The sequence below is a fragment of the Glycine max genome, chromosome 1 (genome assembly GCF_000004515.6).
Source record: "Glycine max cultivar Williams 82 chromosome 1, Glycine_max_v4.0, whole genome shotgun sequence".
NCBI classification, from domain to species: Eukaryota; Viridiplantae; Streptophyta; class Magnoliopsida; order Fabales; family Fabaceae; genus Glycine; species Glycine max.
Genome location: NC_016088.4, coordinates 28,619,653 through 28,763,831, shown reverse-complemented (window position 1 = coordinate 28,763,831; position 144,179 = coordinate 28,619,653). Strand labels below are relative to the sequence as shown.

At 35.7% G+C, this 144,179-nt stretch overlaps 3 protein-coding genes and 1 long non-coding RNA gene across 4 annotated transcripts; 2 read left to right on the top strand and 2 right to left on the bottom strand.

Annotated features, from left to right (window-relative positions):
* Positions 1-13,986: 13,986 nt before the first annotated feature.
* LOC100818136 (probable calcium-binding protein CML25) lies at positions 13,987-15,766 on the top strand. The gene has a single exon (XM_014762230.2). The coding sequence runs from the start codon at positions 14,108-14,110 to the stop codon at positions 14,564-14,566; it is 459 nt and encodes a 152-aa protein (XP_014617716.1). The 5' UTR covers positions 13,987-14,107; the 3' UTR covers positions 14,567-15,766.
* Positions 15,767-16,284: 518 nt separating this feature from the next.
* LOC106794618 (uncharacterized) lies at positions 16,285-18,132 on the bottom strand. The gene is made up of 5 exons (XR_001382784.3): positions 17,982-18,132; positions 17,775-17,864; positions 17,490-17,574; positions 16,994-17,124; positions 16,285-16,358 (listed from the first exon to the last, which is right to left on the bottom strand). It is a non-coding gene; the product is annotated as an uncharacterized lncRNA (long non-coding RNA).
* Positions 18,133-18,387: 255 nt separating this feature from the next.
* LOC102663529 (uncharacterized) lies at positions 18,388-19,265 on the bottom strand. The gene is made up of 5 exons (XM_041014287.1): positions 19,102-19,265; positions 18,925-19,029; positions 18,754-18,826; positions 18,567-18,662; positions 18,388-18,489 (listed from the first exon to the last, which is right to left on the bottom strand). The coding sequence occupies exons 1-5, from the start codon at positions 19,263-19,265 to the stop codon at positions 18,388-18,390; spliced, it is 540 nt and encodes a 179-aa protein (XP_040870221.1).
* A 51,423-nt stretch (positions 19,266-70,688) lies between these two features.
* LOC100790154 (importin-9) lies at positions 70,689-137,679 on the top strand. The gene is made up of 33 exons (XM_003516827.5): positions 70,689-70,936; positions 71,669-71,730; positions 72,501-72,593; positions 73,966-74,137; positions 74,468-74,583; positions 87,162-87,248; positions 87,347-87,463; positions 87,590-87,653; positions 87,737-87,879; positions 90,708-90,755; positions 90,846-90,914; positions 91,920-91,995; positions 92,468-92,598; positions 99,278-99,337; positions 99,469-99,538; positions 99,644-99,708; positions 99,781-99,842; positions 99,910-100,033; positions 100,112-100,169; positions 101,182-101,294; positions 104,803-104,880; positions 104,968-105,030; positions 105,124-105,219; positions 105,323-105,432; positions 116,674-116,863; positions 121,204-121,318; positions 130,072-130,184; positions 130,281-130,358; positions 136,515-136,580; positions 136,663-136,791; positions 136,918-136,974; positions 137,065-137,145; positions 137,235-137,679. The coding sequence occupies exons 1-33, from the start codon at positions 70,813-70,815 to the stop codon at positions 137,283-137,285; spliced, it is 3,081 nt and encodes a 1,026-aa protein (XP_003516875.1). The 5' UTR covers positions 70,689-70,812; the 3' UTR covers positions 137,286-137,679.
* Positions 137,680-144,179: the final 6,500 nt, after the last annotated feature.

Here is a 144,179-nt window from a genome sequence, read left to right as displayed (position 1 = left end):
TCTTAGAAAAAAAAATTCCTGCTTCTAGGCCCACGGCCATCCAGAAGGATATCTCAGGTATTAGACAACTCAGTGGAGAGAGCCTATACGAATACTGGGAGAGATTTTAAAAACTATGTGCCAGTTGCCCTCACCATCAGATTTCGGAGCAGCTTCTTCTCCAATATTTTTATGAAGGACTCAATAATATGGAAAGAAGTATGATAGATGCTACCAGTGGTGGAGCCCTTGGAGACATGACTCCTGCTGAAGCCAGAAATGATGCTATAGTCATTAGAGGAGTGCATGAGGTAGCTACAAACTCATCTGCATCATCTGAAACTAAGAAGCTTGATGGAAAACTAGATGCATTGGTTAACTTGGTAACCCAGCTGGCCTTGAATCAGAAATATGTACCTGTCGCAAGAGTCTGTGATTTATGCTCCTCTGCTGACCACCACACAAACCTTTGCCCTTCCATGCAGCAACCTGGAGCAATTGAGCAGCCTGAAGCTTATGCTGCAAACATTTACAATAGATCTCCTCAACCTCAGCAGCAAAATCAACCACAGCAGAACAATTATGACCTCTCAAGCAACAGATACAATCCTGGATGGAGGAATCACCCTAATCTCAGATGGTCTAGCCCTCAACAACAACAATAACAACCTGCTCCTTCCTTCCAAAATATTGTTGGCTCAAGCAGACCATACATTCCTCCACCAATCCAACAACAGCAACAACCCCAGAAACAACAAACAGTTGAGCCTCCTCCACAACCTTCCCTCGAAGAACTTGTGAGGCAAATGACTATGCAAAACATGCAGTTTCAACAAGAGACCAGAGCCTCTATTCAGAGCTTAACTAATCAGATGGGACAATTGGCTACACAATTAAATCAACAACAGTCCCAGAATTCTGACAACCTGCCTTCTCAATCTGTCCAAAATCCCAAAAAATGTTAGTGCCATTTCATTGAGGTCGGGAAAGCAGTGTCAAGGACCTCAACCCGTAGCACCTTTCTTATTTGCAAATGAACCTGCCCAACTTCACTCTACTCTAGAAAAAGGTGATGACAAAAATTTACCTAACAATTTCTGTGCAGGTGAATCTTCCACTGGTAATTCTGATTTGCAGAAGCAGCACATCCCTCTTCCATTCCCTCCAAGAGCAGTTCCCAACAAAAAAATGGAAGAGGCAGAGAAAGAGATCTTGGAAATATTTAGAAAAGTAGAGGTAAACATACCTCTGCTGGATGCAATAAAGCAAATTCCAAGATATGCTAAATTCTTGAAGGAGCTGTGCACTAATAAGCGAAAGCTTAAAGGAAGTGAACAAATTAGCATGGGCAGAAATGTCAACGCATTGATTGGTAAATCTGTCCCCCAAATTCCTGAAAAATGTAAAGATCCAGGTACATTCAGCATACCTTGTATTATAGGGAATAGTAAGTTTGACAATGCCATGCTAGATTTAGGAGCTTCTGTTAGTGTTATGCCTCTGTCTATTTTTAATTCTCTATCTCTAGGTCCCTTGCAGTCAACTGATGTGGTAATTCATTTAGCTAATAGAAGTGTTGCCTATCCTGTTGGTTTCATAGAAGATGTCTTAGTTAGAGTTGGTGAACTGATTTTCCCTGTTGATTTTTATATTTTGAATATGGAGGATGGATTTTCTCAAGGATCAGTTCCCATCATTCTAGGCAGACCCTTTATGAAAACTGCTAGAACTAAGATAGATGTATATGCAGGCACACTATCCATGGAGTTTGGTGATATAACTGTTCATTTTAATATTCTGGATGCTATCAAACACCCATCTGAAGATCTTTCTGTATTTCGTGCTGAAATAATTGACCATGTTGTTGATGAATACATGACTGATCTTTATTCTAATATGCATGCCTCTCACTCTTCATGCATTGAGTCTGAAATTGTACTTGATCATGTCTGAATTTGATGCTGAGAGTGAATCTGAAATTGATATTGATTGCATGTCTGGTGGTGGTGGTGGTGGTGGTGGTGTTTTACCTCTCGAGATTGATTTTATAGAGTCAGATAGGACTAACCATGTTTCAGGAAGTACACATACCTCTGACTTTCTTTATGAGGTACAGGCTGAGAAACCATCTCCTTCTACCACTCTTCAGCCGGCCACACCAGAATTGAAGCCTCTGCCATCAAATTTAAAATACGCTTACTTGGATGATAGCAAAAGTTTTCCAATAATTATATATGCCTCCCTTGCTGATGAGCAAGAGGAGAAGTTGTTGTCTGTTCTCAAGAATCATAAGAAGGCTATAGGCTGGACCCTGGCAGACATTCCTGGTATTAGCCCATCCACATGTATGCATCGAATAAATTTAGAGGATGGAGCTAAACCAGTAAGACAGCCACAGAGAAGACTCAACCCGGTGATTCTTGATGTAGTGAAGAAGGAGATAACCAAGCTTTTGCAAGCTGGAATCATTTATCCTATCTTCGACAACCAATGGGTGAGTCCCGTCCAGGTAGTCCCGAAGAAGACTGGCCTCACAGTGATCAAAAATGAGAAGGAGGAGTTGATTCCTACTCGGGTGCAGAACAGTTGGAGAGTCTGCATCGACTATAGGAGACTGGACCAGGTTACCAAAAAGGACCATTTTCCCCTGCCATTCATTGACCAGATGCTTGAACGCCTGGCAGGTAAATCTCACTATTGTTTCCTTGATAGTTTTTATGGTTATATGCAAATTACTATTGCTCCTGAGGATCAGGAAAAGACCGCATTCACCTGCCCCTTCGACACTTTTGCCTATAGGAGGATGCCTTTTGGCCTGTGCAATGCCCCTGGTACCTTCCAGTGGTGCATGATTAGTATTTTCAGTGATTTCTTAGAAAATTGCATAGAGGTGTTTATGGATGATTTCACTGTATATGGATCCTCTTTTGATGGTTGTTTGGATAGTTTGGAAAAAGTTTTGAATAGATGCATCGAAACTAATCTTGTTCTAAATTTTGAAAAATGTCATTTTATGGTTGAGCAAGGTATAGTTTTAGGCCACATTATTTCCAATAAGGGTATTGAAGTAGATCCTGCAAAAATTTCTGTTATTTCACAATTGCCTTACCCCTCTTGTGTGCGAGAGGTGCAATCTTTTCTTGGTCATGCAGGATTCTAAAGGCGCTTTATAAGAGGTTTTAGCAAAGTAGCCCTTCCATTGTCCAACTTGTTGCAAAAGGAGGTGGAGTTTGACTTTAATGACAAATGCAAAGAGGCTTTTGATTGCCTCAAAAGAGCGTTGACTACCACCCCCATCATCCAAGCACCCGACTGGACAACCCTTTTTGAGCTTATGTGTGATGCATCAAATTATGCATTGGGGGCTGTCCTTGCTCAGAAAATTGATAAATTGCCCGGGGTGATATATTATGCTTCTAGGACTTTAGATGCTGCCCAAGCAAATTATACTACTATTGAGAAAGAGCTTCTAGCCATAGTTTTTGCTCTTGAAAAATTTCGGTCTTATTTGCTTGGTACCCGTATTATTGTTTATATTGACCATGCAGCTCTAAAGTACTTGTTGAAGAAGGTTGATTCTAAGCCTAGTTTGATCCGATGGATGCTCTGGCTCCAAGAGTTTGACTTGGAGATCCGTGATAGGAGTGGAGCACAAAATTTAGTTGCTGATCATTTGAGTCGGATCGAACGTGTATCTGATGCGGATTCACCCATTCGGGATTATTTCCCGAATGATCATTTGTATATACTGTATAGTATTTCTGACTCTCTTTCTACTCCTTGGTTTGCTAACATTGTCAATTATTTAGTTGCTTCTGTTTTTCCTCCCTTAGCATCTAAGGCCCAAAAAGATAAAATTAAAAGTGATGCTAAGCATTTTATTTGGGATGACCCCTACTTGTGGAAATTATGCAGTGATAAGGTCATTAGACGATGCATTCCAGATCATGAGACTGACTCAATCCTGCAGTTCTGTCATTCTTCCGCACTGGGAGGTCATCTGGGTGTTCAAAGGATAGCTCGCAAAGTGCTTGATTGTGGCTTTTATTGGCCCACCATCTTTAAAGATGCATGGAAGATCTACAGCACTTGTGAGCAGTGTCAGAGAGCAGGAAATACACTTACATGGCGACAACAAATGCCTCAGCAACCTATGCTATTCTGTGAGGTGTTTGATGTCTTGGGTATAGATTTCATGGGCCCTTTTCCTGTCTCTTTTGGTTATGTTTACATTCTCCTTGCAGTTGACTATGTTTCAAAATGGGTGGAAGCCAAGCCCTCTAGAACTAATGATGCTAAAGTTGTTGCAGATTTTGTCAGATCTAATTTGTTTTGCAGGTTTGGAGTACCTAAAGCAATTGTTAGTGATCAAGGAACCTATTTTTGCAACAGAACAATGCATGCCTTGCTTAAAAAGTACGGGGTTGTACACAGGGTATCCACACCATACCACCCCCAGACCAATGGACAGGCAGAAATTTCTAACAGAGAGATCAAGAGAATTTTAGAGAAGATTGTGCAGCCAAGCAGGAAAGATTGGAGTACCAGGCTAGATGATGCTCTTTGGGCACATCGGACTGCCTACAAAGCACCCATAGGAATGTCTCCTTATCGGGTTGTCTTTGGAAAGGCTTGTCATCTTCCAGTGGAAATTGAGCACAAAGCATACTGGGCAGTGAAGACTTGCAACTTCTCTATGGATCAAGCTGGTGAGGAAAGAAAGTTGCAACTGAGTGAGTTAGATGAAATCCACCTAAAAGCCTATGAGAATGCCAAGTTCTACAAAGAAAAGACCAAGAAGTTCCATGATAGCATGATAGTTAAGAAGGACTTCATGGTTGGGCAAAAAGTGTTATTGTATAATTCTAGGCTTGGACTCGTGAGTGGTAATTTGAGGTCTAAGTGGATTGGTCCTTTTGTTGTTACTAATTTTTTTCCTTATGGTACAGTTGAGATCAAAAGCGACTCCACAAACAAGAGTTTCAAGGTCAACGGACATCGACTTAAGCCATTCCTCACAAACCCTTCTTTAGTGGACGTAGTGGTGGAAGAGACTTCCTTAATCCACCCAACTCTTCCTCCACCATGACTTAGGGAGTTCTTCTTTTCCTATCTCCTTCTGTGCTTTTATTACACTTGTCAAATTCTATTTGATGGTTTAATTGCTTTTAATCTTTTAATTGTGCCACATTGAGGACAATGTGTTGTTTAAGTATGGGGGGGAGTGTTCTTTGGTTTTGCTAGTTCTGTTGGTTTTGTTAATTTGTTAATGTTGTTAGTTTTGTTGGGTTTCTAGTTTAATATTTTAGGTCAATTCTGTGTGCATGTACAAATTTGCATGTTTTTTTTTCTTTGAATTAGAGGATATGTTCAAGAAATGGGTAATTGTTTGTTTTTTAAAAAAAAAGCCTCTTGACATTTTGCGATTTGAAATCCTTGCTTTTCCTCTACATGTCATGATAGTTTTGAAAGCTCAATTTGAAAGTGATGAGTTCACCTTTGTGAGAATTTGAGCCATCCATCATCATAATCATTTAGTGTGTTTTGCCCCATTGATTGCTTGCACAATAGCCTTGGCTTGATTCTTGTTGATGCTTCCTAATTCACATGCATATTTGGAAATGATTTAGGCAATTTTGTTCTTATAAGCTCCTAGCCAAATGGACTTACCTTGAATTAATTCCTTTGATAGCTCTTTTGAGCCTTGTTTCCCTTTCCTTGTTTTGAAGCTCACTACAAGCCTTAAGTGAAAAACCATGATATCACCATATCCTTAAGGAATTTTGGAGCTTTTGAATTTTTCGGGAATAAGTGTGGGGGGTTTTTGTTTCATTGGATAACATGTTTTGTTGGCTATGCTTCATGATGTATTTTGGGCCATACTTGATGTACATTGTATATTGGTTAAATGTTGGACATGCTGAATGAGATGTTGTTTCTCAAAGGCTACAAAAAAAATCGAAAAAGAAAAAGAAGAGCAAGAAAGTTGAGTGAATAAGATCTTAAATGACAAAAGAATGATGAGACTCTTGGTTCTACTCTTATTTTTTAAATTTTATCTTTAGTTCTTTTTATTTTTTTTATTTTTTTCTTAATATGCACTTATTCCCCATTGCTCCTCTATTCCTTTGGGATTTAGCCACTTATTCCATATTTTTCCATACCTTGTCCTTGGCCCCATTACAACCTTAAAAGACCTTTTGATCCTCATGTGCTTGTGTTTATGGGTTGATTGTCAATTTTAGAATCTTGCCAAGTTTATGTGGTGTTTGTTTTCATGGGTGCTTTGAGGGTAAATAGTAGCCTAGACACTTGAGAGATAGAGTGTATATCTTGTGAGGTTTTATCACTTTTCATTCTTGAGCTGATTAACTATTTTGCCATGATTGGGTTGCTTGGATGATTTTCATGAATGTCTTGACTTTTTGGATCTCCTTATGTTAGATGTTACCCATTCCTTTCATTCCTTGATGTTCATTAAGGAATATGTGAATGTTTATGTTTGTCTCTCTTTGATATCCTTGGATTTTTTTGTTCTTTGTTTCATTTTGCCCATGAGTGCAAAAGGCTAAGTATGGGGGGTTTTGATGTGCCATCATTTTCTTCTATTTCTTAAACCCTTTTTGCACCATTTTAATTACTGATTAGTCTTAATTGTCAAATTAATTAGGCAGTTTTATTATTTGGGCTCATTCAGCTAATTTGATGTTTTTAATCTAATTTCAGGAATTAATGAAACATTGGGCTTAATCCGGATTTTGGTTGTGGACTTGCAGAGGGCAAATAAAGCAGCGCTTACTTTAGTTAATTTCTAATTAGGAGATTGCAATTTTATTTTATGTGGTTCAGTGTTTATTTCATTTTGGGCCAGAATAATGTAATAGGGCCCAGTTACTTTGACTGACTCTTTTTAAATAGCGGCCTTGAGATTCATGCATGGCTATTCTGTGAGGGCTATTCATTATTCAGAGCTTTGTTTAGGGTTTTACGTTTTTCTGTTCTAAGGCTACTGTTCACGTAATGTAATTTTCCATTTTCTGCTTCTAATTACAATTTCGTTCTTGTTTCTTCTTCTGCTTTCATTTACATTTCTGTTTCATTTACGTTTCTGCTTCATTTACGTTTTTGCTTCATTCATGTTTCTGCTTCTAGTTTCATTTACGTTTTCTGTTTGAATCTATGGAAGACTAAATATTCTGGTGTTGTTTCCTTTTGAGGACGAAGCTCAACTCTCTTCGAGGTTTTGTTTATAATGTGGCTTCCTGACAATTTTCCCTTCACCAGTTAACCCATATTTGTAATATTAATCTGTGCACGCTTCGTGTTTGATTAATTGCCTCTGAGCCTAACTTGCATTCATGCTCAATGGACGAAGGGCTAACTAGTGTATGTGTTGCCTAATCACGTATTGACAACCCTAAGTTGATTTTCGCTTAGTAAATTGAAATAGGGTTGGATTAAGTGGTTAACTATTAGGGACGAATTCTCCATAACCCAGGACAAGAGAATGGCTTCTGAATCAGAGGAAACAACCCGTTTTTAATATTATTAGTTTCGCATTCCAGTTTACTTGTTCTATTCTTTAAATCACAAAACAAACAACCCCTCCCCCCTCATCGTTACTGTTACTGCAAGTATATTATGAACATTTGGTTTAACATTGCTCGTTGGGAAATGACCTAGGATCACTTCCTAGTAGACTGCATTTTCATGTTTATTTGATTCGGGTACGGCCTTGATCACAAGGACTCATAGCTCCCTCTACACACTATAAGTACCAGGTTCCTTCGTACTCTCTCAACACAGTTACGCAATCAAATGCACATACCTGCTCACAAACTCGTGTATTCTCACTTACTCTTCTAACAAATATACTTACTTGAGCGCTAGAGTCCTTTATTTTGCTGGTCCTCCCCTTTTTCCCTCCTAACAAAGGCCACTCTCTAGCTGACATGCGAAGTCTAGGAGCCCACCTTAGCCACGTCTACCCTGACGTGTGCTAGCTTCAAATTTTGGTAAGTATATTTGGCATCCACCATGGGGCCGCAGTAAAATATACCCCTTAGTCTCTCTTTTTTTTTCAACCATGGTTAGCACGTAGTCTAGCCTTAAATGCAAGACCCCTATCGAAGGATCCAATCCTCCTCCAACAACTCCAAAACCACATTGTGGAGATGGAGTGACACCATGAGGAAGAGCTCAGAAAGTTAAAGCTTGACCACGATCAGTTGGAGGCTCATGTCAGACGCCCCCAGGGTGACGAGCACTCTGCTCATACATTACTCTGAGTGCACCTGATCAGTAGTTCTGTTGGCCCGGTCAATAGAACTTTCAGAGTTCAATATCAGTATAAACCCCTAGCCCCATAAAGACACAATTCATGGAAGACATTCTGGTAGAATTTGTTGGGAATGACCAAACCACCACAGACTGGTGGAACCTTTATGTTGACGGCGCGTCCAACATGAAGGGAAGTAGGGTATGAATCATCCTCGAAGGACTTGATAATGTAACCCTAGAGCAGGCCATCAAGCTCAACTTCAAAGCCTCAAACAATCAGGCTAAGTACGAGGGGCTCATTGCAAGTCTAAAACTAGCAAGAGAAGTCGGGGCCAAGAAGCTATGATGCTACATAGACTCGTAGCTTGTCCAAGGGCAGGTTGCCAACAGATACCAGACCAAGGAAATAGTCCAGCTCAAGTACTACCATATTGTCAAAACTCTCATTGACAATTTCAAATTCTTTGAGATGTACTATATACTTAGGGAGAGCAACACCAGAACTGACCTGCTCTCCAAGCTGGCTAGCACTTAAAAGACCAGGCACCTTAAGACTCCAAACTCCCACCATAGACACTAAAGAATTGATGGTTGAAGAAGAGGAGGAACCAGACTGATGACCCCCAACAAGAATTTCCTAATTTGGGGGATGTTGTCGTCAGACGAGAATGAAGCCCGACGCCTGAAACGGAAGGCTAACTACTATGTCATCCTTGATGGCGAGCTATTCAAAAGAGGGTTGACAACACCCTTGTTAAAGTGCCTGAACAGCCAATAGGCAAATTATGTCATGAGAGAACTCCATGAAGGGATTTGTGGTCTCTATATAGGGGGACGTTCCCTTGCAACAAAGGTGGTGCGTGTTGGCTACTATTGGCCAACACTCAGGACATACACCCTTGACTTCACAAAGAGATGCAAATGATGCCAAGAGTTTGCAGACATTTCATCCATCTCTCCTGATAATCTCCATAGTCTGAGCTTCTTTTGGTCCTTTGTCATGTAGAGAATGAATATACTGAGACCACTGCCAAAGGCCCTAGGACTAGTCAAATACCTACTAGTGGCTATCAATTACTTCACCAAGTGGATCGTGACAAGACCACTGCGAGAAATTACGACCAATGTGGTGAAGTTCACTTAGAAAAACCTCATGTAGGTATGGCCTCCCTTACGCCATTGTCACTAACAACGACACCCAATTCAAAGCTTAGGCTTAACAAGACTTCCTAACGAGGTCCTCCGTTTACCATTAAATGCTTGATTGTTGAATTCCCTGCATGAAGTAAAATTTGAAAGCTAATTAATTGATTGATTGTCAAATTCCCTGCATGAAATGAAATTTGAAAGTTAATGAAGATGATTGCATACTCACAACCGAAATTCTAGTTTGTCCTCTGTTGAGAATCTCTTGAGGGATAATGTCGGGCTTTCTTACTTACATTCCTGCACCCACATCTAGGCATGACAATTCTCCCCACAACTCGGGTATCCCCGTGGGGACTACCCCATTCAGGGCCCTGCGGTCAGGGAAAAATTCCTCCTGGGGATGGGGATGAGGATAAAAAGCCCCCCGCAGCTAATTCGGGGACGGGAACGAGGACGTGGACTATGCTCCCTTCCCCGCAGGGTCCCCGTATCCCCGCACATATAGAATTTTACTTATATACCCTCATAACTTATAACATGTATAACATAAATATCAGGGCTAATATAGTATTTTACTAGTAAAAAAATACAAAATAAAATTATCATATATATAAGTAATATCTTACAAGTCACAAAGACACAAATATTGCCCAAACCCTAAAATGCTGCATCAAACATTCAGACTTCGTTCCTTGACTTCCTTCTTCACTGCTTCATCGTTCGTTTCACCGTTTCACACTATCTTCACCCTCTTCACTTCTTCGCTCCTTCACCGTTCGTTTCACCATTCCTTCTTCACTGTTTGTTTCAGCCGTGAACTCGTGGAAGCCTTTGTTGCACCTTTTTCTTCTTCGAGTCGCACTGTGCATTTCTGGGTTTCGCAACTTCGAATTGTTCTTCCTCTGTTGTATGTTCTTCCTTTGTTTTATTTATTTATTTATTTCTTTTGTATTTTCAATTCTTTGTTCTGCTGCTAGCTTATTGTGATGTTTTGGTTTTGCTGATTCATTGAGTTTAAAATTTGTAACCATATTTGTAAATTTGTAATCTAGCAATAATAGTCAGATTTGTGCATTTACAATTTTACATGACTCATATTTGTAAATTTTGTTACTTGTTTGTTGTACAGAAAATGGGTATGCCTATTGATCCATCCGTTAATAGTATTGCTCCATTAGAAACACAACAAGTTGCTAATGATGCACAATCTGATGGAAGAAGCAAAAAATTCTCCAAATATAGAAGAAGTTGAAGATGTTGAAAGAAGTCCAAATAAAAGAGGATTAACTTCCGTTGCTTGGACCCACTTCAAAAGAAAGAAAATAGAGGAAAAATGGAAAGCTATATGTAAATATTGTGAAAAGAAACTTGGTGGTGATACAAGATCAGGTACGAAGCATTTGCACAACCACATTAGAACCTATAAGCTTTGAACAGTGAGGGGTCCAAAGCAATCAATACTAAAAACTCTTCAACAATCATCATCTTCAATAGGAGATAGAGGCGAATCTATTTTAGTTGGAAACTATACCTTTAATCAAGATGTTGCTAGGATGGAATTGACAAAGATGATTGCATTGCATGAATACCCTCTTGCTATGGTTGATGACATTGGGTTTCGAAGGTTTTGTAATGTTGTCCAACCTTTGTTCAAAGTAATATCCCGTAATACATTGAAGTTGGATATACTAAAGTTCTATGAGAGTGAAAGGGCCAAAACTATGAAGCTAATTCAAAAAAATTCAAGGCACCTAGCTATAACAACAGACATGTGGACTGCAACGAATCAAAACAAAGGCTATATGACTATTACAACCCATTTCATTGATAACAATTGAAATTTGAAAAGTCGACTTATGAGGTAAATAATCATTCACTTGAAAGTTTTATGATTTTAATTTTATATAATTGGTAATATGTGTAGTTATAGTAAAATGTATTCATAGAACTTGGTTTTAAGATGAATAATTATTTTATTTTAGGTTTATGTATGTTCATGCACCGCATACTACTGAAGTTCTTGCAGAGATTATAATTGAACATTTTTTTTAATGGAATCTAGATAGAAAGGTATCTATAATAACTGTTGATGATTGTAGTACTAATGATGCAATGATTCCTAAAATTCTTCGCAAGTTTAGACGTAGTTCATTTATTTTGGGAGAGACTTACTTCCATATGCGGTGTTGTGCCCATATTTTAAACTTATTGTGAAGGATGAAATGTCAATTATCCATGATTCCATTGAGAAGATTAGGGATAGTGTTTCCTTTTGGGTTGGAACACCTAAGAGGGAAGAAAAATTTATTGAGGCTTGTGAACAATTGGAAATTCCTTATTCAAAGAAACTTAGTAAGGATTGTAGAACTAGATGGAATTTAACTTATTTAATGTTTGTTTCTGCATTGCCATATCTTGAAGTTTTCATAAGTGTTTGACTCAACGAAAGCCTCAATATATGTCATTGCCAAGTGATGATGATTGGAAAATGGCAATTGAAATTTGTGAGAAGTTGGAAATCTTTTATAAAGTTACTGAGTTATTTTTGGGTACACAATATCCAACTTTAAATGTTTATTTTCCAAAAGTGTGTGAAATTCGATTGGCTTTGAATGAATGGATTTTTTCTTCTAATAGAACCATTCAAGGTATGGCTGACAGTATGATTCCCAAGTTTGAGAAGTATTGGGGCATGATCAATGGGGTGATGGCAATAGGGGTTATTTTGGACCCTAGGTTGAAAATGAAGTTGCTAAATTATTTTTCCCCTCTCATGTATGGAAGTGAAAACACAAATCAATTGAATAAGGTGACAAAATTATTAAAAGATTTGGTTTCTAAATATCAATCTAGGGAAAAAAAGACTACTTCTATTTCCACTTCATCTTCAATAGTGTCTGGTTTGGATAATAATGGTGGAAAGGTTGATTGGAGTTATGACTTTTTAAAATATGTTCAAGAAACTTCTTCTGGTGATTGTGTTAAATCTGAATTGGATTTATACTTGGAGGAGCCTGTATTGTTTAATCAATCAAATATTAGTAAATTTGACATTTTGGGATATTGGAAAAACATTGGAGTCAAGTATCCTACTTTGCAAAGGATTGCTAAAGACTTTCTAGCTATTCCTATATCAATGGTTGCTTCAGAGTCTGCATTTAGTATTGGTGGATAGTTTTTGACTCCACATTGTAGCAAATTAAATGAAGACACTGTTGAGCCATTGATGTGCTCTCAAGATTGGTTGCGTAATGAGATTGAAGGTAATAAATTTAATTTTACTTGTAAATTTTTCTTCTAAGCAATTAATTTATTTTAATGATTGTATAATTGTGTCATTAGGTTCCTTAAAATCAAAGATGGAATTTTGCTCAATAGTTGACGATGCTGACACAACAACGCCAACGGTATGAAAATTTCATTATATTAATTTATGACTTTTTTATATTTTCTAAACACATATTTACATGTTTCATTGTGTAGGTTTGATGTTGAAGATGTTTCATTGCGCTTGGATGGAAGTATGAAGACTTGATTCAGTATGATAATGTTAATTTATTGTATGAAGACTTGTAATGTTATGTTAGTTTTATTGTTTTCATAGTGTAATACTATAACATTAATGTGTACTTGGATACTTCTTGGATGCTTTTATGTTTATGTTATTTTATTACTATTATTATTGATTTATTTTGGTATTTTTAATCATGTTTTAAACTTAGAATTAAACCTTAAATTTATTATTGTTGAAAAATTGAGATAAAACAAAAAATTGTATTTTTTATAATTTTTTATATTTTTTAATGTAAAACAGGGTCCCCACAGGGAGCCGGGAACAGGGACGGGACAAAAAATACCCCAAGGGGAGCGGGGACGAGGAGCAGAATAAGGTTCGGGAGCTGAGAGCATAAGAGTACTCCCCGTCCTTGCCTCACGCAGGTGCCATGCCTACCCATATCGAGGAGGAACTAGAGTACGTGTTTAAAAAGCTTGATGTTAATGGTGACAAATAACTCCTCTTTGGACTTTGAGAAACTTCTAAAAATATTTAAAAATCCAAGTGAGAAAAAGGAAGACGTGTTTTTTTTGTTGGTCATGTATTTGTATTCTTCATTTTTTATTCTTTTCGTTTCCTTTTGCTTTTCTTCCTTCTTTCCATTTTTAATTAATTATTTATTTATTCATGAACTTTATTTTAAATTCTAAAAAAAAATAATGTGATTTTTATTTAGTGATATATCGGACATGTATTTATTTCTTTTTTTAATTTTATTTTTTTTTATTTTCTTAAAAACAGGTTATATAAATAAAAGTTAAATATTTAGATACATTAAAATTATGTTTGTTTTCACACATGTACATTAATTAAATTAGATACGTTAAAATTATGTTTATTTTCAGACATGTACATTAATTAAATTAAATACATTAAAATTATGTTTATTTTCACACATGCAGATCAATTAAATTAAATACATTAAAATTATGTTTATTTTCAACAACCCCGTTCCGGTGCTGGAATCACGCATTAATACTATAGAGAGAGAGAAAATAAGTCTCTCTCTTTGCATGCCAAAAACAATTAGTTAAGATTCCCCTGAAATATGGATTTCAAATCCCTTTTTAACAAGAAGAAGAAACTTTCCAAGACCTTGACATCGTTGTCGTCACCATCATCATCTCTGTTGTTGCAGCACTCATGTGCGGCCCCATAACAGAGGACCTCGAATATGTATTCAAGAAGTTCGATGCAAACGGCGACGGCAAAATCTCCTCTTCGGAACTAGGCTCCATCATGAAGAGCCTTGGCCAACCCGCCACCGAAGAAGAGGTCAAGAGGATGATTCAAGAGGTTGACGCCAACGGTGACGGCCACATCAACTTAGGTGAGTTCTTGGAATTGAACACCAAGGGCGTGGACCCCGACGAGGTTTTGGAGAATCTGAAGGACGCTTTTTCCATCTTCGACGTCGACGGTAATGGGTTGATTACCGCCCAAGAACTTAACATGGTCATGGCGAGCCTTGGAGATGCCTGTTCCATTGACGAGTGCCAGAAGATGATCGCCGGCGTCGACGGCAACGGAGACGGCATGATCAATTTCGAAGAGTTTCAGTTGATGATGACCGGAAACGGAAACGGGAACATGAACAAATAAATAACTACGTCAAAAAGGTACTTTATTGTTATCATGCACTCCTCTCCTATTATTCTCTAGCTTCTTTTCTCTTTCCCGTTAACAAATTAGGGTTTCAAGAATTAATGGTGTACGCACGCATTAGGTTTTCAAGGATTGATGTTGTAATTCACTTTCTTATCTTGTTTACGGGAAAGGAAAGGCGAGTATAGATTTCCAAGTTTCTGGATCCGATTTCTTTGATGATCGATATGAGATTTTCTGTGCATGATTGTTATTCACACTACTTATGAGTTAATTATTTCGTCTTTTTTCCTTTCTTTTTTTTTTTTTTTTTGAAAATTCTGCGTAAATGGTGTAGTATCTTAATTTCTATGGCTTAATTTTATTCAATATAGGCAACTGAATTGTACTGTTATGATATGAAATCAAATATATGAGTTTGGTTATAATTTCTAGACTCTTCACCTATATGAAATCAAATATGAGTTTAGGTACCGATCATCTTTCATATAGAAAAGGCGAAATATTACCTCGCTTATTTAGTTATAATATGTGCGTCATGTAATAAATTTGTTATTTCAATTATTATAGTATGATTTTAATCTGGTATTTCAATTTTTGTTTTAATTAAGCCGGGAATGGAATTTTCTTACTTGGGATTAAATATTATATTTGTTAATGGAATGATATTTTTTTTATGTAAATGGAATGATTTTTTTTTTTGGACTGAAAATGGAATGATATATTATAACGCTGTGATATGTAAACATTATTGTATTACTATTGAATGCACCTATTTTGCATATTCTGTTATGCAATTGTTGAATCGGTGCATTTTTTTGGGGTAGATTTGTATTCATTTTTGGATATATTGAATAAGTCCATTTGGTATGTTATGTTCACATCCCATGATCTGGTATAGTTTTTAATGGATTTGAATATTATTTTCAATTTGGATGCACTATGGTACTGAATTTTATTTCAATTGTTGAAATGGAGGAATTATGTATTTGCAGTCGTTTGAATTGATTGGTAACAATGTTTTTTTTTTCTTTCATTTTTAAATTAACCAACTATACTAAATTTACATGGCTGTATATTGATAATGAGAAGGACACATGTCCTTGGAACTTGGGTTGGCTCTTGACAGGCCTCTACACTTTTTGCCCACTTTTTGCCCATTGCCTCACTTTTGTTTTTGATAGAAAGCCTCTACACTTGTTAACTGCGTATTTGAATTAGCATTGGCAAAGTTTGCAAATTTAATTTTGGTTAAAAGTGATTTGAAAGTCACGGAATTTATGTTTAAATATGTTTACACAACTACAAAAAGAAGCTTCTACATCGGTTGAAAACCGGTATCTACGACGGGCCCCACACCATCTTTGTTCCAGATGTCGTTGTATGTCGACAACAACAACATCGGTCATCCTAGGACCCGTCTTTGTAATGCAAGAATACAACGTCAGTGGCTATAAAAGAATAGACGTTATAAAAAAGGATTCAACGACGCACATATTAGACAACCCGTCGTTGTTTTGGTCCATTTCAACGTCGGGTTCGCAAGACTCGTCGTTGTTGTTGTCCATATCAACGTCGGGTACCAATAACACCCGTATTTGTTTTGTTTCCTGTCAACATCGGTGGCGGGCTCACCACCGACGTTGTTTGGTAGTATGTCAACGTCGGTGGTGTGTACACCGTCATTGTTGTTTGAGGTTTCAACGACGGTGGTTGGAGCACCCGTCGTTGTTGGTAAATAAGGCTATAAAGACGGGTTTTCATAAGGACCGTCGTTGAAGTATTTTGCCTGCTCACAAAATTTGGGTTATACCATTCAAATTTCAAAAACAAAGCTACATTTATATACAGCAAACATATATAAATACATTTAAAGGATAAATAACACAATCATGCATCAACCAAAAGAAAAGGGATATCGACGGTGACACTCACAGTGAGAATGTTATAGGTGGTTCAAAGTTCATCAAAGCCTTTCATGCATGCATTGTTTATATATATGAAAATAAAACAAAACCAGATAGGGTATATATATATATAATTACCACTCGAGCCAATAAGCAAAGGGAGCAATGGACACAGTAGCAAAGAGTTGTCGATAAGCAACAAGGACAAGAGGGCTCATTCCAGATTCTATTGCAAGCATTTAAGTAATGTTCATCACTGCATAGACCAATTGCACAAGAACCAATTGCAAGTAGACCGGCACCCATATTAATTGTCTCTTTCTCACCCCTCAGTCTTAATTTGAACTTTGGAGAGAGTGTTGTATGTGATGAATGAAATGCATGAGAGTGATGAAGTAACTTATAACTAGTTGATTCCAGTCATGTGCATGTCAACAAAATTTAATGATGCTTCTGATAGAAAACAAGGCAGCAAGTAGGGTTCACCGCGAATATTGAGAAGATAGATAGAACGTACCTATATACAACTGCGTTGAACCATTGCTATTCATAGAAATTGTTACTAGTCTTCTGTGTTGGGCCAAAGATCAAATTTGCATCCTTTCAGGCCAAGCAGAATTTAACCTTCGTGCAAAATCTTCCACTTCCCTACAAGAAAAGAAACAAAGTCATCAAATGCAACATAAAAGACAAAACAAAAAAATAAACCACTCAACAATTAGCTGACAAGATTATCCTTTTTCATAGGTTATATTTTGATATCACCATTCCAGAAGTTGTCAACTAAAATTAAATAAATGAATGAACTAGTACATAAGACAAATGCAGCACGCTCAACACTGAAGTCAATTAAGCAAGACTCCTCTTGATTAATAATATTTTACATCTTATGCAATCAATGAAACATGCACTAAACCAGTCAGGAAGATTCTGCATTTCATCAAATGACGATATTAATTGCATGCAGCATTCAAAATATGAGAATTTCACCCAACTGCTTTAGCACTAATTACCTGAGCATGTGACAAACTCCTCAAGAACTCTCTTTAATCATATTTTTCATCCCCTGGTCCCCTTCCCTTGGAATCCCTGCAATCTCTTTAATCATAATAATGATAATATCAACCAAAATATTATTAGACTGAAAAAATGACACTAACAGTTGATATAATGTATGCCTAGCTGATCAATTCAACAATTCATGTAAGCCTAGCTAATCAAATTTTATAACTAGAACATTTTTCAGTTTCATGTATTAACTTATAGTTCATGAATCCACAAACAAGGAGGAAACACACCTCTTCAATGCTTGTGCTGCTAGTCACTTTGCTGCTACTGAACTTTAGGAGCGGAATCAAAGCAAAAGCAAGGTCAAATGATAATATCATCTGCTCAAATGATAAAATCACTTATCATGGTAGATAATCCACATGTTGAATAACTAGTCTTCAACCCAAATTTAGGTATATAATAAACAAACAACAACAAAAGATTATCTCAATTACCTTCAAAATAACACTTGAGGCAGATTCAACCAAAATCTCCAGCCCCAAGGTAGCCATCAGTCATGCAAAAACAATGATACCCTGCACAGGAAATCTTATTAGTTATTAGCATGTACCTCTACCAAGCAACCATCCAATGACTGTGGACACTTCATTTGTTCACTTAACTGCTACAGTGGCAAGCTTGGTGGTACTATAGCTGCACTAAATTGTTGTTGTGGTAATCAAATGCAGATGCAATGCAGTAGAAGGGGGTAAAGACAATATATTACTACAATTATATGAAATTGAGTAGGTAATACTAAGAATAGAATATTAGTAGCATGACCGAAAATAAAATAGCCGCTGTGTCAAATAACATAACAATTGTCTCAAATACAGGGAAAAAAATACTCCAACGCCATCATTAGCCGTTTTGACTTATTGTTGTCTTTAAAAAAAATGTTGCCCATTTCTTTCGAATTGTGGTGATGATGCCGATGTCCAACGGTGTGTCATTAGCAAACCACTGCAAGTATTCATAATTGTAAGTTAGTACTGCAAATATAAAAATTCAGTTCCAATTGTACTGAAGTTTATGCATACCATGGACCAATCACTCTTTATGTCGCTGGCTATGATGTTCCAGATCCAATGCATTATGTAATATCCACATTCATAACAGCCGGTTTGAACGTGACTCTACATATGGAAAACATTTGAACATCGTATACATTACATAAGTTCATGACTTAACTAGACAACACTAACACATGGTACATAGCTGACTTACCTTTACTTCAATCCACTTTGGTGCAACTGCCTTAGTTTCAGGAGACAAGGTCTTCTTCAATTTTGTCATTACACTGCTTTTAAAAAACCACATCAACGCATATACAACAAAATGTCAATCAATAATGACCATTAAAGAAGGCTTGCAAAAAGTTATATGGTATGAGATAACCTATTAATTGTAGCTTTGATATGCATATCAGGTTTCCTACGCAAAGAACAGAACCAAACAACAACATGTTGCCTAGGACACAAAATTATGAGTTGCCAATGTTCCCTGCATGTCATTCACATTAGATACGTATACACCCAAACATCATTTGAAGTATGTTTGTTAAATAGCACTTACTGATGGAAGTAAGGTCCAATGTACACCTCTCGGTCAGATTCCTTAAGCCATCTTTCAAGATATTGTTCGCATTCGCTGCGTCTATCCTTTGAACAAACCAACGACTGTGGCTCAAGGAATGCATACATGAAACCTTGACTGAATATCTGACTCCACTCATGCATATACCTATTCACATGATTTGAAAGTATTGTAGTGGATCATGATATTGAATGAATGAGGAATGAGTTATATGAAGGAATTCACTTACATTAACCATAATTGTATGACAGATATGTTCAGACTTTTGTCTCCTACTATTATTTCAATAACATCTGAATATGTGATGAATATCGATGTAGATGCATCTACAATTCCAAGAAATCTCCCATCAAAGTTGATTTGAAGTGGCTTGTCGTAAAGATCGAAACTGTACTTCATCAATTCACGCAACGGATCATCTGCGTCCACATTAGCCGGCTTCGGCACATGTGCATCCTCGTTGTGTGGAATACGTTGTGGATGCTACATGGTTAATGAAAGTGGGTGAGTATTTGTACTGTAATCTATGAATGTTTTACTTTACGTATGTCAAATGAAACATGTTACCTCATCTAATACAGCTTTCACAAGGTGTGTGGGCCAAGCTACAAATGTATTGACGGCCTGCTTCACATATTGTATTTCTGAGGTGGCATAGGGGACCTCAGCCTCAGGATCAATAACTGTTTCTACACTTACCCTGACAACATCATCTGCATATGCCACTGTGTGTATGATTGAATCCCCCTCCATTATTTTCCCCATGGCCACCAACCTTAAATGAACCATAAACAAAGCTTTTTTTAGTGCATATAAAACAAAAACTAAACCATGAACAAAACACAAACCAAACCCAACAATTACAGCTGCAAGAAAAAACAAAACTCCGATTCAATTGTAAGTAAGGTAATATTTCTACAAACCTTTGTGTACCATCGTTACGCTGCACAAACAGTCCCATCAATGGTATGGCATCAGCATCATGTTCTTGTGAAGCCTGCGCATTGGTAACAGCATTACTTCCCTGTGTGCTGACACGCGCACCTAGTTGTTGTATGTCCGGCTGAATTTGGAGTGCCTCTTGGGATCCTTTATTTGACAACTCTTTTTTAATAGCCTCTTTCAATGCATTGGTCATTATTTCCAAGCTCCTTTTATTTTCCTCTTCTAGCTGAGTCCTCAATTCTTCCTTAATTTGAGTCCTCAATTCTTCCCTAATCTGGCCAGTCATGTCTTCCCTAAGCCTTGCAACAACTTCATCTAGTTGTTGTTGGCTGATGGACGTGGACGAGCTGCTGCATGTCCTTGATGCCCTTCCGTAGTACTGAGTAATAGTGACACCTGAGCCTGCTGCCCGAACGCGACCCCCATGGTCAGGTCGTCCAATGGCAGTGTTCAGTATGTCTTGCCGACCATGGGGTACAAACGAACCCTGCGTTACCTGCTCTTCTAAGGAGTCCTACACAAAACAAGTGACACAAAAATACACAACGTGCAGTCATTTTCATTACAAAATACTTAAACATATGAACATTGCAACATATTGGTGAACTTACTATTTTATCTGCAATTTCCTGTGCAGAGTCAGATGTCATATTGCCAACAGCCCTGGTCCGAGCAACCTTCCACTTAACATGCCTTTTTATTGGGGATGGGGGTTCATCAACACTTGCTGGATTTTCACTCAACAATGCTTCCTCTTGTATCCTTTTTCGTTTCTGGTCTAACAATTTCTTCTCAAGCAAATCATATCCCCCACGTGAAAGTACGTGAGGGCAGTCGTTGTGTTTTTGAATTGATTGTGCTCGTTTCCTAATACCCTGTAATGTGACATACATAATTGCGGAGATTTTTTTGAAATTAAAATAATCAAATTGGCAAAAAAATATTCATTTGAAGTTACCATAAACAGATTCAACTAACCTCCCAGTTAGGTGTCAGGCGGGTTTCTTCAAATTGTTTCCACGCTTCAGGATCTAGTCCATATTTTGTCACAACATCCTGTGTTTGTTGACCTTCAGTCTTAGCAAACACAAATTTGCTAGTCAATGTGGACTTAAATTGCCGCCATCTCGTCGCTACTGTTGACATAACCTTCGTCTTCACCTTCGTAGCTTCTGCGATATCAAACTTTGCCTACATAACCAGGTGTCAAAATTTGTGGAAAAAGGCAGCCAAATGTATATCATTATACAATACTAGCAATCAACAATTTAATGACAATGTTCTGCCATAATACCCCAAGTAAAGCAAAAGCATCCAATCAGCATATAATGTAAGTTTACCATGCAGTCACAGCCATCAAATTTAATATCCAAATTGAACAAATAATAAATGAAAAAAAATATTGTGACACTCACTAATAACAGTTATTGCCTTAAAGTATGAATTCCTAGAAAAACTTCTTTTCATGGTTTGTTAAGAACATGCTTCAGCCTTCGCACAATTTGAGTTTTTATCAATGATGTTATTGATAATTCTTAAGTAATTTGAAAAGTAATTTGAAATCATTACTAAAACATTGATTTCTCATGTTTTCTGCACAGTAGTTAAAACAACAGAGTAATAATCAAAACTTATGGCATACGCAGATTATTCACTAATAAAACAAAAGAAAAGTCGGTGCAGGTGATTAGTGAATTCATCTACCAACTATGCAGATAGTATTTGCTGTTTTCCAAAATTTGGGTGCTAGAATTTCATGGTTCAATCACAAATTACCTTTATGCTGATGTTGTTATCACAAATTACCAACTATGCATTATAATTAATTTGTGGACATCATACCACCTATTTAACACCTAACATCTAATTAAATATTGAGATACATGGTTAAAAAATATAAATATAATAAACCATATGATGTGATAGAAGAAGAAACAAAATATAGTCAAAGTGTTTAAAATAGAAGAATACCTACCTTTTATTACAAATTTAATAAAATATGAAGAGGTATTTATCTCTCACAAGGCGACAAAAAAGGTCTTAATGTATGCTGTAAGAGGTATTTACGTTTGGTGCCTAATTATCTCCGAAGAAACATGTCTTAAATTAATTCAAAATCTTAGGTAAAATAAGCCAAGAAATTGACACATAAAAAAACCAAAAGCTGGTAATAGAATTGCAAAAAAAAGGACCAGTAGTGCTAGTATTGAAAATTTTATTTCAGCTATGTACAAACAGGTTATTCAACCAAGAAGCAATGTGCCCTTCAATCCAAAAACTTCCTAAAAATGAATCTGAAATCCACAAATAATGCACTAACAACAAATCTACACATTTTGCAAGCAAGGAAAGTTCACAAGCCTAGGCATCATGACTCCAATCAAATGTCTCAGCAATTAACTTCAAACCAGATAAGCTTAGTAGCAATAGAATTAAAATTCTTCGAATTCGAAGCAGAAACCCCATCCTGTTTCGAAGTAGTCTCACTCTGACCTAAAATGTGGAATATCTTCCACTCCCAAACCTGCTGGAGCTACCAGATACTTGTTCAGCTGAATTAGAACTATGTTCCGTCCCATCAACATCTCTAAGAAATTCAGGCTCCTTAGTGGTAACCATGAAGTCCATCAAGTTGCGGCTGAACCCCAAATCAGAATACACCCTCAAGGCATCCTAGATATGAAAATAGATACTACTAGATATAGCAGTGGCAGAACATTAAAAAAACTGATATATTGAATAATATCACAATAAAGCACCCATATATATGTTCATATCCTCTACTGTCAAATCAGACAAAGAACTCATATGACTGTGTCTCATTCCTTATGCAGTAGCCATAAAGCCAAATGAAAACAAGCTAAGACTAAGGCCTAATGATTTAAAAAAATAATACATTAAAGTACATGCTTCCTTTACTTATTTTGACAGTCTCATGCTATCATATATAAACATATTATGTATAAACATAATATTTTGACAGTCTCATGCTTCCTTCATTTTTTATTTTCCATTCAGCTACACGTGTTTTATTTTTGTATCCTTATACAAATTAAAGGAATTGTAATTAAAAATGTATGTGCCTGGTAAAATAATTGCTGCAATGGCATGTTGAAGAGTTATACAGTATCAGAGGCAAAGAAGTTAACATAGACAATCAAAGGCTTGAGAAGGGAGATTATAGTGAAGTCAAACGAATCACTGCAGCCCAGGTCTAATTCTAATTCTTAATTATGTCAGGGAGATTATAGTGAAGTCAAAGGAATCACTGCAGCACATGTTAAAAATTGTCTTATTATAAATTTATTAATATTTATAAAATTAAGTTAAAATTTAAAATGATACGTATCATAATTTGTGATTAGCAAGTACTTTATATTATCAGTAGATCACCTTTAAATTCATATTTATATTTAAAAAACGACCTAAGTAGATTAACAAAATTAGATATTGAAGTAAAATTGTAATTAAAAAAATACCACATAATTTAAAAGTTACATTTTAAATTACTTGTTTAGCTGTTATTCCTTATGGTTCGAGTAATAATAACGATAACAATTCAGCCTGAATTGTTTCAGATTAATTTTCTTTTTTGCAAAAAACAAATACGGGAACGAGCAACAATTTGAAGGTTGTACATTCAGGAACTAAAGAATTCAAAATAGCTAGTAATAAGAGGGATTTGTTTTTGGGATTTTCTGAGCACCAATAGCGGGTACGCTAGAAGCTTGCACTTGAGGAGGGAAGCATATTGGCAGCTAATGAACAACTTTCTTAACTATTTGCCGTTCAGATTTGACTGTTTCTTTTGGTAATATGTAAATATAAATAGTATAAGGCTATGGCTTATGGACATGGTCTTTTTGACCCCTAACAATCTTAGAAGTCAATATAGACCATGTTTTTACGCCATAGCTTATACTATTGTGATGTACATATTAACAAGAAGAACCAGGAAAGTCTGAAGGACAAGTAGTTAAGAAAGTTGTTCATTATCTGCAAACATCCTTCCCTCCTCAAGTGCAAGCTTCTAGCGTACCCGCTATTGGTGCTCAGAAAATCCCAAAAACAAATCCCTCTTATTACTAGCTATTTTGAATTCTTTAGTTCCTGAATGTACAACTTTCATTTATGCAAAAAATGAAATCAATATCAAACAAAACATGCATACAATTGTCATCGTTATTGCTACTTGAACCATAAGGAATACCATCTAAAGAAGTACTTCAAAACGTTTATTTATTTTTTTTGGTATTTTTTGAATTACAATTTGACTTCAATATCTAATTTTTTAATGTACTTAGGTGGAGGATGTTGACGAAGAGAACGAGAAGGAAGAAAGTAATTTAAAGAAGATTAAGGAAGTGTCACATTTTTTTTTCCTCAACAAGGAAGTGTCACATGAATGCTCGTTCGTGAACAAGCATAAGGCCATTTGGATGACAGAGCCTTAGGAGATCACAAAGGAGGAGTATTATGCTTTCTACAAGATTGACTCCAATGACTGGAAGAGCATTTGCCTGTGAAGCACTTCTCAGGTGAGGGACACTTATGCCTGTAAGCCTATCCTCTTTGTTCCTAAGAGGGCACCTTTTGACAAGTTGACACAAGGAAGAAGCCTAACAATATTAAGCTTGGTGTGATTTAAACAAGGAAATAACTTAAGACTTGCAATTGTAACTTACCTCTTCATCTCTTTTATGTTAAAGTTGTTGACATTGTGCATGGCACAATAAACAAGGAAATAATTGCTGCCTGCTCGTACAAAGATGCTGCTTCCAAGGATTCTGCAGACGATTTTGTGATGTCCCCACCACAAACTGGTAGACATGAATTTTTAGCATGCTAAAAATTGTCCTACCCCACCCCAGCAACTGCAAGATTTAAGTTCTATTGGAACAGTAAATACAGGGCTGAAAACTGTAAATAAGACTGATAAACTTGTGCACCCTATGAAGATTTTAGTTTCTAACATTCTGTTCAATACTAAATTTCATATACCAGAAGTTAGGTTTGACTAATCTTTCTGGATTCTATATGGTGAGGATGACCAAGTAACTGTTAAATCAATCAGCAAGCAACTCCATGATGTGGTGTTGACTCGAGCTTAGATAAGACACTAGAGTTGTATACATGAATATGTTGTATGTTTCTATTGCAGGTAGAGACACCTGAAAATTTGAAGTTTGTGTTCTCAGACAATATCAATGACCTTAGAAATATTGTATAGAAAGTAGAAATAATAAAACAAGGATTTGTTTCTTTGCTGACCCAAATAATGTCTTCGAAGAGGCCAAAGAAGTCTTGTTTGGGAAATATTTTAGGAAGGCCCTTTCAATAATTGTTATTTGATTAATTTCATGTTTGTTCTCTAAGTTCTCTTATACCATTTGAAGCCAGAGAAGATCTGAAGTAAACTTTTGTTTTGCAAACTTTAGCTTCCTTGACTCAGATAACAGAAACATATCCTTAAATTACTGAAGCAGATTGGCATAATTTACTTGAAGCAGACTAATGAATTCAAGATACAAGTAACTTTTGCCAAGCTTAAAATTAAATTATGTGGGAGCAGAAACAAAGTTAATTTTTGAAACATAAGAGGCTAATAGGTTTGAAAGTAAGATTTTAATAGTGCAAAGGGTACTTGCATGATAGTACCATAATACAGGTATTAAAGATTTGAAGAAATTTAATGAGGCCTTGCTGGGCAAATGGGGCTGGGAATTGGCGACTAATCAGAATCACTTTTGGGCCAGAATTGTAATGTCCAAGTATGGTGGCTGGAATGCTCTGATTCATGGGAGAAACTCCACAACTTTCTCTAACTGGTGGAAGGACTTAAAATCTATTTTCCAGCAGCAGCACACTAATAGGCTGTCCAATAATTTGTGTTGGAAGTTGGGTAATGGGGCAAAAATCAGGTTCTGGAAGGATAAATGGAGAGAGGATGATTTAACTCTTCAAGAAAAATACCCTACTTTGTATCAAGTGAGCTACCAGCAGGATTCTTCTATCAGCCTAATGGGAATTCTTGTTGATAATAAATGGGAATGGAGGATGCAATGGAGGAGAAACTTCTTTGACCATGAAATTTGGGATGTTTACAGTGATACAAATCAATTTATTCCATACAAAAATAGTATAACATAAAAATCAAACTTATGGTTACATTAGCATAAAAAATAATATGCATTACCCTATTAAGTATTTAAGGATAAAATACTACCCCTGCTCCCTAACACAAAACCCATGCCAATTTTCATTTGTTTAAGTTATCAATTTAAATTTGTGAACTTATTATACACATGATTTGTTCTGGTCTCTAACTTTGATCTGACAATATTTGTTCTCAACCTCATCTAACTAACTAATATTCATGTTTAAAATAAAAACTGCCCTTGTGCTGTTCTTTACAAATATAGGAGTCTAGGATAGTGATTAACTATTCAAATAAAGGACAAGTCATTTAAAATAAAGGGCATGAAACACATGTAGAGATTATAAAGGACAACTATTTGTTATAGTCAATTATGTTTTTAACAGAAAAATTGATTCTTAATTCAAATATTGTAATTGGTATGAAGGACTTACTAGGTTTTTAACAGAAAAATTGATTCTTAATTCAAATATTGTAATTGGTATGAAGGACTTACTAGAATGTCATTCCACACAATCTCCTCTAGGTAGCTGTGGAACTTTTCACGCATCGGTCCGGATGCTCTCCCGGTAGCGGGATCCACATAAACAGCCGGTCTGGGCTGATCCACGGTTCTTAATGTCAATGTTCTCAGCCGTGTCGTTGTTCTACTCCTCTTGGAAGTCGCCTCTGATTGACCATCGGACTGCGGAGGAGACGTCGGATCTGTGGCCATGATCCTGTAAATAAAATACACAATTAATATTAACGATTACATTTAGACATTAACAAAAGCAAAGGCGTAATACTAACATAATCATTATATTTACACATTAAACAAAGCATTACTTTCGCACTCAGCCTGTAGGGATGTTTTCCCATAGACCTTCATCATGATCTACACGATTTGCATGTCCATCATCCACTTCATCAGCTTCATTCATTGAAGGCAATTGTTTTGAAAAACTAGACATTTGACCAATGTCAAGGGTTGACTCATCATTATGGTAATTCATTCCACTTGGTCTTCCTTGCAGAGCCACAGACAAACTTGAATTACATGGATCTTGTACATAGAAAACTTGTCTGGCTTGTGCTGCCATAATGAAAGGTTCGTCTATATATGCCACCTTACTAAGGTCTACCAAAGTAAATCCCAATGGATCTTGAAACACACCCGTTGTCCCGTTCACCCACTGACACTTAAAAACAGGCACTCTAAATGATGTATAATCAACCTCCCAAATTTCTTGAATGACACCAAAGTAAGACATGGATGCTCGAATGGGGTTGTTATCCGATGTACTGGAAAAGTGCTCCGAATCAGCATCAACACAGACCCCACTGTTTTGTACCGAACTTTTATCATCTTGGGACTTTGTGTAGAATGAATAATTGTTAATGTCATACCCCTTCCATGTAGGGACATTCAAATTTGGGCCAATGGCTAACAATGTGAGTCGTCTGGAAACACTTTTATCAGCAAGTATTGTTTGTCTAAACCAATTTATGAAAGTTTTGTTGTGCTCTTGCAATACCCTCATCATGTTCATTTTGGGGTGACTATCTCTAACATGTTTTTTGTGAGCCTCTATGTACGGAAACACCTCTGTTGTGTTGTTTAATATATACAAATGTGCTTGTGACACGTCATGTCTAGTCATTGTCACAACATTGTATCCACGAGTACCCTTGCCGGCTATTGGCTGGTCATGCCGGGATGCAGGAACACCGACAGGTTTCAATGAGTCAATGTACTGTGAGGCAAACTCAATGCATTCTTCAGCAACGTATCTTTCCACTATTGAGGCCTCTGGTCGATGTCGATTCTTCGTATAACCCTTTAAGACCTTCATGTACCGCTCAACTGGATACATCCATCTAAAATACGTAGGACCACAACACCTTATTTCCCTTACCAGATGAACAACTAAGTGTACCATAATGTCAAAAAATGAAGGAGGGAAAAACATCTCCATTTGAAAAAGGACAACGACAACCTCATCTTCCAAAGCATCCAACTGTTTAGGGTCAATGACCTTGGCACATATAGCATTAAAAATGAAACACAAGCGACTGATTGCAACACGGACCTTCTCAGGCAATGTTCCGCGGATTGCAACAGGCAAAAGTTGTTGCATTAACACATGACAATCATGTGATTTCAAGCCAACCAACTTAAGCTCATTCACAGACACAAGACTCTTGATGTTTGAAGAGTAGCCTTGTGGGACTTTGATATTACGCAAGCATTCACAAAAACTTCTCTTTTCAGCTGTTGACATTGTGTAACAGGCTGGGGGCAGATATGTCCTGTTACCTTTTGAGATAGGATGCAACACCTGACGTATACCCATGTCAACCAAGTCTTGACGACACTTGAAACCATCCTTTGTCTTGCCTTTAATGTTTAGGAGGGTCCCAATTAAAGAATCACAAACATTTTTCTCGACATGCATGACGTCTATACAATGCCTAACATGATGATCGGACCAGTACGGAAGATCAAAGAAAATAGACTTCTTTTTCCACATGTTTGAAGTGGATGATGGTTTTTTTTGGGACTTGCCGAACATATTTACGACATCCTTGACCCGCTGATATACTTCATCGCCAGTTAATGGATTTGGCGCGGTTTCATGTTCTTGACTTCCATCGAATGCCTTCTTCAATCGTCGATACGGATGATACTGTTTGAGAAATCTTCGATGCCTAGTATACACAGTCTTCTTTCCATGTTTAAGTTGGCGGAAACTTGTATTCTGCTCACATATAGGACATGCGTGATGTCCTTTGACACTATATCCACTTAAATTTCCGTAGGCTGGAAAGTCATTGATGGTACAAAAAACCATTGCACGCAACTTGAAACATGCTGCAAATTTGCGTCCCATACATCAACCCCTTCATCCCACAATTTCCGCAAATCGTCAATTAACGGTCTTAGATATACGTCAATATCATTACCTGGTTGTCTTGGACCAGCTATCATCATACTCAGCATAACATACTTTCGCTTCATGCACAACCACGGAGGGAGATTATAAATGAACAGCAAAACGGGCCACGAGCTATGGTTAGTAGTTAAGGTTCCAAATGGGTTCATTCCGTCCGTTGCAAGACCAAGCCTTAAATTTCTAGGCTCGACCCCAAATTCAGGATACAGACGATCAATTTCCTTCCATTGCGGGCTATCTGCAGGATGTCGCATCAATCCATCTGATTTTCTGGTATTTGCATGCCATATAAGGTTCTTTGCATCTTCCCCATTAGCAAACAACCGCTTAAACCTTGGTATTATTGGGAGATACCAGCACACCTTTGCTGGACGGCGGTCCGCGTCTGAGACTAGTACAGTAGAATCTCCGTTGGTCGGTCTGTACCGAGAAACCCCACACACAGGGCAGTAATCTAGTTCAGCAAAATCATCTTTGTACAAAATGCAGTCATTACAACATGCATGAATTTTTTCGTACTGCATCCCAACTGGACATAAAATCTTCTTTGCTTGGTAGTGATTCTTTGGCAAGACGTTATCAGCAGGAAGCATGTTTGTCAACAACATCAGCAACTCACTAAAACTCTTGTCACTCCACCCAAATCGAGCCTTCAAGTTAACCAGAGCTAACACAGCTGACAATTTTGTGAAAGATATGCAGCCGGAATACAAAGGCATTTTTGAATCAACTTCTATGTTGTCATACAACGCTGCATGTGCCTCTTCAAACCCCTCTTGCCCAAGATCGCGAATCATTTCTTCTATAGGATTTCCGCTGTCTGTAGTAACATCGTCAGCCTGTGACATGTCAGCTGTATCGAGGGATTCCCCATGCCATATCCACTTTGTGTAGCTACGAATTATTCCCTCACAAATAAGATGAGTTCTTATGTCATCAATTGTTTGGCGCCTCCCATTTCCACACTTCACACATGGACAAAAAAATTTTCCCCACATAGGTTGCGCTTTACTTTGAGCAAACAGCAAAAACTCTTCAACACCATTCTCGTACTCTTCAGTTATACGTGATGCGTTCATCCAACTTCGATCCATGTTACACCTTCTATGTCAAACGTTAGTGGCTTAGGGGTTACTTGACATGCATCACAAGCATAGAGCACCAATTGTAGTAGAAAACACACCAGAACTGCACCTTTTGTACAAAACGCTGCAGTGGAAAACACATTAGCAATTGCAGTTAGTTGGACCAGCAATGCTAACAAGAAAAATGGTGCATGGCTGTTTCAAGGGATTCGGCATTTTTCAGTTTGTTGGCCTCTATTACCAATGCTTATAAGAAAAAATGAAGAAAAACTGCACAAACGACAACATCGAAATTTAATGACGAAAGTGGTGCAATTGAAATTCAACATCATTTTTTAAACATTTATAAAATCAAATCAGCTGAATTTGGGAAAAATAATCTATGCCAAAGTAGTTGATTTCTGGTGGTAGAAGAAATTTCACTTCCTAATGGTGGCAGGATTTAAAGAGTATCTTTCAGCAGCAACACAATAACTGCTTTAATGATAATTTAAAGTGGAGGCTGGGTACGGGGTCCAATATTAGTTTGCGGAACGATTTATGGCTGCAGGACAACTGTAATATCCAACGAAAGTATCCCCAATTATATGTAATAAGTAAACAGCAGAATTTTCTAATTAATTCTATGGGAGAATTTGTGGACGGCAGATGGGAATGGAAGTTATCTTGGAGAAGGGACTTTTTTGACTATGAAATACAAATGGCAGCTGACTTTGTAGATGAGATTCATTCTGGTCACATACATGTTATTTGCAACTCTACAATGACAAGGAGACTTTGGTGGGAGCCTTTGAGATGGGTTAATAGAGTGGGTCCTTTTTCCACAGACCCAAAGAACCACTTTTTGCAATTCACTCAATGGAACAACAAAGCTAGTATAAACAACAGATGGAAATTTGTGTGGTTAGCTCTATCCTTCTTCGTCTGGCATCATAGAAATGCTATGATTTTCAAGAACCACCCGTTTGATCCTGAAAAGGTTATCGATGATACCTTGTTCCACACTTGGTCTTTGTTAAAATGTGCAGAGAAGGACTACACCAGGGACTACACCATCCATATGTAGCAGTTGCATGTGGAGGTCAACACCAGGTTGTCTCATGAACGACAACTCCATTAGCCATCTTCCAGCGGTCAATGACATGGTGTGCATGCAACGGGACTCGAGAAATTTGAACACCTTGCAATACATGTTCTGGGGGTGGTCGGGTAAGGACATAAAAAGGCGGAGATGAAGAGATTTATTGTAGAATATTTCAGTACACCTAGTACTGAATTTTATACATAATATATTTGCTTTTTGCCTTGCAAAAAAAACAACAAAGGAAGGGTAAATGTTGACACCTCTTCCAAGAGGTGCAGCATACATGTAATTAAGTTATGGGGTGTAGCTGGTCCACAATACAATCCTCAAATTCAACCACAATTGGGGTTAATTTATACTTGTTCCTATAGTACCTATGGTACTCTCGTAATTGTATGATATTGGCAGCTATGTACATAATAAACATCATACTAGACAGCTCAAAAGAACAATTACACGGCATGAATATGAAGGCATTAAACGAATACATGCTTTCAGGCATCATACATGTTTGTGATTTGTGGAATTTCAAAAACATATTTTAAACTATTACTAGAAACAATAAACACACCTGCAAATAATGAAAGGAGTTCTTTGGTGATTCTTTGGTGCCTGATTCAGCCTGAAAAATAATAACACTTTGGTCAATCAACCGCTTCTATGACAAACATTTGTGTAATATGTAGAAAATAATTTGTGGCAATCAACTTGATATGATACAGAATTAAATTGCAAGGCATTTACTAAAGAAAGCAGTGAAGACAGAGTTCCAACAGTCATATATAAAGCTCAAATGATGGAAGAAGGTCTTCACTACATCATATTCTTTCTAGCTATATAAAGCTGAAATCATCATTGCAAGACAGGAATATATAATTAATAAATGGCTCCAAAAAAACAATTAGTGTAAATTTTGAAATGGAAATGTTCTAATATGATCTGATTTGTATTGTAGAAATTATTGTCCTAGCATTTGGATGGAATCTCTATGCCCTTGCCCTGTTTCATTTGACATGTACTTAGATTTTGCTTTCCTTTATTGAATCTGATATCACAACATCATATCTTGGCATCTACAAATTACAGCTAGCATTTGGATGATGCTCTGCTTTTACTTTGGTCATGGCTCAAGTCCAACGAGAAAGATTTTACACTTCACTTTAATCAATGTTCTTCCAATGTAACACTAGGTTTCTATACTTAGCTTGGGAGTGTGGGGGCTGGACTTTTGTAGCATGGGTTAGGTAGCAGGGTGCTATGGTGCTGGCTTTGTTCCTACTAATAATCATAGGAACCAGCTGGCCCCTAAAATTTGTAACTTCAATACCACTGGTACTCATTATTAATATATCATATCTATGTTTGCTGACAAAAAAAAAATTAAAAGAAACTATTTGTGTAAATTTTTAATATGATTAAGCATATAATGTAATATAAATTACTTAATTTATATCTATAAATTTCATAATAGTGGTTATTCCACTATCTACTATCCTACTATACCAGTTTTGGGGTGAAATGCTCTGCATCTGTATTCAGGAATTGATAATGATGCATACAACTCTCATTGACCATATTAGCCCTGAAAGGGAGCTTGGACTAGCCTAGCCTGAGTCTAAAGGGTGAAGGTTCCATGTGATGGGGTTAAACTGGTGGTATATTGATGGAAAATTTAATGGGATCTTAAATTGTGACCAGTCCTGATATCAATTGGTGGGAGGTATTGGTTTGATTGACTTAGGGATATTTTTGAAAATCAACCTATTGTTCATATGGAATTAGAGGTCAATTTGTTTTTTTAATAGGGCAGAAACATTTATCAGGCTGGAGGGGTAGAGAAGTGAATGTGCAACGGGATGGGTTGAGGTTGAGTACAACATGTTGGATTCTATATCCAGATGATGCAAAGGCCCAAGCTGTTCACTCAACAGAGGCAATGGAGCCTGATAGGGGGGCACATCAGGATTGACTGAGTTATATCCGAGTGCCATGGTACACAGTCCTTGAATCTCTGAACACAGATGGAGCTTCATAAAGGGCCACATCATGGTTAGTCAAGACATATCTGGACGGTACACTAAGCAAATGGTTTTTTTTTCCTAAAATACCAGAGAATGGAGTTCTTGCTCATAGTAATGCCACCAAAAATAAGAATCCAAGGAATGTAATTAGAAACCTTGGAACAAACACCCCCTTAGATATTGGGAAAAAACTCTAACAAATGAATGAAATTAGAAACCAAGGAATGTCTATTTTTCCTTGATTAGTAATATCAGCCTGTAGAGATTATAAAATTTGATTGCATCATACAAAGAAGGATTGGTGTAACAGAAAAGTGCAACAATGAAAGCTTTCTGAACCAAATTCTCATACAAGGATGTGAGAAAATGGGCTTCAAAGTAGAGTCTGTGGCTATAAATTCCTCAGCAGATGACTATTGTGGTTCATGTTGTTATGGTTGCAGAACAGGAGATAAGAAGGGAACTGACTCCACTTGGTTGGTTGATTCTGTAGGCAATGGTGCAGTGATCCTCACTGGATGTAAAGCTGAGAGATTCATACTTGAAAATGTAAAGAATGGAATGAAGAAAAAGAAGTGCTTAGGAGTGATTGCTGCAGCAAGTTGGAGGAATAAGGTAAGAAAGAAACTCCAAATTCAATACAAGGTAACCATCTCAGCATGTGGCTTTCTCAAGACTCGTCCTCTAATGATTTCTAGTGGACTAGTATGCTACGAAGACATAATTTGCACCAAGAAAATAATTAACTAGAAACTAAAAGTTTGCAGTGCAAACCTCCTATCATTTATGCTAAAACACACTGCATTATCCCATCTTCGCGATGAGTCCATGACAACTAAGAATATAGTGAGATTTCAACTCATGTAAGCAGACAAGAATAGACCATAGTCACTGTTTACATTATTTCCTGTTTATATAAATTTCTCGTTAAATATTTAAAGAAAATGAAAATAGTAAAGTAGAGCTATTCACCAAAATAAATTTTTATATATAAATAACAATAATAAAGAAAATCATTAAGGATTACGTTGTTTATGCCCCTCAATAACTATAAATTTTCAAATTGAAATTCTATATTTTGTTTCAATTATTTAAATTATTAATAATTGGGAAATAAATAATTTTAAATAATATTAAAAATGTTGTAAGGAATATATCTAGTGGGAGAGCTATTTTTAAATGATTGTGAGTAAAAATAGTAGGCTTAAATATATTTTTGATTCCTGATAAATATCTGATTTTGCGTTTACTCTTTAATAAATTTGTATTTTGCGTTGAGTTCTTAATGAAAAAAAATAATTTTATTTTGACCCTTAACACTTATTCTTAGTTCCTAATAAATTAGTAAATTTTGTATTTACTCCTTAATAAAAAAAATTATTTGTTATTAGTCGACACTAAAAAAAAATTATTATTTTATTATGGAGTATATACAAATTAACTAATTTATGAGAGACTAAAACAAAATATCAAAAATAAAATATAAAATTGTTATTTTAGTAACGACTCAGCGTAAACCAAAAATTCATTAGAGACCGAAGAGAAAAATGAAATATTTATTACAAATCAAAAGCCAAAATAGTAAATTTCCTTCACTTGTATGATTTAATTAATTTATGATATTTAAAATTTATAATAATATTTTGAATAATATGTAAATATAAATAACAATTAATTATATGAAAACTATTAAAATTAAATATTATTTAAAATTAAATAATTAATCTTTTATTCTTTAATAGACAATTCATATTTCATTAGTAATTTTGTTACAAGAGTTGCTTAAGGTGTTTATTAGCAGTATCTTGTACTTGCGAGAGAAAAACATACTAATTGTTATATTTTGTAACATAAGTATTTTTTTTTCTTAACATAATCATACAACATTAATTGATCATAGAAAAAATATATTAATTGTAATAAATATCTACAAAAATGATATTTTTCGAAAAAATTCAATCAGTCTTTCATTGAGGGTTTCTAATGATATTAATATTGCTTGTTGTAAGTATATTAAAATTAAAAACTATAAAAAAAAATTTCATTGTTATTAATCAACACATTAAAAAATAGAAATTACATATTATAAATTAATCAAGTAGAAACACATGTGACAAACATGTCTACTAAAATGAATATCTCTACACATGAGAAGGTTATTAAATAGACCTCACTTTGAATTTCAATCAATAAATAATTTTTTTGTAAATATAAAAAAGCAAAAAAAAAATCACTTAAATATTATATATTTTAAAATCTAAAATTTTCATGTTCTTCCAAAGAAATTGCTGGACACAAGAGAAAGCACCACCAACCAATCTTTATTTGATTTCAAATCGTGAAGGTGGCCATTGCATATGGAGAAGATACGGGGAAAATTCTAAAGTGTATCCTGAAAAGCTTTGAATTGGTCTCTGGTCTTAAGATAAACTACAATAAGAGAAAATTTGGGTGTTTGGGCAAATCCGAGGACTGGTGTAGGGAGGCAGCATCTTCTCTCAATTGTAGTCAAATGGATATTCCATTGTCTTACCTTGGAATTCCTGTAGGGGTCAGCTCTAAAAATAGGTCTGTGTGCCAACCCATTATTAGCAAATGCGAGGCTAAACTTACAAAATGGAAGCAAAGAAATCTATCAATGGGGGGTAGAATAACCCTCATTAATTCAGTCTTAACAGCCTTACCCATTTATTTGCTATCCTTCTTCAAGATTCCTAAGCTTGTGGTGCAAAAGATTACATCTATACAAAGGAATTTTTGATGGGGCAGCCTCCAAGACTCCATTAAGATTCCTTGGGTGAGGTGGGACATAGTCTGCCTACCTAAGAGTAAAGGTGGGTTAGGGATCAAAGATTTGATTAAATTCAACGAGGCTTTGCTTGCTAAATGGGGGTGGGAGTTGGCAAATAATCAGAATCAGTTGTGGGCCACAATTCTATTGTGTAGATATGGTGGTTGGAGGGATTTGATTTCTCATAGGAACTGCAGTTTAGACTCTCCTTGGTGGAAAGACCTCAAGGTTATCTTCAAGCAGCAGCAAAGCAACACAATTTGTAAAAATAGCTTTATTTAGGCCATAGGTAAGGACGGTCCATGGAATACAAACCAAGTACTTATTGGCTTGACAACAAAAAAAACACTCATTGGAAATATATATGTTTAGCAATTAGCATAGACTCGCTGAACAGGAATGGAGAAATATGACATAATTAGATTTTTCCTTTCACAAAGAATGTAGAAGAAACTAAAGACCTTCTCTTTTAGGGGTACAAATAATTTGAAATATAAGTAGAAATTGGCCTTCTGGGCAGAGAAGATGCTAATGAGGATGACAATTTGATAACACTAGTGCATTGACTAGAACTTGCTTTAGACTTGGTCATGCAAATTTCATCATGCTTATGTGTGTTACATTACATGTATTACAGGTGTATGCATGTGAAAACAGAAGAGAATGTCCATGACCTTGAATGGAGGAAAGAGATACAAAAGCAGAAAAATTGCATAAAACTGGATGATGTTGGGCTTTCACATAATAGAGGAAGAGAGAATATATATATGTGTGTGAGTGTGTGTCAATCTCCTGCAGAAGCAGAAGGAACAAAAAGAAGTGGAAACCAAGCAATTCCAAAGTGATGATGCACAGAGAAGAGAGAAAAATTTGAGTGACCCAAGAAGAGATGTTTTTCTTTCTTTAAACTGACCAGAGGAATATCTTTATTTTCTATGTTTAATTTTTTGCTTTTTTCTCTTGCAGAGGGAACAAAACAGCTATAAAGGAGCCTAAAGAGTGTGTGAGAGAGGAGTTATGGGGTCTATATATATGAAGATGGCAAGGCAAGTGTTGAAAAAATTGGGTCGGAAGAATAAAAAACTCACAGTGAAAACTTTTTTTTTTAAGAAAATGTTTCATAAATACTCCATATATTATCCTACACTTAGAGAGAAAATAAAAAAGAAATAAAAAATATAAATATAATAAAATTTATAATGTGATAGCAAAAAAATATTGATGATGTATTTAAAATGAAAAATGATTCACCTACAATTATTTTTAATCATAAAAAAATGTATGATTATTTTTTTAATTACATTACGTAAGAAAAAAAGGGTGGAATTTGGGGTGTCAAAATCTGAGTGCATGACACAGATAAGAGTTGTTAAAATACATAAGAAACCAGTTCTGGACTTATCAAGGGCTGTGTGAAACCAGTTCTAGTAAAAGAAAAATGTACATGTATTTATATTGTTCACATTAAATTCTTGGTAGTATTATATTATTTGAAAATTTGATATTTGTTTCAATAAAAGAAGCTAACTGCCTCACATCGCTAACCTTTCTCAACGGGAGAAGGTGGAGTCAGAGTTGTCTACCCTACGTTGTTAGGAATGTGGTTTCTAGATAATCAACAAAAAGAAACTTACTAAGATTCGCCATATTTTTTTTAGTTAAATAGTTATTATTAAGGGTGAAACTATTTTTTATTCTATAACATGTATGTTTAACTTTTAACTGCAAATCATTTGCTGAATCAATGCTGAAAATAATTTTTACTTTCAGTGATCTGGTTAGAGCACAAATAAGCAAGGAAATTTTTATTTAAAAAAAATAGCTTCAGGGGTTCTTCACTTCTTGACTTACCAAGAGAAGAGAGAAAAATTTGAGTGACCCAAGAAGAGATGTTTTTCTTTCTTTAAACTGACCAGAGGAATATTTTTATTTTTTATGTTTAATTTTTTGCTTTTTTCTCTTGCAGGGGAAACAAAACAGCTATAAAGGAGGCTAAAGAGTGTGTGAGAGAGGAGTTATGGGGTCTATATATATGAAGATGACAAGGCAAGTGTTGAAAAAATTGGGTCGGAAGAATAAAAAACTCGCAGTGAAAACTTTTTTTTTTAAGAAAATGTTTCATAAATACTCCATATATTATCCTACACTTAGAGAGAAAATAAAAAAGAAATAAAAAATATAAATATAATAAAATTTATAATGTGACAGCAAAAAAATATTGATGATGTATTTAAAATGAAAAATGATTCACCTACAATTATTTTTAATCATAAAAAAATGTATGATTATTTTTTTAATTACATTATGTAAGAAAAAAAGGGTGGAATTTGGGGTGTCAAAATCTGAGTGCATGAGACAGATAAGAGTTGTTAAAATACATAAATGGTTGAGATAAAGGAGGGAAGTGAGGTGTGTGAATGCGTGGGTCAGAGATGAGGTAGATATGCTGTGGTCATTTCATAGCACTTGTATGCAGACACAATAACGTGGTTGGCTATTTGGCTTGGGCCTCTCTCTAGGAGCATGTGGAGTCTGTCAGAGAGTGAGGGAAAAACTAACAAAAAAGAAAGGAAGAGGTATAGTATATTTTGGTGTGCTTGATACTTCAAAGAACTTCTATTCATTTTAGAGGTTTATTTACAAACATTTTTATCAATCAAGTGTATGGAGTAACTAATAGTCTTAAAATTCAAGTATTAAGTATATGGAAGTGGGTTAAATACTTTAAGCAAGAATTTTTCCACTTATAATATATGTATTCAATTTGACTTAATCACTACTAAAAGAGAAGGTCTTTAGTTTCTTCTACATTTCAAATTATTTGTACCCCTAATGGAGAAATATGAAATAATTAGATTTTTCCTTTCACAAAGAATGGAGAAATAGGGAACCAAAGCAAGATTTTAGAAAGACTTCATTGTGATGCACAGGAGTTGAGAAACCTCCAAATCACCATACAAGATTTGATGAAGAAAGTAGACATAAATGAGAAGAGCACAAAAGGAAAAAGTGTTGAGTTTGGTGAGGTGAAAGGGCATCAATCAAAATTGACATGGGTGCATTTAATACCAACTTACTGTATTGCCAGTAAGATTGCTGAATCAACCCCATGGTAACCATTCAGTCTACATCTTACTGTATTGGCAGTAAGATTGCTGAATCACTTGGCAAAGCATCAATCAAAATTGACACGCATGCATTTAATACCAACTTACCAATCAACAAAAAAAACTAAGATACACAAAGTTACCAACCAATAACAACCCATAAGAAAATTTTATATTTTTAATCATTTCTAAACGCACAAAGTATATTAATAAACAAAAAGTACCTTGTGGTTGTGGCAGCAATAGATTCAAAAGCTTGTTCAGTCCTTATGCTTGTGGCAGCAATACGTTCAAAAACTTCTTGAGTAACTCTTCCAATTGATATAACTTCCTCTGAAAAAATGTAACGAAATTAATTCAAACCCACAATAAGAAGCTTTGTTCACTGCAGTTTCAAATTTCTGCTTTATTAGTCTTCTTTTTTTTTTTATCAGCAAAGATAAATTATATATATATAACCTGGAAGTACCAGAGGTACTGATTACAGAGTTAGTCACCATAAAAATGGTTCCTCAGTCAGACATCATAAGTCTGATTGGGAACCAAAATATGGGAAGCAAAGTATACATATATTGATCCCTACTCCCTAATGAAACCCCTACTGTTGCAAAAAATGATGTCTCAAGTTACTAGACCATTGACTAAAATGTAATGTAAAGTCCTTCTCCAAATTATGGAGCCAAGTCCACATTAAGAAAGTCGCGTCTTCAAATTACCGAGATTGAAGTTCTTCTAATAATATCCCTAATCATATAACAATATTTAATTGTTTGTTGTTAAGCACATTACTATTTATACACTTTAAATTTATGAAGCTACAAAGTATAAGATTTTTATGATGATATGTTAAAAATAAATTCTGAGTCACTATATGAAAACAAAAACAATGGTATCAATTTTTTTTTTATCAGCAAAGATAATATTTTATAGATATGTAAAGAAGTACCAGAGGTACTATATTACAGCAGTATGGGTACCATAGAAATGGTTCCAAAGTCAGACAAAACAGGTCTGAGAGGGAACCAGTATATGAGTACAGTAAATATACATCTATTACTCAAAAATATCTATCCTTTACTGATGCAAAAGCCGTGTCTAATGCTACTTGACCATTGATTAAAATGGATAGTAAAATCTTTCTCAAAGTGCCTGAGCCACGTCCATAGAGTGAATATTGCATCTTCAAACAGTTTGTTAGCATTAAAGGTTGCATTAGAGAACACTATGCTGTTCCTAAGCTTCCAAGTGGACCAAGTTAGAGCCAACCACCAGCATTGCCATCTCTGCATCCTAACACTATGTTGTTCCTAACAATGGTATCAATTGAATAATAACTACAATTAATGACTCTAATTTGTTAGGACTAAGCTCAGACATATTTCTTTCTCAAAGTTCTATTCCAGCCATGACCCAAGAGCATTTCTTTTAGACTTTTCCAAAACCTAGTGCCAAATAATTATCCAACTCGAATAGCAGTTGTTGGACTCTAAGTTTCAGTTCAAGCTTAACAATCAGTGTCATACTATTGATCAAAACAAAGCAGGTATAAATATGCAATACTAGACTCAAAATATGCAACAAACACTAGACCTAAATCAGTGTCACAGAAATTGGAAGAAAATATTTTATCCAAGCACAAACTTCAAGCCTTATTCCATGTGTTGGGGGGAAGTTATGGCTGGCCATATGGGTAGAGGTGTCATAGAGGAGCAGGTATGGAGGAAGGGACCTTGGACTGCTGAAGAGGACAGGTTGCTTGTTGAGTATGTCAGGTTGCATGGTGAAGGCAGATGGAACTCTGTTGCTAGGCTTGCAAGTAAGAAACACCAAACTTTTTTCACTGTTTTGTTTCTTAATATATATGATTGGATTTTCACATTTATAAGTGACAATATAGCAAAAAAACAACTGAAATTGTTTTCAACTTCTACTGTTCATGTTGGCTACATTCATGTTCACCGGAAGCTCTTCATTTTGAAAATTATACTATTGTCTGATAGAAATTATGATATGATCTATGTATCTATAGTTTTAGTCAATCTCTACGTGATACGTAGTTGAGTTTTTCAATTCACAATAAAGACTAGATAAAACTCAATATGTATCATGGCTGAAACCATTAATCTGAGACTATATATATCAAGACTAGATAATCCTTTTGGCATATTCAACGATGACATTGTTAGGGCAACTCAACACATTAATAATCACATTTTAAAAGTCTTACTTAAGTAAACCCCTAATACTATAACACATATATATCAGCAAACAAGAACTCTGAGTACTTCGACATCCTTACCTTGACAGTAGCAAGGTCGCGACACCACTCCAAAGAGCACGACTTCGGCTATGGCGGTGGTGGGAACAACAGGTAGCTAGGGTGGGCACGACGGAGGTCAGGGAACGGCGATGTGAGGGTGGGCACAAAAGAGATCGAGTGGGATGAGTAGAATGTGCGCTAGGTTTTAGGTTTTCGTCGTAGAATTTTCGAAGACAGGAGATGAAGTGTTGAATCAATATGGAAACACGAGTATATATAGTACGAAATTTACGACGGTGTATAAGCAACACCGTCTTTGTATCCTTTTATTTCTACGACGGTGTCTTCAAAAGCACCGTCTTCGATAAGTTGAACCAAACGTACAAAGCCGGGGTTAAATTCAAACGTCGTCGTTTACGAAATGTACCGTTTAAAAATCGTATATAATTACGTAAATGCCACCGCGTTGACTACTACGTCGGCTACTGAATGACCGACGTAGAATGTGCGTCGTAAAATAGGATATTTTTAGTAGTGTTATTTTATCCTAAAGATAAGTTAGGAATAGAATTCAGGCATAATTTTTTTTATCGACACAAAACTATTATAAGTTGCTCTATCTTAATATTTTCTAGACTCTTCACCTATAAGAAATCAAATATATGATTTTTTTTATACGCAAAAATTGAATAATAATTAATAGGAAATTTACCGCTCACACTGTCCTAAATCAATATTATATCTCTTAGTTTAATTTTTTTAAAAAAATTTGAAACATATTCAAAATTTCAAGAAACAATCATATTAGAATATAACATTTATCTTGATTTTCTTTTAATTAATCGAATAACTACTAATTAATTCTTCAAACCTTAATTGTTTAATGAATTCGATTGATTTCAAATCAGTTATATATAAGTAATTTAATTTGTTATTGTACAATTTTTTTATGTCCTATCTGCATTTTTTCACGTCTGGACTGATCAGTCCCTATGTCAACGATTCCAAGCAGCTAGCTGGGTCAATGCACCAAACATAGAGGGATGAGTTGAAGCCACCACATTGGCTTTGCATCTCATATAAGCAACAGAGTTTCATAGTGCCGGTTCGATCCATAACAACAACAAGATCAAAAACTCTCCCTAACCGTTAGGCCTTAACTAAGTATTAATCCACCCACCTAGCTACCATAACATAACCAAAAGAAAGTAAAACATGATCCTTTAATTTGCAGTGACCTCATTGCATGTATATTACAAATCCCTTATGCATGAGAATAACTATAAGCAATGAAGTTAATTTCTATTCCAACTGCTAGCTGCAGTAGAGGTAACGTAATTAACAAGTCATGATAGCTGATGATTTGCATATAAGCATAAGTATTAAGTAAATCCATCCATCATCAACCAACATGGTGCTCATTTTTTCTTTCCCTTCGATCATGTTCATTGCTAATTAATTAATTAATAATGACCCATTGCTAGCTTTCTAATTAATTCACAGCACCACTTTTTGTTACCTGATTCAGTTCTGAGGTTAATTACCTTTGTGCTCACTTATATCTACTCACCTCTCGTCAAGCGTGATCAGCATGAGCCCAGACTTCAGATATACTTCGTTCGCCCCACTCTCACCCCTTCCATATGTAATTCCGTTATTCCCGTATCCGACCTATATTACCTTTAGCACCAAAACTCAAAAATATTTGTAGTAGGGGAAAAAAACAATTTATAGACTAAATGACCAAATTTATTTTATTCAAAATGATAATTTATTTTAAAAAAATCACTTCAGTTTTTTATTTGATTTAAAAAGTTTTAAATCATCATTCATCCTTTAAAAACATAAAGAATTAAATTAAATTTTTTAAAAGACAAGAAATTATTAAATATTTCAAAATTATTGTTTCGGTAGGATTATTTTTCTTCTTCAATAAATTTCTAGCTTGTGACAAATTATTGATTAGGCTCTAGGTGCTCATTTACTTGGGAACTTTGAATAATGACTTTTTAGGTAAATTTTTCTATAATTATAGAAGAATATATATATATATATATATATATATATATATATATATATATATATATATATATATATATATATATATTAACAATAAATTTCTTTATTTTATTAAGCTTAATTTAAAGATATTATAATTCCTTATCATTTTCTTTGATAAGTACAAGTTTTCTTTGACAAATCCAAATATGCGACCTCATGTTGATTTAACAAAGAAATCTTGAATGCAAATTGAAAGAAACAACTACTGGTGCATGATTGATTTCAGTTTGTTGATGCAATTAACCACGTCCAGTCTGATCAAGGTCATACCCGAATCAAATAAACATTAAAATGCAGTAATTAGGAAGTGATCCTAGGTCGTTTCCCAATGAGCAATGATAAATCAAATGTTCATAATATACTTGCAGTAACAGTAACAATTGGGGGGGTTGTTTGTTTTGTGAATTAAAGAATAAGTGAACTGGAATACGAAATTAATAGTATTAAAAATGTGTTGTTTCTTCTGATTCAGAAGTCATTCTCTTGTCATAGGTTATGAAGAATTTGTCCCTAACAGTTAACCACTTAATCCAACCCTATTTTAATTTACTAAGCGAAAATCAACTTAGGGTTGTCAATATGTGATTAAGCAACACATACACCAATTAACCCCTTGTTCATTAAGCACGAACGCAATTTAAGCACAGAGGCAATTAATCAAACACTAAGCGTGCACAGATTAACAGAACGCATGTGGGTTAATTGGTGAAGGGAAAACCGATAGGAGAGCAACATTAAAAACAGAACCTCAAAGAGAATTACGCTTCATCCTCAGAGGGAAACAACACTAGGAATTTAGCCTTCCATAAGCTCAACAAAAGCAGAAACGTAAATGAAGCTAAAGGCAGAAAACATAAATGAAACTAGAAGCAGAAACGTAAATAAAGCTAAAGGCAAAAAACGTAAATGAAAGCAGAAGAAGGAACAAGAAACGAAATTGCAATAAGAAGTAGAAAAAAGGAAAATGCCTTAACGTGAACAGTAATCCAAAGCTAAAAATGTAAAACCCTAAAACCCTATGCTCTGAATAATGGAATTACCTTTACACGAATCCCAAGGCTGCTATTTATAAGGGTCACTCAGAGTCACTGGGCCCTATTACATTATTCTGACCCAAAACGAAATAAACATTGAACATCATAAAAATAAAATTGCAATCTCCTAATTAGAAATTAACTAAGGTAAACATTGCTTTATTTTCCCTCTTTAAGTCCACAACCAAAATCCGGATTAAGCTCAATGCTTCATTAATTCCTGAAATTAGATTAAAAACATCAAATTAACTTAATGAGCCCAAATAATAAAACTGTCTAATTAATTTGACAATTAAGACTAATCAGTAATTAAAATGGTGCAAAAAGGTTTAAGAAATAGGAAAAAATAATGGCACATCAAAATCCCCCATACTTAGCCTTTTCACTCCTGGGCAAAATGAAATAAAGAACAAAATCCAAGGATATCAAAGAGAGACAAACAACAACATTTACATATTTCTCAATGAACATCAAAGAATGAAAGGAATGGATAACATCTAACATGAAGAGATCCAAAGAGCCAAAACATTCATGAAAATCATCCAAGCAACCCAATCATGGCAAAATAGTTAATCAGCTCAAGAATGAAAAGTGATAAAGCCTCATAAGATATACACTCTATCTCTCAAGTGTCTAGACTACTATTTACCCTCAAAGCATCCATGAAAACCAACACCACATAAACTTGGCAAGATTCTAAAATTGAAAATCAACCCATAAACACAAGCACATGAGGATCAAAAGGTCTTTTAAGGTTGTAATGGGGCCAAGGACAAGGTAGGGAAAAATATGGAATAAGTAGCTAAATCCCAAAGGAATAGAGGAGCAATGGGGAATAAGTGCATATTAAGAAAAAATAAGAAAACCTAAAGATAAAATTTAAACATAAAGAGTAGAACCAAGAGTCTCATTATTCTTTTTTTTATTTAAGATCTTATTCATCAACAATATGGTCAATTATTTCAGCACGAAATACAGAAAGATCTTCAGATGGGTGTTTCATAGCATCGAGAATATTAAAATGAACAGTTATATCACCAAACTCCATAGATAGTGTGCCTGCATATACATCTATCTTAGTTCTAGCAGTTTTCATAAAAGGTCTGCCTAGAATGATGGGAACTGATCCTTGAGAAAATCCCTCCTCCATATTCAAAATATAAAAATCAACAGGGAAAATTAGTTCACCAACTCTAACTAAGACATCCTCTATGAAACCAGCAGGATGGGCAACACTTCTATTAGCTAAATGAATTACCACATCAGTTGACTGCAAAGGACCAAGAGATAGAGAATTAAAAATAGACAGAGGCATAACACTAACAGAAGCTCCTAAATCTAGCATGGCATTGTCAAACTTATTGTTCCCTATAATACAAGGTATGCTGAATGTACCTGGATCTTTACATTTTTCAGAGATTTGGGGAACAGATTTACCAATCAATGCGGAGACATTTCTGCCCATACTAATTCTTTCACTTCCTTTAAGCTTTCGCTTATGAGTGCACAGCTCTTTCAAGAATTTAGCATATCTTGGAATTTGCTTTATTACATCCAGCAGAGGTATGTTTACCTCTACTTTTCAAAATATTTCCAAGATCTCCTTCTCTGCCTCTTCCATTTTTTTGTTGGAAATTGCTCTTGGAGGGAATGGAAGAGGGATATGCTGCTTCTGTAAATCAGAATTACCAGTGGAAGATTCACCTGCATAGAAATTGTTAGGTAACTTACTCTTTAAATTTTTGTCATCATCTTTTTCTGGAGTAGAGTGAAGTTGGGCAGGTTCATTTGCGGATGAGGAAGATGTTGCTGGTTGAGGTCCTTGACACTGCTTTCCCGACCTCAATGTAATGACACTCACATTTTTTGGATTCTGGACAGATTGAGAAGGTAATCTGTCAGAATTCTGGGACTATTGTTGATTTAATTGTGTAGCCAATTGTCTCATCTGATTAGTTAAGCTCTGAATGAAGGCTCTGGTCTCTTGTTGAAACTGTATGTTTTGCATAGTCATTTGCCTCACAAGTTCTTCAAGGGAAGGTTGCGAAGGAGCCTCAACTGTTTGTTGTTTCTAGGGTTGTTGTTGTTGTTGTTGTTGTTGCTGGATTGGTGGAGGAACGTAAGGTCTGCTTGGGCCAGCAGCATTTTGAAAATAAGGTTGTTGTTGTTGTTGCTGCTGTTGTGAAGGATTCGACCATTAAGGTTGGGATGATTCCTCCACCTGGGCTTGTACCTGTTGCTGGAGAGGTCATAATTGTTTTGTTGTGGCTGATTTTGCTGCTGAGGTTGAGGAGGTCTATTATAGATGTTTGCAGCATAAGCTTCAGGTTGTTCAATTGCTTCAGATTGCTGCACAGAAGGGCAAAGGTCTGTGTAGTGGTCAGCAAAGGAGCATAAACCACAGAGTCTAACAACAGGTGCAGATTTTTGATTCATAGTCAGTTAGGTTACCAGGTTAACCAAGGCATCTAGTTTACCTTCAAGCTTCTTAGTTTCAGATGATACAAATGAGTTTGTGGCTACTTCATGCACTCCTCTAATGACTATAGCATCATTTCTGGCGCTAAACTGTTGGGAGTTGGAAGTCATCTTCTCAATTAAATTTCTGGCTTCAGCAGGGGTCATGTCTCCAAGGGCTCCACCACTGGCAACATCTATCATACTTCTCTCCATGTTACTGAGTCCTTCATAAAAATATTGGAGAAGAAGCTGCTCAGAAATCTGGTGGTGAGAGCAACTGGCACATAGTTTTTTAAATCTCTCCCAGTATTCATATAGACTCTCTCCACTGAGTTTCCTAATTCCTGAAATATCCTTTCTGATGGCAGTGGTCCTGGAAGCAGGGAAATTTTTTTTCTAAGAATACTCTCTTGAGGTCATCCCAGCTCGTGATGGACCTTGGAGCGAGGTAATATAGCCAGTCCTTTGTCACTCCCTCTAAAGAATGAGGAAAAGCCTTCGGAAATATGTGATCCTTCTCCTGGACATCTGGGGGTTTCATGGTGGAGCAGACAACATGGAATTCTTTCAGATGTTTGTGCGGATCTTCACCTGCAAGGGCATGAAACTTTGGAAGCAAATGGATCAGTCCAGTTTTAAGAACATATGGGACATCCTCATCAGGGTATTGGATGCACAAGCTTTCGTAGGTGAAATCAGGTGCAGCCATTTCCCTTAGAGTCCTCTCACGGGGTGGAGGTTGTGTTATGTTCTCAGAATGTTCAAAATCAGAATACTCAAAATCAGGATGTTCAAAATAACCAACCACAAAATGGTCAGACTCACCAATAACAGAATGCTCAGGATGCTCAAAAGGTACAAAATGTTCAGGGTAATCAAGATGCACACTATGCCTAACTAATCTATGAAATGTCCTATCTATTTCAGGATCAAAGGGTTGTAAGTCAGATGGATTGCCTCTAGTCATATACTACATTCAGCATGCACAACTAGTTGCCTTCTTATGCAAGTAACAGTGTAGGTTTGAATTATAGCTACCATCAAATGATATCAAATGACTTAAAATTTTGTGAGCAACACCCTAAAATCATGAAAAGATAGCACAAAAAATTTCAGACAAAAACTCAAAGTCTAACTATGGAAACTACCTAAGGAAAGTTTAGAAAAATAAAACAATAAAACTTGAAAAATAAAAAAAAAAATCTAGTAAATAGGCGATTATAGCAAGTTAGAGACCTCAGCCGGCCTGGGGCAGGCTGCCACGATATGGGAAATTTTTTTCTACCCCAAATACATATATAATAATGGTCATTTTGATACACGAAGCAAAAGTTATGGCCGTTTAAAGTTTTGCTAAACACAAGTTCTCAAATTTTTTTGAATCTCTCAAATCTAGCCACAACAAGTGTTCCTGGTATTTTTCACACAAAATATGAGTCAAAAGAACCTACCACACCAAAATTCAACCAAAAATAACAACCCTAACTATCAAAACAAAAATCGCCAATTAAATTGTCAGCAGCAGTCGCTAAGGGATTTGCACTACTACTCTGTTTTCCAGGTCAGCAAAAGTGATCGCTAAATTCGTCGCAAAGCACTATTCACAGCAAAACACAAAAACTGAAACAGAGGAAGCGCTGAACAGAAAAACTAAAACAAAACACCATACTAAACAAAATAACAAGACACTAAACAACACTAACACAACACGAAAGCATAAAACAACTAAACATAAAACACGAATCACTAGCTATCATGAACCTTTGGACACTGCTCCCCCGGCAACGGTGCCAAATTTGATCAAGGTCGTACCCGAATCATATAAACATTAAAATGCAATAACTAGGAAGTGATCCTAGGTCGTTTCCCAACGAGCAACGATAAACCAAATGTTCATAATATACTTGCAGTAACAGTAACAATTGGGGGGTTGTTTGTTTTGTGAATTAAAGAACAAGCGAACTGGAATACGAAATTAATAGTATTAAAAATGTGTTGTTTCCTCTGATTCAGAAGTCATTCTCTTGTCCTAGGTTATGAAGAATTCATCCCTAACAGTTAACCACTTAATCCAACCCTATTTTAATTTACTAAGCGAAAATCAACTTAGGGTTGTCAATATGTGATTAAGCAACACATTCACCAATTAACCCCTTGTTCATTAAGCACGAACGCAATTTAAGCACAGAGGCAATTAATCAAACACTAAGCGTGCACAGATTAACAGAATGCATGTGGGTTAATTGGTGAAGGGAAAACCGATAGGAGAGCAACATTAAAAACAGAACCTCAAAGAGAATTACGCTTCATCCTCAGAGGGAAACAACACTAGGAATTTAGCCTTCCATAAGCTCAACAAAAGCAGGAACGTAAATGAAGCTAAAGGTAGAAAACATAAATGAAACTAGAATCAGAAACATAAATAAAGCTAAAGGCATAAAACGTAAATGAAAGCAGAAGAAGGAACAAGAAACGAAATTGCAATATGAAGCAGAAAAAAGGAAAATGTCTTAACGTGAACAGTAATCCAAAGCTAAAAACGTAAAACCCTAAAACCCTATGCTCTGAATAATGGAATTCCCTTTACACGAATCTCAAGGCTACTATTTATAAGGGTCACTCAGAGTCACTGGGCCCTATTACATTATTCTGGCCCAAAACGAAATAAACACTGAACATCATAAAAATAAAATTGCAATCTCCTAATTAGAAATTAACTAAGGTAAACGTTGCTTTATTTGCCCTCTTTAAGTCCACAACCAAAATCCGGATTAAGCTCAATGCTTCATTAATTCCTGAAATTAGATTAAAAACATCAAATTAGCTAAATGAGCCCAAATAATAAAACTGTCTAATTAATTTGACAATTAAGACTAATCAGTAATTAAAATGATACAAAAAGGTTTAAGAAATAGGAGAAAATAATGGCATATCACAGTCAAAGCATGTCTTGTAGCTTTTGCATAAAATTGAAAATGGACGTGAAAATTGGCTAACAAACATGTTCTTCTTAGTTGCTTTCACATCAATTTTAATTTAACGTGATTATCAGTTGAACATGGATCCGAGATGTGCAATCAAACATACACTATACATAGGTGTGTTTGAATTAATAAGCATTCACATACATTCCAATGCCCTCAAACGGGAAAATTACTCTCCAAATGGATTGAAATAAACAACTGTTTGAGGTGTTGAAACAAAAACCCAAACACACTTATAATCGTGATTCCGTCAAGATTTGATACAATTTTTATAATCGTGATCGCACCCATGTGCAACAACAACGTCTTTAAATCAGAGATGTAAATCATTGTGTGTCAATCAAGACGGATAAAATAATAACTATGTTTACTCTCATTAACGTCATGCAATTTTATATGTTATAGCCTATAGCTGAATGCCTGAATCATACCCCTCTATTTCACACTACTAAGCACCAACAATTTCTCACCTCTCAAAACTCACTTTCATCCGAAATTACATATTTTAAAGAAAAAGAATATGGGGTAGAGAATATTCTTCAATGAAGATAGCCTATAGGGTAGAGTTCTTATTGCAAAATATGGAACTTCTTATAGAAGAGGGGAGGGTGAAAGACTTAGTAAAGTGTCAAAGTGGTGGAGAGACATTGGGAGCGTTTGTTGAAATGGAAGGTTGAGTGGAGGAGGAAAAGATTTGTGTGGGAAAAGGAGTAGGAGGAAAGATTTTGTGATGGTGATGAGGGAGCAGGAAACTGATAGGTGAATTTGGAATTCAGATGAAACAAGTGTGTTCTGTGTAAAAGATCATACTTGAAACTCTTGCACAGTGGCAATGTGGAGGACAATTCCAATCGTCTTTGTCGGGCATGGACAGCAAAAATACCCTCTAATTGTAGGGGCATTTTCCTAGAACATGTTATAGGACAGAATTTAGTCAAAAGCAAATTTGAGAAAGAGAAGAATGGCTATACTTGATGATAATTACTCTTGTTCATTATGTTCTCATGAGGAAGAGACAACTAGGCATCTATTTTTTAACTTCTCAACATAACCAACCGTGTCAACACTTTGAGTAGTTTGTACAAAAAGTAAAAGAAATAATTTTTAATTATAAGAACTAAAAATTAAGTAAAATTTGTACAAAATCAAATAAATAATTTTTATTGTATAAAAAGAAGATAATGCCATTGAACAACATTTTTCTTCTCCAAAATTGACCTTACATAAAACTAAATTCTTTCTGCTTGTAACTCATCTTTATGAACATCTAATCTCTTATCTCATGGGACATCAACGCGTATGTATGTTAATTTCCTCATCTCTTAACTTTTTTTTTTTATAATTGTATGTACACTACTAGAAAATAGGCCTTCTACATCGGTTTTGAGGGTCTTTCTACATCGGTTACGACGTGTGGTTGTAGTCGGTGTCGTTGAAAACCTGAGGCCCTACAACATCGGTTCGATGACCGACTTAGAGAATGTGGACATTTTACATCGGTTCTGAAGGTACAAACGATGTAGAATGTCCACATTGGTTTTGGAGGTACAAACGATGTAGAATGTGGATATTCTACATCGGTTCTAAAGATACAAACGATGTAGAAAGTTGACATTCTACATTGTTTGTACCTTCAGAATCGATGTAGAATGTGGACATTCTACATCGATTGTACCTCCAGAACCGATGTAAAATGTTGTTTTTTTTATTATTTTCATAAAATTTTTGTGGCGTCTACCTTGCTTGTATATATGTTTTAGTAGCTAGCAGTACAATAGAAAAAAAAACTTATAATTAAATAATTTGTCATTTCACACATACAAGGTATATATATAAATATGTAGTTATGATCTAATAGCTACATTCAATGATTTTATTACCTTTGTCTGCATCTATATATATTTAATTCCCTACTCCAATATTACAAATCAAGTAATATACAACACATATTCTTACATATACCGTACCATAAGGGATAAATTTCATAATTAACCACCCATGTCATTAGAAGAATATGATGCAAGGCCTGCTTCATTTTCCATGATACCATCCCAAAAGACCTTGTCCATTGTATGCTTTATTTTCCGATGCAACATAAAAACATGGGAATCAAAAGTCATAACTAAAATTAGCATGTCATCAGCTGTCAGTAAATTTAATGCATGTTACTGCTTTCTATAGTAATACTTAATATAGGAAATAACTGTAAAAGATTCTAGATTAGGCATACATTTCATACTTGGGGGGATAATATACATAAGCAGATCAACATCAAAGGCTAGAGAGACAACATGAAAGAACATCAAAGACCAGAGAAACAACATGAAAAGATTCTAGATTAGCCATTAAGTCAATGCTAACATTTATACGATAGGTACTAACCTCAACATTGTTTTCAATGTCATGAGAGACATGAAATTAATGAGTAACACTATAGTGATGCTCGTGAAGAAATTCATTTACAAGAACCTCATTGTTTGCTAGCAACTGCTGGTGAAGAAACTAATTTAAGAGGATGTATAGCTTCCTCATAGGCATCCGAAAATGAAAATTGAACACAGAATAACAGAGTCAGAATAAGTACCAATAACATCATGCAATCAATGTTCTTTGCCAACCACTGCTTTCCAATAGAAAAAATAGTGCAAATTAAATTAATAGTAACCTAACAATTTAATTCCCTGACTTTACAAAATTAGGCACCTTCATTTTGAAAGAAATAAACAAAAGTATAAGTAAAATAAATAAAACCTCATCCATAACTGGAGAAATATTATCAGTCAAAACAGCAACCGCTATTCTACTAGTAATTTGTATTGGAACACGGGACAAGCACAAATTAAGTGTACACATTGTTCAGTGTAGGAATATGTTTACCTTCTTTGCATCCTTTGTGTTCAATGTAGGAATATGGTAAGGAACAAACAAGGTATCTGCTAAGAAGCAAACAAAGCCCAGTGTTCTCAGTGTCTTCCTTCCCACCCTCCTCATTTTTCTGGATCAATTTCTTGACATAGTACAAAATGAAAGCAAACCAATACCTCTATGCTTCTTCAGACTGAAAAAGAATTATATAAACTCATGAAAGATGAAATGGCATTACTAGAAAGCAATAGTTGAATTACAAAAGTTTTGGATGCTTGACACTTTTTAGAATATCATATATTAGTGCTTCATTTTCATGAGAGACAAAGATTGTAGAGCTATGCACGCAGAAATAAATTTTGCAAAAAATTTGTATACTCGTGCAGTTTTCAGTTAAAACACTTTTGCTTCCAATCCTAATTACTGCATCGTAAAGACGTAAACCTTCAAATACATCAATCTTGCTGAAACATAGGAGAATAAAATTTGAATTATTACCTTTCCAAGTCATGATCATATATGACAAAGTTATCACCACCGGTATGATTAGATCTCTAATAACAGACATCTTGAATCATCACAATTGTAAAATTAAAATGGAAAACACTATTATTACCGCAGTTTATATGTCCTAGCATGCACTTATCAAAAAATATTTATAAAACAAGAGCATGTGGAAAATTATAAATGATGCCACTCCTGTTTCATGATTAACACAAGTCATGTTGCTCCGTGAATGAAACTGAACACTAAGGGGCTTTTCTAGGTAGTCTTTATCACAAAACAGCTTCAACTGATAAATTTTTCCTTCATGTATAATACTAGGGGGCTTTGTACATATAATACTACCTCGGTCTTGATCTTATTTATAAGAAAGAAGTTATAGTATAAAATATACTATAAATTTTAAAAAGTCAATATGAAAGCTTCAAAAAATAAATTTTAAAAAAATTCAATAGTTTGAGAACCTGCATAAAAGATCCCAATTAGCTCTAGAATAATAAAACCATGCTCTCAAAGCAACAATAATATTTAAAAAAAGTACTTAGTATACATTGTATCCCGAGACTGGTGTCGGTCCTGAGTACACACTGTATCCATTGCAACCATTCACCAATTGGGCAACCTCTGACTTAGTCAGCTATTAGGCTATGAAGCCAACCTGTAACAAATTCATAGTGTTAAGAGATGTAATATAAAATCATTAATATGTCTTCACTTAACAGTTTAAGTGCATTGCTAATTCAGGTACTAATATATCATGTGAACTCTTGGTATCAAGCAACAACAAATGAATGACAAAGGTAAACTTTGATAATTGTTCTTACTTTGATAGCTTGTTGCATGAAGAGCATTGCAATGAGTATGCCAAACAAGAAACACCTCTCCTGCAATACATGTAAACCTGTTGATTATAGAGCAAGCCCCTAAGATGGCAAACAAGAATAGCAATAGTGCAGTCCAAACAAATACCCTACAAAGTCAAGTTGAAAAAGAAAATAGGACAATGTTAAGTCACACTATGATGAATTGTACTCGAAAACAATTGCATCAGGGTCCCCATATGAAAACATTGAGAAATAAATACATAAATAAACAAAAACTTATCCACCATCCAATCCATGCCAGAAACAAATCCCGACCCAACTCTGGTCTCTCTTTTGCAAAATTGAACATGAAAGTGTACATGATCAGAGTAGGTTCTACCACCCCTAAAATTAGCAAAGGTTGCCCTCCAAGGATTGAGTGAATAATGCCACATATTGAAGGGGATGCCAATGTTTGAACTGCAGTTAGAACACCATATGCAAATGCAAAACAACATCAAGTTGTGATAATGTAGTTATAAATTATAATATTTTCCTATTTCCAGGGTTCTTTTAGTTAAGAAGGATCATATATTATAATATTATTTTTTTTCTTAGGAAAAAAGAAGAATCCATTGAAGTCAGAATAATATTTAGTACTAATATCTCACTCTAGTTGTTCCCCGAATGAAATCACCGGTATTGCGGAAGCAAAGAATATGTTTGTGGTGGGGGCCCAAATCCTGTAAAAGGGAAGCAAAAATTGTGAAACTTGCATATATATGTTTGTTTAAATGCCATTGGTTGAAGCCTAGAATCATTAAAATCTTTCACTACATACATACATACATACCCCACAAATGGCTAAACAATTTCAGCATATATACATTACATACCTTAAACCAGCTTTGATTCCACAACTTCACAGGAAAACAGATTGAGTTGCAAAGAAAGAGTTATACCCTTTGAACAACATGAAGAGTTGCTAACCAAAGGCCAAAAAATGTGTCATTCGTTCCAAATGAATAATGGTATTAAAAGTAAATGTATCTGGGCTGAACCCTCCATTGCTTTTCATTCGTTCCAAAACATCTTTCATCTTGTCCAACTTGTATGCCTCACAAAGCCCTTTTACCAAAACAAGATGGAGAAGAAATAGATCCATGAAGAGAGAACAGAGCAAAAGTGTAACAAAAGGAAAAAGAAAGAAATCCAAAACCCTAAAAATTGAAATAAGAAGAGACGAGAGTTGAGAAAGCAACAACAAAGGAAGGAAAAAGGGATCTGGCAGAAAGGAGAGTGAGGAGAAGCATAAGAGGAACGATCTGAAGCGTCAATTCCTTTTCAACAAACTTCCATAGAATAGGGACATTGTTGCCCAACCAAATGTAAGAGACCAAAAACTTGACGAGTTCGAGGGAAGGTAGAGACTCTCCTGCGGAGTTCAAATTGAACCTGAGTGATGATGGCAATGGCGGTCGCCGTGGAGAGTGAGATACAAGAGAGTGAGAGAGTGAGAAACAAAAGGAGAGGGAGATAGTGAGAAACTCGAAACAGAAGATGAAGAGTTTTAAAATAAAAGGATTTCCAGGGCTATCGAGATAACGACGGTGTTTTAATAAAATCTGTCGTAATTTTTATGACTAATAGACATTCTAAGGCGGTTTTTAATAACCGTATTAGAATGTATGTCGTATAATGCTTTTTTAAGCAACATAATTACAAAAATGTCATCGGTTCATTTTCTAAGGCGGTTCCAAAAGAACCGATGTAAAATGTCTGTCGTAAAATCACACTTTTCTAGTAGTGATATTTTCATTTCCTAATCTTCATTCTATTTTTTTCATATAATTCTATCCTATTAATATTGTCACACAAAAACACACATTATGAATTATCAGAATTATATATAATTTTCATATAATATCCTCTACAAGAAGCAATTTTATTAGAAATAGTGATCCAATGCTATAATAGACACCTCTCTTCTAGAAACATTTAAATAGAATTGAGAATCATTATTTTTGTTAGATTTTTTTATCATATTTCTGTTAGATTCAGTTCTAACTATCATACATGTACAAAATAGATTTATAATTTTTTTTAGGTAAGAGCTTATATTCTATAAAAAGAAAAGAAGGTAAAAGCATTATATATATATATATATATATATATATATATATATATATATATATATATATATATATATATATATATATATATATATATATATTAATAACAAACTATCTTAAATCATAACTTGATAATGACTGTTGAGTGTCATTTTTTCTCCTGTTTCTTTTTCAAAAGTTATTCCAGTATATTTTAAAGTTAATTTAAATACGATCATGTCTAAATTGAATGTTAATTTAATTTATATTTTTAGTCACATATAATATGCTTTATTTCTTGTTTATTTGCTTGTTTATTTTCCTTCTTCGTACAACAAACAAATAAGTAGGTAAACGCATAGTGATTATTAACATTATCCAATGCCCAACCACGAATGATTGCCCATTCATACGGTAAAAAAAATAAATCAACTAAAAATGATGAATTTCTAACACATTAATCATGAAGAATATTTGCTGTTAAGGTAAGAATAAGATTAAGACCCAGCAGCCATGTTTATCGGAAACAAAGTTCAAATCATAGATGCCTTACGAGAAAATGTTGACAATCCAACGTCATGCCACACGTAAAAGTGCAAGAGTGACACTTATTAAACCCCCACCGATCTACCCCAAATCCTCATACACTCAACAATAATGATGCCACCAGCGGGAACCATCGTATTCAACACCGTTGGAAGAGTCCAATACGGTTTCGACGTTTTCTTGGTTGACCTCAACAACCACCACCCTCCGTCCCACGCCAAGGCAGACCACCACCTCACCGACGGCGTCTCAGTTAACTTCAACTCCCAATTCATTAACCAATAAAACGACGTCGTCTTTATCTCTGAACGAACTGGGTTGCCCCGTGTGTTGCCCACTTTACTCTTTCTTAGATGCCTATAAGCATATTTTGTTGTCATTTGAAGAAAACCAATATGAGTATTATCATATTAATTATGAAGAATTTGGGGGCAATCATTGTCTTTTGGTTTGTGACCATTCTAGAACAGGTTTTGTAATTCCTTTTTGTCATACTGCTAGACAGATTCAATTAACAAAAATGTTTTGACTGATAAAGTATGACAAAAGTATCGTGTAATAAATGTTATCCAATCCAAGAATAGAGTCTTCCAATACATTATTCATGTATGTAAGGACTATCAAAATGCAAGAAGCAAAGGTCTAGGATGTTTTTCTCAAGACCAAGATCCTTTGATTCAAAGTTCAATCAACGAGTATATTAAAAAAATTGTCATTTAAGTTTGAGCATATTAAAAATTTGTGTTAAACCAATCACCACCGTGACTAATTCATTCAGGATTTTGCTCAATGTTATGTGTTAAATAGAAAAACAAAATGAGTACATTTTTTATCATCTTGACACCCTTTGGCATTTAGTGTTATCACTCAGAACACGATTCTATTCACACATTAGGCGAATGAGGGAGAAAAGCCACCACCAATCTCAACTTGGACCATTAATTAGATGAGCTAAAACAAATCTATGGGGCACAAAAATGACAAATTTAATGCAAGGATTTGGTTTAATACCTTAGAATAATGCACTGAGCCAAGAGAATTGAATAAACAGTAACAAAATTTTAAAATGGAAGAGGAAACACACCGGTGGGACAAATTTAAATTCGGATTTTCTAAAAATCAAAGAAATCAAAGGGGATTAGAAAACGGAGGACGAAACCCAAGAAATTGAAAAGGTGGGAAAATAAAAAGTTGAATTACATTTTTGTCCTTAACTCATTTGGTAGGTTCAATTTATGCTCTTATATTTTTAAAAGGTGCAACTAAGTTTCTTAGGGTGAAAAAAAAATACGGACCCATTTAGGGTGGTTTTTAGTTTTGAGTGTTGAAAATTTCAAAAATATCAATCGATTTTTAGTTTTAATTTCTAAAAAACTTTGAACCAGTTTTCAAAATATGATTAGTTTCAGGTAAATTTATTTTGAAATTTTCATATCGTATTAAAATTAGTTTAAAAGTATTTTTTGTTGTGGTAGTGATGACAATGATGATAATACTGATGTTAGCAACAACAACGACGATAGAAATATCAGTAATGATCACGATGTAGTGACAATGATGGCAGTAGTGGCGATGATTCAAATGGTGGTGACAGTGACAATGTGATGGTTGTAGCAATGTTGGTGTAACAACGAAGGTGGTAGTGGTTGTAGCAATGAGTCAATTACGATGGTGGTGGTGGTGGTGATGGTTGTGGTGGTTATTACACTAATGGTGATGGTGGTGGTAATAATGTTGGTGATGCCAATGACGATGGTGGTGGTGGTAACGGTGTTTGTGGTTGTCATGGTGACAACCAATTATGGTTGTGATAATGATGATGATGGTAATGATGTCGGTGGTGACAATGACAAATGTGATATGGATGGTAGTAACGATGGTGATAATAATGATGACAATAAAAACTGTCATCGTCAAATATGGAAAATGTGTGATTTTTCAAACTAAACTAAACTTATAATTTTTTTCTTGGTTTTAAAAATGGGTGTAAAAGTGATTACAAAATAATTAAAATTTGTTTTCAGCATCATTTTTGTCAAATATGTTTTGTTTTAAAAATTGAATCTGAAACCTAAAAATAAAAAACTCACAGCAACTCCAAATGGACTCTAAGTTTCTTTTTTTTAAGGTTATAAATATCATTTTGAGTCTTTTATCTTTTTGAATTCAATTTAATTTCTCATTTAAAAAGAAATCATTTTAGTCCTTTGTGTTTTTAAAACATTCAATTTTTCTTTAATGTTATTAATAGTTTTAAGATATTAACCGTTAAAAATTATCATAAAATATAATATATATATATATATATATATATATATATATATATATATATATATATATTTAAAAGATATCTTCATACTATACTATAGTTAATACATATATCCACCACAAAATGTAAAACATAGAACACAATTTAAAAAAATTGGATTCATAGTGGAAATCGAATTGAAATAGAGAAATAAGTTAAATATGAGAAATGGAGAGGACGACATCGGTGGCGAAACACCAAACAACTAACAATGAGGCAGCAACGAGGCCCTCCAACTCTACATCAATGATAGTTGACAATGGAGAGGATACACCACTGTTGTAGAGGACGATTGAGAGAATATTTAAACCTTTTTTAATTTGAGTAATTAATGTTGGTCAACCATTAAATTATTGTCCAAATTTTAAAAAAAATTGTTCAATGCTTGAGATAATGTTACACTAAAATATTGACGTAACAAATGACCTAGCATACATTGATACGTCACTAACATGTGTGTTGACATCCTGACATGATACTTAGAGATTAAAATTGCATAATTAATATATTGTAAGGACATTCTGCAATTGTGATGCTTTAGAGAATAAATTTTTTAAAGCATGAATAACTACATTTATTTCTTTAATTGTTGATCGATCAAAATATAAAATTTAATATTCTAAAATGTAAAAAGTGTGATAAATATATTTGATCATTAACCTCTGTTAATAAAATAGCGTATGTGACGTGGAGGGACGAATTTGTCACAATGCGACCACTCTAAATGGTAGCATAGGAGTATATTTGTCATATAATATTTGTTTATTTTTCTTCTTTCCACTTCGCTCACAAATGTGTACTTGGTGAAAAAACTATAAAATTTAGTTCCTGAAAATGTAAAAAGTACAATAAATATATCTGGATATTAATAGTAGATTGTGATTAATTATTACAATTAAAAAAAAATTAAAATGATTGCAACAAAAGGATCGAATTAGTAATTTAATATTTTTTAACTTAACTCATATATATCAAATAACAAACAAAAGTCAGTCTACATTTAAAATTTTGATTTGTTTGTTAACTGAAATTCAAATCATAAAATTAAGATTAAAAAAGTGAAAGTAAAAAAAATAAATAATAAAAAATATACTAAATAATTATTTTTGTATTTTCTTTATTAACATTAACTTAATGATAAAAACTCGTAAATTAAATTAAGTGTAAAAGAAATAAACTCGTTTTATAAACTTGTAAATTTTTTTTTTTATATTCTCATGCTTAATGAAAGGTTCAAGTAAAAAAAATACTTATTGTAAAACATTATAATTAAATTAGATCCATGAATAATTTATAGGCAAAATTACAATTGTAATACTTTTAATTTGTAAAAAAAATTATCTCCTTTTGAATGATTTTTTAAATCATGAGTCAATAAAAAATAATTATATATAATTTAAAAAAGTTAATTTAAAAATCAACAAACTTTTATTATAAGTTGTAATTTGATGTCATTGCATATACTAATAAACATTCATATTTTATTATGAAAAAATTACAAAAAACAATGAAATAAATAGTATTTGATTAAACAATAAATAATGATTTTCTTATTGTTTTAAATAATTTTTTTTTGTATTGATAGCTTAAAAATTATATAACGGAAACATACACTTATTAGTGTAATATAACTCTCCCAAAATTTTGTCACAATAATTATAAATTTTTTCAAATTATAATAATTAGTCACAATCTACTATTAACGTCCAGATATATTTGTTGCATCCTTACACTTTTAAAGATTAAATTTTCTATTTTCATCTTTCAAGGATGCATTTGTCGGCGAAGTGGGGGGAAGAAGAAAAATAAAAAAAAATATTTTATGACAAATATGTCGATATGCTAACAATTAGAGATAATTTCAGTGACAAATTTGTTCCTGTGTGTATTAATGGTTAATGACCGGGTATATTTATTACACTTTTTACACGTCCGGGGACTAAATTTTATATTTTCGTGCTTTAGAGATGCGAATTACTCATGGACAAAACTGACTATTTATCCAATTTTAAAATTTAAAATAATGTTCATAAAATGAGAAAAAGACAACAATAAAATGAAAAGAAAGGAAAATAAAAACTAAAAAGAATATATTATAAATGTCAAGAAAAGAAAATATACAAAATGCATGACACATGAATTAATAAACAAAAATTAATCCTCGTTTGTTTGATTCTTTTTTATTTACTAGCTAAAGATGTTAAAATTGAGAAACTTCTAAAAATATTTAAAAATCCAGTGAGAAAAAGGAAAACGTGTTTTTTTTGTCAGGTCATGTATTTGTATTCTTCATTTATTTTTTTTTCATTTTTTTTCTTTTAGTTTCCTTTTGCTTTTCTTCCTTCTTTGTATTTTTAATTAATTATTTATTTATTCATGAACTTTATTTTAAATTCTAAAAAAAATTAATGTGATTTTTATTTAGTGATTTATCAGACATGTATTTATTTCTTTTTTTAATTTTATTTTTGTTTATTTTCTTAAAAACAGGTTATATAAATAAAAATCAAATATTTAGATACATTAAAATTATGTTTATTTTCACGCATTTACATTAATTAAATTAGATACGTTAAAATTATGTTTATTCACACATGTACATTAATTAAATTAGATACGTTAAAATTATGTTTATTTTCACACATGTACATTAATTAAATTAAATGCATTAAAATTATGTTTATTTTCACACATGAATGCACATTAATTAAATTAAATACATTAAAATTATGTTTATTTTTACGCTTATAATTAATTTGTTGAAAAAAAAAAACTTAACAAACTCTGTTTAACGTAACAACCCACTTTCGGTGCTGGAATCACGCGTTAATACTTTATATGGAGAGAAAAGATGCGGTTTTTTTCTTAACTATATCTTATCTCCTGGTTTTTCTATATCTACGTTATTTTTTAATTTAATCTTCAATATACAATACTTTAGACTTTCTCTCTTTTTTATTTTTCTTTTTAATTTAAAATATTATAAAATATAAATATTATATTATATAATTTTTTAATTGGTTTTAAAATTACTTATTTATTAAATTAAATTTTATAATTTTATTTTCTAATTATTTTAAAGAAAATGATATTATTAAATTTAATTATTTTTGTTTTATTATTTAATTTACTTAACATATTTTTTAGGTGAATATTTTTATTTAAAATATGAATTTTCTAATATAATTATTTTTAATATAATTATATTAATAAATATAATTAATTTGTTTATGTCATTAGATTTAATTAAAAATGAGAAGACTTTTTGTTTAACAACTTATTTATAGAACATTATAGTGCATTATCAATAAAAAACTTAAACAATTATACTAGGCCAATTTCATATTTTTTACTACTATTCATTTTCTTTTCTTCTTCTTCGTTCATCTTAGTGGGAATGCGAGTTGAAATGGACGACCATTTCCTTGGATCAAAACTCATGACTGATCTTGCTCATATGCCACACATTGATTAGGGTGACAGCAAACAATAATTGCTAATTAAATGTCTTTAAAGATATTTTTAATATATTTTTATTATCAAAAATAGCTCATATTTGACAGTTATCAGTATCTTTTGGATATTTAAATATTTTCTTTTCATATCTACAAGCCATAAATAATAAATATAACTGTTAAATAAATATTTTTAAAGATATTTTTAATATATTTTTATTTTTGAAATTTTATGTCTATTGTATAAAATAGATGTATCAATTATTTTTTTACTGTGTTTTTAGTTTATTTTAATACTACTAACTAATTTTCTTATTTTTTTAATTAACGAACATAACCAAAAAAATATCAACAGAGCATAAATTTAACTACAAAAGTAACTAAAAAATTCTACTCTAATTTTATCTAATTTTTTTTATTTTTCTTTAACTGTATATTTTTTCTTTAAAAAAATAAAAATAATAAAAATATAAAATTTAATTTAATAAATAAGTAATTTTAAAACCAATTAAAAAATTATATAATATAATATTTATATTTTATAATATTTTAATTAAAAAAATAAAAAGGAGAGAGAAAGTAGAAAGTAGTGTATATTAGAAATTAAATTACAAAGTAACGTTGATTGAGAAAAAATAGAAAAGAATGTGTATTTAGGGGGAAAAAATCAAAATTAAAGCTATTTTTATTTGAGTAGATAGAAACAACGGTTTAAAAGACAATTTCGCAACTCCACGAAGAAAACTGTTCGGACTTCGAACATCAAATATCCACCAAAGAAAACCATTTTGTAGTGAAAGTGTTTTAGTCATCTTTCAATGAGAGTAGGTTTAGAAATTATTCAAAAAAAGTAACCGTGGCCAAAATCAGGTATCTTTATTTGGTTCAATTGAAAGCGGTAATGAACACAAAATTTTATACGGTCATACCATTTTTCTTTTAATACAAATGAATTAAATAAATAGAAGATTTATATTTTTTATCAATATGATTTATATTTATTAAAATAAAATTTTATTTAATAAATTATATTATATCTTTCTTAATAGAACATTTTTTTTGCTAAATATCACTGAAATGGTAAATAAATTAAAAAGAAAGAAATGGATCACAACATTTAATAGACTATATTCTTCTTAATTAGTATCTTTACAGCACTCATAATCAAAATTATTATTATTATTAGGATATTACTAATGATTATTCCTAATTTTTTAAAACAAATAAAAATAATTTTTTTAATAGACATATTTATTGAATTAAAAATATATTAGATATGGCATTATAAAAATGTTTCTTAATTAATTACAGTATTTATTAGCAATAATTTCCCATCAAGACATTTTTTGGATACAATTTTTATTATATGTTAAAATTTCTGTAAGGTTATTTAAGTATATGAATCATTCTTCATATTTATTAAAAAAAATGTAAAAAAGTCAATAAAAATATTTGGATGCCTTCGATTACAGTTACAAATCACATTATAGCTTACGAAGGAATAGAGAAAAATTATTAACGAAATGATTCTTTTTAAATTGAGATATTAAAATTAAATTCATCCTAAATTTTAAGAACTAAAAAGATAATTATGCTTAAACAAAATGTCCAAAAAGAAAGATTTGAAACCATGAAATAGACATGCAAAAATTCAAATGAGTTTACGAAAATTAATCATGTGTTATAAAACACATGACCATCATAAACCGGTCACGTGATAGAGATATAGAATAGGGTTCCGTATCCAATCTATTTTATAAAATGGAGTCAATATTTAAATAGAACATAATAAATGAATTTAGATATCAAAAATTGATCCATCATATGGATATTTTATAAGCTTATCCACAATAATAGTTACAAATGTTTAATTAATTTCATTTAGTTATCAAATCTTTCACACTGAAATGCTATTTTTTTCTTTCTCAGCAAAAGTGGTGAAGCTCTCTCTAACTTTTAGACAAGGGTACAACAAACTATGAAATTCTTTTTTAACTCTCAGTTTTTATTTTGCACTTTTTATTTAGGTCATAAATATAACGATGAGGGATAGTAAAAATAAAAGTGTACTAGTAGGTAAAATATGCCATGAAATGAAAATAGATAATTTCACAAATATCTATGGTTTGCAGTAAAATAAATTATTTTTCCTCTACTTGCTTATTAATGAAGCATGGATAAGTAACAATGTACACGAACCTACGGGTACAGTAATTTGAAATTACTTAATTTGTTCTAATTTAATTAAAATATAAATAATTCAGAATTATTTATTTTTAGTTTAAATATATGTTTGAAAAGTATTTATTTTTTTATAATACATTCTTCAAACTTTTTTAGTTTTATTTAATTAACAGATATTCAGGTATAACCGTAGATATACTCACAAATATTTATAAAATTTATTGATACTCACTTAACATATATTTGTGCATATACGAGGCAGACATAGACACAATAAAATACTTTATAAATAATGAAGTAATTATAAATCCACCCCATATGGTGGGACATTGATGGGCAAATTTGCCAAAGGGGCTACCTTTCCAAACTATTTTCTCAACTGGTGCTGTTTTGGAACTTATTTTTGCATGGGTCTGTTTTTTTACGTAAAATGCATGAGGTTTGAAGGAAATCGTCAGCCTCATTGGTGAGTTTGGGCTGGCGTCGACACGTGGCATTGGTCTCGCCAGTTGCACTGGCGATTTGACCATGCAGGGGACTCGCCAGTTTGACTGGCGAGATGCGCTAGGGGAGTAAGCTTTTCAGGATTGCAGGCACGCGTAATAGAAGAGCAGGGTGCAGTGAAGGCATCAGCTTTTGGAAGCGTTTTTTTCAGGGCATATAGCCAGTGGCACTGGCAAGATCACTGAGCAACAAACAGAACGCAAATAAAGACCCCAACCCCGATTTCAATCACAACATCAAGGCTTTTGGGTTTCTGTGACTGAAACGCAACTGCAATTGCAGCTTCATATTCCTCATTCATCGTGAATTTCAAGCAATACAACAAAACCCTCTCCAACACCTCACTAAAATTTCATCTTTGTCCATAATTCCAGCAACACAAAAAAGAAACACAACAAAAACTTAAAACCTAGGGCCCCAGGCTTCTCAAATCCACACCAATTTGTCGCAAAACCTTAACCTAGAAATATCATCCAACAAAATAGAACGCAAATAAAACACAAGAAACTGAAGGGGGCACTCACTCTCTGACGGAGGTATTAACAACCTAGCAAACGACGAGAGCAATCATGGAGATTTTGCCCGTTCCAGATTGTCGCTGGCACCACCGACGTAGTCGCCATCACTGATTTGTTGGAAGACAAAAAAGTTTGAAAGAAAGGGGAAACAGATTTTGGAGAGGTGTGAGATTATAGTGTTGCGAGCCCTAGAAAAGGTGACACTATATATTATTGATATATTGATATATAACCTAAGGCTAAAGGTTTTATCCTCAATTTTAGATTAAAAAATATCATGATAATAACCCTATCTTTTTAGATAAATTTGTGTCATTGAGTTAAATTTAAATTGTCCAGGGGGGTTAACAATGATGTAATGCCTTTTGGTTAACCTTAAAATTAGCAGAATATTTTTTTTACATATAAAAATTAAAAATATGAATTTAAAAAAGATAAATTAAATTAAATATGTGCTATTTTTACAAAAATAATAAATATAATTATAAGGATACGTGTAGAATATGATAAGATTAATTGTAGAATAAGTTTTAATTTTATCTAATATTAGGTGCATGTTAGATAACATTTATATTTTAAAAAAATATTTATTTTAATATGTATTTATTTTATGAGATTTTACCTACACTTTGTATTTGCAAGTAGAAATTTTTTAAACTTTATCTACACCAATGCACAATAGGTGTAAGTTTTATAGGATTCTACCAACATCAAATAATCGTAGGTATAAGTTTCTTGAAATTTTACCAACACTGAACATTTGTAAGTAGAAATTATTTTGAGTTTTACCTACACCAAATAATAACAGGTACAAATTTTTAAATTTTACCTATGACAAACAAGTGTAGGTATAAGTATTTTTTTTACATTTACCTACAATAATTCATGTCTGTAGGTAACAGCCTCCGTAGGCATATGTCAATTTTCTTATAGTGTCTACTCTTCCTTTTCAATCAATTTCAAAACTGTGACACCCTCTACCCCACACATATATGTACCAATAATAAAAGAAATAATTAAAAAAAATTAAACTTAATTCAAGTTTTTAAAACATATTTAAATACAAGCCTTTCAAGAGGGTAGCAAGCTCACATTCACCTTTCTAATATCATCATAAAACTTTTCTAAATAAATAATAAATTCACTTCAGCTCAAACAAGGTCGTCTATAAAATCCTATACCCCAATGCCACATCCTATCAGAGCGTTATATCCTGACGTCCTTCAGCACATGATTCCTTAAAACAATTCACCTAGTCATCTGCTCCCTCGAACACAAAGTTCAAGATCATCACAGGATCCAAACACAAACAACACACGAGGAGTGAGTCATCACATTCCTAACTAATAGAGAAACAAGACAACTAGATATACATATCATATAAACCAAATAAAACTTAGTTACACGTAATTTACGTAATTCCACCACTTTGTCATTCAAAGTTCACTTTTCAACCATCAATCACATTACACAAGAATCACACGCTCTGATCAAGACATAATAACACTTCAATTTCATAATAAACAATTAGCAAACGCATGAGACAGTTATGCTAAGACTCAAGCCTATATGCAATGTGGTACCATGTCAGTGAAAAACCACCCAGGGGCGCTTAGGAGTACATAACAAGACACACCAAACAATGGATTTGTCAGGTCACTCTCACTAAGTAAGATCATAGGGAGACCATTCAGGGTCACGATATTTTGCGAGAATGCTCCAACCATATGGGATCAGCATAGGCTTAAAGAAGCACTCAAACCCGGTGACCCCCAAGGCCTACACTCCGAAGAGTCCATCAGGGCCTCTCCCTCCTGATTCAGGTCCAACCCCTAAAATCATTTTAACACATAGACACTGCTTGTGAATTATACAATACCCATGACCTCACACTCGTGTGTTAAACACGTACAACATATTGCGCTACATTTAGCATTGGTTCCTAAATCGAGCCCTTTTCGCTACAATTTAGCATTGGTTCCTAAATAGGAAACCTACACTTTCACTTTAACACTGCGCATTTACACTTTTCTCAAGATAACACTGGTCGGATTATTGTACAATTCACAGCTTACAACACAAATAATGTCACATCAAGAGTTAATCACACACTTATTCACAACCAGAACTTATTCACAATTTCACATCTCATAATGTCACAATCCATCATCACATGTTTTCACGTATCTCACAATTTAACACATGTTCTACTTTACACTTTTACTCAATCTCAATAACAATATTATAATCTCGAGGCAACATATTATTCCATAATTCATCACATATTTCATTTATAAACACTGCTCATGAATTATACAATATCACGACCTCACACTCATGTTTCAAACATGTTTAACACAATTGCGCTACAATTTAACACTGGTTCCTAACTAGGAACCTACACTTTCTCTTTAACACTGCGCATAAACACTGGTCGGGTTATTGTATAATTCATAACTCACAATATAATTAATGTAACATCAAGTGTTAAACACATCTACTTATTCACAATCGAATATCATGTCCACACTTTAACATCTCATAACATCACATCAACCATCTCATAACATTCCTAATGATATTCATAAGGTACAACACACACATGTTCATCAAATTTAACCATAATATTCTCAAACTTCAACACTTAATAATTTTTGGAATCATACTATAACACTCTACAATATTATTTACATAAATTATTAATATAAATAACTACCTCTATATATATAAGCTAGCATACATCATATTGAATCACAAATATCAAAGTAAGCTTTCAATGCACAAATTCTAAATAATTATATGAACACTTTGGTCAATTTCAATTATGATATTAATTTTTTAAATTATATATAAATTTTTCCTTTATTTCATCAATTCATATTAATTAAAAAAATGCTCGATTTATAGGGTTCACGCTCAACACAATAACATATCAATTTCACAACAATTGGTCTGTCAACATATATAATTCATTGTAATAATTATAAGGATAAAATAAAAATTACAAAAACACCCCAAAACTCATTCCAATTGATATCTCTAAGGATCCCTACACATGTTCTCACTAATCTCCAATTGTGAATAACTCATCCCTTACCTCTGAGCGGACTCACGTGTCTTCTGACAACGATAGCGGCATCTCTAGCGGTTTCCTAAGATTCCTCAAATTTTTCCTCCGACTGCTCCGATAGAATTCTCGAACGTTAGAGAGACGAAGAAGAGATTGAAGCCTCCACTTGTACTGTCTTCATGTGATTCCTTTTTCTCCCTCCACGAATATTATCTCGCAAATCCCAACGGTGAAAGTGTGAGAAATTGAATTTCAAACAATATATCAAAATTTCATGAAAATCCAACGGTTAATGAAACCGGGATCATAGTTTTACCGAGACAGTTTTGGGTTCCTGCGAGAAAATAAAAGGCTACAGTGCGAAGGGTTTTCCTCTAAGCTCAGATATGATTTTGCAATTCCCAACGGTGAGAATGCTTGAAATTGGGTTGCAACGTGGTACTCAAATTTCACGATGATCAAATGGTGAATGAGTCCGAGATCATCATTTTTCGGAGACAGGTTTTGTGGGCTGCGGGAAAAAGAAAGGGTTTTGAGAGGAAAAGGAGAAATGGGAAAGTCAATGCGCGGTTGCTATGACATTACAGTATAACAATCAAACCCTACCACAACATAAAAAGCTTTTTGTTTGAATCAAAAACCAAAACACACAAACCCCAAACTAAGATAACTCACAATATCAACACAATCAATTGATTTTTTTCTTTTAAAAAAAAGGGATAGAAAATATGTGAAAATGATTTCGATGCCAAAATACCCAAATCTCATCCAACACTTGAGTCAAACTATAGGTTCAAATGGACATGAAAGAAATGGAAAAAAAAATGAGGGAACTTAAACATTCGAGAATAATAATAAAAAAAAATGCCAAATGTGCGAAAGTTATTCGAATGCCACAATTCCCACACCTTATCCTACACTTAACTAATATAATAGGATCAAATGGATATGGAAAAGTTGGACAAAGAAATGAGTGAAGTTAAACATAATGATAAAAGAGTAAAACAAAAATAGAAGTTAGGAGGACTCTCTGAATCCGAACACAACAATTTGATAATAGATGTGATGAACTTGACATTAATTCGACTAAGTCAAGAAAAAGGAGAAAAATTCTTCTAAAATCTGAAGTGAAGCCACTAAGGTATATGTTATCACAACTTCAATTTTTTTTGCCCGTTGGTTTTCTATTCTATGCATATTTTTTTAGAAAGCATATAGATAAAATTATAAATTTAATCTTACAAGTAAAGCTTGAGTTGACTTTTCTTTATTATATAGTAATTTCAATAGTTTTTTATTTTTATTTTTTTAGTTTGAAGATGAAACAACAAAAGTATAATTTTGTTTTGTTATGAGAATCAAATGGGCAATTGAATCAAAATATGACACACGTAATCAAATATACATTCTTTTATTAAGAGAAATTGATGTTTAAAAAACTTAATTTTAGTTTTGTAATATTTTTTTGTTAGGTCAAATGGATTCTTTCATTACTTTATCATATCAATTTGATCAACTTGATAACACATGACAAATTATAAAAATGTCACATCAGTAAAAAAAAAAAAAACTAAAACCTAAAATGTAGATAAGGAGAAGTTCTATTTAACCTGCAATAATTATATGCACAAAAAATTAACTCATGCATTTCCACGGTTTAAAAATTAAAAGGCTAGTAAGAAATAAGAAATAAAATCAAGGAATATCACAAAATTTCATTTCTGCCACTACCCAAGTAATAACTAATAACACTTGAAAAACACCTTCCCAGCTCTTCCCCTATATATACATTCCTTCTTCTGCAGAGCGGGAAAAGGCAGCGCGGCGAAGTGTGAAGCAGCGAAAGCAACAAACGTCGCCGTTCCATCATCGAGCTCTAGGGTTTTCCATTTCGCGCATGGGGAACCTCGTGGATCAAGATCAGCAATGGCTGCTCAGTTGCTTGTCCGCCACACTCGACCCCAACCCCGAGGTTCGCTGTTTCGCCGAAGCTTCCCTCGATCAAGCCTCTCGCCAACCAGGTTTCGTTCATCACTTCAATTCTCTTAGCCGAAAACCTAATTGGATGCGGATTTCGCTCCGTGATGAAAAACCTTAGTTCATGTTTGGGATGGGTTGGTTATTCGGAAACGTTTGTTTAGAAACATAAGCGATTGTTTATTCAAAATTAGGTGAACTGAATTGACGCTTGTTGGTTTGTTAGGTGTGCTCTGATTGCTGTTTGTGTGGTGTGATGTGGAGTGAGTGTTTTGCAGTTGAGGACTTGAGGGGGAGTGGTTATTGGTTTTGGAAATTTAGTTTGTTCGACAATGCTGTTGTTTTTTGTTTTTAATGTGTTACTGAAAGGATGAAAGGAAGAGTGATTTTTGGTATTTCGGAGGTGGATGCATCTGCATAAGCATTTAACAACAAGGAAATGATGATATTCACTAGGGTGGCAGCTTGTTGAATGTGAACATATGATAATGGTGTTATGTATCAATCTTGTGCGGGTTTGATAATTATCATTGTTGAACGAGAATTGTATTTGTCATACTTAAACGGGAATTATATGGTTGATTTTCTTTAGTGAAGCACTTATTGCTGTTTTGCTTTATCTTCTTTTGTAATTTGTATATTGTCTATAACTTGACCATGGAGATGAAGGAGCATAACTTGTAATGCTCATTCAATGCTACTTTTGCTTAACGAATATTCTTAATCTGGTTCAACCATGTTTCTATCCTAATTTTAAATGTTAAATTCTCCTGAAGGTTTTGGCAGTGCATTATCAAAAGTTGCTGCAAACAAGGAGCTCGTGGTGGGACTGCGTCAAATATCCTATTTCATAATGATCACATACTTAGTGTTATTTTTTATTCGAAAGTCGGAACCAAAACATTTCCTTCCATCTTTTCATTATTTTTCTTAAAGAAAGAAATATTTTGTGAGTTTTTCAGTGTTCATAGTAACAATCATTATGTTAGTTTTTATCATTGGTGAAAGGGATTGCTAGATAGAACTTGTAGGAAACGAAGAAGACAGCTGATTTGACAACTAAGGAAGGAAACATTTGCTGTTGTATGCAATAACGCTACAGTTGATATTTTCCTTGTTATCGAATTATCTAATCTTTAGAGTAACTTGATGAAGGACATTTGTGCTATGTTTCTTCTATCCTTTACAATCTTTTTATCATCTTAAATGTTTCCTATATAATCCTTTCGAAAACAGGAAACAAAGTGAAAAACAATATGACATTTTGTAAGTAAAAGTAACAAAAAACATTTTCTCAAACTAAATGCCCTTTTATTCTGAGGAGAAAACAACTTTCTATAATCTTCATGTTTCATTTACAAACTTTTGCAAACAGGAAAGAAAGTCAAAACAATATGACATTTTTGTATGTAAAAGTAAAAACAGAAAACATTTTCTTGAACTAAATGCCCCCTTATTCTTTTAGGAAAAAAACAAAAGTTTTATGCTATCTTGTTTGTTCCTTTTTTTCATCAACATGTGAAGAACTATACTAGAGTTACAACTCAAATGTTTTCATTTTCCTTCTTCCATGGGCTTATGAACTGGGATAACTTAACTTTCCCGTACTTAGCTGCAGTCCTTCTTAAGCAGTTTGTTAAAAAGCATTGGCAAGAGGGTGAGGACTCTTTTGAACCTCCTGTTGTTGCTAGTGATGAAAAGGTAAATATGCTTTCATTTCTATTGTGAGTATTATTAATATGTAGATGTCTAGAAGCTATTGCAGGAAACAATTTTCTGAGCTTGATTTATTAAGATTTAAATATAGGTAAACTGATGAGATCTTTGAAGTTTGAATCTGATATATGTAGTGCGGAAGTTAGGCCATGGTCCTAAGATATGAAAGGTATATTCTAGAAAAGGAAAAAAGAGGGATATGTGAAAAACAAACATGAGAGGTTGTTATGCTAAGTGGAATCATGAGTGGGGTCCACAAGGAGGTGCCAAGATTTTGAGGTGGTTATGATTTAGAGACTAGAGAGTGAGAGGGAATGTGGAAATTTTTTGGAAAGCTTGGATTGGCCTTGGGGCTTTAGCAGGATGTGGCATTTTGTAGCTACTCTGCATTTTTCTTTTATCTTTTCTGCATCCTGTACTTTTTTTGTTTCTTTTATACTGAAAAGTCTAACAATTAATCATTTTTCATTGTTTTAATAGTTACACAAATATTTCACTTGGTGTTATTTTGCTGGTTGGCATCATAAATCTGATTGTGATTTGAATTTGTTTTGAGGTTTAGATACCTCACACCCTTGGATTGTAAATACATCTTTTGGTCTGTCATTGGGGGCCTGAAATCACATTCCATAATATTGTACTGAATTTGGACTTATTAGTTTCTTCCTTCAGTTGCTGTCGTCAATGCCGTATATTTCCTTGCAGTTGGTTGTTTGCAAGTGTTTCTAGTCTATGATAATACCAATTAATTTGGTATTTTCCTTCTTCCCGGGATCTAGACTGCTTCTGTCTTAGTTTTTTACATGATGAATATTCATTTGCGCTTACTTATAGAAAATATCTTTTTACTTAAAAAATGTCCAAAAATTCAAGATAACTGGGTAATTTTTTTAAATATGAAAAGCAACAAAAAATCAATTTCTGTTTTTTGCCCCTCATAAGTAAGAGTAGTTTATTAAAATAAGCTCTAAAAAAACTATTGTAAAAGCACTTGTCAAAGCTTATGTCCACAAGCTGCTATATCTTTTCCCCATTGAGCTTTAGGTCTGCTGGATTTCTCTTTTCACTGGACAAGGATGTAGGGTAATATCAAAGTTTGAATGCCTTTTAGCTTAATTTCAATGGTTCAAAGTTGTCCTCATGGATCTCATATATGGCACTGCAAATAATATTTAATTTTCTGAACATGAATTTCTGGAGCACTAAAATGATATGTCATATGTGTATACATTACTGATAAGCCTGTTCTTGTTCCATGTCAATCTATAATTTTTCTTTTCTGTATAAGGCCATTTAATTAAACTGTCTACAAAAAAAGAACTTTTCTGATACTAACTGAAGTTTGTTCCATCTTCAGGAAATCATCCGCAGAATGCTTCTATTGGCATTGGATGACCCTCATAAGAAAATTTGCACGGCTATTGGTATGGCTGTGGCATCCATTGCAATGCATGACTGGCCAGAGTTATGGCCGGATTTGTTACCATTTCTCCTGAATTTGATTAACAATCAAACCAACATGAATGGAGGTAAGCATTTCTGTTTGAGTTAGTGATTTTTGGGATTTTCTATGTATGAATGATTGTGGAAAAACCTTGGGTAGTAGAGAGTAGAGACTAAACATTACATGGTAGGAGTACTTTTATATCCCTGAGTTGCCAATTGCTTGCTTGATGTTTTTCTTTCCCGCTGGTGACTTGTTGATTCATTCACTTTTTCTATTAGGTTTTCCAGAAATAGTTTTCCAGAAATAATTTTATGATCGATAATTGCACTGTTTTGGGGCTACAATGTTTGATGGAATTTCAGAATGTGAATCAACTTTTTAATTTGTTTATTTCTTAATAATTTTATTCTAGTGCATGGAGCTATGAGATGCTTGGTTCTTCTCTCTGTGGACTTGGATGATAAAATGGTTCCAACATTAATACCTGCTCTGTTCCCAAGTTTGCTGACAATTGTCTCCTCTCCCCAGGTTATGTTATGTATATTTTTCCGTTAACTTTCTAATTATCCTGTTTTATATTTTTCTTTTGGTGTGCTGTGTTACATTTATTGTTTTCTTAGTTTTTTTTTTCTCTTTTCATTCTTATTTTTGGAACAGTTTTTGAGAATTTCTTATCCTCTTTCATTTGTACCTCTCCTTTTATTTACCTAATACATTCTTTCTTTACAAAAAAAAATGTTTTTTTTTTTACTTTTTAAGTTGATTTTTTTGGAAGGAATATTTATAATGTTTGATATTTTCATTTCCTGTTTTCACTTTTAATTGCAATAGTACCACTTTGTTTTCTATTTGTTTCCTGCTTTTGAAGATTTATATATGAAACAGAAAAAAAGTTGCTTTCACTGTGTCCTGTAAAATAGGAAGCAAAAGAAAATTAAGGTGGCAGTTTTGTAATTAAATGTAAGAACAGAAAATGGAAAAAGATGTTCTCTCTGTGAACGGGCTCTAAGTTGCTGTTGGGAGGATTATTCATATGCACATAGGTTCATAAGTTAGTTAATGCGAAAAAATTATAAATTATCTTCAATTAAATATAGAAGCGTTGACCCTAAAATCTAGGGTAATAAATTGAAGGTGATTTCGAGTCATTGATTGAAGCTTGATTGAGGGCTAATTGACAGAATCTGTTTGTAAATTGTAATATTTATCTTGCATATAAATTGAGCTATAGACTAGTGCCACTTAGCACGCTTTCCAATTCAACTAGGGTTCAAATCGTGAATTGGAAGGTTCATTTTCTAAATCGTGAATCGAATTGTATCGTGAATTGTATGAATTATAATCAATAATAAAACATAGCATATGCAACTAACAAAAACATATTAAAGCACATATTCATGATCAATAACTAAAAAAACATAACTGTTGGAGCATGAGATGCATGAGTTCTGTTAAATCTCTGTTTGTGTAGCCTTTATTTTAGTTGAATGAAAATGAAACTCTTAGCGCCTGTTTGGAGTGGTTGCGAGTTTTTGATTTTTGGTTTTCAAATCTAATTTTCAAAACAAAACATGTTTGGCAAAAATGGAGTTCAAATTGTTTTTAAATTATTTTTGAAACAACGTCGCTACCACCAACGTCGCTACCACCACTACCATCAATGTCACTGTCATTGTTACCATCACTACTAACAATACTGTCATCGTCACCACAACCACCACCAACGTTGCTGCAACCACCATGACCACCACCACATCGCCACCACCACCTTGTCATCACCATCACCAGTAATACCTCCTCTGTCACCGTTACCACCACCAACACTGCCACCATCACCGCCACCATCACCTTGTCTTCACTGCCACCACCACCTATATCACCTCCATCACTGTCATTGTGACCACCACTGGTATCCCTACTACTATTGCTACTGACATCACTACCATCATCATTGTCGTCACCATCACTCAAAATCACTCTTAAACTAATTTTAATATGATCTAAAATTTTCAAAATGAATTTATTTGAGACTAATATATTTTAAAAACTGATTTAATTTTTTTTTCAAACTAAAACTAAAAATTGATTGTTATTTTAAAAAAAATTGAAACTCAACTAACTAAAAATCACCCTAAATAAGGCGGCTTTAGAATGTGAGCTTGGTCCTAACTCAACCCCAAAAGTTAGCTTATAGGGTGAGGGTTGTCCCCCACTTATATATATTGGTCTTATCTCTAGCCGATGTGGGAGTTGAATTTTTTCCCAATACACTTCCTCACATCAAGCACTTTTGGGCTTGGTGCGTGGATAACATGGTGGGTCACTCGTTTAATGGATTTATGATAGACTCTGATACCATAACAGAGTTCTAACAGAACATAATAGAAGATATTTTGAGAGAGAAAATCTTTAGAAAGGAGAAGTAAAAAATATTATTGGCCACTGAACTGTGTGTTACAATATGGTATATATAGGCTTAGATGGTTAGTTATGACAGCTGTCAATAACTAATCTACTAACTAACTCCCAACTAACACACTTAGCTGAGAGTGCAGTTGAATACTGCAACTCTATAAAATACTCTAATATTGGGATAGTGCCATTTGCCTTGAAACCTTGGGCTTCCCCTTACTTGCTTTGAAAGGAAAAGAAAAAAACAACTCATCTATCTTAGAGGAGGTGAACAATGTTTCACTATTCCTAAAATGGCACTGTAAGCAGTAGTTTAGAAATTGACAATGTAAGCAATAGTTTAGAAAATTTTCTTGGATTATTTGTATCCTATTTAAGAGAACTTGCTCTTTGGTTTGAACACTTTTTGACACAGTATCAGTGATGTAGCCTGCATAATCTTGTGGCCTGCATTCTGAGAAGTTTCTTCTTGTTTCTTTCACTGTATTTCTTCTTATCCTGCATTGGCAGATTTTTTCCCTGTGAAGCACCTTCCCAAATCCTTAAAATGTCAGAAACAAGAAAAAAAAACCTCTTCCCTGTCTGAATATGTGAAACATTGTAGAGTTGCAGGACATCGAATCCAGCCTGTGTTTCTATGGGAAAAACCCTAAGTACATCATGGTCTCGTTTCATCCAAGCCTTTCCAAAGTGGAAGGGAAAATTGAACCATTTAGTAAAGCTCTGAAATCTTCAGATCCCAAGTTTGCAGCATGGGACAATGCAGATGCAGTTATGATTTCATGATTATGAAACTTCATGATGCCAGGAATGGGTGATGCTTGAATGTTTAAGAAGAAAGCCAAGGAAATATTGGACAGATGTGCAGAGATTTATAGTTTATTCCAGGGTTGGTGATGCTGCTGAAATCTATGAAATTTAAACGAGTATATGATTTACAAAATGGGAATTGATAAGTTAGTGAGTATGCTGAGACTTGACAAAATCTGTTGCAGGAGTTAGACCATCATGAACAGTTTGAAGCAAAATGCACCAAAGATGCTGTTCTACTCAAACATTACAAAGAGAAGAATAGGATCTATAAGGTTTTGGTGGCAGTGTGATCAATAGCAAATTGTATTCCATAACAAAAAGCCAAAAATCCCCTATTTGATGAGGCCGATAGCGTTGCATGTAAATAGTTTTTTTTTTTAATTGGCGAAAGTAGTATTGTATTATAATTAAGATAGTACAAGTTGTACTAGGAAATATACAAGTCAAGGCCAAGGTGAGCAGAAATATGGTGCCTTGGTGCCCTAATACAAGCTATACAACAGAGTTACGAGACCATGATCCAATATGATGTTGCTTCTTATATTTGTTCATAGGTTTCATGACTTTTATTTTCTGTTGGAACCTGTGTTACATGCTTACCATATCCTGTTCTTCCCAATCTACCACTTCCTTTAGTCCACTGCCTCTCGTTACTGGTGAATATTTGTCACAATTCCCTAGTACGCTGCTGGCCTCCTTTTGGACATTGTTGTTTCATTTTTTGAGGGCCCATCTGTTATGTTGGGGCCTATTTGCTTTTTGCATCCTTTGTTTCTTGAGTAAACTTTCATCATGTGTGCTAGCCGATTTGGTTCGCATTTCATATTGCCTTCTGCCCCTTATTTATTTCAGCTAGGGTGGTTTTAGTAAGGCCCTTAACCATCCTGTGAACTGAACGTGTCTCTCTCTCCTTTAATTCAAATTTGTTTGACATCAGTGGGCCCGTTTCATGCCCATTGTCATTGTTGCACTTTATCCCTTTTGATGCGACTACCTTTTTTCGGTTTTCCCCTATACTTGTTCCTGCCTCCTTTGATAGTTCTTTCTCTGTCGCCTCTTTCGTGCAATTACCCCCAAACCTTTGTTGAGTAAATCTGTGTTTGACTCCAACTACTATCCCATCTGCCTCACTTTGTTCGCTTTTGTCTTCCCTGTGTCTGCTTTGGTCTGCTTCATTTTCTCCGCTTCTGTCTTCGTGTCAGGAGCCTTAGGTTATTACCCTGTGGTTTATGCGAAGGGTCTTGTCTGTCGGTCTACTGTACCTCACTCACTCACCGTAACTGCTCTTTGCCGTCTGCAATCGGTAAGTTAATCTCCGGCACAGGTTTGCTTTCCTGCATTAGCCATTGTCCAACAGTGGCATCTCGATTTCGCTCTTGTCAGAGCTTATTTCCTTCGACGACCTTATCAAACTCCCTGTTCGACATTTGCATCTGTCGGGATTGTAGCAAGTTTCTTCAACTAGAGGTACAAAGATTACATAATGGAGATAAACCATACAATTGGTTCCATATATTAGACTTAGCACAGTCTTGATAGGAACCAAACGATGGCTATGAAACAAAATCTGAATCTATTGTTATCTTATGTTATTATCCTCAGCTAAACAAAACCATTCCTAAGACTACTTGACCATTGGTTAAAATGTATTGTAAAATTTCTCTCCAAACTTCTGAGCCAAGTCCAAAGTAGGAATACTGCATCTTCAAACAATTTGTTGCCATTAAACACTGCATTGGAGAACAGTATGCTGTTCCTGTGCTGCCATATAGACCATGTCAAAGTCAGCCACCAGCATTGCCATCTATTAACCCTTATGCCCTTATCCAAACCTGATGCATGTTGAAGAAAATGTTGTCTTGGGGTTTGTGGGAAAACATCTTGTATATTCAGCCAGGATAGGGATTCCCACCAGATAGGTTGGATTTTGTTGCAATGGATGAATAAGTGGGCTGCATCCTCCTCCGAACATCTGCAGAATGGGCAAGACAAGTCGTTAGTTTGCACCTGCCTTCTTTGTAAATTTGTTCTTGTTGGCAACCTATCTCTGAGTAATCTCCAGACAAAAACTAAAATTTTGCTTGGGATCTTTATTTTCCATAGCTCCTTAAAACATTCATTTTGACTTCCCTCAGCTATTTCCCCCCTTAACATGTTGTAGGCACTTTGTACAGAATAGATGTCGCTTGGGTCTGCCTTCCACACCCACTCATCACTTCGATGTTGTTGTATTGTCTTGCCTTCAACCTCTCTTAGAAAACTAACAGCCGTAGAAATTTCATTGTCAAATAGGGGTCTCCTCCATGTGAACTCCCACTCCCATTCTGTGCCCTTGTGATCTCCCATCTGCCTAATGAACTGATTTTGCTGACAAGAAATCAGATATAATCTGGGGTATTTTGCTGATAATGTTTCCTCCCCACTAACCCATCTGTCCTCCCAAAACTTGATCCTGTCACCACATCCTACCCTCCACAATGTTCTATTTTGGAGATTCTGACCCTCTTGCGAGTGAAGTAAAGCCATTTTTAAATCCCTCCACCATATTGAATCATTGGTAGCTCTAGATGTTGTATCCAGGCTCCTCCAACCACCATATTTTGACTCCAATACCCTTGCCCATAATTGTCCGTGGTGCTGAAAAAGAATCCATTTCCATTTGGCAAGCAATGCAAGATTGAAAGTCCTAATGTCCTTGAGGCCCAAACCACCTTTTTCTTTTGGTAGGCACACGGGCTCCCACTTAACCCAAGTAATCTTGTTTTGCTCAGGTCCACCACTCCATAGGAATCTGTGTTGTAATGTCAAAGAAAATTGTGTCATTTGCGTATTGTAGTATGCTTATTCTTACATTGTCTGAGCCCACTGGAAAACCTCTGAACAGATTTTTCTCTACCGCTTTCCTCATCAAACCATTTAGACCTTCAGCAACCACATTAAAGAGAAGGGGTGCTAATCGGTCCCCTTGCCTAAGTCCTCTTTGTGGAGTGAACTCAGTTGAGGGGCTTCCATTCACTAGAACCGAAATAGATGCATATGTTAAACACCCCTCAATCCATTTGATCCATTTGGAACTAAAGCCTGTTCTTCTCAGGATGTATGACAAGAAGTCCCATGATACTGAATCGTATGCCTTCTCATAGTCTACCTTAAACACAAGGCATGATTTCTGGCTCCTTTTAGCTTCCTCAATCACCTCATTTGCTATTATCACACTATGTAAGAACTGCCGACCCCCTATGAATGCAGATTGGGTTTCATCTATTATCAGCGGCATCACCTTCTTCATTCTATTAGCCAACAACTTGGACACTATCATGTACATACAACCTATTAATGAAATAGGTCTGTAGTCATTTAGGAGTTGTGGGTCAGCAACCTTTGGAATTAGGGCTATGAAAGATGCATTACAACCTCTTGGAAATATCCCATTTGCATGGAATTCAGCTAGAAACCGGAGGACATCAGGTTTGAGTATAAAAAACTTCGTACCCCATTGCCCAGAGGCTCTTCGCTATGCGAAGGTATGGGGGAGGGATGTTGTACGCAGCCTTACCCTTGCATATGCAAAGAGGCTGTTTTCGGATTCGAACCCATGACCAACAAGTCACCAAGGCACAACTTTACCGCTGCACCAGGGCTCGCCCTCAGGTTTGAGTATGTGCCAGAATTTCTTGATGAACTTGATGTTTAGTCCATCTGGGCTTGGACTCTTGTCACTCCCTTAATCCCATATGGCTTGTTTTACTTCAGCCTCCTCAAAACATCCCAACAACATATCATTTTGTGGTTGGTCAATAGTCTAAAAAGAGATTCCATCCAGCTTGGGTCTATGCTGATCAGATTCTTGAAATCTTTGGAAAAAAACAATCTGACTTCCTCTTTCACTCATGTTGGTTCATCAATCCAGGTTCCATCAATCCTGATTCCTTTCAGAGAATTATGTCTGCGATTAGCATTCGTCAACAAGTGAAAGTAATGTGAGTTGCAATTGCCTTCCTTGATCCATCTAGACCTCGTCTTCTACCTCAGAAAAGACTCATGCGATTGAGCAGCTACCCACAATGCTTCCTGTAGCTGTTTCTTTGTTAACACTTCTTGGGGAGAAAACTGTCTATGGATTGTTTCCTCTTCCATTTTGTTTAAGTCAGCCTCATTCTTCTTGACCTTCTTAAGGGTATCTCTAAAATGTTTCCTATTCCAAATCTTCAACCTCTCTTTTAGACTTTTTATTTTTTCTTTAAGCACAAAACCTCTCCATCCCCACTGCAAATTGGAATTCCAGCATTGTTGAACAGTTGTGTTAAAGGAGCTATCCGAGAGCCAGTAATCTAGGACCCTAAAAGGTTTAGGGCCCTAGTTTATAAATTTTGACCTTAGTAGAATTGGACTGTGGTCTAAAAAATTCCTATCCAATGTGAATTGGGTACTTCCAGGCCATTTATCCAACCATTCAGGGGACACCAAGAATCTGTCCAGCTTGCTCCTAGTAGCTCCATTGGGTTTGAACCATGTAAATTTTTTCCCCACCCAAAGTACATTATCAACCTCCATGTCTTCTATCCAGTCATTAAACTCCTTTATGCTGCTCTCCCCTAGCTCCCTTTGACAAGTGCCCAGCCTTTCTGCTGGATTTCTAATGCTGTTGAAGTCACCCAGTATGCACCACAATCCCCCAGGATTTGACATTTTCAACTGCTTGACATTTTCCCATAAAGTTCTCTTATTTTGAATATCGCACGGTGAGTAAATGGTGAGTATATTGACTTGTTGTGCCTCCTTCATCCATTGACCCACCAAGAGAATAAAACCACAGCCAATGACTTTCCTTTGTAATTTAAAAGTTTTTTCACTCCACAAACATAAAATGCCTCCTGCTGTGTTAGTTGCGGGTTGCATCTCTCAGCTAACATCAAGATCCCCCCATAATGCCTGACATGTGGATTTGTCAATTATTTTCTTCTTTGTCTCCTGAATACAGATCATATTTGCATGCTCTTTCTTGACCAACCTTCTAATTGCTGCCCATTTCACCCCCATCCCTAGTCCTTTGACATTGTAGGTGATAATATTCATGGGGTAGAGCTTCTATTTTCCAACCTCTCTGCCTCTTTCTTGTCTCTTTCTTCCATTGCCCTTATTTTGCCAATGATTTCCCCTTGGTCTGTCCCCCTTATTGCCCCCAGTTGTTTAGCCATGTTCCATATATCTATTGCCTCTTTTAGCTGATTTCCCTGGAGTTGAGTCCTCCGTTTCAGTGGTGTTGTTCCTTCCAAGGTAGCATTATTATCGTTAAAACCAGTGTATCAATGTTTCTCTGGGTGTATCAATGTCTTCAGGGTTTGAACAACCCACTTGAAATTTCTTTTTGTACCTTCTGTTTCGTGAGTAGACCTACCATGTACACTTGGAGTCAGCTTTTTTAATTTGTGGGCTAAAGCCATATTGTGCTGAGTGCTCATAAGGGGTGTGGATAGAAAAATCCAGCCCATTATTAAAAGCTCCTTCCTCACTATATTGGTGCCCTCTCTGCTCTCTTTTTGAATGGTTTCTATTATCTGCGAGGTTTTTCGATTATCTTGTGGGTGTTCTTTTTCGCTTTTGATCGGTGGGTATTGTCGAGGTCCCGTAGTTATCGTTGTCGGCGTTAGGACCGAGGGTGGTCCTTCACGGTTCAGCTCTGGTTTTTGGCTCCTCCCTGTCTTGTACCTCTTTTTCTTTTTTCAGCGCGCCTACGTACCCCAGAATCAGAGTACCGAACTCACTTTCAACGGACTAAATCTCCTCCGACGACCCCATGACACTCCGTCATCTGCAATGGCAATGTTGGGTGCCATAGCCACATTCCTCCACCACCTGTACTTTGTAGGCCTCCCCTTCGATGTACACATTAACCGTGTGCTGAATAGCAGGCTTCCATGGAGTTTAATGAGTACCCTTGCTCTGTCCATCCTCCGACCGTTCTCGATGTCATCGTCCACCTCCACCATGTCTCCCATGGCGGCCACGATCTTCTGAATTTGTTTCGTGTCCCAAGCCAGTATCGGAATGCCCCAGCATTGTACCCAGGTTAGCCTGAAACCGCGCGCAGGCTCGGACTCCACTTCTCCAGTGAGTGAAACATTGAGATTCCTCCGTGGTTTTCTTTGTTGAGCATTTGTTCTGCTCTGGCATCAGTAAGATCGAGTAGCAAAACAAGGTCATCTCCCAAATACTTGGGTGTTACGTTCGCTCTGATGTCCCATAGTAAGTGATCTTCAATTCTCTTGAACATGGTCGGATTTTTGAGTTGTCCTACCCAAGCTTCATTGAGCCATTTCGTGTCGTCTGGTGCAATGTCGAGATGTACTGATGATGTGGAGCTTGCGCGGCTGTACGGTTCGCTATTTTGTGCCTTTCTTTGCCCTGAATTCTAGTTATTTCTTGCTACCACCGCTGTGTATGAAGCTGGGTTTGTCTGTTGGTGTGGTTGTTTGCCTCGAGCTGCTTCGAGGGATAATGTATCTGTATCTGTAGATGACCACTCTGGATCCTATCAGCCTGTAGCCAGCCTGATCATTGTATCCAATAGTCTATCTAGAACTATATTGTATCTCTAGTACCTCTGGTACTTTTATTTAAATATAACTACTTTTGCTGACAAAAAAAAAAAGGTTAGCTCCTGAAACTGCCTATCTCGGTATCTCTCTCCCATACTTTGGGATATTAACATACAGTTTCAGTCCACCGATAACGATGCTGTCCAGTTGCATTGCAAGTCTCTGGACGTCGTTCACCCCCTTAAATCTAGCGAAATTGTACCTTCTACCATTGTTGTTCCTTCGCTTAGGGATGAAAATCTCCCTCACGTCACCCCACTTTTTAAAATTGTACCACAGCTCCTTCTCGGTGGTGTCATCAGAGAAGTGTGTGAAGTAGAAGGATGATACATCCTTGTGATCCCTCCAGTTTGATCGAATGTAGTATTGTTGGTTTCCTTTCCAGTTTCTGACGGATGTCCGTCGGGGATCCTCACTGAACCTCACTCTGTTTCTCTCAACAGCCTTACCACTAATCCTATCTCTCTCCCACTCAGTGTTTCTCTCTCTACTCATTCTCTCTCTAAAATGTAATAGAAATATGCATCGTGTATTCCTCCCCATTAATCGACGTTGATGCAACGTGTTGGAATATGGGTTGCCATGGTGTCTTAATTAGCACCCGTGCCCTATCAAGTCTCTGGAGTTCTTCCACGTCGTCGTCCACCTCCACCATCTCAGTTGTTTCCTTGACCAGTTGCTCAGCTCTGTTATCCGTGAGTCCCATTAGCAGTACCATGTCATCTCCTAGATATTTTGATGTGATATTTGTTAGATTTCAACTTAAAATCAATTGGCAGTAAAGGAAGTTGTCCAACAGATATATAAGCTGCACCCCAAGAATTGAGGCAGGCGATGTGAGACTTCCTAACACCCCCCCTCCACAGATGCCTGCCAATATAGGCGAGCCTACTAGAATAGGCAAGAACTAAGATGGGCTATAGGCTGTGATATCATGTTAGATTTCAACTTAAAACCAATTGGCACTAAGTGAAATTGCCTAACAGATATATAAGTTGCACCCCAAGAACCGAGGCAGGCGATGTGGAACTTCCTAACACCCCCTCCACAGATGCCTGCCAATACAGGCGAGCCTACTAGAATAGGCAAGAACTAAGATGGGCTATAAGCTCTGATACCATGTTAGATTTCAATTTCAAACCAATTGGCACTAAGTTAAGTTGTCCAACAGATATATAAGTTGCACCCCAAGAACTGAGGCAGGTGATGTGAGACTTCCTAACACTCCCCCTCCACAGATGCCTACCAATACGGGCGAGCCTACTAGAATAGGCAATAACTAAGATGAGCTATAGACTTTGATATCATGTTAGATTTCAACTTAAAATCAATTGGTACTAAGTGAAGTTGTCCAACAGATATATAAGCTGCACCCAAGAACTGAGACAGGCGATATGGAACTTCCTAACATTATCTTCTCCCCTATTCCACATGAATTCGTCTTCCACTCTATCAAACATCGCCAGGTTCTTTAGTCTTCCTACCCAGGTGTTATTGAGCCATGTACTTTCTACACAGGTATGTTTAGCTGCACTGACGAGTGAGAAATTGTTCTTGTTGGACTCACGCGCGTTAGATTCCTTCTTCGTCCCGTCTTTCTGTTGCTTGTCACCACCACTTTAGCATACGAGGTTGGCGCTGTCATTTGTTGGAGTTGCTGTTCCGTTGCACCTTCAAGGTTACCTTGATGTTTCACACCCTCGAGTGATTTATCTGAGATTATCCTCGTCCTGTACTTGTTGTTTGAATTGGCTTCTCTCTCCCTTCCATGCTTCGTTATGTTGACGTGTAGTTTCAGCCCCCCTACTATCAAGTCGTCTAGTTGTCTTTCAAGCCTCCTCACATCGCCCACCTCGAATTTAACGAAACCATACCTCCTGCCACTCCTGTTTTTGTTTCTTGCAATGAAAACCTCTTGCACGTCCCCCCATTTCTTAAACTCATACCACAAGTCTTTTTCTCTCATCTCTTCAAGAAATTTTGTGAAGTAGAAGGAATGGACATCAGATGCATCCCTCCGGTTTGTTCGTCTCATCTCAACTTGTTGGCCATACCCATTTTCGGCATAATTATGTCAGGATCCCACTCTCACCCATTTTCTATTTCTCTCTCCCCTCACTCTCTGTTTCTCTCTCTACCTTTCTCTTTTTCCATCTTATGCATTGCATGTAAATAGTGGAAGCATAGCAGTTAAAATAAATCAGCTACTTCAAAAAAACAATATAGAAATTAATAAAAGCTGTATAAAATAAAAAAGTGGAAAGGATTTATTCATTCTCAAAGTTCCCGTTATATCTTTCCCCCACATTATCTTCATTGTTACATATTCTTAACTTTTTTTCTTTAGAAAGGAAGATAGCATACTGTATGAATTAACAAGTCTGGTACTCTAGTTATGGATAGGAGCAAGGTTATCAAACTCAAGAGTTTACATAAACTCGTGAGAGTTTCATAGACTCGACTCGTAAACTTAATTCGTAGACTCGTAAGAGTTCACTTCATATAAAAATAATAACAAAATATATATAAGTAACATACCAATTAAACATTTTAACAATATAATAAAGCAAAATAATAAATCATAAATTTCACAATACTTAAATAGCCAAGTCTAGTAATGTATCACTACTAGATAATAACTTGCAGATGTTATAGTAGTGGTAGATCATTCTCATTGAGGGTTTGATGTTATTAGACAACAAGGGTTTGATGTTATTAAAGGTGTGAATTTTTTTATTCTGGAATAACACACTAAATAAAGGTATGTTTAACACTAAACAGACAAAAAACAACCAAAAATGACTTATATTTTGGTCTAATTTTTATAATTTGCTGACTCGTTGACTCAGTGCTAAACTCGAGAGTCTACCGAGTTTATTTAGAGTTTATAGAGTCTACCAAGAGTCTACTAAAAAGAGACTTTAAACACTAGTCAACTTGCAAAGGGTAAGTGGACTTGTAAACTCGTAAGAGTTATCGAGTTAACTCGAGAGTTTGATAATCACGGATAGGAGTCCTTTCTGTCTACCTGTATTTTGCATTATTGTCATTTGTCAAAAGTTTTTCCATTTAGATAGTGCTGATTTTTTGAAGTAAAATTGAAATATTTGTAATAATGTAATTTGTTTTTGGTAATTTATTTAAATACTTTACCAGATCTTTGAATTCTACTTAAAAGAGAAAACGAAGAAAATAAAGGAAAATTACCAATTTTCTGTTTATAGGTTAATTGAGTATCTTCTGTTACCTATACAGCTTTCTTACGTTCTTACTGCCATTCAGATATATGATCCATACATTCGAATGAAGGCCCTTTCAATAATCTATTCTTGCACTTCTATGCTGGGGACAATGAGTGGTGTCTATAAGGTATTTTTCCACTAAGTGATTGTTGTGAACTGTTCTTGGGGATTGTTTGTTGGGCATTTTTCTTTTTAACTATTAACAGATCAAGACATTCTGTTTAGGCAGAAACAAGTTCTCTGATAGTTCCTTTGCTTAAACCATGGATGGACCAATTTTCTTCTATTCTACAAATTCCAGTTCAATCTGAAAATCCAGATGATTGGAGTATTAAAATGGAGGTTAGTCTGGTTCTTTTTAATAGTCTTTCCTCCTATCCTATATGTGTCTGTGTGTTTAGTGTACAAACACAGACAGATGTATATATTTCCTATGTAGTAACATGATGTTGTGTTTACGTTGTTAAGGTTTTGAAGTGCTTGAATCAGTTTATTCAGAATTTTTCAAGTCTATTTACAAGCGAATTTGAGGGTATGTTTGCTCCCTAGTTGAGTTGCTAAGTATTTGTTTTTAGTTATTTAATTTATTTTGTTACTATATGCTTTTCGTTGTAGTTATATTGGGACCTTTGTGGAATACATTTGTCTCTTCTTTGAGAGTTTATGAGAAAGCGTCCATTGAAGGAACAGAAGATTCACATGAGGGAAGATATGATTCTGATGGTTCAGAGAAAAGCCTTGATTCATTTGTTATCCAGGTGATGATAGCAGCAGTTTGTTGTGTTTATCATGTTAATTATTTTTTATAGCAAAAAATGAAATTCTTCTGTTAGAGATATTTCCATGTTGGAGTTAACTGACTGACTTTCTGTCGTGAGTGGTTTCTTCAATCTCCTTTTCAATGGCTTTTCAATCTCTTTTATGTTATTTAGTTGATGGCCTGATGCCTGCCCTTGCAAATATTTGTCAGCTGGGTGATATATTACTGAATATGGTTTTCTATCTTGATATCTCTATTCATTGAAGCCCCTATTCTTGTGAATTCTTCATAAAATTGATTTGTTATTATCTTCTATCTGTTTCTGTGCTTCTTATCAATGACAAAATGGAGAAACTTAATAATATTATCCAATAGAAGGTAGTAAGATACCCACTAGTCAATCAACATGAATTTTGGTAATAAATGTATAGCTCCATTCTTTGTATAAAGGTTTTCTTTCATATAAGACTTTCATTTTCCTCCATTTATTTGTGTATTCCAGTAAGTTTTTAAAGAATGGGATGTTTGAATTTGCAGCTTTGTATTGTTACAGAATGATGCAATTAAGCAGGGGTTGAGAATATTCATCCATAATTTGGGCAGAGATAAAATTAGAGTATACAAAGAGGAGACAAACTTAGATCGTAATGAAACATTAGGATCCTAAAATTTATGTTTCAGTAAATCCTAAACAAAATCAGTTACTGTAACTCCTGTTAACTTTTTTTTTTGATCAGCAAAAGTATGATTATATTATATATAATATTAAGTTCAGTACAAGTGGTATTGTTGTATATACAACCTAGCACCATACTACGCAAAGCTATGGTGACCTAATACATGCTATACAGCAAAAATTAGGCAACCATAGATCTGACATTTAGCTAGGCACCCAACCACAAAATATCATTTGAGAAAACAATCCTATTTCTATGGTGCCAAATACACCATGTCAGGGAGATCCACCAAGTCTGTCATCAGTGTAACCTAATACCATTAAGACTGCAGTAGGAGTGTTGGAGGAAATGGTCTCTCGGAGTTTTCGGGAATACACCCAATATGTTTAACCAAGACATCGATTCCCACCTCAGCGACATGATTCTAACACAGCTGAAAAATGGGTGACATGCATCTTTGTCATTATTTCTGCAGAATGGTCATTGGACGTTGTTGATTTCCACATTCCTGCTTCTTAAGTTATTCTTTGTTGGCAGGCAAAGAATGAGGCTTTACTTGGGATTTTTAACTTTCATAGTGCAGTAAACACTCCATCCTGATTTTCATTTGTCGAATCCCTATCAAGCAGCATGTAAACATTCCCCACTGTATATCCCCCGCTTGAATCTCCCTCCCAATTCCAGGTGTCTTGTCGCTGCAGTTGTACGATCAGACCTTCTATATCCTCCATAAATTTTGCAGTCATGTCCATTTCACACTCCAAAAAGAATCTCCTCCCCTGGAACTGCCATTCCCAACCTGCACCTGATGTCGCCTCTAGCTGGTGGATATATTGATGTTGCTGTTGAGAAATGTGGTACAATTTTGGGTACTTTTCAATTAACGAAATCCCATCATCCTTCCACCCGTCTTCCCAGAACAGCACCTTTGATTCACACCCAATTTTCCATTTTTTCCCGCTTTTAATCCAGCTCCCCTCCTCGGTCGAATTACAGATGAAGCTTAGGTCCCGCCCTAGAGGGACTCTCTGTTGGTCCTTCTTGTCTCATCCAAATTCCTCTTCCCTCCATATTTGGATTCCAAAACTTGTGGCCACAATTCTCCTTGGTGTTGAAACAAATTCCAACACCATTTTCCAAGCAGTGCATAGTTGAATTTCACCAAATCCTTAATGCCTAAGCCACCTTTTTCCTTTTGTAGACAAATTGAACCCCAATTCACCCATGTAATCTTTTTCTTATCCGAGTGTCCTCCCCACAAGAACCACCGCTGCAGCCTCACCTACCTATCCACCACATTCTTTGGAGCCTTGAAAAAAGAAAAAAATTTTAGGGATCGAGTTTAGGACTGACTTAATCAAAGTCACCCTTCCCCGAAAGAAAGATATTTTTGTTTTCATTTTGACAATTTTCTCTCACATTTCTTGACTATTAGATCCCAAATCTCACTACGTCTTGAGTTTGCCCCAATAGAGATACCCAAATAAGAAAAGAGTACTGACATCATTCTGCAACTTATCTGACAGCACTGTTCATCCATTGCTCAGTCATCCCAATTGCCCAAAAACAGATGTTGGCAAAGTTTATCTTTAATCCCGATACCAACTCAAAGCTCCTCAACATCACCTTGATTGCTCTTACATTTGCCATTGTTGCTGTCCCAAAGGAAACCGTATCATCTGCATACTGCCCCAAAGAAAACTGCTGTTAACTTGATTGTTTAATTTAAACTGTACATAGTTGTCAGTATTCCAGAGAGAGAAAGGTCACTATGAAGTGTCAAACTGAATCAGCTGCTAGAATGATATCCTTTAACTTGTTATTTGGCAAGGAAGACAGTCCTAAATTTCAAATTAGTCAAACTGGAATTCACAGGGGATACTGTAGTCACTGCAATGATGGCTTCATCAGCTTACTATTGAAAGGAACCTCTTTGTTTGATCTATACCTTTTATTAGTGTCGTATAGTTTTGCTGGATTATTGTATGGAAATGATAAAAAATTATAATTATAGGATTTTAAATAATAAACTGGCTGAGATCTGTCTAAAACTTGCGTAAATCAGGTTTGCATGGTTTTTTGTTTGTGTTTCCTTCATTTCTTGTAATAATTTTTGAATTATCATTTTTATCTAAGTTGTTATTTACAGCTGTTTGAACTCATGTTGACCATTGTGGGTAATCCAAGACTGGGAAAGGTTTGGTTCAGAACATTCTTGAAATCTTATTTTTCTGCTGATTGTGTTCAATTGTATCATTACTTTGATCTATGGTTTGCATTTCTATAGGTGGTTGTGGCTAATATCAGAGAATTGGTGTACTATACTATTGCTTTTCTTCAAATGACTGAGCAGCAGGTATAGCATTCTTGACTCTTGTCATTGCTCTTAGTTCACATTTTTTCTGATTTTACTCAGTAGCATCTGATTGGCTTTCTGCAGATTCACTTTATAATTTTTCTGCGATTTAAAAGGTTGTGCTTGTCATTTGAAAAAAGGGCTGTAGCTTACTTGAGTGGAGTGCAGATTGATTATTCTCTGTATCCATTAATTATTTTGTTTTAATTTTGTTATTTCATCATGAAATGAATGCCAATCCTTTTACCACTTCATATATCACTTTACTGTTGACTCACTTGAACTCATTTTGCCACAGTCACGGAGTGATTCACTAATCAATCTCGTTTAGGTTAAGCTATTAGATGGAGGCTCACGAATGATTTTTTTATCTTATTGAAGTAGTATGACAGCATGAAGATCAAAATTTCAAGATATTTGTGACATAATGATTAAAATCTATTTTGTACATTAAATACTTTATTTCTTTTTCTGAAATTTTTAAAAAAATTGTAATGTAGGAAAATGGTTGAGGTTTTGGGCTTTGCATCAGTGTGACACATGCTAATTATGTTTTTAAATTGTCAATAATTTGCTTTGTTTTGTTGAAGTTTTTAAAGATTTTGCAATGTTGGAAAATTGTAGAGGTTGGGCTTTGCATTAGTATGGCAATTACTAATTTTATTTCTTCCAAAATTACTGGAATCTATAAAAAATCACAATATAGTTTGGCATTAGCTTGCTCAAGTACCTTAAGTCAAGAATATGAAAAAAGGATTGCCCAGTGATGTGGTTCCCATCACTGTGGACTCTTGGAAGTATCAGATGTATGCTGCCATACCCCAATGGGCCGAGGGGCAGTTTCCATGATTAGAACTTGGTGTAGATGTATTTACTGTATTTTATAACAGTGAAAATATGATAATATATAGTGGTGCCTTTGATGCTCTCCCTCTCTCTGTAATTTTTCAGCAATTGAACCCTTTTCTATTTTTATTACTCAAGAATTGTCCATTCTATTTTTAGGTTCATACATGGTCTGTGGATGCTAACCAGTTCATTGCTGATGAAGAAGATGCCACTTATAGTTGCCGCGTCTCTGGTCAGTATCCCCCTTAAGATTTTATTTGCCAGTTTAAGTTTGACACTGGTAATTTATTTCAATTTGACTGATAGGTTCCTATGTTGAGTTAGTTTCCTTCATCTTAATTACTTTGGTGATTGTTTTGATAATGATTTTAATCCTTATCCTTATAATAACACTTCTAATTTTGATGAGTTTTATCATTCAAGAACACTTACAGTTTATCATTCAATAATGTTTTCAAATGGATGGATTTTGGATTGGATCATTATGGATCGATAATTTATAATCCATCAGTTCATTTAGTATCCACTAACAATCTTCACTGACTATTCATTAGATATTTTGGTTGGTTTTTTAACCATCCAATTGCCACCCCTACTTTTGGGTGATTTCGATTTTTCATTTGTGATTGTGTTAAAATGTATTTATGTATGATGTATCTGTTTTATATAGTTTCATAAGCTTCATCAGAAAATGCTTCTTGTAGGTGTGCTTTTACTGGAAGAGGTTGTGAATTCTTTTGCTGGTGAAGGAATTTTGGCCATAACAGATGGTGCAAAACAATGGTTCACCGAGTCTCAAATTAGAAAAGCAGCTGGTAATGCAAGCTGGTGGAGGGTAAGTACAGAATATATATTCTCCTTGGATCTAGAAATTATCTAATATGTTTGGTAGACAAATTTGATTGACCTACTGACACAGGCTATTTTTAAAATATTGCTGATTTTCAAGTAAAGTGCCCACAACCTGCATTCAAATTTCTAGATGCTTCAACTAGGAAAAGTTATCAATGTCCCACTGGGAATTGTCCGCCCAACATCCACTTGGACAGCTAATTGCTTTTAAGACAATTTCAATTAGACATTTCAAAAACCTCAGACATTATTAACTACTTATGAGAAATATTTAACCATTAGTGCTGCATGTACAGATTGATAATTGTATACAATCTCATCCATTTACTTTATCCGCTTGTGTGGTAAAGTTAACTACCATTAGACATTTTAATAACTTCATGACATTTTTAACCACTTGTGAGGCATATTTAACCATAAGTGCCACAAGTACTGATTGATAATTATATACACAATTTCAATTAGACATTTCAAAAACCTCAGACATTATTAACTACTTATGAGAAATATTTAACCATTAGTGCTGCATGTACAGATTGATAATTGTATACAATCTCATCCATTTACTTTATCCGCTTGTGTGGTAAAGTTAACTACCATTAGACATTTTAATAACTTCATGACATTTTTAACCACTTGTGAGGCATATTTAACCATAAGTGCCACAAGTACTGATTGATAATTATATACACAATTTCAATTAGACATTTCAAAAACCTCAGACATTATTAACTACTTATGAGAAATATTTAACCATTAGTGCTGCATGTACAGATTGATAATTGTATACAATGTCATCCATTTACTTTATCCGCTTGTGTGGTAAAGTTAACTACCATTAGACATTTTAATAACTTCATGACATTTTTAACCACTTGTGAGGCATATTTAACCATAAGTGCCACAAGTACTGATTGATAATTATATACACATTTATTTCCTCTTAGTCACCTATGAGACAAAGTTAACCACCATTAGACGTTTCAATAACCTCATGACACTATTAATCACTTCTGAAACATATTTAACCATTAGTGCTACAAGTACTGATCAACATAATGGGTATGGTCAACATAATGGGATGACAATGGCGGCACGATGAGTGGAGCGAAGGAGTAAAAATTGGAGGGATGCATCAAATGTTTACTCTTTCTACTTCACAAGTTTTCTGGAAGATATGGGGGAAAAAGATTTGTCGTTTGAGTTCAAGAAATAGGACGGCGTCAGGGAGGTATTCATTGCAAAGAATAGAAACAGGAGCGGCTGAAGATACGGTTTTGTGCAATTCAAAGGGGTTGATGACTTTAGGAAACTCGAGAGACAATTGGATAACTTGATTCTCGGCGGACTGAAACTACATGCGAATCTTCCGAAACATGGAAGGGAGTGGAAGCTGATAGAGAAAACCAACAAGATCAGCACAAGGGGCTGGTCAGAGGCAGGGAGATAACAGAACAAACAACAATGAATGGAGGACCTTAGAAACAACATCCCCAACGGAAGACAGTACCTATTTTGTATGCGAAAGTGGTTGCGACAGGCAGCAAAACTACGGTGAAGAGGTGGTTACTGAGATATGTGCAAGCAATGAGAATGACATCCCACTTGTCAATTTAGTTAACTATACCAATGGAAAAGAGGACATGGTTCAGCAATGCTTGGGTAGGTAAATTGAGGAATCTGGCGATATTTGATAGACTAGAAGAAGAACTCATGTGAGATGGAGGTGAGGACATTAAGTCAAAGTACCTTGGTGGCGACATGGTGTTACTCATGTGCCTCATTGATACTAGAGCAGAAGAAATATGTAGGGAAGAATTCGAAAACGGACTGCCTATGTTCCGTACATTGGAGAAATAGAGCCTAAGCATGAGGTTTGGATTTTGGTTGGTTTGGATTCTGGGCTGGGGAATCCCATTACATGCATAGGATTTGGAGAACATCCAAAAGATTGTGACGGGTTGAAGTGGTGGATATTGATGACAATGTTGAAGGCCTTCAATGCTTGGATAGGGCACGAGTGCTCATCAAAACATCATGGTACCTTACAATCAATCACACCGTAACTGCGTCCATTAACGGGGACGATTACGTGATCAACATTGTAGAGGAGACGTGCTACAACCCCTGCAGGTGTAAATGCAACAGTGGGAGCCTGATAGGGTCCTCAGAGGAAATATTTTCTGATGAGAGCGAAGTGGGGCTGACCTTATCGTTGGAGGACGCGTCGTCCCATGACGAGTCTCTGGCGATAGCCATGCTAGCGGATGCAGATGGAGATGAGCAGAACAGAAGTGGTGGGGAGCAGTAGTTGTCCGCTGGTCTATATATCACGTCAGTACCTATGACGTAGGGAATGCTTTTGACAGAAGACAAAGACCTACCTAGGTGCGACAAGCTGTTGATAAGGTCAGGAAGGACAAAGGAGGAAGCTATCAGGCATGGCTTTTGAAGAGAAGAACGAAAACAACAAGAATGGAAACAATGGGGAAGAAAGGGGCCCACATCTGACTCAGTTTTGAATTAAAGGAGATGGAGGCATGTGATTATCCAGAAGAAGAGGAAGCAAACAACTCACTTTCAGGTCCCATTAAAAACAATTCTGTTGAAAGACAAGGAGGGGAACATAAGCTATTAGGCCCTAAAGTAAATGGGCCTGACCCTATATGGAAGGTATACTCAAGAAATAGGTGGTGTAAAAAGGAATTGAGACCTAATGAAACAGTTGGGCCCAAAGACTGACAAAAGAGATAGTCAAACAACAATGTAGGAAAGGAGCCCAACAGTGGCCCAAACAATCATTAGACTTCTCCAACAATGATAAGGGGTAGTAGGCTGAAGAAAATTGCTGGATGGGAGGAAAAGCGCTGTGAAAATTATGTTACAGTGGCATCAAAATTAGTTTGAAGTCCTAAAACCTGTGAGCTGGTAAAAGAAGCAACAATTAATTGGGACATGGCAAAAAATTTGGGAGTAAATTGTAGTAACCAGGAAGGAACAATGGTATGCAAACTAGTTAGTATGGATGAAAGGGATAAGGGAGAGGCTCATAGGATGGGAAATAATGAAAGTGATTGATGAAGATCATAACATACAATATAAAGGGGCTCGGGAGGGGATTAATGTGGGCTTCAATTAGAAAATTGGTGAAAAAAGAACAAGTAGATATGCTATGCCTACAAGAGACTAAGGAAGTGATAGATAAGGATGTATGCCAAGCTTTGTGGGGTGATTCCGATGTCAGTTGAGAATTGCAGCTAGCATGTAATAGTGTTGGAGGAATATTGTGCCTTTGGAGTGAGGAAACATTTAAACTGGAGAAGAAGTTGATTGGATGTGGTTTCATTTACCTTGAAGGAATATGGGTTACTGATTGTGGAAAAGTGATAATAGTGAACATATACTCGCCATGTGATGCAGCTTTGAATAAGAAATTTATGGGAATAAGTTAGACAAATAAGGAATGCAAACTTGGGAGGCCTATGATGCATATTAGTGGATTTTAATAAAATTTGAAGAACATCAGAAAGAGTAGGTATATGTCAAAGGGTGCAAGTTGAGAGCATTATGAAGGAATTTAATGGATGGATTGCAGACCTAGAGGTTGAGGATGTGCCTTGTGCGGGACGAAAATTCATCAGGTACAGACCAATGGGACAACTAAAAGTAGATTGGACAAAATTCTTGTATCCGCAGAATGGCTTGCCAAATGACAAGGAAGCACTTAGTTTATCATGGATTGCAATTTCTTAGACCATTGCCCAATTCTCTTGAGATCCACAATTGTTGATAGGGGCCTGAAGTCGTTTCGGGTTCTGGATTGTTGGTTTGAGGATAAATCTTTCAGGAAGGTAGTCCGTGACTGTTGGACAACTAACTCTGTAAATGGTTTTGTGGGTTTTTTTGTTAAAGGAAAAGATCAAGGGATTAAAGCTGACGTTAAAAGCATGGAATAAGACTTAATTTGGTGATATTTGGCAGAAATTAAGAAGAGCAGAACTGGAGCTGAACAAGCTGGAAAAAGAAGGGGATGATAGACAACTGAATGAACAAGAAAAAAATTGCGAAAGCTACTACAGGAGGAATTGTGGGTAGCAGCACACTTAAATGAATCCATTTTGAGGCAAAAGGCAAGGTTAGATGGATCAAAGAAGGGGATTACAATTCTCAGTTCTTCCACTTGATTGTAAATTGGAAATGTAGAATACAATATGGTTAGAGGAGTGCTTGTTGATGGGTGCTGGATAGAAGAGTCATGCAGAGTCAAAGAGGAAATTAGACAGTTTTTCAAGAGGAGATTGAGTGGGAGAGGCCTAGACTAGCTGGGGTCAGATTTCAGTCCATTGGCCAGCAAGATAATGTTCTCCTGGTGGCGCGTTTTGAAGAGAAAGAAGTGAAGGCTGTAGTGTGGGATTGTGGCAGTGCGAAAAGCTCTGGACTGGATGGACTAAATTTCAAGTTTATCAAGGAATTCCGGGACGTTATCAAAACAGATTTGCTCTTTTTTTGGATGAATTCTATATCAATGGAGTATTTCAGAAAGGAAACAATGCATCATTCTAAGCTTTGATCCCTAAGGTCCATGATCCCCAGAGCCTCAATGAATACAGACCTATTTCATTAATAGGATGCATGTATAAAATTGTGGCTAAACTGTTATCTAGAAGGCTGAAGAAGGTGCTGCCAACCATTATAGATGAACGCCAAACTGCCTTCATAGAGGGTAGAAATATGCTGTACAACGTGGTTATAGCCAATGAAGTGGTCGAAGAAGCAAAAAGATGTAATAAAAGCTGCCTAGTGTTCAAAGTTGATTACGAAAAGGTGTATGACTTAGTATGTTGGGACTTTCTGTTGTATATGATGAGGCGGATGGGTTTTTGTACCAAATGGATTAGATGGATTCAAGGTTGCCTAAAATCAACTTCTATTTTCATATTGGTTAATGGGAGCCCAAGAGCAGAGTTCACTCCTCAAAGAGGACTCAGGCAAGATGACCCACTAGTCCCATTCTCGTTTAATATTGTAGCGGAGGGCTTAACTGGTCTGATGAGAGAAGCCCGAGAGAAGAATTTGTTTGAAGGTTTTACAGTAGGAAGAAACGTGGAAATCGGTGTATTACAGTATGCAGACGATACTGTTTTCTTTGGGACAACAATGATGACAAATGTAAGAGCAATCAAGGTGATGTTGAGGAGCTTTGAGTTGGTATCGGGATAAAAAATAAACTTTTCCAAAAGCAGTTTTGGGGCTATTCGGATGCCTGAGCAATGGATGAACAATGCTGTCAGCTATTTAAATTGCAAAATGTTGTTCAGTACCCTTTCCTTATTTGGGTGTCCCTATTGGGGCACTCCCAAGACGTAGTGAGATATGGGATCCAATAGTCAAGAAATGTGAGAGAAAATTGTCAAAACTGAAGAAGGTGGTGGTTAGGTTGGTGAGGCTGCGGCAGTGGTTCTTGTGGGGAGGCACTCGGATCAGAAAAAGATTGCATGGGTGAATTGGGGTTCAGTCTGTCTATCAAAGGAAAAAGGTGGCTTGGACATCAAGGATTTGGTGAAATTCAACTATGCACTGCTTGGAAAATGGTGCTGGAATTTGTTTCATCACCAAGGAGCATTGTGGCCACAAGTTTTGGAATCCAACTATGGAGGGTGGAGGAATTTGGATGTGACAAGAAGGACCAACAGAGAGTCCCTCTGGTGGCGGGACCTAAGCTTCATCTATAATTTGCCCGAGGAGGGAAGCTGGTTTAAAAGCGGGACAAAATGAAAAATTGGGTGTGGATCAAAGGTGCTGTTCTGGGTAACATCAATATATCCACCAGCAAGGGGCGACATCAGGTGCAGGTTGGGAATGACTATTCCAGTGGAGGAGATTCTTTTTGGAGGGTGAAATAGACATGACTGCAAAATTTATGAAGGATATAGAAGGTCTGATCGTACAACTGCAGCGACTAGACACCTGGAATTGGGAGGGAGATTCAAGCGGGGGATATACAGTGGGGAATGCTTATATGCTGCTTGATAGGGATTCGACAAATGAAAATCAGGATGGAGTGTTTACTGCACTATGGAAGTTTAAAATCCCAAGTAAAGCCTCATTCTTTGCTTGGAGATTAACCCTGGAAGGACTGCCAACAAAGAGTAACTTAAGAAGCAGGAATGTGGAAATCAACAACGTCCAATGACCATTCTGCAGAAATCATGACAAAGATGCATGCCACCCATTTTTCAGCTGTGTTAGAATCATGCTGCTGAGGTGGGAATCAATGTCTGGGTAAATGAACTTAATATTATATATAATATTAATCATACTTTTGCTAATAAAAAACAAATTACTCTTCCATGTCCTTCTGCTCCCACATTTTCTCGTTCCCTCCCAAACCCCTTGCCATGTAAGCATGGTTGTTATGGCTCAATTTTGTTTTTTCTGCTCCCTGTTCCTCTTTTAGATTTATTCTTCCTGTATATCTCATTGAAAGCTTCAATCATGCTCTGTTAATCTTTGACATGAAGTGCATGCCATTGATTCCAGAAAAATGTGACATGAATGGCATATTTTACTTATGCAGTTATGCATCGATTATTCTGTGAGATTTTTGTTTTTGTTTTCTCCCCGTTTCATTTCTAAGTTTTGAGCATGTTAATTTTTGGCAGATAAGAGAAGCTACTCTTTTTGCCTTATCGTCTCTTTCAGAAGAACTGTTGGAGACAGAGGTTGGGATTCTTACTTGAGTTGTGAATTCTGATAAGCAGAATTAGGCTTAAACCTTTTCATTTCCATCTTCAATAACTTGTGGTTTTGTTTTCCATAGGATAAACTATGATATATTTTGCTATTGTTACAGGAAACCGGATTTGATACAAGTAGCTTGAAGCACCTGGTTGAGCAGATTTTCACTGAAGACTCTCTAATAGGTCACTTTTCAACTCTCCCGATGCCTCTTTTGAGCTCCCATTCTTCTTAAATGAATGACGCTGTGATACATATTTTTTAATTTTATTTTTTAATTTTTCTGACAGGTCCTCTTGAATATCCCTTTTTATATGCTCGCATCTTTACGTCAGTTGCTAAATTGTCTTCTTTGGTAAATGATCCTGTCCTAACTTTTAAGATTGCCTCTCTCTCATGACTTCTAACTGATGTTCATATTTTACAGATAAGCAATGGTTTACTAGAACACTTTCTTTATTTAGCAATGAAAGCAATTACAATGGATGTGTAAGCACACTTGTGTCTGTCTGTATTCTTTGTGTAATATACTCTCTTCTAACTTTGACTTTAACAGGCCCCCACCTGTAAAAGTAGGTGCCTGCAGAGCACTTACTAACCTTCTTCCTGAAGCAAAAAAAGAAATTGTCCAATCGCAATTGTTGGGTTTAATTTCATCCCTCACAGATCTTCTTAATCATGTACCACACAATATAAATCCTTTTATCATATATCTTCTACTATTGTTGCATCTAATAGTTACCTAATATGATTTCCAGGCATCAGATGAAACCTTGCTCATGGTACTTGATACATTGCTTGCTGCAGTAAAAGCAGGTTAGTTTATATATTGCTCGGATTGGATATTGAAGTTATATTTATGCATGTGTGTTTTTATGTTCTCATCTTACTTACACATTGAAGTTGTATAGATTGGGGTTATGGGGTTATTTTGAGATTATTGCCTACATAAAATGCAGATTGTTCTTGTTGGTAATCCCATTTCATGCAAGAGTAAAAAGCAGAATGTTGTTGCAAGGTTTATTGCAGAGTTAGAGTATCGGGCAATAGGTTTGTAAAGTTGGCCTTATGAGTTCTTTTGTGATAATCATGTAGCCTTGCACATTACTTCAAACCCAATTTTTCATGAGCAAATGAAGTATAATGAAATTGATTGCTATTTTATTAATGAGAAAATTGTATCTAGGGAATTCACTATATCGTTTGTTGGTTCTTATGACTGACTACCATACATCTTCACAAGTCTCTTCGTGAACTGATGATATCATTTATGTAACAAGCTGACTGCATATGGCTTATATGCACCAGCTTGAGGGGAGACTGTTGACATTAGGCATAGTATTTCTTATTATATTTGAGGCCAAATGACCTATTTAGTCCTTTATTTTCTGCACATATTTATAATAGGTAATTATGCTGTAATCTTGTTTATTCCCAAACTTGAGATTCTCTTGTACTGGACATGTATTATAATTTAAGTTTAATTACTTATTGGTCCCTATAGTTACAAAAACTTCCCCTTTTAGTCCCTACACATACCAACTTTAATCCCTTTTGGTCCTCTCCTTAGGAACTAATAGGGATTAAAATGATGCATATGGACTAAAAGGGATTAAAAATGGTATGTATAGGGACTAGAAAGGGATGTTTTAAAGAATAGGGACTAAAACCAGAAGTTTTTGTAATTATAGGGACCAAATAAGTAATTAAACCTATAATTTATAAATCAGTGAGCAGATAGGGTTTCTTTCAAACAAGTTTTCACTAAAATCCTTGTCTCTTATCTCGATTTCAACTGTATTTATTCCCTTGTTATTGCTTATTGTAGGTCATGAGTCATCAACATTAGTTGAACACATGATTTCTCCTGTAATCCTTAATGTGTGGGCATCACATGTTTCGGATCCTTTTATCAGTATTGATGCACTGGAAGTTCTTGAGGTAATGATTGTTTTTTTTTTGAATAATATTATCTAAAGGGTTACTTGATTATTTTTTCTTAGCATCTTACCTTTGTTATGACTGATCACTTATGTCAAACATGTAGATCCTACCTTGAATTGGACAATGGGAGGTAGGAATGTAAAACATGTGATTTTAACAAGAAATGTTCTATCCAACCAATGATAAGCTAAATTTTATGTCAAGATTATTGTTGTTTTAAGTAGTCAATCCTGGATAGCATTGCGTAGTGGCCCACCCAAAACAGCTAAAGCGGGATAGTAGAAAATGGGATGGCTGCTATTCTTTTTTTTTTTTTGCTTCTGTATTATAGGATTTGCTATCTTTAGTCCCTAAACTTTTTAGGATTTCTGATTTTAGCCCCTGAACATTTTTTTGACTGGTCAGCATCCCTTGACTTTTTTCCCTCATGTTTAGTTCCTTCAGGACAGAAGAAAAGTGAAGGGACTAAAACCAGTCAAATAAAGTCTAGGGACTGAAAACTATAAATTTTAAAGTTTAGTGACTACAAAGATAGTAAACCCTATATTATATGTTATCTTTTAAATAATTTAATATGTTTTTATTACTACTATTTTTTTTTTGGAAGGCAAAAAGTATATATATTATTAGTATATATTATTACTACTATTTTTAGTTTATTATATTTCCTCTTCTTGCTCTTGTTCTTCTTATTATTAATATTATTAGGGTAAAATATGTTTTTTGCCCTTGGACTTTTTGTATTTATGGTTTTGGTCCCTAAACTTTTTGACGATTGGTCAGCGTCCTCAAACTTTTTTTCGGTCCATTGTTTTAGTCCTTTCCATCTGTTTTACCATTAAATGATGACGTGACATTTATTTATTTTTTATTATGATTCATTTTCTGGCGGCTAAAAACTGCCAGAAATTGGAAAACACAAAAAAAAAATAAAAAATAACGACCAGATCTGAACCCACATCTAACTGAAATCTTCTCTCCCTCATTCACCCGTAACCTCAAAACCCCAGTTCTAACAAACACTGATACGGCCAGATCCAAATAAAAAATCAAATCCAACAAGGTTGGGCATCACACCCAATTGCAACAATTTCCGGCGAAGCCGCTACTGTCGGGGCTGGACGGAGCGTCCCCAGAACTGGGTTCAATGGAAGCCCGTGGATGAGTCTTTGAAAACACGGACTGATGTGAGGCTCTTGAAGTCGGAGAATGTGTCCATGAGGTGGTTGTTGAAGACGTTAGGGTGGAGGTTGCCGACGTAGAATGATGCCAGAGTGGTGGCGGTTGGCAGAGGAACCACCATGGATGATGAATCTGATGACTGAAGGAATAGAGAACCCTGCCAAACAGAAGATCTAGAACCCATATCGCAATCGTATCCCCAGGTCCAAATCTGGAATCTGCGAGCAAAGAATGAAAATTATTTGTCTCTGAAAATTGTTACGAAGGGCACCGGATTGGAGAAGGTTTGACACAATTAATGTATAAGTTGGTAGTGGTTGATTGGGATCCTTATGAATTCTTATGCATGAACGGTGCTTGCTTAATGCAAAGTGACAAGGTCGGCGTGGATGGGCTTGTTTCTGGAGATAAAGATAGCGGTGAATAATGTAGAAATAGGTGAATTTGAGGATAATGACTTTGGTACTCTGCGAATATTTGAGATTATGGTTTGAAAATTTTCAAGCTGAGAAGCATTAAAACCGATAGAATAGAATCATAAACCAAAATGATTAAAAATATAAGATTGAAGGAGAAAAATGGATGATTGATTGCAAATCTTGGTTCATGTGTTTCTTGTATGTGTGGTGTTTAATAATATAAGTTTCATTTGCCTTGAAAAAACAACAATTTTTGGCAGCCAAAAACCACCACAAAGTATTTAATCTTTTTAAAATCACAATTTTTGGTGGTTTTAAACCGCGAGAAAATGTAAGAAAATAAAATATTAATATAAATAGTGTCATGTAGGCAGCTAACGATGGATTTGGAGGGAAAGGATCAAAATACTGGATGGAAGAAAAGTTTGGGGATAAAGGACCAAAACCATTAAAGTTGAAAAGTTCGGGGACCAAAATAATAATTTATCCTTATTATTATTAAAAAGTTAAACTGGACTCAAATTGAAGCCCAACAAACCAAAATAAAAAAAAAGAATTTGGAGAAGAAATGTTAAAAATTGAGAGGTCCAGGGAAGTTGGTGAACACGTGGAAAAGGGAACTCAAAATGTGAAGACATAAAAATTAATAGGACCAAATTGGGATAATGCTACGAATAGTTGGTTGATGGAGGTTACAGAAAAATAAAAGAGATAAAGGGGAGAGAAAGACCAAGAACAAGGGAATTTGGGTCGCCAGAAAAATGTGGGTCTCTGGAAAATACAGATCATCACAGGTGAGGCTTTTGTTAACAGAGGCAAATATAAAAACAGATAGGAGTGTTTTGAAAATGAAAAGATATGGTTGCCGGGATCCTCATGATAGACTTTTGTGCATTAGGGTTTCACTTGAGCTTATGGACCTTGGGTATGCCCATGAAAATAGGTAATAATTAGTTGGGGGCATAGAGACACGTCTCTTTCTTTACTGGATTTTTGGGCCTTTTCCGCCATAACTGTTTGTGAGTTTATGAAGCCATGAGAATCTGCCATGTCATAACACATGTCTTGTTGAACCACCATGCCATACTGCCATGGCACTATCATCACCGCTATTTGATAGCATTGGTCAAAATAAAGTTCTGAGCTACCAAATACAAGCAAACCAAAGGAATTCTTATACGTAAATATAAATAAGAATAGAATTGGAAGGGGGGGGGGGGGGGGGTGAAGGGTGATCAATGAAGTACATAAAAAGGTAGAATAGAACACAAAGATACGAAATAGGTGTGAACAGGTAGAACAGAATGAGGGACTAGAACACAAAAAATGGTGATGAACAGAACAGTGGTAGAGGAAAGGCATAGAGCTTTCTTCTACTCAGAGGACTTGAGTGAAAACTTAAAAGAGGAGCAGAGTATGAGCAAATGATAAACAGAACAAGAGAAGTGAGTGTGCCCTGGCTTGGCCATAAACTTCAGTGAGCAGTGAGTAATGGTTGTTGTGATGAAAAAGGGTGTAATTGAAAAATAACAAAAATAATGGTCAAACTCAAATGGGGAGGGGGAAGATGTGGAATTATACCTCCATTTTGTCACAATGGCCACAACAATTGTGAAATGCTGCAATTTTCAGTGGCAAACTCACTGTAGTGCAGTTTATGAATTATGTGCTGGTTGTGATGAGACACAGATTTAGAACTCTGATGTATGTGTATGTGTATGTGTATGTGTATATATGCTTGCAAATACAAATATATGTTATGCTTATATATATGTGCTTTTCTCATTGATGCTTTTTGATCTGGATTTATATTTGTCAAGCTCCATTATTGACTTTGAAATCAATTATTTCAATAATTTTATATCATTTCTTTTGTCATCTGATAGAATTTATTTCTTTTCCAGGCTATCAAAAGCATTCCTGAATGTGTACATCCATTGGTTTCTAGAATTTTGCCGTATATTGGACCAATTTTGAATAAAGTATGACTTTTCCAAGTTATTACAGTGTCTGGTTAGTGATTTTAGAATAATCTTGTTGCTTATACACTTCTGTAAATGTTCTTATAGCCCCAAGAGCAGGCTGATGGTTTGGTAGCTGGATCATTAGATCTGGTAACAATGTTACTGAAGGCAAGTATACTTGGAAACATGTCATCTTTGACCTTTGAGCACTTTATTTATCTTTATGGTTTTCTCATCTCAGTATGTTATTGCTTTATACAGAATGCCCCTGCTGATGTAGTGAAAGCAATATATGGTGTCTCTTTTAATGCTGTTATCAACATAATCCTTCAAAGTGATGACCACAGTGAAATTCAGGTTATTCTTTTTTGCTAGATAAACACAATCCTATTTCATTATTTGTATTTTAAACTATTTCTGATTATAGAATTAAATATATGCATTGATGTGACATGAGCAGAATGCTACAGAATGTTTATCTGCTTTTATATCTGGGGGAAGACAAGAAATTCTTGCATGGGGATCTGATTCTGGATCAACTATGAGAAGTTTACTTGATATTGCTTCAAGGTAGCAGTCAGTTATTTTACATTTCTAAGTAAATCTACTACCATTATTGCATCAAGCTTCCTTTTCATAATACTGGCAAGATTCTACCTTCTTTTCTACTATAGGTTCTATCTTGACTTTCTATCTAATGTATTTATTCCTAATTCTATATTTTTGTCTATTATGTTAACGCATCCGACACACCATTCTTATCTTTGCTACATATAGTTTATTTTCTTGGATTTTTGCTGCCCAACACTTGGTTCCATACGACATCATTGTTCCGACAGTTATGCAGTAAACTTTTCCTTTAAGCTTGAGTGATAGCTTTTTGTCACAAATAACACTCAAGGCACTTTTTTGTTTCAATTACCCAACTTGAATTCTATGATTTACATCATCTCTTATTTCTCTGGCATTTTATATGATAGACACAGGATAGTAAAACTGTTTTTTTTTTGGTCAGCGAAAATAAATATATATTAATAGAGTACCAGAGGTACCAAGAAATATAATTTACAAGGTAGATGCCACATGATTGGCTCCATGGCAGCCTTAATGTAATCTAATAGGTGCCAAAGTTTGGCTTCAAAGATGAGACTAATAGGTACAGTTAGTCTGCAATGGGGCCACATCTATTGGCTAAACCCTATGCTAATATTGCTAGACCAGATATTGTAATGAGTAACAAAGTCCTTCTCCAAGTTCCTGAGCCATGTCCAGAGTAAAAAGACTGCATCGTCCACCAATTTGTTAGAATTAAAGGTATCCTGTGAGAAGATGATGCTATTTTTGTGCCTCCAAATAGTCCATGTCAATGCCAACCACCACCACTTCCACCTGTTAGGCTTGGTGCCGATGGGGGCTCCGGATACATGCTGGAGGAAATGTTGTTTTGGATTATGCGGGAAAAACCCCACGATGTTCACCCAAGACAATGATTCCCACCAAACAGGGAGAACTTTGCTGCAATGGAAGAACAGGTGGCCTGCGGTCTCCTCCACACTTCTGCAAAAAGGACAAGTGCTGTCTTCTAATTCAATTTGTCGCCTTCTCAGGTTTGCTCGTGTCGGTAGTCTGTCTCTGAGTAGCCTCCATGCAAATGCTGAAATTTTGTTTGGAACCTTAAGTTTCCACAGTTCCTCAAAGGTACCATCCTGGATCCCGTTTGATATCTCCCCCCTCATCACACCATAAGTGCTTTTGGCCGAGTATTGGCCGCTGGTGTCAGCCATCCACACCCACTGGTCTCTAATGTGTGGGTGAATCCTGTGACTTTCAACATCTCTTAGGAATGAAACCGCCATCTCTATTTCACTATCAAACAAAGGTCTCCTCCATCTAAAGTCTCATTCCCACCCTGTATCTCCTTAAGTCCCCAGCTGCTGGATAGTTTGGTTTTGCTGGGAAGAAATAGAATACAGCCTAGGGTACTTGGCTGATAATGGGCCATCTCCATTCATCCAATTGTCCTCCCAGAACTGAAATTTGTCTCCACATCCAACCTTCTACTTAGTTGAATTCTGCAATGCAACGCCATGTTGTGGATGATGAGACACCAATTTCAAGTCCCTCCACCAAATGGATTCCCTATTGCTTCGAGGTGCTTCATTCAGACTCCTCCAACCGCCATACTTAGATTCCAGTATCCTAGCCCACAGTTCCCCCTGGTGCTGAAAGAGACTCCACTTCCATTTGCCAAGCAATGCTAGGTTGAAAGTGGTGATGTCTTTGATTCCCAGTCCCCCTCTTTCTTTTGGAAGACACACTGTGTCCCACTTAATCCAAGCTATCTTGTTTTGGTCATTAGCCCCTCCCCATAGGAATCTCCTCTGCAAGCTTACCAGCCTGTCCTCCACCTTTTTCGGGACCCTGAAAAAAGAGAAAAAATAAATAGGAATGGATGTTAGGATTGACTGTATAAGAGTCGCTCTCCCCCCAAAAGACAGGTGTCTTTGCTTCCATTTCGCTAATTTTCTCACACTTGCTAATGATAGGGTCCTATGTCTGAGATCTTCGTGGATTTGCTCCAATAGGAACACCAAGGTACGAAAAAGGAAAGGACATCAGACTACAGTTGAGGTAATTTGCTGCATCTGTCTTCCATTGCTCGGGCATACCAAATACTCCAAAACTGCTTTTAGCAAAATTAATTTTGAGGCCAGATGCAAGTTCGAAGGTCCTCAAAATTGCCTTGATTGCTTTCACGTTTTGCATAGATGCCTCACCGAAGAAGATTGTATCATCTGGATATTGAAGGAGACTGATTTTCACCCTGTGTAGGCCAACTAGGAAACCCCTAAATAGGCTTTTCCCCATGGCTTGTGAAATCAGGCCATTTAAGGCTTCAACAACAATGTTGAAGAGAAGCGGTGCTAGAGGGTCCCCTTGCCTTAGTCCTCTTTGAGGGGAGAACCAGAAGAAGGGCTACCATTTATCAGGACCGAAACCGATGCAGACTTTATACATACCTCTATCAATTGGATCCATTTGGTGCAGAATCCCATTCTTCTCATCATGTAGATAAGGAAATCCCAAGAAACAAAGTCGTACGCCTTCTCATAGTCAACCTTGAATACAATGCACGACTTGTTGCTTCTATTAGCCTCATCAACAACCTCATTTGTTATCAACACACTGTGTAACATATGCCTTCCTTCTATAAATGCTGATTGCCTCTCATCTATAATGAAAGGCATGACCTTCTTCAATCTGTTAGCTAGGATCTTAGCCACAATCTTGTACATGCACCCAATGAGTGAGATGGGTCTGTAGTCTGACAGCCTAAGCGGATCCGATACCTTAGGAATTAGGGCTATGAAGGATGCATTGGATCTCCTAGGAAAAATTTCATTGACATAGAATTCATCTAGAAATCGAAGGAAATCAGGATGTAAAATGTGCCAGAACTGCTTAATGAATTTGAAATTAAGTCCATCTGGGCCTGGACTTTTTTCACTCCCACAGTTCCACACAGCCCTTTGTACCTCATCCGCCTGAAATCTCTCCACCAGCCGGTCATTTTGCTGACTGTCTATGGTCTTGAAACTTATTCCATCCAATCGAGGTCTGTCATAATCAGATTCTTGGAAATGTTTAGAAAAGAACAACCTGACTGCCTCTTTGACTGTTATTGGCTCTTCAATCCAAGATCCATCGATCTTCACTCCTTTTAGGCAGTTGTGTCTCCGACTTGAATTGATCATCATATGAAAGTATCTAGAGTTACAATCACCTTCTTTAATCCACCTAGCTCTGGCCTTTTGTCTTAGTAGGGACTCGTGTGAGTGAGCCGCTAACCATAACTTTTCCTGAAACTTCTTTCTGGATACCAATTGTTGAGGGTCTAGGTGTCTGTCAATTGTGTCCTCTTCCAACTTGTTTAAGGCTGCCTCTATCTGCTTGTATTTTTTGAAAGTATCACCAAATTGTTCTCTGTTCCAGATCTTGATACTGTCTTTGAGTCTCTTGATTTTCTCTTTCAGCACGTATCCTCCCTATCCACTTAGCTGATTAGAGGTCCAGCTTTCCTGGACAATCTTCTTGAAAGAAGTGTCTGTGAGCCAACAATCAAGAATCCTAAATGGCTTAGGACCCCAATCTACACATGTGGATCTGAGCAACAGTAGGCAATGATCAGAGAAATTCCTCTCCAGTGTGTGTTGAGAGGTTCCTGGCCATTTGGCTAGCCATTCAGGGGATATCAGAAATCTATCTAGCTTGCTTCTAGCGGTTCCATTTGGTCTAAACCATGTGAATTTTCTGCCTACCCACGGTGCTTCGTCTACCTCCAACTCCTCAATCCGTTCATTGAACTCCCTAGAGCTGCTATCCTCCGTTCCCCTTTGACAGACACCCAATCTCTCTATAGGAGTCCTAATACTGTTGAAGTCGCCTAGTATGCACCAAAGTCCCCCAGGGTTTAGATTTTTCAACTGCAAGACACTGTCCCATAGCACTCTTTTGCTTTGAATGTCACAGGGCGAATAGATGTTGACAATATGAACTTGTTGTGCCTCTTTAAGCCATTGCCCTACCCGCATGATGAAACCATTCCCAGTTACCTTCCTTTCTGACAAAAATGATTTTCACTCCAGATGCATAAAAGTCCGCCTGCTAAATTCGAAGATGGATGTGCTTCCCAACTGACTTCGGGATCACCCCATAGGGCTTGACTCATGGCCCTGTCAATTATCTCCTTTTTTGTTTCCTGAATGCATAACATATCTATGTGTTGTGTAGTGACCATCCTTCTAATTGCCGGCCATTTGATCCCCCTCCCCAATCCTCTTACATTATAGGTGATAAACTGTGACTGACTTATGGTAAAGTATGGTTTCCAAGATTCACCTCAAAGATAGGATTGCTATCTCTTGCTATACTTACATTCTATATACTCCATCTGACTCTGCTTAAATGAAAGATTTGAACTTCTAAAACATGCCTTCCTTTTTTTTTTTGGAAGGCAAAAATATGTATATTAATATTAAACAGAACAGTACCAGAGGTATTGAAAATAACAGATACAAGACACAAAAGTGCCACCTTCCAAAAAGCAAAACAAACCCAACAAAAACCCAGCACAAGGACCCCAATACATATAATCAGAAATTTAACCAAAGGCCATCATAAGATTGGTAGACCAATGGTTAAATGATGTATTGAAACCTTTCTCTCCACATTTTAGCCAAGACCAAGCTAGAATTATGGCATCATTCAACACCTTTTGAGGTTCAAAAGGAATGCCATGAAACAGCAAGGAATTCCTATGCTGCCAGATTGTAATAGATAAAGCAATCCACCACCCGCCCCTCCTACTAAGATTTCTCGCTGCACCAAATCCATCACAGAATTGGATATAGTGGTTAGCAGGATCAGCTGAGAAAGCTCCTATAGCCTGAATCCAGCACATGGATTCCCACCATAGCCTCCTAGTCATTTTGCAATGGAAGAAAAGGTGCCCAGCCTCCTCATGCTACCAGCCACAAAGAGGGCACATAATATCCTGGATAGGGATATTTCTTCTGGACAAGTTGGCCCTAGTGGGGAGTCTGTCCCTAAACAACCTCCAAGAGAAAACCGCAGCTCTTGGGGGAATTTTCAATTGCCAAAGGATCTGGAAGTTCCTCCTGCTAGGAAAAGGGCTGTTGGAGGACATCAACAACCTATAAGCTGATTTAGTGGAATAGACACCACTAGAGTCAGCTTTCCAAAGCATCTTGTCCTGAACCTGTTGCTGGATAGAGATATCAGAAATTTCTTCCATGAAAGCAACTGCCATCTCATACTCATGGTCAAATAGTCTCCTTCTCCACTTTAAATCCCAACTCCATAAATTGTGAGAGAACTTTCCCATATTAGAAATAGAAAGATTCTGCTGTCTACTAATCATGAAGAGTTGATTATACTTCTGCTGAAGATTACAGCCCTCACTCAGCTAAGAATCTTGCCAAAACTTGATTTGATCCCCACAACCAACCTTCCATATCATATTCTGCTGTATAATGTTGAAATCAGGCTGATGATAAAGCCTTCTAAGGTCCTTCCACCATTGAGAGTGCCAACCTTTATCTCTGCCAGTCTGCAGGTCTGACCAGCCTCCATATTTGGATATTAGAACTCTAGCCCAAAACTGATTGTGGTTGGCAGCTAGGTCCCAAATCCATCTCCCCCTCAGGGCTGCATTGAATTTGGCTAGATCTTTGATCCCCAAACCCCCCTCATTCTTTGGGAGGCAGATCACATCCCATTTTACCCAAGAAATTCTCTTGTGGTGTTGGCTTCCCCCCCACATGAAATTCCTTTGAAGAGACACCAGCTTATCAACTATTCTTTGAGGAATCTTGAAGAAAGATAGAAGATAAATGGGGAGAGCATTCATAGATAGATTCTTCTGGTTCCACTTGAAAGTTTAGCTTCAAACTTAGAAATCAAAGGCTCCCAAACAACCCTGCTTGAAGATTTAATTCTAATAGGCATACCCAGAAAATGGAAAGGAATGTCCATCTGTCTACAATTCAGAAATTGGGCTGCTTACTGAATCCAATTGGCCTGAACCCCAACCACCCCAATTTGGCTTTTGGCAAAATTAATCTTCAGTCCCGAGGCCATTTCAAAGCCTCTCAGCATGGACTTCAAGACTACAACATTCTCCCACGAGGCCTCACCAACAAAAATTGTGTCATCTGCATATTGCAGGATATTTATAGGTAGGTTTTGCTTCCCAACCAATAAACTTCTATATAGGTCTTTGTTAAGGGCCTCTCTCATCATACCAGTAAGCCCCTCAGCCACTATGTTAAAGAGCAAAGGAGCTAGAGGATCCCCTTGCCTCAAACCTCTAGAAGGGACAAACTCTTTTGTGGGGCTCCCATTAATTAAGACTGAAATGGTAGCTGATTGAAGACAAATAGAAATCCACTTTCTCCATTTAAGGCAGAAACCTAATCTCATCAACATGTAATCCAAAAAAGACCAAGATACTGAATCATAGGCTTTTTCAAAATCCACTTTAAAAATCATAGCAGACTTTTTTCTTTGAATAGCTTCATCCACCACTTCATTTAGAATCAGAATTCCATGGAGAATATGCCTATTCTTGATGAAGGCTGACTGCCTTTCATCTATTAATCCGGATAACACTACCCTCAGCCTGTTTCCTAAGAGCTTGGCTATTATTTTATACATGCAACCAATGAGGGATATGGGCCTGTAGTCATTTAATGACTGTGGTTGAGTAATCTTAGGAATAAGAGCCACAAAAGATGCATTGCTGCCTCTAGGAAAAGTGCCATGAGTATGGAATTCATCCACAAATCTTCTAAAATCAGGTTGCAACAATTCCCAAAACTCCTTAATAAAATTAAAATTGAAGCCATCTGGACCTAGGCATTTATCTCCAGCACAGCTCCAAACAGCATCCTTGATCTCTTTGTCAGAAAAGGGGGCAGTCAGCCCCTCTCTTTGATATTGGTCAATAGAGGGAAAAGAGACCCCATCCAAAGTAGGTCTATAGGGATTCTGTTCAGTGAACCTCTCAAGAAAGAAGTTAACCACTGCATTCTTAACAAGGTCAGGCTGCTGGACCCAAGTACCATCAATGAGAATACCATGAACTGCATTTGAGCTTCTTCTGAAATTTATCACCTTGTGGAAGTAAGCTGTATTTCTGTCACCCTCCTTGATCCACTTAGCCCTAGATTTCTGCCTCAACAAGGATTCATAAGCATTTGAAATATCCCACAGCTCTTGTTGCAAAGCTCTCTTGGTTATAACTTCACTATCAGATAGAAGTCTATGAGAAGCTTGATTCTCCAAATCACTTAATTTCTGCTTGAGATTCTGAATCTTGGAAGCTTTAATGTCCCCCTGGTCTTTACACCATTGTTTTATAGAGTATCTCAAGTTCCTCAACTTGTTTTTAAGGGCAATTCCCCCCAACCACCTTGCAGATCTGTATTCCAGGCCTCTTTGATCAGAGTGATACCCTTTATGATTAAGCCACCAGTCCACAACCCGAAAAGGTTTAGGGCCTCAATCCACCAGCCTTGTCTTCAAAATGATTGGACAATGATCAGAATAATCTCTTTGAAGGACATGTTGGGAAGTATCAGGCCACAAGGATAACCACTGGTCAGACACCAAGAATCTGTCCTGCCTACTCTTGGCACTGCCATTGGGCCTAAACCAAGTAAAATTGCTGCCAAGGCATCTAATATCATGGAGTTCCATCTCAGATATCCAATCATTGAAATCTGAGGTATCTGAGGTGACAACACTCCTCTGAGATAAGCTAATTCTCTCCTCCTGGCTCCTGATAGTATTGAAATCCCCTAGAAAGCACCATAAACCAGTAGGGTTAGAAGCCTTGAGTTGCCTCAAATCATCCTACAAGGTCCTCTTCCCAGCTAAGTCACAAGGTGCATAAACGTTAACAATTCGAATCCACTGATTCTCTTTTACCCACTTCCCTTCCAGAATTATAAAACTTCTACCTTTAACCCTCCTCTCCACCTGAAAATGTGAGTTATTCCACATGCACAACAACCCACCTGATGCTTGAATTGAAGGAACAAAATCCCAAGACACATAAGAATCTCCCCACATAGATTGGCAGATGAGCTTATCAAAAGACTCCTTTTTTGTTTCTTGAATACACACAAGGTCCACCTTATGCTTCATATTAAGCCTCTTGATGGCAGCCCAGTTAATCCCCCTACCCAACCCTCTAGAATTATAGGAGAGAATAATCATGATGGAGCCAATTTAATTCCCATCTCAGCTGCAGCCTTGTTATCTCTGTCTTCCATGTCTAACATCATCTGTCGAACCTTCAAGCTATCTTCTTCATGGGTCAGGCCCATTTGTTTTACTAAGGCATATTGGTTTTCCAGGGTATGAGAGCTGGGTTGCCCAGGATTATTATCTTGGGGTTTTCTATTTGGAACCTCTTTAGGAGCCAAGAGGTCCACAGCTGGTTCTTCATTAGATAGGGCCTGTCCTCTATGCCCCAGTAGCTCTTTTCTCCTAACATAGTACCTAGTAGTAGGAGCTGAGATTGGGCCTTGAGGTCTGAGGCCCAAATCTCCCCCTCATCCACGCATATAATAGGTTTGCCTGGGGGTGTATGATTCCTATTATGAGGCTGGTCAAAGGGAGCTGGCAAACTTTCTTGATTCAGAATTGGCTTATGCTGCACTCCTCCTGCATATCGGACTGCACCTACAGGAATATCCAGAAAAAGGTTTCCATGTTGGGCTTCCTGTTTTTGATTATTAGCACTCCCTTCCTTATTAGGTAAATCATTAATTGCACTCCTCTTTATCAGCTTTTGACCAGAGCTGACTTCGTTGGACACTGCAGAATCAATGGTTGGGGGATTCAAAAAATTATTGTCGTTGGGTGGGAGGTCCCCATCACCATGGTCGCTGAAGGCCCGGTCCAAACAGCGTCGACCAATGGCTTTTACCCAATGGCCACGACGTGTTTGGAGGGAGCATGGCTGGCTCCCGTCGGAGGAAAATCCGTCAACGTTGCCGGGACTGCCGTCGGAGATGTCGAACGGACTATCATCCCTATGGGTATCAGCTCCGGCGGAGCCCGAGCTGTTTGGCTCCGTGGAGAACAGAGATGGCGGAAGCCCACTGGTCATTCTCTTCGGATTCGGCCACGCACCCAAACAGGTCATGTCTTCAACCACATGAAGGACGTGTGGAGCTCCATCAATGGCCGCCATTACCGCCGATTGTATCCCTGACCTCCTCTGTGTCCTGATGAGAATCCTGGCCACGTCAATCCGCCGTCTCTGCTCCACCATTTCATCAACTTCCACCAAGTCTCCTATGTCCGCCACCACTTTTCCCATAGATTCTGGCTCCCACACCGTCGGCGGCAAGCCCCACAGGAGAACCCATGCCAGCCTATGTGTCGGACTGATGTCCTGGGACCATTTCTGAAGGTCCAGGAGCGGTGTGGATCCATTCGTCCTCTCCTCATGTATAATCTGCGTGGCCTTGGAGTCTTGCAAATTATGGAGGATGACCCAATCATCACCCCAATAACATGGGGTAACATCAGTATCTATTACCCATTTGAGTTTGTTGTCTAGCCTTTCGAACATACCGATATTTTTTAGCCGTCCCACCCATGCATTCCGTATTCATTTGTTCTGTACCCTGGTTGTATCAAGGACCACCGATGTCTGCACATCCTGTGAGAGCTGGGAAGATTCTGGCTTCTGGTGACAAAGGTTAGTCGTTCCCGGTGAAAGCGCTTTAACCACCTCGGCGTACGATCGAAGTCTTCCACCATTAACATTCGTTTTCGAACCTCCTTGGCTACGTCTAACCTCAGCTTGTAAGTTGGCATTATCAGCCTTAATGTTAACATTTTGTTTCCTTATGGCCTCCTTACTCCTTTCGAACTTGGGCTGGTTAACGAACATTTTCATCCTTCCGAAGAAAATGCTGTTATCTAGTTTTCTTTCCAGCCTCTCTACATCATCAACATCCTTATACCTGACAAAACCGAATCTCTGCCCTTCTCTATTTTTATGTTTGGGGATAAAAACCTCCCAGACCTTACCCCATCTTTGGAAGGTCTGCCATAGGTCCTTCTCATTTACCCATGTGGGGAATCTAGAGAAGTAAAAAGTTGTGATATCAGCCTTGTTCCCCCATGAGACAGTTCTATTAGCTCGATGTTGGTTTGTTGGTCTTGGTTGCACCCTACTAGTCGTCGTAGTTTTGTTCCTCCTACGGGTTACCTCAACCCAGTCTCCATGGTTGACTAAGGATTTGTAGTCGTCCTCGTGATCCACAGCTCCTTTCTCTGCACTTCGCCTTTGTATATTGTACCCTCCACGTTCATTGCTCCAACTCCTTACACGTCCTCGTCGCACTCTCTCCAGGTGTCTCCCTCGGGGTTGCCCTGTGTTTCTCTCGCTGTCTCTCGATCTCTCCCCCCCTGTCTCACACTCTCTCTCTGTCTTCTCTCACTCTCTCTCTGTTTCTCTCTCTCATTCTCTATTTTTTTTCCAGTGAGACATGATATATATACCCTAAAACTGCCTCTATGCTTATATATAATGAATGTAAAATTTAGCAGTAGTCCAAATCAATATTCAATAGACAGGCAAGGAGTGCAAAATTTAGCAAATGTCCTAGTCATTTATTTGGACAGTGATGCTTCAATGAATTAATAAATTAATATTAATGGTATGTAGCAAGTTTGTAGGCTACATGTGGCACCTTCCTTTGATATCCGAGTAATGTATAGTGCAATGCTCATTCAGAATCAATTCCACCTAAAACATGCCTTCATATTTCTAACTTCTCATTTAGTTCCTGTCAACGTTCTAATTTTCACTATATCATCCACAAAGGCATGCATGGAACTGATTCTTGGATATGCTTAGTAAGCACATCCTGTACCAAGGTAAAAGATAGCGGCTGGACTTTGGTTATATCAATTTTGAAACATGACACTATAATGCCCTATTGTAATTAATAAAAGTAGTAAATTGCACCTTCCACAAAAAAAGAGACTAATTGCTGAATGCTGATTAGTTTAAGTAATCAAAATGTAAAAGTCTTACTTTGCTTCTGGTTCATCTGAACTCTCTAGTCCAGTGTCCATTACAGTTAAAAGTAGGGCAGTTTTATTATGGTTTTAGTTTTGGTTTTCTACTTTTGTGTGTATATGCGGGTGTATCTGTTCCCTGTTTCTGATTTGTTATCTGATTTCTTGTAAATTTTGGAACAGACTGCTAGACCCCAAATTGGAAAGCTCTGGGTCTCTCTTTGTTGGAAGTTACATTCTTCAACTGATTTTGCATTTACCATCACAGATGGCTGTACATATACGAGACCTGATTGCTGCTCTTGTCAAACGCATGCAATCTGCTCAAAACTCTGTCTTGCTAAGCTCATTGCTAATTGTTTTTGCCAGACTGGTAATATCGCCAACTTTTCAGATTAATTTGAATGATTCTACTGTCAGTTTTTGGTGGTAATGGTTAATGGTCAAATTTCTATTTCTATTTGGTTCTCATTGATTTGCTAATAGATACAGTACAAAAGCAGAAGTGGGCTTAAGGCCCAATAAGCACAACACATAAAGTAGAACCCACAAACTCTAACACTATTAATAACCTTCAGAGGTTGAAAGCCAGTGCTTCTGGAAATGGTCATTTATAACATTTTTTGCTATTAATCAAGGCAAAGACTACGGTGGACAAGCTTGTAAGTGGTTCATGATGAACCAACTATATCAACTGTTGGATTCATCTAATTTATATGGTTCCAATTTACACCACTCACACTAGATTTATTGCTTCCCTCCTAGCAACCTTCTGATCACCATTTGCCGTTGTCGGAGGCAATTTCTGGCAACGGCATTTTTTTTAATCCTTTCCTCACCACCTTTGTTCCTTTCTCTCCCCATCAATCCCTTGTCTTCGACTGCAATTGTCTTTCACAAAATACTGGTACCCCTAAAATGTGAAATTAAGGCCATTCCAAGATTGAAAAGTGAAACGCAACATAAACATCAAAAGTGATGCATATGACCGAAAGTGCATTCAACATACTAATCTTCAACACAACAACAAACAAATGAAAAAGTAAAAAAAAATAATAGCTTCATTTAGACCTACTTTCCAGGGCCTGCTTTACACTTTAATGGGAATTAGAGTTGATGTGGACACAGATTCACTATGAGACATAGTATTTGATGATTGAGGATGAGTGGGAGAGGGTGCAGTTGGTATAGATTCACTAGATGACACCGTATTGGATGATTGAGGATGAGTGGAGGTGGATTCAGATGAGGTCTGATTTAAGGCAGTAACAGAGAAATCAGAAGGAACAGAGGGAGCTGAAAGGGAATTGGAGGAGGGTATTTGGGAAAGTGAAGGTGTAGAGGCTGAAACAGGAGAAGATAGGTCAGGATTGAGGTTGAAATAGGAAGTGATATTCTGTGTTGAACTAGAGGAAGAGGAAAACAAATCTAAATATGGAAACCTCAACTCATTAAACAAAACATCCTTAGAAATATAAATTCTACCAGTTGAAGACAGATATTTATAGCCTTTATGTGAAGAGGAGTACCCCAAGAAAACACACTCTTGAGACCTGAAATCTAGTTCATGAGTATGATAGGGTTTCAACAGAGGAAAGCATGCACAACCAAATGTTTTAAGAAAGTGAAAATCAGGCTCTTTGTTAAAAGAGTGACAAATGGAATAGCAAAGTTGAGTGATGCAGTGGGTAACCTATTAATCAAATAGACTGCAGTGACAAAAGCATAATCCCAAAACTGTAGAGGTAGAGTTGCATGATGAAGTAATGTGAGTCCTAGATCAACTATATGCCTATGCTTCCTTTCAACTACACCATTTTGATGATGAGTGTGTGGGCAAATTAACCTGTGTGAAATGCCATAGGAAGCTAATAAAGCAGAGAAGGGTCTGTATTCACCACCCCAATCAGATTGAACCCCTTTTATTTGTGTATAGTTGAAGTTCAACTGATAACTTGAAAGTTTGGAAAACAGGCACAGTTTCAGTTTTGGTTTTAATAGGAAATATCCAAGTATATCGTGAAAAGGCATCAATAAATGATACATTAATTTGAAACCAGGGTAGGAGGTTAAATGAGATGGCCCCCATAAATCTGTAAAGACAAGTTCTGAAGGAGAATAAACTGAAGTGGAAGCACGAGAAGACAGGCTATGAGACTTTCCCACACAACAAGAGATACAAAATCTGAAATCACTTTATTAGATGATGAAATGTTACACTGATCAAGAACAAGTTTTAGTAGATGACTATTAGGGTGTCCTAACCTAGCATGCCAAAGGTTAACAGTGCTAGGAGATGAAAAACCAGAACTAGATGTTACAGTAGACTCTTTATTAGCAGTAGAAGATGTTGTTGATAACAGCTAAGGTCTGTGATCATGGAGTTTGATGTCATGGAAAGAATAGAGACCATCAGCACCCTGAAGGAGCACTTTATTAGTCCCCTGTGATTTGACAAGGTATAAGTGAGGGTGAAATTCAAAGAAAACATTATCTTTAGCAAACTGACTGACACTTAGTAAATTTTTCGAAATGGAAGGAACATGTAATAGCTTATTAAGTTTGAAAGTAATATGAGAGTCATTAGGAGACAAAAATGATGAAGAACCAGTGTTGGAAATGCTCAAACCTTCACCATTTCCTATAAAGATTTGGTCAGGTCCATCAAAATGTGACAGCTGTTTGATATGCTGTGATTCACCAGTTACATGGAAACTAGCTCCAGAATTTGGAATCCATGTTGAGTTAGCTTGACCATTACCCTGAGGTGTTGAATTGGTAAGCATCACACTAGGCTGGCTGGAGGACTGAGCAACTGGTTTAGAGTTAGGATTAACCCAAGTGTTTGAGGTCCTACCTAAGGCAATCGAATAAGGAATTGGTTGGAGTGTAGTTGTATCAACAAAGGTGAGTGACTCATGAGGTTAAAAATTCATATTAGAACGAAAGTGGAACACATTAGCAGTGTGACCATACTTGAGGCAGATTAGACACTGGAAGTTAGCAAATCTGCCTCCACTGTGGCCTTTTCTAGAACCACCGCGACCACCACCTCGATCAAACAAAGCATTGCGACCACCATTACCTCTGCCATAACTTCCTCTGAAACTGCTGGAATCATTAGCTTTGGACGAACTTTCATATGAGTAGCCTTGAGTGTAATTAATAGACAGAGATACAAGCAGTTGGGTGTCGCGATTGTATCGAACTAGGCGAGTTTCATGGCCATAAAGGAGAGCCTCAATCTCTGCAATAGATGGCGTGCGCTTTTTGCTTTCAATCGCGGAAACCACTGGTGCATAATCCGAAGGTAAACCTTCAAGAATAGCATCAACATGCTCATTATGGAAAACTGGAACTCCAAAACCGGCGAGCTCGTCGACATAGTTTTTGATTTTGTGAAGGTACTCGTCCATTGTTTTCCCGTCGAGTGAGACAGCACGCATTGCCGTTTGCAATTGATGTGGCCTAGACTTGGTGTAAAGACTAAAATGCTCGTGAATCTTCTCCCATACCTGATAGAAGTGATTCGAGCCTAGCATGCGGGAAAGGACAGACTTTGAGAGTGTCAACTGAAGCCAAACAAGCAATTTTTGGTCCTGCACTTCCCAGGCTTTATATTCAGGATTAACGCGATCCATGATCCGATCATCCTCTTGGAGAAATTGAGGTGGAACGATCAGATTAACCCTAAACCTCTGCAGTTTATGGGACTTGATGACTTGACTGGCACAACATATTGTCGACAAATGTGAATTAAAACTTTGAGATGCCGAAGCCATGATCGTGAAGATGAAGCTCGATAAACTAAGGAAAGTGAATTTTACTTTACAGAGAATAGAAAACTGATCTTGTTGAATCAGAAAAGTTAGATCTAATATTGTTACAAAAGAGGTATTTATAAACCTCTAGACCTTGAAGCTAATCACAAACTAACTAACAACTAACAGAATTCTGTTAGTGAAAGAAAAGTAGTTTGCTTATACTAACTGTCCTGCCTGCAATTACTGTTTGTAACAGTTATTTTTATACATTCATTCTAATAGTATTAGGTTACAGCGATGGCAGATTTGGTGGATCTCCCTGACATGGTGCATTTGGCACCATAGAGATAGGATTTTATTCTCAAATGACAACTTCAAAGGCCACAAGTTGTTGGAGGCTGCTTTATTCTTCTGCTGGACATGGCTTAAAAATCTGGAAAAAGGATTTGATATTACATTCCACCACTGGTCCAACAAAATCTGGCTGGGGGGGGGGGGGGATTAGCTTATAGATATTTTGTGGTTGGGTGCCTAGCTTACAGTCAGATCTATGGTTGCCTAATTGTATTGCATGTATTAGGTCACCATAGCTTTGCATAGTATGGTGCTAGGTTGTATATACAACAGTACCTCTTGTACTGAATTTAATATTATATATAATATAATCATACTTTTGCTGATAAAAAAAAAAATCTATGCGACTTTGTTATGCTACTTTTTCCCTTCATGTTTCTCCTGAATTTTGTGTTTCCCTTATCAATAATTATTCTTTGTTAGTAAGAGCCTGTGTTTTGACGTATCCTTTTAATTTTTTATTTTCTGGTTCATGTGAAGTTATCCTTAGCATCTTATTTTGTATCACATTATATGTTTTGCAATAAAGCTGCTCCTTTCCCTTTTTGTTCTTACTCTGTAGGAATAAGTTACTGAAATATTACTTAAAATTCAGGTACACATGAGTGTTCCTAATGTTGGACAATTTATTGATTTGCTGATCTCAATTCCTGCGGAAGGACATGGTAATTCCTTTGCTTATATAATGTCAGAATGGACTAAGCAGCAAGGTGAGCATCCATCTACTGTTATATTTGTTAAGGTATCTTAGTTTGTGATTTTTTTGGGATTTTGTTTTTTGCAAATTATGAACTTGTCACTACATAGTTTGTCCATAGGACTGAAGTATGTTTCTGTAATTTCTCTTTTTGGTTATGGCTATGGAGTTATCCTCATGAATGAATGGTTTAAACAGTCATTAGTTTTGACTCTACTGTTAAGGATCAAATCCAAATACCAAATAGTGTTTAATGCTTTGTGTTGGAAATAGGAATATTTTAGGAGATGCAACTCTAGTCTCAAATATAAGAAAAAAAAACACCTTTTTCTTGGTCTCAAATATAAGAAAATTTCAACTATCAGTATCTCATTTAATGCTACTATCTCTAAAATACCCTTCATGTAATTGAGGTTATAGTTCTAATGACTCCTTTTTATTCATAATACCAAGTTTGAATGAAGGGTAAGTTGGGGGAATTTAACTTTTAATTGAGACTGATGCAATTGAATGTGGTTAACTAACTTTCTTAGTTAGCGTGAATCGTTTTTGTCTCTTATATTTGAGACCGGAGGGAGTAAGAACTTCAATATTTATTTTTTCAAGTTGCCTAGATACTTGTTATAGCTAAGTTCAATGCATCATAGGAAGTAGTGGTATCTTAATTGTTCTCTTGTAAATATTTTTGGCATTAATTTTCTTTGTAATTCTCTTGAATATAAATAACTATTTCAGCATTAATTATCTCTGTAATTATCTTATTGCGCATAGGAAGTAGTGGTATCTTACATGTTTGTGCATTCACCCATACATGGCATCATCAAAATAAAACCTAGCAAGCAAAGTCTCTAAAGCTATTATAATATTTATTTTACTAATACAAGACACAATAAAGCTTACTCTTCTATCTTCAGTAGGTGTCTTGGTCATCAAGGTTTGCTTCCTCTTTTCTTTGGATTTAATGTCTCAAAGATTTCCATCTCACTGGGTCCTCAACTCTGGAGCCACAGACCTATGATATGACCCCATCATCTAAGGACTTTTCTACCTATTCCCGAAGTCCCAACAATAAGAGAGTAACAACTGCAGATGACTCCTCCACCTTTAACTACAACTGTTGTGTTGCTGGATATGAAGCTGCCCCACAATTTACTAACACCTATGCTATCTTTGTTGGAATCTTCCCCCATAACATAAAGGCTTTCCTTGAAGTTAATCCAACCAAGCTATGCAATGTTAACTGCTTAAGCTTCCTTTTCCATACTATTTCTTCTCCCTCCTCTCCTCGATCAACTCCATTATTGGATTCTTCTTCCTCTATTAGCATGATCTTTAGATGCTTATTCTTGCTATGTGAGTAGGGGAGTATCTTTCATCGCGAGTGAAACACAAGCCTTTCATCTTCAGGAAGCTGCTTAGGGGTGGAATTCAAATTTGACCCTTTCTCTTCCTTTCCCAGTTGAAATTTGGTTGCTTCCTTATTTTGCCCATCACTTATCATATTCACTTATTTCCCACTGCTAAATGGTGAGGCTCTATTGCTTCCCCAAGACTCTACTCTTCTTCCACTCTTTGTATCCTTTTCCAGTACTCCCTTCAATAAAAAATGAGAGGGGGGGGGGGGTGGAATTTTTTTCACATGATTAGAATCAACAATAATTAATTTCTACTATTAATAATATATTACAATTTAGTCTAATGAAAAATAAGATATGTCATGAAAGTAAATAAATATAATTATATTTTGTGCAAAAAAAATAAATAGAAATAGGAAAGCATTCTTAGGACTTAGTTGAATTAAGGAGTAGACTGAGATTGATATAATTATTGACTTAAATATGAATAACATTGAAACAATAATTTAGTAAGTCAAGATTAAATAATACTAATTTTTTAGTCTAAATACACCAATTTGAGACCAAAATAATATTTATTGTAGAATAACAAGTTGAATAAAGTCCAAAGCAAATATTGCTTGAACCAATCTTTGATATAGAAGTTTATTAAAATCAAAATATGTTGTCTTTTTTATACCGGATATCATCACAGCAGCATCAACTAATTTGTCAGATGGGAAGTCATAAGGACAGAGGTTGGGAGTGGAATTTCATTTGGAGAAGGTCACTATTCGACAGTGAAATTGACCTGGCTGTCAACTTCATGAGAGAGGTTGAAGGTAAGGTCATACAGCAACAAGGATCCGACGAGGGGGAGTGGAGTGCAGACCCTACAGGCCAATACTCAACACGTAACGCATATCAAATGCTAGAGGAGGAGGCAGTTGTGGGTAGTCAAGAGGAATGCTTTGTGGAATTATGGAAATTAAAGATACCAAGCAGAATTTTATGTCAATGGTATCTTCCCAAGGGGAGGTAATGCATCCTTCATTGTTTTAATCCCCAAGGTGCCCAATCCGCAGTCGCTGGATGAGTATAGACCGATTTCATTAATTGACTGCATGTACAAGATAGTGACCAAATTGCTGGCCAACAGAATGTAGAAGGTCATGCCATTTATAATACATGAAACCCAATCTGCATTTATAGAAGGGAGGCACCTGATACAAAGTGCAATGATAGCTAACGAAGTGGTGGATGAGGCAAGGAGAAGTCAGAAACCGTGTCTAGTCTTCAAAGTAGACTATGAGAAGGCCTACGACTCAGTTTCATGGGATTTTTTTATCTATATGTTAAGGAGGATGGGCTTCTGCGCTAAATGGATCCAGTGGATAGAGGGATGTTTAAAATCCGCTACCGTATCGATACTGATAAATGGTAGCCCCTCGGCGAAATTCTCACCACAGAGAGGTCTCAGGCAAGGTGATCCACTAGTACCTTTTCTATTCAATATAGTGGCAGAGGCACTGAATGGACTCGTGAGAGAGGCTGTCAAGAGAAATCTGTACCGAGGCTTTTCAGTGGGGTCAAATAGAGTTTAGGTTAGCATCCTTCAATATGCAGACGACACAATTTTCTTTGGGGAAGCCTCACAGGGGAATGTTAGGGCGATTAAAGCAATCTTGCGGATTTTTGAACTTGCATCGAGTCTCAAGATTAATTTTGCTAAAAGTGGTTTTGGTGCATTTGGTATGGCGGAAAGATGGAAGTCTGATGCAGCCAGCTGGTTGAATTGTAGCTTGTTGTCCTTCCCGTTTGTCTATTTAGGCATACCTATTGGGGCAAATCTGAGGCGGGTTCCGATGTGGGATCCTATCATCAAAAAGTGTGAGAGGGCATTATCTAAGTGGAAACAAAGACACCTATCTTTTGGGGGGAGAGTCACCCTTATCCAATCAGTCCTAAATTCTATTCCTATTTATTTTTTATCTTTTTTCAGGATACCCAAGAAGGTAGAGGATAAGCTAGTCAGCTTGCTGCACAGATTTCTGTGGGGTGGAGGTCCAGATAAAAACAAAATAGCGTGGATCAAATGGGAGATAGTATGCAGACCAAAAGAAAAAGGAGGCTTGGGCATGAAGGATATAAACACTTTCAATCTTGCTTTACTTGGCAAGTGGTGGTGGAATTTATTCCAGCATGAAGGACAGCTGTGGGCAAGAGTCTTGCAATCCAAATATGGCGGGTGGAGGGGTCTAGATGAAGAACCTGGCAGCAATAAGGATTCATTGTGGTGGAGGGACCTAAAGATAATTTTTCAAGCCTCACAACAGGGCGAGCAGCTCAAAAAAGGGATCATGTGGAGGGTGGGGAGAGGGGACAGGTTTAAATTCTGGGAAGACGAGTGGATACAAGGAGAGGCCTCATTAATCACAAAGTATCCAAGACTGTTTGTAGTCTCCCAACAACAGAACCAGACAATCCAGCAGTTGGGAGATTTTAAGGACAATGAATGGGAGTGGAACTTGTCATGGAGGAGGCCATTGTTTGACAATGAGATAATAATGGCTTCAAATTTCCTAAGGGACATTGAGAGGAACACAATACAGTGAAACAGAAGGGATGAGTGGGTGTGGAAGGCATATCAAAGCGGACAATACACAGTACAATCAGCTTATAAATTAATGACAAGGGAAGCAGTTGAGGGGGAAAGGGATCGAGCATTTGAGGAGTTGTGGAATCTAAAGATGCCAATAAAAGTTGCGGTTTTTGCTTGGAGGCTTCTTAGAGATAGGCTGCCTACTAAAGTAAATTTATACAGGAGACAAGTAGAGGTTGCGGATAGGAGTTGTCCATTTTGTGGAAACATGGAAGAGGAAGCAGGGCATTTGTTTTTTCACTGCAGCAAAATCCTCCCCATTTGGTGGGAATCATTATCTTGGCTGAATATTTCAGCAGCTCTACCGATTGACCCAAGGCAACACTTTCTCCATCATGGTTCCATACTGGCTGGTGGTACAAGGACTAATAGATGGAAGTGCTGGTGGCCGGCTGTAACTATGACAATTTGGCAGAAGAGAAATAAGATCATCTTCACCAACGAATCCTTTGACAGCAACAAATTGATTGATGATGCTTCTTTCCTTTTGTGGACATGGTTATCAAATCTGGAGAAAGGCTTTGCAGTACTTTTTAACCAATGGTCTACTAATATCAGACAAGGCTTTTTGTATTAGCATTTTAATTCATGGCAGGGTGAAGCCTTATGGTTCCTATCCAGACTCTATTTTAGTCTGATTTGGATCCAGATTATGGCCATCCAATTATATGTATCTCAAGTACCTCTGGTACTTTTCTCATATATATGAATATAATTATCTTTGCTGGTAAAAAAAAAAAAAAAAGATACCAAGCAGAATAGCAGTTTTTGGGTGGAGGCTTCTTAGAGACAGACTACCTACCAGACAAAATCTACAGAGAAGGCAAGTGCAGCTCATAGACACGCTCTGTCCTTTCTGCAGAAATGCAGAAGAGGCTGCATCACATTTATTCTTCCACTGCAGCAAAACCCAACCCTTGTGGTGGGAAACCATGTCATGGCTACACTTACAAGGTGCTTTTCCTCCAATTCCAAAACAGCATTTTCTTCAACACACAGGTGTTCAAGTGGATGGTGTAAGGTTTAAAAGATGGCACTGCTGGTGATTAGCTTTAACTTGGTCTATTTGGAAGTTCCGAAACAGCATAGTGTTCTCTAATGCAACCTTCAATGCTAACAAACTGCTTGAAGACACTACATTCCTCATCTGGACGTGGCTAAGGGGTTTTGAAAAAGATTTCACAATCCATTTTAACCAATGGTCAAGTAGTATTAGTCAAGGTTTTTGTATCAGTAGAGGCTAGAATAATGGGCAGGGCAACATATGTATATTTAATTTATTCCTTACTTTGGTTCTCCTTTAGACTAGGACTATCTGACTGTGGAGCCAGCAGTAAGATCTAATATATATGTATATCAGTACCACTGGTACTGCTTTTTATCTATCTAATATATTATCTTTGCCGATCAAAAGAAAATGTTGTCTTTATATTATATGTAAGTTCAACTTTTAGCAAAAGACTTTTATATGAATTAGATTGTTGAAACGGTGAATCAAAGAAAGAGAAACCGAGTTGGTGATAGAGGCTTAGTGAGGGCATTGGCCCATTGATCTATAGCAGGAATATGATACACTTTGAGCTCTTTAGCTAAGACTTTCTCCCTGACAAAAAGATGTCAATTTCCATGTGCTTAGTCCAGAAATGAAGAACTGGAAAATGAGTGATAGCTACTGCACTTTGGTTGTCACAGTAAATCTCTGGGGTCTGAAAAGGAACAGATAACTCTGTTAAAAGAGTTTGAATCCATGTAACTTCAGTTGTGGCTTGAGCCAAGCTCCTGTATTCAGCTTCAGTGGCAGATCTAGTCATAATTTGTTGTTTTTTGGACCACCATGAGACCAAATTAGGACCAAAATAAATCACTGCACCAGAGGTAAACCTTCTATCACCTGGACACGAGGCCCAATCAGCATCACACAGGGCTTTGATAGTAAAAGGCTAAGAGGAAGGAGAAACGTTGAAATGCAGACCATGACGAATAGAGCCTTTGAGGTACCTTAGAATGTGTTTAACAGCTGTCCAGTCTGAGTCCATAGGATGAGCCATGAACTAACAGACCTTGTTCCCAAGCTCAGACCTTGTAATGGTTGTGTATTGGAGAGCGCCAACAACAGACCTATAGAGAGATGGATTATTGAATAAATCCGAGCCAGCTTTGGTTAACTTGCAATTAGCAGTCATAGGGGAAGAAATAGACTGTGCTTCTGCCATTTTAGTTTTCTGAAGCAAATCTCTGATATATTTGCTTTGAGTTAGTAGAATAATCCCATCAGCCACTGATTTGATTTCTATACCAAGAGAATAGTCAAGTTTTCCTAATTGTTTAAGAGAAAAATTGGAATGCAGCTTGATGGTGAGTTGCTGAATTATAACATTGGAGTTACTAGTAATAATAATATCATCTACATAAACAAGAATGTAGATAATGTGTCCTTTGTCTTTATAAACAAACAACGAAGGATCGCACTTGCTGGCCGCAAACCCAAGCTGTAAAAGTCCTTTGAGCCTATCAAACCATTGTCTTGGTGCCTATTTAAGGCCATACAAAGCCTTTTGTAGCTTGCAAACCAAGGTTTTATCTGAACTTTCGAAGCCTGGTGGTTGCTGCATGTGGATAGTCTCTTCAAGATGACCATTTAAAAAGGCATTGTTGACATCTTGCTGGAACAAATTCCATTTATTAGTGAGAGCAAGAGTGATAATCAGTCCGATTGTAACTAGTTTTATCACAAGAGAAAATGTTTCATTAAAGTCAACCAACAACCTGATGAAATCCTTTAGCCACTAACCTAGCCTTGAACCTGTTAACTGTCCTATCAGCATTCTCCTTAATTCTAAAGACTCACTTACAACCCACAACTTGCTTGTCTTTGGGAAGAGGAACAAGATCTCATGTTTTATTGTTAAGAAGAGCCTCATACTTTTGTTTCATAGCAGCAAACCATTGAGGGTCCACAACAGCCTGTTTTAACAATCTTAAGTTCACAATGTGTCAAAAACAGTGAAGGATCTAGTTTGCATAGGATGGACATTTTGTGAGGGAAGAACATGATTAGAAGAAAGAGAAGTGACAGTGTGAGACCGAGAAGAAGAGGTGCTGGACAGTTCACTTGGATTTATGTTTAAGTCAGAAACAGTGTTAGAGTGTGCATTAGTAACAGAATTTGGTTCTGCATTTGAAAAAGGAGATGATGTGACATTTTGAGAATTAGGGAATTCAGTATTGAGGGATATAAAGGGATCAACACTTACAGAAGTAGAATTAGCTTCAGCATGTTGAGAAGAAAGAGTGGGTTCATTAGGAGAAGGTGAAACAAGAGGAATATAAACAGTAGGTAAAAAATTACTCTTAGAAGAAGTGATAAAGTTGGATAAAGATGGAAAAGGATCATTGTAAGGATATTTAAGCTCATTGAAGATAACATCTTTGGAAACATATAATTTGCCATTAGGAGAGAGACTCTAGGATTAATAGGGGAAATAAACTAGTGTAACCAGAAGACTTAATAGAAAGGCCTTGGCCATTACCAATGTATATTTGGTTTGGCCCTTCAAATGGACCAAGCTGCTGGATGTTTTGAGACTCTCCAGTTACGTGGAAGGATGCACCAGAATCAGGTATCCAAATAGTAGAGTTAGGATCTTGATTTTTAGAATTAACCAGCATTGCACTAGGTTGGGAGTCTGTGAGATCTAGTTCCCTGATTCTGTTTTGAACCAAAGGTGTTTGATGAATTGCTTTGAAACTCTGATTCCATCAAAGTGAGAGACACATTTGGCTGAAAATCAGAATCTTAACGAAAATGACACAAAGCTACTGTGGGACCAAATTTGAAGCAAACATGACACTGAAAATTTGCATAACGACCACGGCCTTTGCCGCCACCACGATGACCTCCACCACGATCAAAGTCATTACCTCCACAACTGTAGCCACCGCCGCTATCAGAATCATCGCCTCCATAACTGTAGCAATCGCCACGATTGAAGCCACCATGATTTCCAGAATAATTGGATTGATTTTGTGGATTGAAATTATTCGAGGATGAATTGTAAGAATTTATAGATGAAGTGTAACCTTGAGCAACAATAATCGAAGGTGAATCAGCTAAGCGCTTCTGAAACTTTTTAATGCGTGCCTCATGTTCGAGCAGCAGTGCCTTTACTTCTCCAATCGGAAGTAGTTCGCACTTACTTTCGATCACTGGACTGTACTCCTTTGGTAGGCCTTCAAGAACCGCGTCAAGGTGTTCACCTGGAAGAACAAGATCTCTTCATGTTGTGTTTTATATAAGGAGTAGGCATGCACTAGTTCAATGTTTTAAGCTTAACTATGAATCTATCATTATGAATTTAAGCTTAATAAGTATTTGATGTGTGTTAATTTTCTTTTCTTTTTTATTTATACTATGTTAGATGCATTTATAATATATATATATATATATATATATATATATATATATATATATATATATATATTAATCTTGTAGAATCTTATGCTTCGAGTTACAATTCTATGCTTTATGATTCTGTGACTCCTTTTAGATTCAGAGTAGAATCTCGAGTTTGACTTCCATGATCCTAACAACTTATTCCCACTCCCCAGTTCTAACTGGGTGTGAATAGTCTATTTGTTTTTTTTTTGTGTGAAACTCATGTTTATGTTACATGTAGGTCTGTGTCAAACATGAGAATGATCAGTAAGGAATGCTTAATTGTGCATAAGCAATATCAAGTAAATTTTCTAACACTTGATATATGATTGTAGGGGAGATACAGGGGGCATATCAAATAAAAGTCACTACAAGTGCCCTGGCCTTGTTGCTAACCAGTAGGCACAATGAATTGGCAAATATACATGTCCAGGGCTATCTTATTAAGGTGTTACTGTTATTTATTTATTTGTTTGTTCTGTTTTTCTTCGCCCGAGAGGGTGGGAGTGCTTGCTGAATTCCTTAACTTATTTGTCTCATGAAGTCTGGCGAGGGAATAACTACAAGATCAAAAGCTAAATCAGCCCCAGATCAATGGGTAATGTTGCCACTTTCTACAAAGGTAATTCTTTTTTATTGTATAGACTGCCTTGTGGAAGATATCTGATCATCTATAGAGCTTAGTTGTTTGGACATGTTTTGTTGTTGTCAAATGGTATTAAGAATTGAGTAGAGAGAATACTGAACCTTATTGATCATATATCTGAAAAATACAAAAAAATGATGATTTTCTGTTACAATAGATCTATATATTGGCCAGAACCAGAGGATCATTACTGATAAGTGTCAGTTATAACCGACAAACAGAAGTGCAAGTTAACTAAAAAACTAAAAGAATCTAAGATCTAACAGAATAACAGAACTAAAACTAACTTTGAGTGTATTTATTTCTTAAGTGAGGAGAGGATCATACAGATATTTCTAGGGTACAGAGTGCTAGAGAAGCTACTCAGTGCTGACTCAGCACTGACTAGACTCAATAACTAACTTGAGACGCAAATCAGTTATAGAAGAAAAACTAGCCAACTGCAGGTCTACTGTTAGACAGTGAACCTTTTAAACAAAGAGTTTAAACATATACACTTATACTCCCCCACAAACTCAGAGTTATTGATTTTTTATCAATAACTATAATTCTGAGTTTGTCTAGATAAACAAATCTAGTACTAGATAGTGGTTTAGTGAAAACATCTGCAATCTGATCTTGAGCAGGAACATGAGTGACTGCTAAGGAACGATTCAAAACTTTCTCCCTGACAAAAAAGATATCAAGCTCCATGTGCTTGGTGTGAGAGTGAAGAACTGGACTGGATTATGAGAAAGAGCCACTGCACAGATTGTCACAGAAAATGGTGGGAGTAGTGCCGAGGATTTTTAACTCCTGAAGAAGCGACTGAATCCAGAGAAGTTCAGATGCAGTAGTAGCAAGGCTACGATACTCAGCCTCTGCACTTGATCGAGCCACTAAGGATTTCTTCTTGGACCACCAGGATATGAGATTGGGTCCAAAAAATACGCCTGATCCAGAAGTGGACCTTCTGTCATCAACATCAGAGGCCCAGTCTGCATCACAGGATGCAGAAAGACTGTAGGGAGTTGACTGAGATGCTGGCTGGAAATGTAACCCAAAAGATATAATGCCTGAGATACCTTAAAATCCTTTTGACTGCCTTCCAGTGAGTCAGCAAAAGGCTGTGCCATAAACTGGCAGACTTTGTTGACACTGTAACCAATCTCAGGTCGACTGACAGTAATATACTGTACAGGCCCGACAATGGACCTGTACGGAGCAGGATCTTCCATACTAACAGAATCTAAGAGAAAGAGAATATGAGAAAACTAAAGTGAGCTGACATTGTTGATTGTATTCAACCCAAACAGAAACTGAGTACAATACAGTTTATATAGCAGTTACATAACTATAACTATAGTTAGACTAACAACATGACTAGAAGAAAAGAAAGAGTTACACAGAGTAAGTATACTCCTATACCCCCTGCAAGCTCATGAGAGGTTGACAGAATGCTTTTCAACCACTCTGAGCTTGGACCTATAAGTAGTGAATTAGAAGGAGTAAGGGCCTTTGTTAGGATGTCTGCTCTTTGATCAACAGCTAGAACATGAACAACTTGAAGATGCTTTGCAATGACTTTTTCCCTAACAAAAGAATAAATCAAGCTCCATATGTTTGGTTCAAGAATGAATTTTTCCCTAACAATGCTCATATTATCACAAAAAATAATAGAAGTTGCACAAGGAATATGAAGCTCAGACAATAGTGATTTGATCCATGTGACTTCTGCTGTAGCCAAGGCCAGACTACGATATTCAGCTTCTGTGCTGGACCTAGCAACTACAGATTGCTTTTTAGACCACCATGAGACTAGATTGGAGCCAAAGAAAACTGCTGCTTCTGAAGTGGATCTTGTGTCATCTGGATCAGAAGCCCAGTCAGCATCACAATAAGCATGTAGAGAAAATGAAGGTCCAGTAGAGGAAGGGAGAAAGCTTAAACCAAAATTAATAGTGCCTGCCAAGTATCTTAGGATTATCTTTACTGCTGCCCAATGCTGTTCAGTAGTATCAGACATAAATTGATAGACCTTGTTGACAGAAAAACTAATTTCAGGTCGAGTGATGGTAGCATACTGCAAAGCTCCCACAACAGATCTGTACAGGGTGGGATCAGAAAAGGACTCATACCCGGACTTGATTAACGTGCAGCCCTAACCGTGGGAGAGAAGATGAAATTAGCTTCATCCGTCTTGGTTTTAGTCAACAGGTCACTTATATACTTGGACTGAGTAGGATTGTGACAATCATGTCATAACATATACCAACATATAGATCACAGTGCTGGATTCAGTGTAGATGAATAAGGATCACATTTGTTTGAACTGAAATTGTATTGAAGGAGAGTAGTCTTAAGTCTGTCAAACCAAGCTCTAGGGGCTTGTTTTAAGCCATAGATGGCTTTGTGCAGCTTGAACACAAGTTGCTTGTTGCTGTTTTCAAAACCAGGAGGTTGGGACATGTAAATATCCTCTTCAAGGATGCCATTTAAAATGTCATTGGTGACATCTAACTGTTGAAGACTCCACTTGTGAGTAATGGCAAGAGACAAAAGAATTCTGACAGCTACAGGTTTGATTACTGGAGAAAAGTCTCATTGTGATGATAACCAAGTTTCTGATGAAATCCCTTTGCTACAAGTCTTGCTTTGTACTTGTTGATAGTGCCATCAAGATTCTCCTTCACCCTAAACACCCATTTGCAGCCAATTGGAGCCCTAGATGAAGGTAGATCAGTAAGAGTCCATGTACCATTTTTCATCAAAGCATCATAGTCAGTCTTCATTGCTGCAAACCAAGTAGGATTGGAAAGAGCAGATTTGTGGACTCAGGCTCAGAATGAGCCAGAAAAAGTGTAGGATGGAGTCTAGACTCGACAACACCAGCTTTAGCTCTTGTGCACATAGAGTGCACATTATCAGGTCTGACAAGAGCATTTTGAGAGACAGTGACATGCTGTACAGAAGCAGTGGTAGAAAAAGATAAACATACCTCAGCAGTAGTGGCCTCAAGATTAGATGATGCATCTGAGGAACAGATGATGCTGTTGCTGGTGGAATAATAGGTAAGTCAGGATTTCCTTGTAGCTAAGGAAAAGAACTAGATGTTGATAAGGCTGGTGTTGCAGCTGCAGGTGAATTGACAGATGCTGCAGCTGCAGGTGAATTGACAGATGCTGCAGCTGCAGGTGAAGCAGTAGCAGAAGGTGTTGAGGCAGCTGGAGTATGAAAAAGCTTATGAGACTGTAGCACAGTTAAAGTATTGGGACACTCTTGGGACCTTGGTTGCAGCTTGTGTTGATTATAGGGCCTGTGAAGAGGAAAACAGGCACAGCCAAAGACTTTAAGGAATTTGTAATCTGGCAGCTTGTGAAACAGTCTTTGATAAGGCACTTTTTTTTGAATTGCTGAAGAAGGAAGTCTGTTTATTAGGTAAACACTAGAAATGACTGCATAATCCCCATAGTCAAGGGTCATTGAGGCCTGGGACATCATAGTTAAAGCTGTTTCAACTATGTGTCTATGTTTCCTCTCTACAACATCATTCTGATGGTGTGTATGAGGACAGATCATTCTATGCATAATACCAAGATCTGTAAGATACATAGAGAAAGGCCTATATTCACCTCCTCAATCAGACTGAACAGCTTTAATAGGTAGGTTAAATTGAGTTTTAACCATAGTTTGAAACTGTTTAAAAATAGTTAGTGTCTGATTTACTTTTTAACAAGTACAGCCAAGTAAATCTGGTGTGAGCATCAACAAAGGTTACATAATATCTGTAGCCAGTGCTGGACACAATGGGAGAAGGACCCCACAATTCAGTATAGATAAGTTCAAAAGGAGTTGAATAGACACTAAGAGAAGGGGAGGAGGAAAGTCTATGGGATTTACCAATGCAACAATGTGAACAAAAGTCAGAACCTGTTTTATTGATAATAGGCAGATTACAAAGTTTGAATACAAGTTTCAAAGTATCAACATTAGGATGTCCTAATATAGAATGTCAAGTTGCAAAAGAAATAGAACTATTAGAAACCTGTGTTTACAACAGAAGCATCAGTAACCCTATTTACAGAATTGGGAACAGAATTTGAAGAATATGCTCTGAAGACAGGTTCTGAAACATCAGATGAAATGGTATTGACAGTGAACTGAGACTTGAGCTGCTGTCTTGATGACTGATGCAGATTAGGGAATTGGTAAAGGCCATCAACACCAACCGACCCTTGAAGGATCTCTTTAGAGACCTGAGATTTGACCAAGCAAAACTAAAAATGGAACTCTAAAAACAGAGTTATCTCTACAAAATTGACTGACACTCATCAAGTTTTTGGTTATAGAAGGAACAAATAACAGGTTATTAAAAACAAGAGGAATTTGAGAGTTAAAAGGAGATTTAAAGGAGGCTACACCTGAGGAATTGATGTTTAACCCCTGACCATTACCAATAATAATTTGATCTGGTCCTTCAAAGGGTGTGGTCTGTTGAATATTCTGAGAAACATTTGTGATATGGTGAGATGCACCTGAATCTGAATACCAATTTTGTGAAGAGAACTGAGCACTGGTTAGATGAGCTTGTGGTGGTGGATTGTTGTATTGAGGTGGAGCATTCTGATATGGATGCTGATTAGGATATGAATTGGAAGATTGAGTGGGATAATGGTTTGAATGTTGACTAGTAGGATACTGGTTTGGATACTGATTTTGGTATTGGTTTGGGTGTTGGTTAGAATACCACTGTTGATTGGGATTTTTGTTTGAGTTGGAGTACTGATTCTGAATTGCATAAGCCATTGGTTGAGTGGGGATACAGTTATCATCATGCCTGTAATAGCAATAGGAAGCCTTATGTCCATATTTATGATAGGTGTTTATTATCAAAGGAAACTGTAAACACAGAAAAATGAGAAAGGGATAACACAAAATGAGAGCCATGCTCCCCCAAAAACAGAGAAAGGTTCTCAGGTCTCCAATTCTATTTCCAAATCCCCCATACCCCTACAAATACTAACCCCATTCCTATATAACAACAATCACACTCAGCATTCTCTCTCCCCTAACTAACTTTCACTACACAAACCAACCAGATACGATTAGGACTTATTGGGCTTGGGCCCACGCGAATACACTTGGAAAGGCTTGTTCCAGTTGATAGCAGAATTCCTATCAATCTACCACCATGGCCATCACCATAGCCGCGACCACCACTATGGCCACCGCAAGAGAAAATGCGGCCACCTCCACGGCCATTGCTGTGAAAAGAGGAATTCATTGGTGAAGCTGGAATAGAAGTGGAAGAATTGACACCAGTTGGCGAAACCGTGGGGAATGGTGTAGGTTGAAAAGGACCAGAAGCCATTAGAGAAGCTTCTCAAGCTCTGAATACCATAAAAGAATCTTAACATCTAACAGAATAACAGAAAACTAAAACTAACTTTGAGTGTATTTATTTCTTAAGTGAGGAGAGGATCATACAGATATTTATAGGCTACACAAAGAGTGCGAGAGAAGCTACTCAGTGCTGACTCAGCACTGACTAAACTCAATAATTAACTTGAGACACAAATCAGTTATATAAGAAAAACTAACCTACTGCAGGTCTACTGTTAGACAGTGAACCTTTTAAACAAATAGTTTAAACATATACTCTTATACAAACAGAATATACCAGAGAAATATCTCCTACAAATGACAGTGTCTTAGCATTTTTGTATTTCTTGATATGTGTACTTTTGAGGTTCTATCTTGCAAATTATTGCTGATTATTGTGTATTTTTTGTTTAGTGTATGAGTAGAAGCATCTTTTTATTAACTATTCCAAAAGTTTAAGCAATTAAAGGAAGACACGTAAATTGTTTTATATTACATGTCCAACCAAACGCTTATTATTAGGTAAAAATATGTGAACGGTTTCATTCATATTAATTCTCTAGCACTTGTTTTTATCAAAATGCTTTTTTTCCCTTTAAAACCCAAAGTGCTGTTTTGACAAAATGTCTTGGATGAATTGCAACAATGCTACTGTGTTACCATCCTGATTAAAATTTCTGGTTATCTGTAAAAGGAGACTATGGGTAGTAGTGGAATTTTTTGATATTGTACATAAACTTGGTATGTTTTTTCTTTTTTAATATCTTGCAGATAGTGGCTTTATTGGCAGATGCATTAACTGAGATACAAGAACAAGTTTTGGCCGCTGATGATGAGGTATTTAATGCATATTGATGTGTATACTAACTATACACTAATTAGTAAGCTTATTACCTAATATAATATAAACTGTACTCAGGATAGTGACTGGGAAGAAGTTCAAGCAGATGGCATTGAAAATGATAAAGAATTTCTTTATTCAGTATCTACATCTTCGGGAAAAGCCACAAATGAACAACTTGAAGCAATGGCGAAAGTATTTAATGAGGTTTGGTTGAGTTACAGTAGTTGTCACTCATCTAAATTTCTGTATTATGCAATTATATCATACTTTTATGCTGAATGTTTAATTTATTCTTTTTTTATTTTGCTGAACTTGCTTCAAAATCACAAGGATCAAGATGATCACTATGAAGATGACCTTTTAAGTATTGCTGATCCTCTCAATCAGGTCTGTGCTCTAGAGTCTGTTTTGTTTCTTCTCAACGTGTTTCACTAACTTGCTTATGTATCTATTGACAATTATGGTTGCAACTGACAGATAAACCTGGCAAATTACCTTCTTGATTTCTTTGTTAGCTTTTCTCAGTCTGACAGACAGCTCTTAGATCACATTTGCAAGGTTATTACACAGTAATATTTTTCATTTAGTTTACCTTGTGGTACAGACGATTGTTACTTAACTTGTCCAATGATTGTCTTGCACTTCAGAGCTTGTCTCAGTCTCAACGAAATGCCATTCAAATGGTACTGAAGAGATGAGAATTTCGTGTCCTGTCATCGAGTGCTGTCTCAAGGATGGGTTGATAATACCAGAGAGAGTGAAACAAAGAAATGGTTGGAAACCAATATCTTACATTGTTCAGGTTGGGGAATCTGTCTGCAGTTCTGAAAGGTATTTTCTTTCTGCTGCAGTGTTCCCCCTTGTATGTCTCTGATTCTTTTTTATTGGATGTGTTATGTATGTATCGGATATCAGTTTTGCTTTTATATGGTTTCGGCCCATCAATTCACCGAATCTTTTGTTTGTATATCAATTGTGCATTTATTAAAAGAAGGGGGAAAAACATCAGTTGGTAGCATAATGGTGCATTATAATGTCAATTGGATGTTTTCTGAAGAAAAAATGAATGTCAATTGGATTGGTTCCTGCTTATTACTATTTGGAAAACTTTTGCAGTCTCGAGTTTATTCCAAACAGTTTTTAAGTGCATGTTTGCTTTCAATTCTTCAATGCGATTAACCACCACAAAATATATGCTACAAATATTTGCTTCTGCATAATGAGTGTTGGACGTGGAGAGTGTCCGATCCACATTGCATAATCCGTTCCAAACATGGCTTTATAAGTTTTAAAATTTTAACTATCTTTCATTGCCACCCTCCCATATATCCCTGGGTCATATGAAAGCAGTACATCCTACAGGGCGGAGTTAACCACAATAAGTGATTCACCAATTTAACTATTGATACAATATTCTTTCTGAATCAACTAACAATCCGTGTTTCACAATATGATAATTAGATAATGTTTACTTGCTATGATAAAAAAAAAAGTTTTCCTAAAATAAAAACTAAAATTCTTTAGATTAACTATTAAAAGTTATATTTGATGATGAATTCATCAAATTATTTATTGAACATGAAATTTTACAATTATTTGTTTATAAAAAATTGATAAATAATTTCACAATATATTAAGCTATAAAAATAATATGAAATGAATGTTTTACATTATTAGTCATGCCAAAAGAAATCCAACAAGTGGTTGGTGTAAGGCAACTGCTTGGGTTACCAAACAGTTTTTGAAAAGTTTTTGAAAATGTCAAAATAGGAAGTTTGATTTTTCATTTTTGTCGTGTCTTTTTCACAAAATCTTACGCCCTTAATGTAAGTTGTTTTCGTTAGTTTTTGTTAGTCTTCTTTTCTGAGTGTTTTGTCTTTGATGGCAAACGTGTGTATTGTTCAAGAGGATAGAGTGAAATTGGGTAGTTACTCGTCAAGTAAAAAAAATTTAGAAACATATAAAATGTCAATCCGTATGATTTCGGATCATCAATCCGTATATTTCTAATTTTTTTTAATTTTTAAATTAGCATGACTAAACAATGGTTAATAATTAAATTTTAAATCTTTAATTTTGGTTTCAATATTTTTTATAATTATCAAATTTAATATATTTTTAAATTTGATTTCAATTATTATCTTAAACTAACAATCTTATCATATTTGAAATTTGAAATTTTGGTTTTAATATTTTTTATAAGTACCAAATTAAATATATTTTTAAATTTAATTTCAATCATTATCTTAAACTAACAATCTTATCATATTTTAAATTTTGATTACCATATTTTTTATAACTATCAAATTTAATATATTTTTAAATTTGATTCCAATCATTATCTTAAACTAACAATCTTATCATATTTTAAATTTTGGTTTTAATATTTTTTATAATTATCAAATTTAATATATTTTTAAATTTGATTTCAATCATCATCTTAAACTAACAATCTTATCATATTTTAAATTTTAAATTTTGGTTTCAGTATTTTTTCTAACTGCCAAATTTAATATCTTTTTAAATTTGATTTCAATTATTATCTTAAACTAACAATCTTATCATATTTAAAATTTTCAAATTTGTTTTCAATATTTTTTATAACTACCAAATTAAATATATTTTTAAATTTGATTTCAATCATTCCCTTAAACTAACAATCTTATCATATTTTAAGTTTTAAATTTTGATATCATAATTTTTTATAATTAACAGATTTATTGTACATTTAAAAATTATGTCTCAATATTTTTATAACAAATTTTAATTATTTAAAATTTTCGTTTAAATATTTTTTGCAACTAACAAATTTAAATTATTTTTAATTATGATTTCAATATTTTTCATAAGTAACAAATTCAACATCTTTTAAATATTTATTTCGATTTTTTTAAAAAGTTAAACATATAATATAACAATATTAAAAATTAATTGTTTCACCAATCTAATCTTAATTTTATCACTTTAATCTAATCTTAGTATTAACTAATATATTTTTTTATAAATAAAATCAATACTTAACATATAAATAAATAAAAATTATAAAATTTCACTAACATTACAAAAAAATCTTACATCACGAAACAATTTAAATAATAATTGACAAATATATATTTACAATGTAAACAAAAATTTCAAAAAAAAAATAAATTTAGAAGAAAAAAATTGAAAAAAAAATTATTCAACAAAAAACAAAAAAAACCATATAAATCTGCAATCCTTATGGGTCATACGGATTGTCCGTATGACACATACGGATTGATGATCCGTATGGGATTTTTCCAAAAAAAATGTCATTTTTGTTTGCGACATTACTTCAAACAATAACATCAAACTAATACGAACAACATCCAAAACAACAACATCCAGCACCCACAAAGGAAGAAGAAGAAGCACCAACGAAGTGAAACGACACAGTGAAGAGGAAGAAAAAGAACCACAACGGCGCGACAAGTGGAGGAAGAAGAAGAAAAGAAGAAGAATCACAACAGGACGGAAAGTGGAGGAAGAAGAAGAACCACAACCATGATGTGCGTGAAGGAGAACGAAGAAGAAGGAGACCACCATGAGGAGGAAGAAGCACGACACAAAGGAAGAAGAAGCATTGCACCGGAATCGTACGGACGCACACTGTAGCCGTATTTATATTAATAAGATGAAAGACATTTTAACCCTTTCACCTAGGGTGTTGGGTGTCCCAACAAAATTGCTGAGTGCCCAAAGTAACACCCTTGGTCTAATAGTACTGGACTTGGGTCTTTTAGGCAAGTAGTTGAAGGTTTAAATCCTAACTTTTTGTGTATGAAATACCCTGATTGAAAGGGGACATTTTACCTCTTTATGTCTTTAAATCTCTCAGAAAATGATTAATCTCTATGGATGTCTGGAGATACTCGTTGCAATTATATATGTACAAAAAATCCTTTCAAAAACTTCGTATAAGGTACTTACATTTTTAGATATTCATATATACATATATAGTTAAATTATAATTACTTATATTTCAAAAGATGCAAAACAAAACGTGGAAGTAATGACAATTATTTTTATTTTATAAACTTAAATTTATTTTATAATAGTTTTAAATTTAACTGTTACATTAATAAAATGTACGTTTGATAAAAAAAAAAGTATGTTATTAAATTTAAGGCTTGACACCTTCCTATCCTCTATATCCATTTTGTATCTGTATTGGGGGTCATGCACGGTTGCATTTTGGATCACCAGAAGTATTGTAATATATTCTCTAATATAATTATAAAATGAGAGATCATTAAATAAGGAGTGAAAACTATACAATTTTATGATTTTGGTAAATTTCAACTAATTATCAAAAAAATGTGTTACAAGAGGTGTTGCTTTTTAACACATCAAATAAGGATTTATTTACTCACATATGTAGCTAGGCTATATTGATTATTTAATATTTTTGTAATAAAATGAAGAAAAAAAGCTAAATTCATTTTGCAAACCTAAAAGAAACATATCAGGTGAAAATAAAAATAAACATCATAAAAGGTTGTTTCCTTAATTTATCAACTACATTCACAATTTTTCAATTGCACAGCCAAAAACGTTAAATAAACTAAACTCTGCGATTGGTTTATTTCATTGGATCCAAAAGTTTTTTTCCCACTATCCTTCTATCGATAGTCTGAGACTAATTTGATTTCAGACGTAGAGTTATTGTAGTGAATTTTATCTCAACAAAATATTTTTTTATACACATGACTAGAACTCGAATTTCCAAACCATATCTTAAAAAAAAAACTAACAATCTACACACTGTGCTGATGTAGGATGCAAAAGCCTTGAAGCCCCCATTAATGTACTCAGCGTAGCCACCATGTCTCACCATTACACTTTTGGACAGAACAAAACTGAAATAGCACAACCTCAGCTCCAGAGTTAGTGATAGGCCTTTCTGGAGTCACTGATCCTCTGCAAAGAGGACACGTGGCATTCTTGAAACCAACCATCTATCCAAACAACCTTTGTGGAAGACATGCTCACATCTCATAACTCTAATCACCTCATCTCTTTCTCCAAATTTGCTTAGACACACAGCACAATCCACATGTTCCTCTGAGCCAGAGGTTAATTCATAATGAAATGTACTCAATTCAGTTCCAAGATTTATGGGTGGATGAGAATCATAAAGCATGTAAAAGGGGTAGTAGAGAACAAAATCGAATACCCATTTGAGATGAGTATAAATTGGAGCTAGGTACTTAGTCAGCATGCTTAAGTTTTAGGTGTTGGAAAGTATGAAATGGTATATAGGGTTGAGAAAAAGGTGGTGCCATATGGGAATTTATACACCTCTTCAGTCTCGAACTTGAGTCTTGAATGGTGAGAAGCAATGGAAACAAAGGAAAGAAACAAATTTAGGGTTGGTAACATATTTTATGTTTTTTTTTTTCTATTTTACAGTTAAATAAAATTTTATGTGAATCTTATTACTAATGATTATTTCAAATTTTTTGTGTGAAATTAATAACATATTTTACTTCAAAATTCTTACATCTCATATTATTTGTCATTAAAGGCAATGAACATTAAATTATAAGTTATACAAGTTATTATGTTAATATTCTTTTTTTTTTGTAAAATTACTCTCGTTAATTATTTAGGTGAGATATCCATGAATAAAAATATTGTTAAAAGTGTTAAAATATGATTATGAATTCATTTAATTATTTAGGTGAGATACCAATGATTCAAGGATGGATTTTATACATGAGAAGAAAAATAAAATACAATAAAAATAAATTAATATTGATAGAGAAAATTGATAAATAAAATAGAATAGTGAGTTAATATTTGCTTAATTTTCTTATAGTCATAGATTTTACCTCTAGTTTTACACAAATTTAATAATAAATACTTTTGTGGAATTTTTTATTTATCAAATAATTATTTATTAAAATTTAAATAATTGTGTTAAAAAAATTGTCCCCTTTAATGCATTCTTGAATCTGTCCGTCCCTGCCAATTAATAAAACCATTGTTAAAAAAGTTAGAATCTGATTGTAAATTCATTTAATTTGTGAGTGTGTATGTTTAATGAATAAAACCATTGTTAAAAGAGTTAGAATCTTAAAAGAGTTAGAATCTGATTGTAAATTCATTTAATTTGTGAGTGTGCATGTTTAATGAATAAAAACATTGTTAAATTAAAGAGTTAGAATCTGATTGTAAATTCATTTAATTTGTGAGTGTGTATGTTTAATGAATAAAAACATTGTTAAAAGAGTTAGAATCTAATTGTGATTTCATTTAATTTGTGTGTGCACATGTATTTAATGAAGAAAAACATAGTTAAAAGAGATAGAATATGATTGTGAAATCATTTAATAAGTGTGTGTTTTTAATGAATAAAAACATTGTTAAGAGAGTTAGAATCTGATTCTGAATTCATTTGTGTGTGTCTCGGTCTCCCTAATTTAAATATGTTTTTTAGTCTCTCATATTTTATTTTGAGGATTTATCTTCTAGGTCTCTCAAATTCACCAAATATTTATTTTAGTCCTTCATGTAGAAAAAACTATCATACATTCTGCTTCCAAACTACCAAAAGTTGGCCAGGAGTTATTAAAAAATATTTTGTAAATTTAAGGAATTTAAAAAATATAAATTTTAATTTGGAAGATTAAAATAGATAAATTTAAAATTTGTTGGACAAAAACATATTTAAGTTTTTTAAAAAGATATAAAATAAAGGTAATAAAATATCATTTTTCTATAAATAAATAAAATTTGTTAAATTTCATTTATTTATTATAAATTTAAAATTAATTATTAGATTAATAAAACATATTTTTAATAGAAAATATTAAAAATAAAAAATTTAATATTCTATAACATTTCAACCTATCCTATCCATTTGTTGCGAGTCACCGTTCGGTTGCATTTTGGACCACATAAAGCATTGATTCATTTCCGGTCAGCATTAACAGTGTAAGCAAATTCAACCCAATATAAATGTGAATCAGGCAATGTAATTAAATTTGTGTGAGTTAAATTAAATTATTGAATTAAATTAATTTTAATTTAATAAAAATTGGATTGCATGATAGATTTGAAGTTTTTATCCAATCAAACTCAATCCAACTTATTCTAATCTACATACAATTAAATTACTAAAATAAAATTTTTAAATTAAGCACATCAGTAATACTATTTTATCTTAAGTAATACATTATTTTAAATTTTATCTTTTTATGTTTATTTTAAGAAAATATATTTTTTATTAATAATATTGTGAGTATACATTTATGGTTTATTTTTTTTTATCTATTTATCACATGAATAACATAATATTTTATGAATATTGATTTTGAAAAATATTCTTATTATTATGTAAAATAAAAAAATATCCTTATTATTTTTGAATTTAAAAATTTCTTTAATTTTTTTCTAAGACTTAATATAAAAAGATGATATTTTTTTAATGACTTAATTTGATAATCAACCCAATTCAATCCAATTAAATCTAACCAATCCAACTCAATTAAGTGTAAGGGTATTGGGTTAAAGAATATAAAAAACTCAAACCATTCAGACCACTTACACCCGACCAGAATAGCGTT

Coding starts and splice junctions, on each gene's coding strand:
- LOC100790154 (XM_003516827.5), top strand. CDS start 70,813: ATGGGGAACCTCGTGGATCAAGATCAGCAATGGCTGCTCAGTTGCTTG. Junction 71,731..72,500: donor TCGTGGTGGGACTGCGTCAA/ATATCCTATTTC, acceptor ACTTTCCCGTAC/TTAGCTGCAGTCCTTCTTAA. Junction 121,319..130,071: donor AGAATGGACTAAGCAGCAAG/GTGAGCATCCAT, acceptor ATATGATTGTAG/GGGAGATACAGGGGGCATAT.
- LOC102663529 (XM_041014287.1), bottom strand. CDS start 19,265: ATGCATGAGTGGAGTCAGATATTCAGTCAAGGTTTCATGTATGCATTC. Junction 18,663..18,753: donor CAAAGTGGATTGAAGTAAAG/GTAAGTCAGCTA, acceptor TTCCATATGTAG/AGTCACGTTCAAACCGGCTG. Junction 18,490..18,566: donor TAAAGAGTGATTGGTCCATG/GTATGCATAAAC, acceptor GAATACTTGCAG/TGGTTTGCTAATGACACACC.
- LOC100818136 (XM_014762230.2), top strand. CDS start 14,108: ATGTGCGGCCCCATAACAGAGGACCTCGAATATGTATTCAAGAAGTTC.